This window comes from Aulonocara stuartgranti (assembly GCF_965226115.1).
Source record: "Aulonocara stuartgranti genome assembly, chromosome: 20".
NCBI classification, from domain to species: Eukaryota; Metazoa; Chordata; class Actinopteri; order Cichliformes; family Cichlidae; genus Aulonocara; species Aulonocara stuartgranti.
Genome location: NC_138956.1, coordinates 33,434,570 through 33,574,911, shown reverse-complemented (window position 1 = coordinate 33,574,911; position 140,342 = coordinate 33,434,570). Strand labels below are relative to the sequence as shown.

General features: G+C 39.6%; 13 protein-coding genes across 23 annotated transcripts in view; 1 reads left to right on the top strand and 12 right to left on the bottom strand.

The window, feature by feature from the left end:
- The window catches only part of LOC309696765 (uncharacterized protein), a 10,120-nt gene extending 8,258 nt beyond the window's left edge, over positions 1–1,862 (bottom strand). The window contains exon 1 of the mRNA XM_082518147.1: positions 1,847–1,862. The gene's annotated coding sequence lies outside the window, so the exon portion shown is untranslated. The remainder of the gene's footprint in view (positions 1–1,846) is intronic.
- A 2,074-nt stretch (positions 1,863–3,936) lies between these two features.
- On the bottom strand, positions 3,937–9,660 carry LOC309696268 (uncharacterized protein). Of its 5 annotated transcripts, none has more exons than XM_082517420.1 (7): positions 9,445–9,660; positions 8,354–8,704; positions 7,980–8,126; positions 7,048–7,149; positions 5,041–5,078; positions 4,805–4,960; positions 3,937–4,344 (listed from the first exon to the last, which is right to left on the bottom strand). In XM_082517420.1, the coding sequence occupies exons 1-7, from the start codon at positions 9,476–9,478 to the stop codon at positions 4,234–4,236; spliced, it is 939 nt and encodes a 312-aa protein (XP_082373546.1). In that variant the 5' UTR covers positions 9,479–9,660; the 3' UTR covers positions 3,937–4,233. The 5 variants fall into 5 exon arrangements, with proteins under 5 accessions (XP_082373546.1, XP_082373547.1, XP_082373549.1 ...); XM_082517421.1 differs by having other exon boundaries at positions 8,354–8,701; XM_082517422.1 differs by having other exon boundaries at positions 4,289–4,344; positions 4,770–4,960.
- A 7,777-nt stretch (positions 9,661–17,437) lies between these two features.
- Positions 17,438–23,017, bottom strand: LOC309696567 (uncharacterized protein). Of its 3 annotated transcripts, none has more exons than XM_082517840.1 (7): positions 22,917–23,017; positions 21,914–22,255; positions 21,471–21,686; positions 20,900–21,001; positions 20,527–20,561; positions 20,289–20,444; positions 17,438–19,712 (listed from the first exon to the last, which is right to left on the bottom strand). In XM_082517840.1, the coding sequence occupies exons 1-7, from the start codon at positions 22,948–22,950 to the stop codon at positions 19,605–19,607; spliced, it is 993 nt and encodes a 330-aa protein (XP_082373966.1). In that variant the 5' UTR covers positions 22,951–23,017; the 3' UTR covers positions 17,438–19,604. The 3 variants fall into 3 exon arrangements, with proteins under 3 accessions (XP_082373966.1, XP_082373965.1, XP_082373964.1); XM_082517839.1 differs by having other exon boundaries at positions 17,438–19,716; positions 21,914–22,252; XM_082517838.1 differs by having other exon boundaries at positions 17,438–19,716; positions 22,917–23,016.
- Positions 23,018–30,628: 7,611 nt separating this feature from the next.
- LOC309697292 (uncharacterized protein) lies at positions 30,629–36,548 on the bottom strand. Its single transcript, XM_082519093.1, has 7 exons — positions 36,411–36,548; positions 35,045–35,383; positions 34,663–34,830; positions 33,559–33,657; positions 33,149–33,183; positions 32,911–33,066; positions 30,629–32,328 (listed from the first exon to the last, which is right to left on the bottom strand). Exons 1-7 carry the CDS (start codon positions 36,448–36,450, stop codon positions 32,152–32,154), a joined length of 1,014 nt encoding a protein of 337 aa, XP_082375219.1. The 5' UTR covers positions 36,451–36,548; the 3' UTR covers positions 30,629–32,151.
- A 1,991-nt stretch (positions 36,549–38,539) lies between these two features.
- LOC309698027 (uncharacterized protein) lies at positions 38,540–43,754 on the bottom strand (the record flags this gene model as incomplete). The annotated part of the gene is made up of 6 exons (XM_082520300.1): positions 43,682–43,754; positions 42,660–42,998; positions 42,296–42,445; positions 40,294–40,392; positions 39,694–39,734; positions 38,540–38,674 (listed from the first exon to the last, which is right to left on the bottom strand). The coding sequence occupies exons 1-6, from the start codon at positions 43,719–43,721 to the stop codon at positions 38,540–38,542; spliced, it is 804 nt and encodes a 267-aa protein (XP_082376426.1). The 5' UTR covers positions 43,722–43,754.
- A 1,389-nt stretch (positions 43,755–45,143) lies between these two features.
- LOC309697057 (uncharacterized protein) lies at positions 45,144–50,933 on the bottom strand. The gene is made up of 6 exons (XM_082518690.1): positions 50,868–50,933; positions 49,849–50,187; positions 49,485–49,634; positions 47,477–47,575; positions 46,877–46,917; positions 45,144–45,857 (listed from the first exon to the last, which is right to left on the bottom strand). Exons 1-6 carry the CDS (start codon positions 50,905–50,907, stop codon positions 45,723–45,725), a joined length of 804 nt encoding a protein of 267 aa, XP_082374816.1. The 5' UTR covers positions 50,908–50,933; the 3' UTR covers positions 45,144–45,722.
- A 1,423-nt stretch (positions 50,934–52,356) lies between these two features.
- On the bottom strand, positions 52,357–75,096 carry LOC309697290 (uncharacterized protein). Of its 2 annotated transcripts, XM_082519090.1 has the most exons (7): positions 74,668–75,096; positions 73,235–73,570; positions 72,871–73,014; positions 69,975–70,115; positions 54,646–54,744; positions 54,046–54,086; positions 52,357–53,050 (listed from the first exon to the last, which is right to left on the bottom strand). In XM_082519090.1, exons 1-7 carry the CDS (start codon positions 74,705–74,707, stop codon positions 52,916–52,918), a joined length of 936 nt encoding a protein of 311 aa, XP_082375216.1. In that variant the 5' UTR covers positions 74,708–75,096; the 3' UTR covers positions 52,357–52,915. The 2 variants fall into 2 exon arrangements, with proteins under 2 accessions (XP_082375216.1, XP_082375217.1); XM_082519091.1 differs by lacking the exons at positions 69,975–70,115; positions 72,871–73,014; positions 73,235–73,570; positions 74,668–75,096 and adding exons at positions 56,599–56,748; positions 56,963–57,301; positions 61,289–61,345.
- A 2,574-nt stretch (positions 75,097–77,670) lies between these two features.
- Positions 77,671–80,593, bottom strand: LOC309696574 (uncharacterized protein). The gene is made up of 2 exons (XM_082517845.1): positions 80,281–80,593; positions 77,671–80,163 (listed from the first exon to the last, which is right to left on the bottom strand). The coding sequence occupies exons 1-2, from the start codon at positions 80,519–80,521 to the stop codon at positions 79,082–79,084; spliced, it is 1,323 nt and encodes a 440-aa protein (XP_082373971.1). The 5' UTR covers positions 80,522–80,593; the 3' UTR covers positions 77,671–79,081.
- Positions 80,594–82,742: 2,149 nt separating this feature from the next.
- LOC309697289 (uncharacterized protein) lies at positions 82,743–87,941 on the bottom strand. The gene is made up of 7 exons (XM_082519089.1): positions 87,600–87,941; positions 86,544–86,879; positions 86,185–86,325; positions 85,525–85,626; positions 85,170–85,204; positions 84,947–85,087; positions 82,743–84,498 (listed from the first exon to the last, which is right to left on the bottom strand). The coding sequence occupies exons 1-7, from the start codon at positions 87,637–87,639 to the stop codon at positions 84,310–84,312; spliced, it is 984 nt and encodes a 327-aa protein (XP_082375215.1). The 5' UTR covers positions 87,640–87,941; the 3' UTR covers positions 82,743–84,309.
- Positions 87,942–90,632: 2,691 nt separating this feature from the next.
- LOC309697291 (uncharacterized protein) lies at positions 90,633–97,425 on the bottom strand. Its single transcript, XM_082519092.1, has 6 exons — positions 97,345–97,425; positions 95,681–96,016; positions 95,055–95,096; positions 92,682–92,780; positions 92,421–92,461; positions 90,633–91,534 (listed from the first exon to the last, which is right to left on the bottom strand). Exons 1-6 carry the CDS (start codon positions 97,382–97,384, stop codon positions 91,382–91,384), a joined length of 711 nt encoding a protein of 236 aa, XP_082375218.1. The 5' UTR covers positions 97,385–97,425; the 3' UTR covers positions 90,633–91,381.
- An 8,736-nt stretch (positions 97,426–106,161) lies between these two features.
- LOC309696462 (uncharacterized protein) lies at positions 106,162–124,885 on the top strand. 4 transcript variants are annotated; one of them, XR_014273501.1, is made up of 8 exons: positions 106,162–106,591; positions 110,041–110,304; positions 111,350–112,951; positions 113,094–113,202; positions 115,960–116,011; positions 116,227–116,608; positions 116,727–117,160; positions 124,818–124,885. XR_014273501.1 is itself a non-coding variant. In XM_082517707.1 (3 exons), the coding sequence occupies exons 1-3, from the start codon at positions 106,384–106,386 to the stop codon at positions 112,495–112,497; spliced, it is 1,620 nt and encodes a 539-aa protein (XP_082373833.1). In that variant the 5' UTR covers positions 106,162–106,383; the 3' UTR covers positions 112,498–113,018. The 4 variants fall into 4 exon arrangements, 1 of the variants encoding a protein (XP_082373833.1); XR_014273502.1 differs by having other exon boundaries at positions 116,227–116,613; XR_014273503.1 differs by having other exon boundaries at positions 116,227–117,160.
- Positions 107,840–108,993, bottom strand: LOC309697738 (uncharacterized protein). Its single transcript, XM_082519852.1, has 3 exons — positions 108,673–108,993; positions 108,469–108,586; positions 107,840–108,337 (listed from the first exon to the last, which is right to left on the bottom strand). The coding sequence occupies exons 1-3, from the start codon at positions 108,778–108,780 to the stop codon at positions 108,177–108,179; spliced, it is 387 nt and encodes a 128-aa protein (XP_082375978.1). The 5' UTR covers positions 108,781–108,993; the 3' UTR covers positions 107,840–108,176.
- Positions 121,311–127,789, bottom strand: LOC309698026 (PAN2-PAN3 deadenylation complex catalytic subunit PAN2-like; the record flags this gene model as incomplete). The annotated part of the gene is made up of 22 exons (XM_082520299.1): positions 121,311–121,841; positions 122,173–122,266; positions 122,378–122,557; positions 122,656–122,799; positions 122,944–123,192; positions 123,282–123,341; positions 123,429–123,566; positions 123,823–123,951; positions 124,049–124,147; positions 124,244–124,350; positions 124,529–124,671; positions 124,797–124,996; positions 125,110–125,238; positions 125,332–125,451; positions 125,583–125,693; positions 125,820–125,916; positions 126,092–126,380; positions 126,522–126,777; positions 126,855–126,932; positions 127,054–127,171; positions 127,260–127,429; positions 127,523–127,789. 22 exons carry the CDS (start codon positions 127,787–127,789, stop codon positions 121,657–121,659), a joined length of 3,363 nt encoding a protein of 1,120 aa, XP_082376425.1. The 3' UTR covers positions 121,311–121,656.
- Positions 127,790–140,342: the final 12,553 nt, after the last annotated feature.

Genomic DNA, 140,342 nt, shown 5'->3' with positions numbered 1-140,342 from the left:
AGGTTCGCATGGTTTGGACGGATGTTCAATTAAGGCACACATGCCGCCGGTAGGTGAAGGATCAAGCAATTGCTCCTGAATATTTGGTAGAAAGGCGCACGCGATACGTTTTTGTTTGGGTTGTAATTTTATTTTGCTGACACAATATCTGTGTTTGCTGGTGAAGAGGAGGTAAAAAAAATACTGGTTAAACATCAGTTGGAGCGTGGCTCTTTACTCTAGCTAGAAATCATTTAGGGCATACATGTATGCCCTAAATGATCTCTAGCTGCAGCTAGAGATTATTTAGGGCATACAGCTAGAAATCATTTAGGGCATACAGCTAGAAATCATTTAGGGCATACAGCTAGAAATCATTTAGGGCATACAGCTAGAAACACAGATATGTAGAGCCAAATACTGTCAATAAGGCCTCTGCAATATTCTGAAGACAGTTAAACTTGTTAGGTAGTGATGTTCAGCAGGTGAAAATGCAAGCTCCATGAACACGCACAGCTGTGGATTCCAGCTGCTTCGATGTTGCATTAACTGGTATTAACTCAGCCAGTTAATGCGAGACAAATCCAGATGCTCATTAAAGATTTCTGGTTTGATCAGAAAAGAAAACATTGGTCCAAACACCTGAAAGTCCCAAAAACACATTGGGACTTCCGTAGACTGTCTCGATGTATCCGTGTGTTTCCATGGTGCTGATGCTGCGCTTTGCGGAAAGCTCCTGAAGCTTTTGAAGTGTCAGAATGTGGAAAGCTAACAACGTCCCTCTCACCAGAAGTTATTTTTAGCCAATAACAAGTTGAATCTGGTAGTTGGGGTTGTTAGCTAAGATACCGTCATTAAGAAGAGTCACAACTAATGTGTCTATGTGAGCTAATTTGCGATGTGCACCGTTGGCGCAGCCATTTATTTTTTGATGCACCCTCTCAGATTAATTCACTGCGTGTCGAGCCCAGGGCTGTACTGGGACAAAAAAAACAGCCCGGGCATTTTGACTAAAAGAATAAACAACAATTTTAGGGATTTCTATGAAACTTCATACTAACCACAAATAAACCCGTCTAAAAATGAAATTGATCAGTTTCTTGATAATGTAACCCTTCAAAAATTACTAGACAGTCGAGCAATGGAACTGGATTTGCCACTGACGCCAGGTGAACTCCAGGAAGCCCTGATAAGTATGCCCAATAATAAGGCTCCAGGTCCAGACGGCTTTCCAGCAGAATTCTACAAAGAATTCTGGACAATTCTGGCACCTGTATTCCACAGAATGTTCCAAGAAATTAAGGAAAATGCCAGACTTCCACCAAATATGAATTCTGCCAACATTAATCTCCTGCTAAAACCAGGCAAAGACCCTTTATTTCCCTCAAGCTATCGTTCAGTATCCCTGATTCATGTAGACCTCAAAATAATCTGCAAAGCTTAGAGAAAATAACCCTTCTCTTAATTCATTCTGACCAAACCAGTTTCAGGCAGGCACTCATCAACAAATACATGTAGATTACTTAATTCAATAGACTAATCATGCAATAAAAACACTGAAATCACAATATTGTCTCTAGATGCAGAAAAGGCATTTGGCAGAGTTAACTGGAAATTTTTATTTGCAGCTTTACTTTGATTGCAATATTTTTGTATTTTAATTTATTTCAACACATTTTTATCTTTTACTCAGAATAGAATAGCGATTTATTGTCATTCTACATGTACTTCAACACCGAGGAAAGAAGTTTACATTTTAGAAATGTTCTTCTTCCAAATCTCACAGCGTGTCACTACTAGATAGTTTACTCATTGATGGATCTTCATCACATGTAAATCTGCATACATATAAAAATCTATAACGCACCTGAACTTCCAGAGGAGGCTGATGAAGGTGTGGAGCTTCCTGAAGTTGAGCTTAAACTCTGTGCTGTTGGTGGTGTGGAGGCTGATGAGAGAAACACTGAAGCTGAAAAAGGTCTCAGAGTCATGTAACTGTGATGTTTCCTCCTTCCTCTGCTCTGTGGGTGAGAGTTTGTGCTTTGACCAAACCAGTGTTTTCATCCTGAAGTGCTGCTGAAAGGATGAACAATTGTTAGTTACAATCTTACTATAGATTAAATGTGACAGCTGTGTTTATGTTTGCATGTGAAATGTGCGTTTTAGTGGTAGGACTGCAAAACATCCAAAGCTTTAAGTTTGTCACCGCTCACTGTGCTGTTGCTCTTCAGCTCATTAAAAGAAGAAATAAAACACAGTGTTTGTTTCATCAGCTCTACTATTTTAAGTTTGTCATTCAGAGGAAAAATATTTGATTACAGATTCAATGTACAATAAAAAGTAGGAAAATATTTCTGGGGATCAAACTGGTTTGAATCTCAAAATAATTTGCAAACTGCAAGAAACAAGTTTGTGGAAATATTTAAATTCCACTCATTTCCAAACTTCATACTATGTTTAACCACAGAAACCAGTAACTGTGGGAGAAAACAAGCAAACACAGCCTCTCCCTAACAGTTTTTACCAATCAGAAGCACAATTCCATATATAATCCTGTGTAATATTAAGTGAGCGTCATTTTCTTTCAGCTACTTGCAGACTGTTGCTTTTTGACTGAAGGAGAATCCATGTACCTTTCGTGGCCTAGCTGTTTCGCAGATTTTTTTTTTGTGCAAATTTGCATGCTTTTTTTTTTTTTTTTTTTTTATTTACAGCGCATTGTGTTCTGCGTCCTGATTGGCTGTAGGCCATTGTCCATCAATCTCGTGCCATGTCTCCTGTACAGTAAAGAATCCATTCAGCTTGTCAAATTTACATAAATCTTCGATCGGTGTGACTGTGTGCTGTACTGTTGTTTGTAAGTTTTCTCCCCAACAAATGTGCCTTTGGTTTCATTGTATAACACTGGTGTTACATGTTACAGTGTGGGTGGGGTGTTTGCCTGCTCTCTCCGCCTCCTTCTCTCTTGCCACTCCTACCCCTCTGTCTCTCTCACCCATCTCTCTCCCCAGGACACAGCTGCTGTTCACTGGCCTCGTTTACCATCTGGGCCCAGTCAGTAATCACCTCTGAGGTTATTAAGCTGGGGATGACCTGTGTGTGAATTGGTTTTTCCCCTGTTGCTCTACACAATTTCTTCTAGGTGTTGGAAAGGCTCCTTTGCGTGTTTGTCATGCCCGTGGTGAGCAGTTACAGGCTTGTGGGCCCCACAGGTGTCTCCCCGTGGCGAGGAGTTAAGTAAGTAGTGTGAGAAGCGGGAAGCGCCTCCTTTATTTGTTTGGTAGTTTTTTTCCTTTGTTGCTGCGACTACTTCCTTTGTTTTTTTTTTGGCATTACTGGTAAAAAACGGCTTTGCCGGCTCTTTAAGTTAAGATTATTTGTAATAAAACTATTTTACATACTGAACACCTCTGTCTGGTTTCCTTTTCATTCCATTCCTGACCCATTTATCACCGGTCCCCACACTCACACCCCTTATTTTTCTATGAAGGTTTGAGCTTAAACAAGAGAAAATGTGAAAATGTTCATGCCTGTCTGAGAAAAGTGTATAAAGTGTGTAGTGAGGGGTTTTACAGCCTTACATCTATACAGAAAATTTTTACATCTATAATAAACGAGGGAACACTGTACATGTTTTGTACACTGATTGTACAAAACATGCACTAAACAAATCATACTTGTGAGTCCTCAAAGTTACACACCAATCATTGTGTACATTTTTAAATCTTACTTTATGGTTGTGGATCATATCGTACATATTTGCAAACCTTCTCTCCATATCTATGCTACGTCAACGTTTCTGACACTATTTAGAGAACAAATAAAAGGAGACACTTCAGACCTTCATCCAGTCTCAACTGAAACTTCAGCGCTGTTATGCTGAAAAGTTAAATATTAACAAGTGTAGGTATTAAAAAACATTTTTTACATTGGAATTTTTTTTTCTGTCTTTTTATTGTTTGTTTCAGTCTGACTGATGACAACAGTAACAGGTGACACAGCAGTTAATCTGAGTTCCATTGGTTTGGTAAAATACACACTAACATAAAATAGATGAAGTTAGCCACCTGGAGCTTTGTTACTGACTACATTTAAGGATCGTGCTCCAGGAGCAGCCTGCCAGTCATACCATCATGCCATCTGTTAAACTAAACTAAAAGTAGCTGTAATAAAAACAACATACAGTGTAATTGTTTGACAGCAAGTAATAAAGATGGTCATAAACAGAAAAATATACTGTTGTATGGATTCTGTTCATCTGTTAGCCACCGAGCTTTCATCAGCAGCATCACTAGGCCTACTGATGTTTTTGGACATATGAGGAGGTGAAGCATCTGCGGTGTGGTCGGCAGAGCTGGCATGTACCTGGGGACGAAGTACAAACATAAATTGCATTACCACAGGGGGCGCTGTTGGTGGCACGATAGTGGGAGAAATCCACTTCAGTATAATCAACTGCATTCATGTCATCTTCAGTCCTAAAGGAATCAAACTTCAGTCTCTCAAAATATGATGTAAATGAATAAAAATTCATACAGATAAACTCTGAGAGAAGATAAAATATGTGTACAAGAAATATTTATGTATGAAATCTTAAAAAACATTTGCTATCAGCTTGTTAATGAAACAAGAATGAACCAAAAAAATGCAATTTCTGTTAAATGCAAAAAAAACAAACAAAAAACTAAAAAGCAGCATTTTTAAGCATTAATACTGGCAATCGCATAAAATATCTATCAATGATAAATTACTTTAATGCACAAACTGTGATCTAGATCCTAATTTCTGACCTCAGAGCTTAAAATCCGACCACAGTTTTAATTACTTTGTTGTGAGGAGAGGTGGAGAGGCTGTAGAGGTCTATTGTTTTCATCTCCATCTGGTTGGAGGTTTTTGGTGCAGCATCTGTTGAGGACACTTCTGCAGGAGGTGAACTGCTCTGTCTGTTCCCCTCTCTGATCTCTATATATACATTGTTGCCCTGCAGAAGGAACAAACCAGCTGATTGATACAACTCAAGCTGTGATGAAGCTCAGCTGTCTCACAGTTCCTAAAACTCACCTGTGTGATGTCAGCACGCTCAGATTCCACAGGAGGTCCTGAAAAACATGCAGATAAGAAGATAAACATCAGTCTTTAACCAGTGGAACTACATCTGTAGATCTGAAAGGATCAGGCAAAGAGGACCAACGAGGGATTAATACTAAAGAAAAAGGAGCCTGCCTATCAATAATGAAAATTTCTTTTAACCAGTCATTGTTCTTATTCCCAAATGAAGAACTGATGGTGTTGACAAAGAGGGAAGGGTAGACTGATTAGACTGGATAGACTCAGTTTTAAATCTTATTTTCAATTTAGTTTTCAAAAATAATATCAAGAATGTTGGTCATGTGTTAAATATAAATAAAAACAATGCAATGATTCCCAAATCTCTTAAACTGATATTTTATTCATTAGAAAATTAAAAAAAAAAAAAACAATCAAATGAGGCTTTTTTTTTTATAATGTCATGAAACACAGTAGCTCATTTTGAATTTGATATCAGAAAAAATGCCTCACAAAAGTTTGCATGGGTGCAACAGGAGGCTGGAACAATAAGCATTGCTAAACCCAAACAGCTGGAAGAATAACTCTTTCGTAACAGGTCAGTAACTCGGTATAAAAAGAGCATCTTAAAGAGGTGAAGTTTCAAAGAAGTAAAGGAGTCTTCTCTCAGCTAAAGATCAATTTTCATTGACTGAAGCAAAGTGGAAAAGTGTTCTGTAGTGAGATCAATTAAAAGCTGAAATTCTCTTGGATGTTGCGTCTGCTGGACTAAAGAGAAAGACTGTTCCGTTTATTATCAGTGCTCGGGTCAAAAGCCTGCATCTCTGATGGTACGGGGGTGCATCAGTATCTGTGGAATTGGAAGCTTCAACACCTGAAAAAAGGCACCATCAATGCTGGAAGGTGTACTCCCATCCAGACGTCTTTTTAAGGGAAGGTCTTATATATAGGTATATTTCATCAACACAATATTAAACTGCATTCTGTATCTACTACACCAGCCTGGCTTCACGGCCTGGAGTCCAGACCTTTGACCAGCTCAAAATATTTGGAGCATCATGAAACCAAAAACATGACAGAGAAGACTCAGGACTGCTGAGCAGCTCGAAACCTCTAACAGACAAGAACAGGACGACATTCCTAACAGCTAGTCTCCTCAGTCCCCTCGGTCTCCAGATGTTTCCAGACTGTTGTTAAAAGATGAGGGGACGTTATGGTGCGCCATCAAATTCAGAATGAGCTAATAGTTTTCTGAAAATGGTACATGTTCTCAGTTTAAACATTTGATGTAATTTATGTGTTCTATTTGAATTTTGTGTTCATAATGTGACGAAAATGTTATTTTCCCAGTAAACAAACTGCATGATTTTAGAAGTTCTGACAGACTGAATTTGAGAATATTTGAGCCACAGTTGGAAGCTCATTTCAGGCTTTTAATTGTCATTTTCCTTGTGTTACTTATGTTGTCAGGACATTAATATTTTCTGGACAGAAACCAGTTCCCTATGATATGTATTTCTAAATTTTACTATGTTTAAGTTTTTAAAGGGTTTAATGGGACGACTCTTTGTTATATTTCCCTAAAAAGGTCCAGGGGATGAGGGAAAGTGATAAAAAGTGTCTGGGTCGAAAAAAGGAGACAGGGAGGCAAAATGGTTAAACTAAAGAGTTTTATTAATGCTTCTGTTAGTAACTGAACTAAAAGACATGGTTAAGCCGCTATCACCATTTAAAGAAGCAAACCAAAACTCAGGCATCAGTCAGTGAACTGAAAAAGTAGATTAAAAAAAAGGATTAGTCACCAAACACTCCTCTCCACCGAGCAGGAGCAAACAATCACCAAACACAGCTCACTAGCTGCACCCACCAACATGGCTCTCTGGCACCAGAGCTCACCTTTCTCTGGCTTTTAATTGCTGATGGGAGTCAGCTGTACAAAAAAATGTGGCAGGAGAGACAGCAGGACACACAGGGCAACTAAAGAGTTAAAAACACCATCGTGCGTGTTTCCTGTAGCCTCACCTTTGGGTTTAGCTGTCCTCCTCATCATGTAGAAAATCAACGAAGTTGCTAAAAAGGCGCTGATGATAATGACCACAATAAGACGCACATAAATCACCACATCTGCAGGTGTTTAACAGAGAAGGGTTCTTTTACTCGCAGTGTAAACATGTGGAGCAAAGCCGGTTCATTTAGCAGTAAACATACAGTATAACATGTGTTTTTGGACTGAACACAGTTACTCAGGCATTTATGTGACAAACTGCTTATCAATCATGACAGAAAAACAAATCAGAAAAAATCAATTTCCTTCTGCATGAAATTATTTAATGAAGCACAGAAAGTATTTATACTTTAACCAAGTTTTCTGTATTGACTACCTGCTGTTGTACTTTCTGCTAAAACGTGAGCAGCTCCCTATTCTGCTTCACTCAGTAACAACTACAGCTCCCACAATGCTTTCCTCTGTCTGTGTCTGTTACACTGACACTTGTGAAAAAGCTCTGAAACCAAACAGTGACTAATCACAGTCTGTATCTGTCATCTAGCACAGATGTCATGCAGTGCTGCTCTGAGGAAGTCAGCCATGTCCTCTCTCAGCTGCTGACCTGCTGTGGTGGAAACTTATTTCTTTAGCTGTTGTGCTTTTTACTGAACTCACTGCAATGATCAGTTTTCAGTCAAACACGTGTTACATTCATTTGACAGTTTTGACTTTAATTCTACTATCATGCCAATATTTTTCTACTTTAATTCGTTTCAACACATTTTTATCTTTTATTCAGAATAGAAAAGCGATTTATTGTCATTCTACATGTACATCAACACCGAGGAAAGAAGTTTACATTTTAGAAATGTTCTTCTTCCACATCTCACAGTGTGTCACTACTAGATAGTTCACTCATTAATGGATCACATATAAATCTGCATACATATAAAAATCTATAACGTACCTGAACTTCCAGAGGAGGCTGATGAAGGTGTGGAGCTTCCTGAAGTTGAGCTTAAACTCTGTGCTGTTGGTGGTGTGGAGGCTGATGAGAGAAACACTGAAGCTGAAAAAGGTCTCAGAGTCCCGTTTGGTGTTGAAGTGGTTGAAGCTGTGAACAATGAAACCATCAGAGTCATAATAAGACCACTTGAAGCAGTTTATATATCTGCATGTGACTGACGTGGTTATGGGCTGTTTGACAGCAGAACTGATGAAACTTGATGTTTCAGATAAATATAACATCTGTAGGTGATTTGAAGGAAAAGTAGCTGCTTTTGAGACGTGAAGCTTCTGTCACACCTTCAAAGACAAACACGACTGTTAGCAGAAACTCACCTTCTGTGACAATCAGCTCAAAATCATCGTTTCCATCTGGAACCAAAGTTCTGTCCAAAGAGCACCTGTACCATCCTGAGTCAGACTGTTTCAGCTGTGTGATGCTCACATACATAATATCATATGAGGTAACACCTTTTTTTACATATTTAATGCTGTATCTGCCGTTCTGAGCTGCATCATCAGATGTTTCAACAAGAATGTTTCCATCTTCACATTTTTCCTTACAGAAGAGTTTCCTGCTTCCAGGGAAATAAAAGTTGCATTTAACTGCGATGTTTCCTCCTTCCTCTGCTCTGTGGGTGAGAGTTTGTGCTTTGACCAAACCAGTGTTTCCATCCTGAAGTGCTGCTGAAAGGATGAACAATCATTAGTTACAATCTTACTATAGATTAAATGTGACAGATGATTATGAATTTGAACTGATGACAGAAGTTCAGTTAACTTCACTTTTCTGTTTTTAGTTGCAAACAGCAAACTTCCTGTTTTATACACAAACACAAAGCATCTGATGTGGAAGATTCAGAGTTTAAGGTTGTGAAAAAGATACAAAAATGAAATTTGACTTTTTTTTATCTTTGATGACATCATCATCATCATCAGCAGCAGCAGCAGCAGCAGCTATTTCCATATTTGTATGTGAAATGAACATTTTAGTCGCGCTGCTAAACATCCAGTTCTCACTTTGTCACCGCTGACTTTGTTGCTCTTCAGCTCATTAAGAGAAGAAATGAAACACAGAGTGTTTGTTTCATCAGCTCTACTATTATAAGTTTGTCTCTCATAGAAGAGTAGAGGAAAAGTATTTGATTACAGATTCCATGTACAAGAAAAAAGTAGAAATTTCTGGGGATCAAACTGTTGGGAAACTAAAAATAATTTGCAAAGTGCAAAAAAAATTTTGTGGAAACATTTAAATTCCACTCATATCCAAACTTCACACTATGTTTAACCACAGAAAACAATAATTATGAGCGAGAACAAAGAAATGAAGAAGTGAGTCGCAAAACGAATTATAAATGAAAATAAAATGGAGACAAATAAGACTTAGAACAGAGAAAGTGACAGAAATAAGAAGAGAATTTACTCACTGAGGAAGATGAAGCAGAGCAAAGTGTGTTTCATCTCAGAGCTCTGATGGTTTAATGCTGCTTCAGTTCGTCTTCACTTCAAACCAGGAACTTCTTACTTCTCTTAATGAGGAGGTCACGCCTTCAAACCACACACACACACACACACACACACACACACACACACACACACACACACACACACACACACACACACACACACACACACACACACACACACTCCTGCTCTCTAACCAGTCGGAGTGAGTGATGTGATCCTACTACAAGGCAGATAAATCCCCACTGTCTGAGTGTGTGTGCAGGTCTGGATCCTGGAGGTCACGCTGGAAGGATCCATCTAGTGGAATCTCTGGACTCTCTTCATGGAGCTCATGGCTCAGTAAAACAGCTGACAGAGACACGGAGCATCGTTGATCACATGATCTCTTATCTTACCTGCTTAGCCTCTTGTGTCCTTGTCTAGTCTCGTGTTTTTTGTATTACTTTTCCCTGGAACACTCTCTCACAAACTTAAAGAGGAATTACGGATTTGATCAACTGGTCCCTGAATGCAATTCACACCCTTTTCTCAACGAGAAGTCTGAGCTCGGTTGAGCCTGAGTGTTGAAGATATCTACCTATTCGGAACCATGATAACAGGGTTCTTGCTGATCGGAGCTGGCTTGGCCCTGGCTTATCGAAGATTAAAGAAAGCGGAATCAGCTGTTCAAAACCCCCCACAAGGCTGCCCGCTGAGATTGAAACAATGGGACGAGTAGTGAGTTCTCAAAATGGGCTCATTGAGCACAGCACGCATAAGATCTTGGAGAAGCTTACAGCTGCTGTGAACACTCAGAATACGACCTCTGAGCGAAACTTGATCACATCTTGGAGAAGCTCACTGTGGTTGTGAGTTCTCAGAATCGGCTCTTTGAGCATAAAAAGGACAACATCACGGAGCGTAAGTTTGATAACATCATGGAGAAGCTCACGGCTCTCCAACGGGAGATTGAGAGACCAGTGTCGGACTGTTAGAACAGCTTTGAAATTCACATGAGTTGTTCGCACTAAAGTAAAAACCCGGCGAAGATGGCGGTCGACTGGACCAGCGCAGACATGCTGCAGGACCAGATGTGCTGTCTACACCGGCTCTCTCTTACCCTTTACCTGCCCCTGTTGCTTGTGCTCTTGTGTTTCTATGGTGTATTAGTAGTCATGTGCTTGCACTTTATGCAACTCACACACAAGTGCAGAGTTTAACACGTAGTTTTTTGCTTTGTATCTGTAACCAGACCTTAACAAAAAATGTGTAACTTGTGTAAATATTTTTTTTCAAACACAAATCTTTTTTTACACACACACAAATTCTCATATATCATTGCACAAACATTTTCAGATATTTCGGTTTACAAGGTAACAAAACTCAGTCCACAACTACACATTTGATTTACAAGTACAAAATATTTATGGCCACAATTTGAGCCCATACACTCCCATCCAATCTGTGAAATGTGCCATGATACTTCTGCTGTGCATACACAAAGTTTCACAACACATCTTCTAAAGAGCTGCAAACTTCTGTATAGATGTACATGTAAGAACTGCATACACACGCTGAGGCTACATGACTGGCTAATATTGACCATTTTAACAGTTCACTGCTGCTTCCCCTTAATTCTCTGCAGCAGCATGTTTAGATGAGCTTCAGCTGATCTGCATGGACTGCTGGCTGAGCTTAACTCAGGATAATGTGTTTTAATGTTAAAATAGGGCTTCATGTCTTGTGTCATTTAAATACTTGTTCACTTGAAAACATTGTTTCAATCTGCTCTACCATGATGTAGATAGGATGTAAAATGAAGTAGGGGTTATATACTCAAGAAAGAGTATATAAACAGTGTTGTGGAGGTGAAGAGAGTGCAAGAAAGAATCATGAAATTAAAGCTGGATATTGAAGCTGTGATGATGAGTGTTGTCAGTGAGTTTTCCCCACAGGCTGGATGTCAGTTAGAAAAAAGAGAAATTCTGCAGTAAGCTGGATTAAGTGTTAGAGAGTGCCACCGGGGGAAGAGAGTGACGACTGAAGCAGACTTCAATGGACAATGGACAGACTTCAAGGGAACAGAGGCGAAGAGGAAGTGTGGAGTAAGTACGATGTAAAGGAGGGAAATGCACAAAGGACACACGGTTGTTAATGGTGCGAAAATGATGGAAACGGCTGTAGTGAACACGCTTCAACAAAAGATGACTGATAATATACAGCTGTAGTGCTGAGGGAAACTGCCAAGCAGGAGTTTGATATTTCCTCTGGACAAAGATTTAAAAAAGACAAGGAGAAAAGTATACAGGAGTGCCTGGATGCATGCAAAGGGAGACGTAACAAGGAAAAAGACAGAGACATAAAGCTGGAAAGAATTTTCAGCAGGTTAGAGTGATTATGGATAGAGATGGAAATGTAGTGAGAAACTAATGAAAACAGAGAGCGAGACAGAGGAGGATAGATGGTGGAAAACTTGTGAGGACTAAAAAGAATGAAGTAAGGGTACTAGTGGATCCATCCATCCATCCATCTTCATCCGCTTTATCCGAGGCCGGGTCGCGGGGGCAGCAGCCTAAGCAAAGAGGCCCAGACCTCCCTCTCCCCAGCCACCTCCTCAAGCTTATCCGGGGGAATACCAAGGCGTTCCCAGGCCAGCCGAGAGATATAATCTCTCCAGCGTGTCCTGGGTCTGCCCCGGGGCCTCTTCCCGGTGGGACATGCCTGGAACACCTCACCCAGGAGGCGCCCAGGTGGCATCCTTGTCAGATGCCCGAACCACCTCAGCTGACTCCTTTCGATGTGGAGCAGCAGCTGCTCTACTCTGAGCCCCTCCCGGATGGCCGAACTTCTCACCCTATCTCTAAGGGAGAGGCCAGCCACCCTTCGGAGGAAGCTCATTTCTGCCGCTTGTATCCGCGATCTCGTTCTTTCGGTCACTACCCACAGCTCGTGGCCATAGGTGAGGGTAGGGACGTAGATCGACCGGTAAATTGAGAGCTTCGCTTTTACACTCAGCTCCCTCTTCACCACGATGGACCGGTGCAGCGTCCGCATTACTGCAGCCCCAATCCGTCTGTCGATCCCTTCTCCCATCACTCGCGAACAAGACCCCGAGATACTAAAAGATCAAAAGATTCAGTAAAATTCCTGAGATACAAACACATCAGTTGGACATGTTATCTGCTAGACTTGTAGTCAAGACCTCCTAAACCAAGACCAAGACAATACCAAGACCAAGACAGACCGAGTCCAGACCAAGACAAAGACCGAGACGAGACCGAGACTGAGACTGAGACAGAGACAAAAAAGTCTTTAAACTGCAGCCAGATGCTGCTTCGTTTACGGGTGTCAGGCATATTTATGTGTTTTTGCGATGCACTCGCACAGCCCTCCTCACCGCTGTCTACTGTCTCACTCACTTACTGAGAGGACAGACACACGCTCCACTTGACTGTCGCGTCTCTCACCCTCTCTGTTTTTTACATAATGATATTATCCTATATCCTCGCATGTGATTGGCCACAATATGGAGGGATTGGAGCATAGTTGAGTCACTGTGTGAGAGCTGAGCAGCGAAAGGAAATTAGGTGAGGAGCCGGCTCTCGCTCAATGGGAGTCGACTCCTCTGATTCACTACAAAGCACTCTCTACGCACGGCTCTTAGAGCTGATGCGTTTGCGCATCACACATTATCGAACGTTACGTTGTGTGTCATGAATACTGTTGACTCCAAATCTCCCGACAACTATGTGGATCTTAGACAGCAAGACCGAGACAGCGAGACCAAGACAAGACCGAGACCACGTAACCGGTCTCGAGACATCCAACTCTATTATCTGCATATCAGTAATTATCATACACTAAAGTTTTAATGAGCTTAGAGGTAAGTATAGGGGCATCTGTCCTGGAAGCATTTTTAAAAAATCATATTTACTTTTAATGAAGGCCACAATGTGGTCGAAATCAAGCCTCATTTACTCATTATTAAAATGTTTTATTACAATATTTCCTCACTGTGGTTGAACACATTTTATCACTTTATGTTGGTCACTATTAGACATCAAACAGCAAAACTACAAATTGTCAAATTCAAAATGTTGAAAGTCACTCCAATACAACATTAGTGAAATATGTTTAGTTTTAATACAGTATTATTATACTGCAATAATATATATAGTATTACAATAAACACCTATGTGGAGCAATTCACATCCTTTCACACACAGACTGATGCATCACAGTATTTTTTGCATCATTTTAAGAAGGGCTGTATGAGAAAATTGTGATGACCAAAGTACGAATGTCACTCTGCCTTCACTCTGTGACCAATGTCCTGCCACTAACACTATTGCTCTTGTTGTTCACATGAAATTGGTTTTAGTTGCCTGCCTTATGCTATCTGATAAGACCAGCTGCGACCTCAACAAACAGGAAGTCAAATATGCCATCGATGTAAGTAATGCAAACATACAGTAGTAAAATTTGCCCTTGTCAGTCAGATCATGTTCCTCTTGCTCAAGGTATTTGTGAGTCAATCGAACATGAAAAATTGAAGCACAAGGTCCTGCTAAAGAAGCTAGCTGTACAAATGAACAAGCTGCTAATGGATGAGACGAACTCAGAATGGCTAAGAGATGGCCAGACAGTCCTGATCCCAGGACTCTAGAAGGGATGGATCCCATTTAACTACCAACCAACAACCTTCCTCAGCACAATGTGGAAGCTCCTGTCAGGCATTATAGGGGCCAAGATGAACAAGCACATGACTCAATACATGAGTGGAGCACACCAGAAAAGGAGTTGGCACTAGAAGCCAACTTCAAGCCAATTGCACAAGCTACCATTAGGTGCAGGATTTAGCAAGTAGACGCTCTCTCCCCATTGCTGTTCTACATAGGCTTGAACACCCTAACCAGATCTGTAACAAGACTAGCAACGTCTTCTTCAGATACCCTGGTGGGATGATAAGCTCCCCAAAGGAGGAGATAGAAGCCACTGACATCAAGACAAGGCATGGAGGGTTCCACCCCAATTTTACACAGTTTCTCTTAATTTCTATTTTACCTTTCTGCAAAGGACATGCTGCATGTTCATGTTCAAGCAGCAAAACAACAACAACAAAAAAACGCAGACCAGACTCGAGTATAAAGTTAGATGTTAAAAGAAGGAACTCACTGTGAGTTCCTCATTTCTTTTTCTGTGTTGTTAACATCAAAGTTCCTGAGAAAAAATTCTGCTTGTGATCCAGCTTTGAACCACATTTCACTCTGTTTTTCTCATTGCATCATAATGGGACAGATAGTTAACCAGACTGAGGTCGCCAACAGAATGTTTGACACTGCTGTGAAGTCTTGTGTCAGGACACCAGTGGAAGATCGAAAATACTGCAGGTTTGTATTTTTTGTTTCTAGCCTCTGATGGTAGGAGGTTGCAGAAACACTTCCTACTGAGCCACAGTTGTTTTGCACTTTGCGTTTTGGTGTCACAGCCCTCAGACTTTACTTTATCACAACATGCATGAACACATATTTCAACATTACTGTGAAACAGGATGCTTCTAATTTTGGAGATATTGCGAAAATGAAAGAGAGCAGTCTTACATATTTGTTGAATGTGTGCATTGAAGGACTAGATAGACACCATATTTCTAAGGCTTTTAGGGCTGCACCCTGTAGAACTCCATAATTAACCTTTGTGTTGAAAGAGGACTCCCTATCTACATGAACAAACTGGAGTCTGTTAGATATGATTCAAGCCAGTGCAGCACAGTACCTTTAATACCCACAGTGTTATGGTACTGGTTCTGTGACCCAGTGTTTTGTGTTTAAGTTATATTCCTTGATTACTTGTCATTCATGGCTTTGGTTTTCTCTGTGGTTTTCTGTTTATATTATCTTTATAGTTCTAGCTCCTAGTTTTGGTCACAGTGTCTTCCATTGTGTTCCATGTTGCATATCCAGTCAGTCATGTCTCAGTGTGTCTGTGTATCTGAGTTTGTGTCTTTGCAAATGTCTCTGGCTTCCTGTTTTACTTTGATAGTCCTTGTCTTATGTCAGCTTTGTTCCCACTTATTCTCCATCCTCTCGTTAGCTGTGTCCCAATTCATAGGCCCCATCCTTCGGAGGCCGCTTTGAAAGCCGATAATGTCACAGCCAGGCAACAAAGGCTGTCCCAATTCGAAGGCTGCTCGAAATGCGGCGCACAAAGGCGTCCTCCTTTTCCCTGGATATGAAGGATGGGCCGGGTGTATCCTTCGTGGCCCAACCTATCCCAGGATTCATAGCGCAGCGGTGGCTGTGGATAAATTTTTTTTAATGGCAGACGGCTTAAGCGGGCTGGCTTAAGAGTAAACTTTTAAAAGTACTGACTTTTATGTCACGTATTTATGCGGCGTATACGCCGTACAATTGTTGACCTTAATCTTTCAGCGAATGTAATGATTTTGTGGATAATTAACTCAGTAATAAATACACAAACAGAACAAGCTCATAGTCTGTGAAGGCTGCCGTGTTTAGTCCCAAATATCACGGCACAAGCAGGATTCACTGCACTGTTAATGTTAGCTCGGCTATTTTGCTGCCTCTGTTCAGTGGTTAAAGCCAAACAGACTTTGACGTTTGATTTAACAAGCAGAACAGTTCACTCGTTAAGCTAAACAAAACGTGCTTTATTCATAGGAGTCAAACATGTGGCCACTGTACCGTCTGGGAACTCTTCTTATTTAGTACTCGTAATAACACAAACAGAAAATACTCCTTCTCTTTCGGTGTTTTGTGTAGTAGTGTGTACCAGCGGTCCCCAACCTTTTAATGTCTGGAGTAGTTTAATGTCAGACAATATTTTCACAGACCGGCCTTTAAGGTGTCGCGGATAAATACAACAAAATAAAATGATACGACCAAGACAAAAACTGGTATTTTGTAAGTATAATAATAAACGCAAATTCACAGTGTAATCGTGTAACTTTATTCGCAGCGTCCTCCTGAAATGCGGCAATAACATTGAGAGTAGCATCCTCTGCCCCTTAATGGTCTCTGGTCGCTATGGTAATGCATAAATATTTCTTTCAAAATAAGATACACAACTACAACATAGGAAAAGACCCAGGGAGACCGAGTTAACGATAAAAACCCTGAAAACCATAAATTGCACACCCGAGGCCATCTGAGACCATCACCTTTTTGTCTGTCCTGCACTCTCTCTCTTTTTCTTTCTCTCTGATTGTTAAATAAAAGTATAAACATGTATTTATAAGTTAAACTTGTGTTTGAATCCTGTAGGTTATCACACATTTGATTTCCATGTGTGAGAACTGCAAGTGTCCAGAGTGAAGACAGACTGAGGGACCCACTGCTGCACATCATCTGTGAGACTTTGCGTGTGTGGGGAAGAGGAGGAAGAGGAGGAAGAGCCAGCACCAGCTGACAGATGGAGATAATAGAACTTTGTGAACGACTGCTAGAAACGTTTAAAAGCACCGATGTGGTTTGGGATGAGGAGTAGGTCTCTAGCCCTCCACCATCACTGATTTCCTCCATCATCCGTGCTTCCTCTTCAAAGAGGAAGTGGCATCCACGCCGCGACGCTCCTCACCACAGCCGGATTCCGGGACTTCTGAACAACCGGCTGTGGTGAGTAACACAGATATTTTCTAGTCACCTACTAAAAAATTGACTATTTGCTCTGGGACAGTGTATTGTGTGGGGAGCAACGAAGCCCGTTTTTCTTGTGCTTCTTCTGAGCCAAGGATTATTACCATGGGCACTGTCCATTTCGAGGACTTGCATATTAATCCTGTGAATAAGCAGATTTTCCCCCTCTGTTTCTCTAGTCAGCCCTGAGTCTGTCAACTCAGTGACTGCTCATTCCGAGGAAATCTGCTCCGAATTAATGGATTTTAAGAAGTGTTCCCTCCATGCTCTTTCTGAGCCTGGGACATTTATTACAGAGACTGTGAACTCCTTCTCTGAAGATTTAAAGACTGTTTCTCTTGAGAGCTCAACTGAGCTGCCATGTTTCTGTTCCACCAAAGGTTTTCGCACCATCTGGTTCAGTTTCTGTTCCCGCTGGGGGCTCAGGAGAGCCGCTCCAGCCATCCACGGCTTCCACGCCACCCTCTGTTTCTGCTGGGGGCTCTGAGGAGTCTATCTGGAGAGTTCGTCCAGTTGTCCAATGCTTCCATGCTGCTCCCTGTTCTCGCTGGTGGCTCAGGAGAGTCCATCTAGCTGCCAGCACAACTGTCTGCGGCTGTCACGCCGTCACCTGTGCCTCCACCAGGCATTGCGTCCATGTCACTGCCTACTCAACTGCTAGCTCAACCACCAGCTCAACCATCCACAGCGGCCATGCCACCACCAGCTGAACCACTTGCAACTGCCATGCTGCCATCTAGTGCCTCGCCTGGTCCTGCTACGTCTGATCCTGCCTCGCCTGGTCCTGCCTGCCGGCCACGTGAATGGCCATCATTGAACAGAGAGGGTGACTGATGACACCACCTACTAAGCAGTTTTGAGATGCCTTGCTTCAGGTGACCTCAGTGGGTCATATGATATATCACAGTGTCTTCACCCTAAATGTTTTTTCACAGCTTGGCTCATGTGATGAGGCACATGATCAATAGTGGGCCAATGACCACTAGGATTCAAACACCTGGGATTCTCCACCTCTTAGTTTTTAGAACTGAAGAAGCCTCCTGAATGAAGCATCTTCAAAACATTGCTGAGCTTCAAAAGAACTCCAGTTGCTTTCTTTTTCAGTATCCTTTGTTAGAAGAAGCTGAGTCGAAATACGTCCACTGCAGAAGTTAAGGAAATGTGTGTATTTTTATATTTGTATATTTTTATTTATATTTTATAAAAAAAAAAAAAAAACCATACACTGTTAAAACTGCCAATGTTCATGTTTATTTTCATTAAAAATGAGTAGATTACTGCATCTCTTCACTTTTTGTCTTCCTTATATCACGTCCTTAAAAGATAGCAGTGTGTTTCCTGGTTTCACTGAATCTATCCTATAAAAACCATAATAGCAACATTTTTTGTATCTTTTGAGCTAAATTATAAGCAGCTGTAATGAACTTTAACCTGAGGCCATATAACTGTGCAGTTAAGCTATAAATATGTCAAAAGTAAAAAAGTAAATAAAGATAAACTAACTTTAGTATCATTTATACTGAGCTGTTGCCCGCTGAGATAGTTGAGGTTTCAACTATTTTCTACACCCTGCCTGATGCCGAGGCTGGCTGGTGATCGGGGGACTGGTTGACTGCGTCCCGGGATCACTGCTGGCTATGGGAAGGCACCTGTCCATCCACACTTCAGAGTGTGGGGATGGCTGTGTGTGTCCGGGGCTAGCTTGGCCTCTTCGTCATGCGGTGGGGGCTCCGCTGGGCGTTGGGCAGTTATTGAGTCTCGCCTTTGGCTTGTGCTGGGGTGGCCAGCGAGGTCAGTTGCCTGCTGGCTATAGGAACTCCGTCCGGGGCCTCTGTCTTCCCTCGGCTAGGATAGAATGCATGGTTGTCGGGATTCAGATCTTCAGATCTCTTGGGAGCTATAGATAGCTGTGGTCTCTTGGGTCTTTCCCTGGCCTTCACCCTCATTTTTCAAGTATTTTTAAGTACGTTTCATGACAAACAATCATGCACACTCCCATCTTCTCTCTCTCTCTCTCTCACACACACACGATGTGCTTTGTCTTTCAGGTGTTGCCTATTGTTTGTATACTTTGTCACAGCTGTAGCAGTCAGAGACCCAGCATGTCTGTTTGTTTCATCCTCAATTTTTCCCTCACCCTCATATTTTTCTCTTGTTTTTCTCTCATTTTTCTTCTTCTATTCCTCTAAATTTCTTCACCTATCTTTTGCCTTCACACCCTGTCCGCTCCAACATAATATCCACACACAGAATAATATGAAAAATAAAATTAAATAAATAGATAAAACAAAAACATAAAAAGAGGAGCCTACAGAGAGTCTACAGTGCTCCTCTTGGGAAAGCAAATATGTTTGGCACAACAAAGCATTCAGACCATTACGCTTGTTACAGCTGCTGGACAGGACAGGTTTAAAAAAAGTACTAATATATTCATAGTGAGGAAACAGAGTACAGAGGAGGTGAAGCATCTTTGGTGTGGATGGCAGTACTCAGGTCCACCTGAGGCATTGAGTAGACAACATCAGTTGCTTCACCACAGGGGGCGCTGTTGGTGGCAGGAATGTGGGGAAGATGCACTTCAGCGTAGCAGAGGTTGTCTGCCTTAATGAGATAAAGAGGTGAGATCAAACATTAGACATAAGACTGTTAAAATTAAATAATGTTGAATATTTAAATTGAAAAACCCACATCTGAAAAAAACAAAAATCAAAAATACATTTTTGTCATAATCATCATAAAGTCTCTGAAGTCACCTTTCAAAATACCTTTGTAACAAAATCTGAACATGACAACGTTCACAAACAAAGGATTTACTAGACTGCTTTGTTTTTTCTTTACTGGACAGTGTTTTACAGTTGTGTTAAATACAGATTAATTAACCTTAACGTTTGATAGACTTGTTTTCCACCAGAAAGGTGTTTTTTTTAAATCCCACTGAGTATGAAGCTGATATTTATTCAAAAATACACATTTCAGTATAGAAAGGATTCTTTTGAATCTTTTTCTCAATTTAAAAGATTTTATCTGCTCCAAACATAGAGGAAGAACTTTTATTTCTTCAGTCTTCAGTGGAACATGGCTCTTTGTGTCTGAGAACAGATGAATTACTTCACTACACAAACAGTTACCTGGTTTATGACCTCAGCTTAGAATCAGACCACAGTTTTACTCACGTTGTTCTGAGGAGAGGTGACGAGGCTGTAGAGGTCTATATTTTCAACTCCATCTGCCTGGGGGTCGTTGGCGGTGGCATAAACTGAAGACACTTCTACAGGAGGTGACCTGCTCGGTATGTCACACTTTCCAGTATCTTCATACAACCTGTCAGCCTGCAGCAGGAGAACAAACCAGCTGACAGATACAAAGCAAACAATAATGAAGCTGATGTGTGTCACAGGTCCTAAAACCCACCTGCGTGTCAGCATACTCTGTTTCCACAGGAGGTCCTGAAAAACATGCAGGTCAGAAAATAAACAGCTGTCTTTAAGACACATAACAGGAAGAAGAACCTGAGGAATTAACAGAGGAACAATATGAGGAACTACATATGAACTACAGTTAGATAAGACACATGACTGATAAAGAATCAAAACTATATCAATCAAATCTGCTACAATTAGTTTCTGTTGTGAGTCATAAATGAACATCCGGTGCTCTTTTTACAAACAGACTGAACTTCAAAAGTGAAAACAGTGTGACAGAAACGTCACACCTGACTTAATTCATGCAAACTGGGACATTCTGGGCTGAGCATGTTTAGCCTTTTCTGTTTTCCTAGCCTCACCTCTGGGTTTAGTGGTCCTCCTCTTCATGTAGAAAATCAGCAGAGCTGCTGATAAGACGACGATCATAACGAGCAGAATCAGACCCACATAAATCAGCACATCTGCAGGAGTTTAACAGAGAAGATTTCTTTTACTCACAGTGTAAACATGTGGTCTCAACATCTGTTCATTTAGCAGTAAAGTTGTGCACATACAGAGTAACGTATCTTTGGACTGAAAACAGTTCATCAAACACTATCTGACAAACTGTTTATCAAGAATGACAGAACAATTTATTGCTTCTAATTTATTCACTAAAATATCAGAGCGCTTCTTCCACAGCTTTTAATGTGTCATTCTTGTGTAGTTCTCTGATAACAACACATGAATGAACCCAAAGCCCTTTTCTACTCGAGCACTCATACGACCTGCCTTATTCATCTTTTTAGACAAACACTTTTTTCCTACACCTTGTGCTTTCTATCCAACAGTTACACTCTGATAAACACACTGGAATATGGGATCAGACGAATGGCCTTCCAATTAGAAGATGACATGCTCTACCTGCTAAGCAACAGCCACCCAATATACCTGATATTGCATGTTTGGTTTCAGTGGAGGCTGATGAAGGTGTGGAGCTTAAACTCTGTGTTGTTTCCATTTTGTGTGGCGTGGAGGCTGATGAAGGTGTGGAGCTTCCTGAAGTTGAGCTTAAACTCTGTGCTGTTGGTGGTGTGGAGGCTGATGAGAGAAACACTGAAGCTGAAAAAGGTCTCAGAGTCCCGTTTGGTGTTGAAGTGGTTGAAGCTGTGAACAATGAAACCATCAGAGTCATAATAAGACCACTTGAAGCAGTTTATATATCTGCATGTGACTGACGTGGTTATGGGCTGTTTGACAGCAGAACTGATGAAACTTGATGTTTCAGATAAATATAACATCTGTAGGTGATTTGAAGGAAAAGTAGCTGCTTTTGAGACGTGAAGCTTCTGTCACACCTTCAAAGACAAACACGACTGTTAGCAGAAACTCACCTTCTGTGACAATCAGCTCAAAATCATCGTTTCCAAACCAGCGTTTGTCCAAAGAGCACCTGTACCGTCCTGAGTCAGACTGTTTCAGCTGTGTGATGCTCACATACATAATATATGAGGTAACACCTTTTTTTACATATTCAATGCTGTATCTGCCGTTCTGAGCTGCATCATCAGATGTTTCAACAAGAATGTTTCCATCTTCACATTTTTCCTTACAGAAGAGTTTCCTGCTTCCAGGGAAATAAAAGTTGCACCCAACTGTGATGTTTCCTCCTTCCTCTGCTCTGTGGGTGAGAGTTTGTGCTTTGACCAAACCAGTGTTTCCATCCTGAAGTGCTGCTGAAAGGATGAACAATCATTAGTTACAATCTTACTATAGATTAAATGTGACAGATGATTATTAATTTGAACCGATGACAGAAGTTCAGTTAACTTCACTTTTCTGTTTTTATTTGACTTTGCAAACAGCAAACTTCCTGTTTTATACACGAACACAAAACATCTGATGTGGAAGATTCAGAGTTTAAGGTTGTGAAAAAGATAAATAAAAGTCAAAATTAATTTTTGTATCTTGGATGACATCATCATCATCATCATCAGCAGCAGCAGCAGCAGCAGCTAATTCTATATTTGTATGTGAAATGAGCGTTTTAGACGCGCTGCTAAACATCCAGTTCTCACTTTGTCAATGTTCCAAAGTGATTTCTGGGGATCAAAGTGATGTGAAACTAAAAATTATTTGCACACTGCAGTCGTGCGTGCAAGAGCAGAGGTTTGTGCAAAAATTTTGTATTTCCGGGTTTTATCTGTTTATAACTATTACAAAGTGTCCTTTCTCTGAGCTTTATGTTTGAGTGACTCTTTTTCAATTTGTATGAGAGAGATCAAAGAAGTGAAGCAAGTTGTAAAACCAGCTGATTACCTACAAATGACAATAAAGCGAAGGTAAATAAGACTTAGAACAGAGAAAGTGACAGAAATAAAAAGCAAATTTACTCACTGAGGAAGATGAAGCAGACCAAAGTGTGTTTCATCTCAGAGCTCTGATGGTTTAATGCTGCTTCTCTTTTTCTTCACTTCAAACCAGGAACTTCTTACTTCTCTTAATGACGAGGTCACGCCTTCAAAACTCACACACACCCACACAAAGACTTTTTTTAACTGCAATAATGTTTCTTTATTTAAATTTCCTGTTTCCTCACATAACTTTAGTGTTTTTGATTTTCAGAGTATCATTCACGCTCTAAAGAAACCGACTGTGTGAGGTTTACTAAACTATAATTATAGGATATAAACTAGACTATTTTATAACTAGACTAGTTGACTCGTGTTGGCTGTCCTCCATTTTCATCACACCAAACAGAATAATCTTTAGTATTTCATTTATCAGACGATGCAGAAATAAAATGTCTATTTATTTACGACTTCTATTTTAAGTTTTGAGTCACAAACTGAATCTTTTAATGTTCAGAAGTTCATCCAGTCTCTATCCAAACTTAAACAGCAATGCGTTTAAAGGAAATATTTACCAGGTGTTTATTTTTTTATTTATTCTTTTTAGATTATTTGAAGTTCATTTATTTTTGATATTGTGTTGTTTCTGAAAAAACTTTGACCAAACAGAATAACCTTATATATGTTACATTTTTATTTTACCCGTTTATAAGCAATTCTACCCCCAGGTCAAAAACATACTAAAGAAATAGACCAGTAGCCCCCAACCCCCGGGTCATGGAGCGGTACCACGCCGTGAGAGTTGATGCTTGTTTTTTATCCTTAACTCGGTTTCCCTGGGTCTTTTCCTGTGTGTTGTGAATAAACCTCTTTGTTTTGGTACCGTTACTGGTTTTATTTTGTTGTATTTATCGACACCTTAAAGGCCAGTCTGTGAAAATACTGTCGGACATAAACCGGTCCGTGGCGCAAAAAAGGTTGGGGACCGCTGAAATAGACTATATATATATATATAAGCCATTATATGTGTGTGTGTGTGTGTGTGTGTGTGTGTGTGTGTGTGTGTGTGTGTGTGTGTGTGTGTGTGTGTGTAAAAGTAAATAAAAGTACAGGCTCTGAAATGTAAAGCAAAAGTAATAAAGTAAAAAGTAGCTCTTTGGAGGATATTTCCATTTTGGTGCAAAGCAAACTGAACCTTGTGCTATAATAACATAATTATAAAATAATATCACTAGATGGGAATAAAAACTTTTGTTACGGCAGTGAGCACCGGTGTGTTTGTGGGTCAGACCCAAAAGCAGACACAGGAAAAATGAACTGATGATCAAACAAAAAGCAAGCCTTTATTATGGCTGATACAAAAACAAACAAACAAACAAACAAACAAACAAACAGAAAGCAAGGACAGAAAGACAAGGCCAGGTGAAATACACAGGCCGGTAATGAGGGAAGAGAAACACCTGGGGAGACACAGCTGACACAAATAATCATGACCCCACAAGTGGAAGTAAAACAAAACACAGTGAACATGGACAAGACAGACTACATGGAGGACAGGAAAAGACTCATAAATCAGGAGACATAGATGAAACAAAAACTAGAATAAAACTTCACCAAATCGTAGCTCATAATAACAACACAAGAACTTAACATATTTCCAATAAAACATACGGAATCCAAAAGTACAAAGTAAACTCAAAATGCTGCATCACAGACCAAGCCCCCGACAACTTTAGTCTAACTTTTTAAAATTCTAATTATACTCAGCTTGGATCTGAAGAAAAAGAAGGAAAATATATATCCATTATATCCATTTTCTGTTGCCTTCATTGTAGAGGGTGACTTTGCCTCTAAACAGGAAAATGTGTAGCTGTCCCAGTAAGATGTGATTATATTGTTCAAAACTGGCCATTTAATGTCATTCCTATGTTGTATTGTTGCCACCTTCTGGTGGACCTGAGTATTGCGCTTTCAGGTGCGCATGGTTTGGACAGATGTTTAATTAAGGCACACATGTCGCCAGAGAGTGAAGACTCAAGCCAGAAAACAAGCAAGTCAAAGTCAAAGTCAGTTTTATTTTTAGCTTTATTGTCAGCTGTAGCTTGTGGATAAAGAGCAAAACTGGACAACAGGGACTGCAATTGCTCCTGAATGTGTGGTAGAAAGGCACACGCAGCATGTTTGTGTATTTTACTTTGTGTGTACGTTTTTATTTGGGTTGTAATTTAATTTTGCTCACACATTATTCTGTGTTTTCTGGTGAAGAGGAGATTAAATTACTGGTTAAACATCAGCTGAAGCTTGGCTCTTTATTCTACACCAAACATAAAAAATAACCTTTGGGGGCAGTTACATGTAGTCAGGGGTTAAAGTGGATTCAGCAGGTGGGGAACCCTAACATTGGTTGTAATGGTTCAGTGAGAGGAAAAGAATCATAGCTCACAATCATTTCTACTGAAAGCTCCAGTGGATTTTCTTAGTGCACAGGCTGTGATCAGCCAACCTGCTGCTCTTTGTGGATGTGAGCAGATGTTTCAGAGTTGTTCTGCCTGATTTGCATCCTCTACACTGTTTATGCTGTATTTTTTTTAGATGGTATAAAGTTTGTATGAAAGTGGAATTCAGTGGATGAATCTAAGCATCATGAGCTTAACTTCAATTCATCTCTGCTAAACTTGATACAACCTTACTCTGACCATGAAACCACAGCCACTGTGCACCAGTCAAACACTGTTCTCTAAGTCCATCACAGTACAGATCCTGCACTAACATACTGAGGATTTTCATGCAGCCTTTAAATAACACAGTTATACTACCTCAGTTTGTTTTGCACCATGATATATATACTGAAAAAACATAATGTCACATGTACAGACCCAACATTTAAAAACATGAGGACTTACACGTAAGCTTTATATGAGGAGTCCTTCCCTTTAAAACTAAGTTCTCTTCTTCCTCTCCTGTCTTTCTTATCTTTCTTCATCTCTGAGTGAAGTTAGCTTTAGTTTTTCTACATGTGAAATACAGCAGCTGGACCTTTAGCTAGCAACACACTGTGAGACAAACTCCACAAACAGTTTGTGTGTTTGCTGATGTTTGTTGAGCTGACTGAAACGCTGCATTTGAAATTACCTGACACTTAAAAAACAAGTCACTCACTTTATGCTTGCTCCTCTTTTGTAACGCTAGTCAGATGCTCAAATACCTTAACCGCAACCATGGAAACCTGCAGTCGTTCCATTGTTGAGACCAAATCAAAAACAGAACAAAACAACAACAAAATACCTTCCTACTTTTAACCCCTGACTTTGCACACGTCATTTCTTTTTATGCAACATCGAACAAGATTGCCTTTCATGTGCTTCTGTTCAGGCTCGAATTGATTTGATGTTTGAAAGCTGGCAGTAACAAAATAATACTTTGACCCAAATGTGTTAAACCAAAAGTGAAAAACCTGTTTTGAAAATGTAGGGAGTCAAAGTAATAAAAATAACTGAAAACTGTACTTTAGTACAGTAACAAAGTATTTGTGCTTTGTTACTTCCCACCTGTGGTTGCACATTATTATATATGATGTATTTTTATCTATCATGTCTACAAATGTCAAGAAGTCACAAACAAATGGAGAACATGTCACAGGTTTATTCATTAAATCATTTATTAAACATATAGACATAACGTTATTTTTTTACACCCCAAAAATACATGTTCAAAGCACCACAGAGATATTCCGATATCAGCTCAGGTAGAATGGACAGTCACAATGAAGCAGTTCATTTTAATTTGCTATGCGCTTCATATTTTTGGCCACCAGATGTCACCAAAGAGCACTGTGTTGAAAACCTTGGAGTAATGAACCCTTTTTCAATACAAGCTTCAGAAAGCAGCCTGTGGCTATGTCAGCTTATATCGGTCATGTGATTTGGAGGTGCGACGTCCGTCAACCCCAGAGAGCTAATAACACTCACCTTAATTCAATTTTCAGAGTGGAACAATCAACCAACTGTGTTTAAATCTGAAATGTCCATGGTGTTGATTCATAATGTGCTCTGGCACAATCACAGGCATCCGTAAAGCCGCTCTGCGCTATGAGCTGCATCATTTTTAAATGGTGGAGGGTAGCACCAGGGGTGTCAGGAGATCATTTTAGTGATTTTTAAGTGAGTGGTAAAATGAAGAAGAAGATTTGGGTAAATGCTGTTTTTCTTTTCTAATGAATGCCACAATGTGATGAAAATCAAGTCTGTGTTTCCTGTTTGTAAGATGAGCTGTAGCTGATAAATGTTTTATTAACATATTTATCTCGCTGTGGTTGAAGAGTTCGAAATCAGAGCCAACAAGTTTTATCGCCTTGTGCTGGTCATTATTAAACCACCGACCTACAATATATAAAACAATGAACGGCGAACCTCTGTGGAGCACAGTGGATTCTTTCATGTATTACACACAGTGTTTTATATATTGAAGGCTCTATGAGAAAATTGTGGTGACATAAAGAAACAGGAAGTCAAACACCACATTGTGGTAAAATTTGCCTCGACCGTCACATCATGTATCGTGCTTCAAACACATTTTCTGTATTTTGAATTCTCTGCCCTCATTGCATGCCGTTCAGAGAGAGCAGAGATCCTCTTACACAAAGCTGCGATGGGGGTTATTGTTAGTACAGCGATTCCTCTAAAACAGATGAGACAAACACTGATGTGATTGTCTCTGCTGCTGTGACATCCAGTTAAATTACTTTCCTTCTGCAGTTAGTTTGCTTCTTTAAGAAACATCAACACTGTGTCCCAAGACAATGTAATGGTCTGCAGTTAAATATCGTCTCACCCTGAGGAATGCAACCCTGTCTTACTGCAGTTGTTCTAATTACACACTCTTTCCCCTTTAGGGTCGACTCAGAAAAGAAGACAGTTTTTCTGTTTTTACGAAGGAAACTCTGCCTGTTCTTAGGCTGCAAACCACAGACCAGACTGACCTGGTTAATAACAGGAACAGAAATGAAGATCTAACACTGCAGTTTATAGAATGAATATGAATATTTGACTATTTGGTGTTAAACACAGGACTTTGATAGCTCCTGATACCTTATAGACTGCATTATTAAACCACAAAAATATTGTCTTTAGTTACAGTTCTTTAATTGTCATCGTTTCAACTTTTAACACTCAGCACACCCCGGTGATGACTCATTTCTGGGCACTAAACCGCGACCTTCTCGTTTAGACAAAGCGCAAATGCATTTCCCACGTTAACAGAAGAAACTCGCTGTGGCTACGGACTTCCTCTTTTCTTTTTCTGCACTATTAACATCACAGCTCCTGAAAGTTTCAGCTTATGAACTACCTTAGAAACACATTTCACTCAATGTTTTTGTTTTCACGGTATCACAAAGTGACAGATATTTAACCAAACTGAGGCCTCAAAAGTCTGATGTCAGCACACCAGTGGAAGATTATTTTTATAGCCTTCAATGACAGGAACCTGCAGAAACACTTCATACTCACTGAGCTCAGCTATTTCTGCACTATACACAGGATGTAAACTAGTACTTGAGTAGTTATATATATATATATATATATATATATATATATATATATATATATATATATATATATATATATATATATATATATATATATACTAAAGTCAGGGTCAAGCATTTATTTTACATCATAAATTACTATCAGTCTGGGCCACAGGTGTCGAACTCCAGGCCTCGAGGGCCGGTGTCCTTCAGGTTTTAGATGTGTCCTTGATCAAACACAGCTCATTTAAATGGCTAAATTACCTCTTCAACATGTCTTGAAGTTTTCCAGAGGCCTGGCAAGGAACTAATCATTTGATTCAGGTGTGTTGATCCAGGTTGAGATGTAAAACTTGCAGGACACCGGCCCTCGAGGCCTGTAGTTCGACACTCCCGGGGGCTATACCGACAACACCATGTACCACGTAAGCAGCAGAATCATATATTTAAACTGTATCTACATAAAAGGAAGTAAAGCTTTGCTGTAGACAGCAGAACTGAGGGAGTCAGAAATATATTCTAACACTTCAACAAAGTGAAAATAACACTCGGCTTGAGAGAAGAAACAACACATGAGCTTCCTAAATCATCTTCTGTGTGATATTGACTCTGTGCAGCATTTATGCTGTCGCCTGACCTTCATCCTTTCTCTGTTTACCTGCAGTGTCTAATTATTTCTTTCAACCTTTCACATGCTGTATTTAGGCTGTTATTTCTAATATTTACTAGGATGATAGTTACTGCATCTAGATGTAGAATTTTAAACCTGCCAATCTTCATGTTTTTTTTCACAAAACAACAACAACATGTCTCTGGGTCTGAGCTTTTTGGGTTAATCAGTTAGAGCCCAGGAAGATCGTCAGTGTCCAAAACGTTCTTCTCTAAACCAAATGTAGATCTGCAGGGTCACAGATTCAGTGTCCAAAAACTGTCCAGGTGCCAACTATTGACTTTTCAGGGTCTTGGGTTCAATGACCCAGCACCCAACTGTCGAGTATGGCACAAAAAACTCCTATACAGGTAGTCTGGTTGTGCTCTCTGATTATAAAGTCTTGACCTGGTAACCTGTAAGAGCTTTGTGAGCTAATAAAGAATACGACTCAGACTTTACTGTTTCACAAAAGGTTAGAAAGTGAATGCCCACAATTTAGACTTTAAATGCAAGAAATTTTATGCAAGAAATTTAGCAAAAGCAAAAAAGAAATCTAATAGTTTAAGTGATGATTTTTACTGTCTTACTACTCACTTATCTACCTGAGCTAATGCTGATTTTGCTCTTATCTTTGGTGAGGAGAGGTTGGAGAAAGGATGAGCACACCTGGATCTGAAGATGCACTTATCCTGATGTTCTGAGTTGATGATAATCACTCAGCAGGAAAGCCACTGGGCAGTGGAAGTATAAATGTAAATGAAAATCCATCTGAATTAACTAAAGAGGCAAAAATGAGCAGATGAAAAGCCAAAAAATACAAAATTTTCCACATTTACAGGTTGGACTGCAGTTTCCCCTCGAGCATCGCTGCTGGAATTTGAACTGTGAACCTCTTAGATCCAATTGTCTGAACCGCTCATCTCACAGAAGACAAAAGGGAAGAACTCAGAATCTCTTCTTCATCCCCCTTTTATACCCACTCACCCTTTCTCCCCCTTCCTTCACTGGATGTCACATCTTCACATTTTAGCCATCCAATCAAGGTGCTGACATTTAATTATCCAAGGTCCACCCACACCTTATCCCCTCTGTCTATCTGACTGTGTTACTATCAGTAAAACCACAAATCATGGTTCTGTGTTTAACAATGACAATACTTAATAATTTTTCTCCCGGTGGCGCCAGTGTCCGGCAGCCTCGCCTCTGTCAGTGCGCCCCAGGGTGGCTGTGGCTACAATAGCTGCCATCACCAGTGTGTGAATGTGTGTGTGAATGGGTGGATGACTGGATGTGTAAAGCGCTTTGGGGTCCTTAGTAAAGCGCTTTACAAATACAGGTCATAAAGAGTCGGTGACACAGTTCTCAGATATCATCATTTCTACTACTCAAACTACATTTCTCATTTACATATTGATCAAACTTATATTTTGATTTATCTTTGATTAAGAATAGAAATGCTTTATTAGCAGGAAACAGTTTCCTCTGATCATTTTTAATCACCTAATGCTGGATATTAAGACTGTTAAACCTCTTAGCTGTGATGTAGAGGCAGTAAACTTCAATCTCTGCTGACCTCAGATCACAAGACAAAGTTGATTTATTACAGTTCAGTTATTTAAACAGCATTATTGTTTTACAGTTTACTGCATCCTAAAAAAATACTGTAATGCTGAGCACAGTGAAACATAAATAACAGATATAAAACATATACATATATATGCAAATGCAATAGCTTAAATGAATATAATAATATTGTTTTTAATTTAACAAAATAAAATTTGTTAAATTAATACAGTAAATTCAGTACATTCATCATTTTAAGTGTAAAATGACATAAATAAGAAGTTTTACGGTGACACTGTTGGGACCTTATATTTGTGGCCAATATCTATTAAACAGTTTGTAGAATTTCATTCCAACCAGCTCTCATTTCATTTTGTATTAAAGGTCGGGAGGATACAAAGAGATCTTCTCAGAACTACTGCTGCTATTATAAGAGACATCCATCACTGACATTTATCCACACACGGGATACATGTGGAAAAAGACAACATAACATGACATTTAAATTCATCCCTCAAATTCTTGTGTGAACCTGCAATAAAATGTTCTGTGACTGAATAGATTAGAGGAAATGAGCTGGACTTATTGTCCACTTTCTCATTACTTTCATATATTGTTTTAGTAAGTATCCAAAACATACAAGTTTCATTTATAATTTTTCAAGGGATCTTATATCTGTTTTCACTCTTGTATGCTTTTCATACAAGTTTCACACAAGACAGATACAAACGTTATAAGATTTATATATATCTTTTCCATTTGGGATATCACACTGCATTCAGTAAAGTTGTTAGAATATCCTTCTCAATATAGACTGTTGGCAAACATTTCTGGATATAATCCAGAAATGGGCGATCGTGGCTCAAGAGTTGGGCGTTCACCTTGTAATCGGAAGGTTGCCGGTTCGAGCCCCGGCTTGGACAGTCTCGGTCATTGTGTCCCTGGGCAAAACACTTCACCCGTTGCCTACTGGTGGTGGTCAGAGGGCCCGGTGGCGCCAGTGTCCGGCAGCCTCGCCTCTGTCAGAGCGCCCCAGGGTGGCTGTGGCTACAATGTAGCTGCCATCACCAGTGTGTGAATGTGTGTGTGAATGGGTGGATGACTGGATATGTAAAGCGCTTTGGGGTACTTAGGGACTAGTAAAGCGCTATATAAATACAGGCCATTTACCATTTATATCGAGTAACAGACAGAGACAACTTCACAGAGAGTATTTTTTTTAAATAAAAAGTTGGACCAGCTTTTTGAGGTCTTTAATGATGCATTATTCTCTTTTCTGTAAACACAAGTGGCCATATTTGAACAAAAAGGTGGCCGGAATTGTACTGGCTAACGCCAGCTAGCACTAATATTATGATTTTATGTAATTGTCTGTCAATTATGACAATAACATTATTGGGAAATACCATAGTTTGAAAAAAAAAGTGAATTAGTTATCTTTTAAGCTAAATAATGAGTAACTATCATAAAATATTGCATTTATCCAAGGCTAATTATGTTCACCTGCTGACTACTGAGGTGCCATCCACAGCATTAGATCTAATGTATTTCAACAGTAGAGTACAGAGGAGGTGAACCAACGTTGGGGTGATTGGCATAAATCGCAGGTGTACAGTAGACAGTGTCACATATATTACCACAGGGGGCGCTGTTGGAGGAAGGAATGTGGGAAAAATCCACTTCAGTGTAATCAGCATCATTCATGTCATCTGTAGCCTGAAATAAAAAGGTGGCATCAAGCTTCAGAATCTTAAAAATGAATTTGTAATTACATGAACATTTAGAGATACTACCAGACAGAAGATAATTTTTGTACATGTAGGTTAAAAAATAGACTAAATTTGTGAACTCTTAAAAAAAGTTTACCTTCATCTTGTTGATAAAGTAAGAGTGATTTAAAATAGAAATCGATTTTACTTATGCTACAGAAACGGATACCAGCACAAGCCTGTGAGCTTCCACTCTGTTGTTTTAACAAAAGATCCATCACTGCACTGTTTAACTGTCATTGGTCATTTCTGCTGCTGATTTGTCACAAGGCTTCACCACAGCTGGCAGCTCTGCATGGTTTGATTTAGAGTTTTTTAGAGTTTTGATTTAGTTTTACATCTGCTGCTCTTCCTGAAGCAATTTCTGTTTCTGCCTGGAATCAAACAGCAACTTTTTGCATGTAGTAAATCACTATAATATGAGAGAGAGTATAGACAGAGAACTAGTGAATTACTTTACTGCCCAAAATGTTGCACCGATCATTGTTTCTGATGCCAGAGTTTAAAATCAAACCATGATTCTATTTACTGTGTTCTGAGGAGCGGTGACGAGGCTGTAGAGCTCTTGGTTTTCAACTCCATCTGGTTGCGAGCCTTCGGGGTAGTCATAAACTGAAGACACCTGCACAGGAGTTACACGGTTCTGAGCTTCATCCTCTGTGATGTTTCCATAAAGCCAGTTGGCCTGGAGAAAGAGAACAAACTGGCTGATTGATCCTAATCAAGTAGTAATGAAGCTCAGGTCACTCATAACTCCTAAAACCCACCTGTGAGATGTCAGCATGATCAGTTTTCATAGGTCCTGAAAAACATGCAAAAAATAAACATCTGTATTTATGTCACATTAAGTGACACAGTAACAGAACTCAAAGAACTGAACAGTATGAGGAAAAAGAACTGAAATCATTAAACAATGACTGATTTGAAGTAAACTGCAACCAATGACCGTGTCACAGGGCTTTCGGTCCCTTTCAGATTTTCTTGTTACTTTTATTATTAAAGCATAAAGTTATTTACACTTTCACATTTTGCAATAAAAAGTCCCCATAATAAATATTACACAATATATTATAAAGGTTTGGCTTAACATTAAGTTTAGGGTTAATCTCCAGGAAATGAACCTGCATGCCGGTCATGTTGTGGAATGAAGAGATGAATTTGTTTACTACAGGCTCACCTTTTAGTTTAATCTTCCTGTTCTTGTAGAAAATCAGCAAAGCTGCTGATAAGATGGTGATCATAGCGACCAGAATCAGAGTCACATGAAGCAGCTTATCTGCAACGTAATAGAACAGATTTTATGCTGTTACACTCTAAATATGTGATATGTAATAAATGCATTTGTGAAACAAAGTCTCAGTCATTCAACCAACCACAGATAAAAAAAAATGCTAAATGGCCTGTATTTGTAAAGCGCTTTACTAGTCCCTAAGGACCCCAAAGCGCTTTACACATCCAGTCATCCACACATTCACACACTGGTGATGGCAGCTACGTTGTAGCCACAGCCGCCCTGGGGCGCACTGACAGAGGCGAGGCTGCCGGACACTGGCGCCACCCCAGAGGTTAATTCTGTTCATCTAGACGTCGTGTTTTTAGTGGGAGAAACGTTTCGTCACTCATCCAAGTGACTTCTTCAGTCTCAGCTGACTGCAGGATTCCCCAATCTTATAAAAAGTACACTTGCACAATGACTGAAACTAGCACCACTGAATGCCCATTGATAAAATCCCATTGACCATTGATCAACAACCACTGATCAATGGCCATGAGTACCATTCACAGAGAGTTGGCAATGGCTGCAATCACAGCATTGTAAGATGGTGACAGATGTAGCCTTAGGCCCCCTCCTCGATTCAGAGTTGGTCTTTCCCTTTTTATGTAAATGGCCCCGTGTCTGATCTTTACTGCAGTACATTTATTTTATAACTTCACTTCTGTAGCTTAATATTACAAAACATACTCAAATAAAGAATTATATAAATTTCGTTCAAGCTATAATGAGGGTACAATAAGATGGAATAACAAGAAAAATGTTTAAATAAACAAAAATAATATACCTCATCCTGCAGCGAATCTGGAATTTTTACTTTTGATACTTTAAATCTATTTTAATTTAAATACTTTTATCTTTTACTTCTGAGTTGTGTATTTCTCCAATGTGTCTGTTTCTATTCATACTTATAGGAATAAATCAGACCCCTTCTTCCATGAGGTTTGTATTTTTTTGATAAACATAGTGACGGATCCACACTCACACCCACATGCATATACGATGTACCTGAACCTGCAGCTGTTTGAGGCTGTCTGGAGACTTCAGAGGAGGCTGATGAAGCTGTGAAGCTTCCTGAACTGACGTTCACATGCTGTGTTGTTGTTGTTGTTGTGGAGGCCGACAGGAGAAACGTTGATGTTGATAAAGGCTGATGAGGTGTTGGAGTGTCTGAAGCTGTGAACAAGGAAAAATCAGAATAATAATAATCCTGCTTGAAGCAGGTTTTCTGTCTGCATGTGAGTAATAGAGGTTAATGTGTGTTTACAGCACAACTCATTGAACTAAACTTGTAGTGTAAATATGACACATGTAGGTTATTGAAAGAAAAGTAACTGTGGTCAGTGAGAAGTTCACATCTTCAGGGACATGAATACATTTCTTTACTCACCTCCTGTGATGACAAGCTGAAAATCACATGGTTGTAAACTTCTGTCCAGTGTGCACCTGTACCATCCTGAATCAGACTTGTTCAGCTGTGTGATGCTCACGTACACAATATCCTTTGACAGTAAATTCTTTTTTACAAATGTAATGCTGTATCTGCCGCTCTGAGCTGTGTAATCAGTTGTTTCAATGAGAATGTTTCTTTTTTCACATTTGTCTTTGCAGAACAACATTTTACTTCCTAGTAAATAAAATTTACATTCGACTGTGATGTTTCCTCCTTCCACTCCTTCATAGACGGGAGTTTCAGCGTTGGCAAGTCCAGTGTTTCCATCCTGTTCATCTGTAGAAAATATGAACAATCAGTTACCAACTTCCTGTAAACACTGCATTTGATTTTAAATATTGTATTAAATTAAACTGAAACAGATAATTATTCTCTCTAATTGAACAAAACAATTTAAAGTAGTTCATTTAAATTCACTCTCTTTGTATTTTTCATTTGAACAAAATCATCCTGGTTCTTCCTGACATCGGTACAAGCCATCTGCTGAAGAACCGCTCAGTTAAAAGCTTGAAAACTGACCTCTTATTTGTTTGTATTAAGATCTTGATCTGCTTTGAGGTTTTTGAAATAGTTACTTAATATTCAGAGTTTTCATTCCGTTAACATTAAAGCTGTGCTGTTCCTCCTGAACTCAATGATAAGGTTGTTTCCTTACAAGCTCTAAATGTGGTTTAGTGGTTTGGAAAAGAAGGAAGCAGCACTCTGAACACAAACGAGCTGCTGTCGGTCTGAACGCAGCTGCTAACCAGGTGACGTGTCAAGGTAGATATCCCCGACAGAATTTGTTTCTCCTGCTTCGGGAGCGCACACTGGGCTTTTAGATCACAAACACCTCTAATAATGAGTTATTACTTCTGAAATTTTGGACGTTTTAGCTCTTTGTACAGTACAGTTAGAGAAGGATACAAATAATTATCAGTCAAAATATCCTTGCTTTATTGAAATCATCCAACAAACTAAACGGTAATGTAATGGAGGCGGAGGCAATTGGATCCGCTCTCCGTCCACACCGAATGCTCCGACGTAAGGGAAACAAATTCTGACGGGGATACTTACCTTGGCACACCTGTCAACTCGAGGAGGCGGGGTATGTCTTAATCTCAACAAACTATGCTGTAATTCTGTCATTTCCATTGACTGTTAAACCTTTACCAGTATGAATGCAGGCTTTCATCTGCTCTGTGAGAACAGTGGTGGACATTGACTTACAGACAACCTTGGCTTCTGCTTTCAGCACTATTTCTGATGTAGCGCAAAACCTGCAAACATCTTTATAAATAAGAAATAAGAAGAATTTACTCACAGAGGAAGATGAAGCAGATCAAAATGTGACAGAGTTTCATCTCCAGGTTCTGACGGCTTAATGGTTAATGCTGCTTCTCTTTCTTCTCCGTTTGCAAACCAGGAACTTCTAACTTTCGTTTCTTGTTGTGGTCCCTCCCTCAAACCCACACTTCTCTGCTTTCACAGGGTTTTTTTTGTCCATTTATTTATGGTTTAGTTTTACATTTTCTTAATTTTCAATTTCAACTTTGACATTTTCTTGTAACCTTTTTTTTTGTCTTTCAAAACAGAGTGTTTGGAGTTTACTAATGTTATTTAAGTGGCTGCAGTTTCATCGTGTGAATCCATCTGCAACTCACCTACTAAAGGAGCAGTGACACTGACAGAAAGCTCATCACTGAGGGGCTTCCTGTCAAAATAAAAACTGTTTAATACAAAGCTGTGTTCACTCACCTGCCACATGATTAAGTACACCTGTCTAGTGACTTAATTGTTTGATTCTTTTCGTTCTCATCAGAAAATGTCCTGCAAGTCGTTTATCTTTTCAATATTGAGAAAGTTATCCAAGCTGTAAACAACAAGACATTTGGAAGCGTGTGCTGAGGGTGTAGGTGCAAACTCAAAAAGTAGCATCAGATACATGGAAATGAACAGAGCTAGATACTGACAATAAAAAAAAAATTAGCCTACACCTGTCATGGTCCCGAGTCTTTGATTCAATATTTCCAGTTTTATTCTGGACTTATTTACATCAGAATCGGAATGAGAATACTTTATTTGTACCTAAGGAAATTATGTAATTATGTATCTTTGAAAGTTACAAGTTAATTTAGCTTCTACTTCCTGAATATGTTACACTCTGTTGTCTATGAGTTTGTTATTTATATTTCTTGATTTCTTGTCCTTTTGTGTCCAGTCTGTTTCGTCCCTGTGTTGTGTCTCCAGTGTCTCTGTGTTGTTTTACCTCTGGTCTCCCCATTGTGTTCATGTCTGTGTGGTTTGTTTTTGTTTATTTTTTGTGCATATCTGTGTTCCCTGTCTTCTGTAGTTAATATATCTAGTTAATATATCTATAGTTAATATATCTCAAGACATTCATCTCTGTGTTTCATCCTTTTGTGTCCCCAGTCTGTCATGTCTCCATGTCTGTTTATCCCTAGTCCAAGTCTCAGTCTCAGTGTGTTCCTTCCTGTTTTATTTTGTTAGTCCCCCGTCTCCTGCCCGTACATTCAGTTTTGCATCCTCTGTCTTATTTGTCAGATTTAGTTCACCTGTGTTCTTGTGAGTTCCATCTCCCTGATCACCTCTTGTGTATTTAAGCCTTTAGTTTCCTTCACTCCCTTGTTGTGATCTCCCCTCATGTTGTGTGTTCTCCCTTCTCCCTGTCAGTGTTAGTTTTCAGTCTGTTTGCTCCTGTTTTACTCATCTGTATGTGTTGTTAAGTTTGCCATTTGGTAGCTAATAACGCTGTGTTTTGAGTTCAAGTCTTTCTGCATTTGGAATCCACACTCTTCCTAAGACACAAATGTGTCCTCATAACATATTTTAAACAAAGAATGAGACAAGTGATTCCAGATAGTTTAGAAACTTTGAAATGACTTTTATTTTAATTAAAAAGTAGACCTTCTAATAGGTGACTTGGGCAGACTGTAGATCCATGTACGTCATTCATTGACACTGTGGCTAAAGGATCAAACTGATATCACGGCAAAACGTGTAACAGACACGTCGGTCAACAGTGTCCATCGCACGCTTTACCTCTTCAACAAATGAAATGGACATGAATGCAGAAGTTGCATTACCAGCAGGGGGAGTAATATATGTAAAGCCATGAAGTCGGTAGTGAGGACCAAGTACATTCGTCCTTAATCATCAGAAACAGTTAAGCTAGGTGGCTAATATGTATATGCATGTAAATGTGTTAATAACATTTATTTAAAGGCTTTCCGATGATTATTTTCATGTTGGCTTGAAATAAATCTCCCTCTGCTGTTACTGCAACTTCTGCATGTGTGTCCATTTCATGTTTTGTAAGGGGCAAAGTGTCAAATGTACACGGTGGACCAGCGTGTCTATTACATGTTTTGACAAGATACTGGGTTAAAAGATGGAAGCAATGGGAGAAAAATGACTGGTACGCTCATGCAGTCATTCAGCTTCACAGGAGTTCATGTCTGAAAACTGGTTATTGTGTCTGAGTGTAGAGTAGGTTTGGTCGTGATCTCTGCTCGAGGTCGAGTCTTCACATGAGGAGACTGGACGATCGATTTCACTGAGACCAATCTGGGAAAATAAAAATGACAAACTGACTGAATTGAGGAGAAAAGACAAAAACACAATGACAGCAACGACATATTAAAGCAGAAGATGATGATGCGCAGCAGGTTTTTAGTTTCAGGATGGAAACAGAAGCTGTGTGTTCTATTTATAGTACACAGAGAAGTGAAAAAGTAAGATTTAAATGAATCATATAATAGTGGATTTCATTTATATAGCGCTTTTCGGGCCCTCAAACCGCTTTACAATTCCACTATTCATTCACACACTGGTGAAGGTAAGCTACAGTTGTAGCCACAGCTGCCCTGGGGCAGACCAGGAGGCGGTAGGTCAAGTGTCTTGCCCAAGGACACAACGACCGAGATGGTCCGAGCCGGGGCTCGGACCGGCAACCTTCCGGTTACAAGACGAACTGCCAACTCTTGAGCCACGATCGCCTCGATATGATTGAAACTGGAATGAAATATTGTTTTAACATTTTCCTATTAGGTCAGCATTTACCAATTTAAATTGAAAATCATGAACTTTTTGTAAACCATGAAATCACTTTTTGTTTTTCTTTTCTGTCATGAATTGCTCTGTGACAGGCAGGAGATTGGACCCAAAATGCAGGATTCGCAACACATGGGGGCGAACTCAAAATGCAGCTTCATTGCTGACTCGAGGGAAAACGATACAAAACTATAAAATATAAAAATATAAACTAAACTAGAGGGAGAGAGAACATGAGGAGCATGAGGGAGAGAGGCAGCCATGATAGGCTGGGGAAAACAAGATGTCACAAGAACTCACACAACCATATAAATGCAGACACCCAGGGGGAGACACAGAAGGCAACAACACAGGGAGACTACTGAACAGAGTGACGTAGGAAACCCAACCTTAACGTAATGCAAAAAAATGACAAAAAGCACAGGAAACTTAAACAGCTGGGCCAAAATGACCCAGGACCATGCCATTTCTTTCCAGTCTCGTACAGATTTTTAAAAGATGACATAGAGAAAAAACAAACTGAGATAAATCACCTCAGTGTGGTCAAATGCTGAGTGTCTCCTGCTGTTCAAACCTGTAGAAAAGACAGGTAATAAGTTTCATTAGCTTGACTTACTTATTCTGAAAACGTAATACAATTTTAACAAAATGTTGTGTGTCCAGTGTGTGTGCCTGTCCTGTGAAACACTGAGTTTGTCAGCAACCAATCAGTACCACAAGAAATATTTTGAATAAAGGTTATTACAGTTAAAATACATTAAAAACAAAAATGCAATTTATTTAAATTAAATCCACTTCTCCTTATTAAGGTTGTGGGGATGCTGAAGCCTTTCTCAGCTGTCACAGGGCAAGAGTCATGGTACACCCTGGACAGGTCTAACGCAGGTGTGTCGCTAATACAGTTTTTATTGTAATACCTGTACTACTTATCTTAAATCTTGCCTCTGACATATGCCCTCCTCAGGATAATAATTGAGACTAATAAAACTGAAATATGAAAATCCACTCTGGAAATTAACTGAAAATAGAAAATAAACTGAATTGAAAACAAACATCAAAATGCAAAAGTATAATAACTCTGTTGTCAATTAATGAATCTTAAAGGTTTTAAATAATGTTTGAAGGTAACTCACCGTTAGAGGCCTCGGCCGTGATTCTGTAGATGAGCAGCAGAACAACAGGCAGCAGAACCACCACCACAGATAAACGTATCACCAGCTCCAAGGACAAACCTGGATGACAGACACACAGACACAAAACTTCAAATGCTGCTTTTCACGAGTTTCTCAGAAAAAGACGTGAAATGTTGTTGAGCTTTGCTCTTGTTGGAGAATTATAACTTGTTTCTCTTTGTGAGGGAATAGTTGTTGTTCTGGGTATGGATCATTTGTCAAGTAAATAAACTGCTGCTCAGTGTCTTGAATCATTCTGTGCTGCTGGAATTTGGTCTTGGAAATGTGAAGAGTGGGTGAACATAAAGTATGATCTGTGTAGGTTAACAGTAGGGTCTTAGGAAACAGACGTGCACCACAGCAAATAATTTCTAGGGTTAGGGTTAGTTTTCTGTGCACACAAACAACTTTTTGTCAGTTTTTCATGTTTTGCCATGAGACTGAGCTTCAGCTCCAGCCTTTTAGCTCAGCAGCTTGAGTCAAATCTTGGTAATTATTTTAAATTCCCATCCATCTAAACAAACTGGGAGAGAACCATCACTTTCATTTCCATGGTCACTGGGACATTAAAAACTCAGTGAATAGAATTTGTGGTCTCATCCAGTTCATCATATTCAAATGTTCTGCAACTTTACCCCAAACTTTTAAAATAAGCCTTTAAATGTGTTTTTCCCATAAGCTACACTCCTACTAAGCATGCACACAGATTCTGAACATTATGACAGAGCGAGTCCAGAAGATTTGGATTTAATGAGCCTCATCTCCATGATGAAAATCAGAAAAACTGATTAACAGAACAGATTTAACTGTTACAATTTGTACACACAAAACTAAACACAAATATTCAAAGTTAAACTTTTTTTCCATTATTTTTTTTAATAAAATCCTGGAGATTCACCAAAATGTTTTTGTCATGTGTATCTGTTGTAATGCTTATATAAATTCATAGGAAGAAATCTAAGAAACCACTGAACTCAAATATTGACTGATCACATCTTTGTCTGCCATCAAGAGCTCATGTAGTGACACTAAGAAGTCAGCCAAGTTCTCAACCAGCTTTTATCTGCAGTGGTGGTAAGTTTTTAAGTGCTTCATTTAGACGTTGTGCTCTTTACATTCCTAGATTTATCTCATAACCTCACTTCCTTCATAATTTTATATTCATTTTACAAAATGTAATATCTTAATCTTCTTCCACCTTTAAAGGGCGGGTCGCGGGCACAGCAACCTAAGCAGAGAAGCCCAGCCCTCCCTCTCCCCAGCCAGCTTTTCCAGGGGAACACAAAGGCATTCCCAGGCCAGACGAGAGATATTATCTCCCCAGCGTGTCCTGGGTCATCTCCCGGTGGGACAAGCCCGGAACACCTCACCCAGGAGGTTCCCAGGAGGCATCCTTGTCAGATGCCCAAACCACCTTAACTGGCTCCTTATGATGTGGAGGAGCAGCAGCTCTACTCTGCGCCCCTCCTGAATGGCCGAACTCCTCACCCCATCTCTAAGGGAAACACCAGCCACCCTTGGAGGGAGCTCATTTCCGCCATTATTTCAGTCACTACCCACAGCTCACGACCATAGGTGTTGGGTGAGGACAGGGATGTAGATCGATTGGTAAATTCAGATATTCGCTTTTACACTCAGCTGTCTCTTACATCAAATACATAATTCAGTTTAAATTATGAAAAGGTTGCCATTGGGAGCAATTAACAGATAAAAATTCACAAACATAACCTCATCATAAAACAACTCTGGTAATTTTACTTTTGATACTTTGATGAAATTTTAATGTCAATACTTTTTTGTGTGTATTTCTACACTGTGGCTGTTTCTACTTATACTTCAAGAATTAATCAGACTGCTTCTTCCACACTGATGTGTTGTTAATAGACATGGATGAGGTTTTTATTTTTGTGATAAACAATGACAGATCCACACTCTTATCCACACTCATGCATATACGATGTACCTGAACCTGCAGCTGTTTGAGGCTGTCTGGAGACTTCAGAGGAGGCCGAAGGTACGAAACTTGCTGAAGTGAAGTTTGTTGTTGTTGTGGAGGCCGACAGGAGAAATGTTGATGTTGATAAAGGCTGATGACGTGTTGGAGTTTTTGAAGCTGTGAACAAGGAAAAATCAGAATAATAACAATCCTGCTTGAAGCAGGTTTTCTGTCTGCATGTGAGTAATAGAGGTTAATATGTTCTTACAGCACAACTCATTGAACTAACCTGAAGTGTAAATATGACACATGTAGGTTATTGAAAGAAAAGTAACTGTGGTCAGTGAGAAGTTCACATCTTCAGGGACATGAATACATTTTCTTTACTCACCTCCTGTGATGACAAGCTGAAAATCACATGGTTGTAAACTTCTGTCCAGTGTGCACCTGTACCATCCTGAATCCGACTTGTTCAGCTGTGTGATGCTCACGTACACAATATCCTTTGACAGTACATTCTTTTTTACAAATGTAATGCTGTATCTGCCGCTCTGAGCTGTGTAATCAGCTGTTTCAATGAGAACGTTTGCTTTTTCACATTTGTCTTTGCAGAACAACATCGTACTTCCTGGGAAATGAAATTTACATTCGACTGTGATGTTTCCTCCTTCCACTCCTTCATAGACGGGAGTTTCAGCATTGGCAAGTCCAGTGTTTCCATCCTGCAGGTCTGTAGAAAATATGAACAATCAGTTACTTCCTGTAAACACTGCATTTGATTTTAAATATTTTATTAAATTTAACTGAAACAAATTATTGTTATTATTATTATTATTATTATCTAATTGAACACAACAATTAAAGGTAGTTCATTTAAATTCACTCTCTTTGTAGTCTTCATTTAAACAAAATCATCCTGGTCCTTCCTGCCAACACAAGCCATCTACTGAAGAACCGCTCAGTTAAAAGTTTGAAAACTGACCTCTTCTTTGTCTGTGATAAGATCTTGATCTGCTTTGAGCTGTGCTGTTCCTCCTGAACTCAATGATAAGGTTGTTTCCTTACAAGCTCTAAATGTGGTTTGGTAGTTTGGAAAAGAAGGAAGCAGCACTCTGAACACAAACGAGCTGCTGTCGGTCTGAAAGCAGCTGCTAACCAGGTGACGTGTCAAGGTCGGTATCCCCGACAGAATTTGCGTCGGGAGCGTGCACTGGGCTTTTAGATCACAAACACCTCTAACAATGACTTATTACTTCTGAAATTTTGGAGGTTTTAGCTCTTCATCTGCTCTGTGAGAACAGTGGTGGGCATTGACTCACAGACAACCTCAGCTTCTTCTTTCAGCACTATTTCTGATGTAGTGCAAAACCTGCAAACATTGTTATAAATCAGAAATAAGAAGAATTTACTCACAGAGGAAGATGAAGCAGAACAAAATGTGACAGAGTTTCATCTCGAGGTTCTGACGGCTTAATGCTGCTTCTCTTTCTTCTCTGTTTGCAAACCAGGAACTTCTAATTTTTGCATTTGTTGTGGTCCCTCCCTCAAACCCACACTTCTCTGCTTTCACAGGGTTTTTTTTTGTCCATTTATTTATGGTTTCATTTTACATTTTCTTAATTTTCAATTTCAACTTTGACATTTTCTTGTAACCTTTTTTTTTTTGTCTTTCAAAACAGAGTGTTTGGAGTTTACTAATGTTATTTAACTGGCTGCAGTTTCATCGTGTGAATCCATCTGCAACTCACCTACTAAAGGAGCAGTGACACTGACAGAAAGCTCATCACTGAGGGGCTTCCTGTCAAAATAAAAACTGTTTAATACAAAACTGTGTTCACTCACCTGCCACATACAAAATTATGTAATTATGTGTCTTTGAAAGTTATAAGTTAATTTAGCTTCTACTTCCTGAATACAGTATGTTACACTCTATTGTCTATGAGTTTGTTATTTGTATTTCTTGATTTCTTGTGCTTTTGTGTCCAGTCTGTTAGTTTTGTCCCTGTGTCGTGGCTCAAGAGTTGGGAGTTCGTCTTGTAATCGGAAGGCTGCCGGTTCGAGCCCCGGCTTGGACAGTCTCGGTCGTTGTGTCCTTGGGCAAGACACTTCACCCGTTGCCTACTGGTGGTGGTCAGAGGGCCTGGTGGCGCCAGTGTCCGGCAGCCTCGCCTCTGTCAGTGCGCCCCAGGGTGGCCGTGGCTACAATGTAGCTGCCATCACCTGTGTGTGAATGGGTGGATGACTGGATATGTAAAGCGCTTTGGGGTCCTTAGGGACTAGTAAAAGCGCTATATAAATACAGGCCACTTACCATTTGTGTCTCTGTGTTGTTTTACCTCTGGTCTCCCCAGTTGTATTCAGGTCTGTCTGGCTGTGGTTTTTCCCTGTTCCCATCTTCATTTCCATGTTTCATCCTTTTGTGTCCCCAGTCTGTCATGTCTCCATGTCTGTTTATCCCCAGTCCAAGTTTCATGTCTCAGTCTCAGTGTTCCTTCCTTTTTTATTTTGTTAGTCCCACGTCTCCTGCCCGTACATTCAGTTTTGCATCCTCTGTCTTGTTTGTCAGATTTAGTTCACCTGTGTTCTTGTGAGTTCCATCTCCCTGATCACCTCTTGTGTATTTAAGCCTTTAGTTTCCTTCACTCCCTTGTTGTGATCTCCCCTCATGTTGTGTGCTCTCCCTTCTCCCTGTCAGTGTTAGTTTTCAGTCTGTTTGCTCCTGTTTTACTCATCTGTATGTGTTGTTAAGTTTGCCATTTGTTAGCTAATAATGCTGTGTTTTGAGTTCAAGTCTTTCTGCATTTGGAATCCACACTCTTCCTAACACACAAATGTGTCCTGACAACATCTTTTAAACAAAGAATGAGACGAGTGATTCCAGATAGTTTAGAAACTTTGAAATGACTTTTATTTTAATTAAAAAGTAGACCTTCTAATAGGTGACTTGGGCAGACTGTAGATCCATGTACGTCATTCATTGACACTGTGGCTAAAGGATCAAACTGATATCACGGCAAAACGTGTAACAGACACGTCGGTCGACAGTGTCCATCGCACGCTTTACCTCTTCAACAAATGAAATGGACATGAATGCAGAAGTTGCATTACCAGCAGGGGGAGTAATATATGTAAAGCCATGAAGTCGGTAGTGAGGACCAAGTACATTCGTCCTTAATCATCAGAAACAGTTAAGCTAGGTGGCTAATATGTATATGCATGTAAATGTGTTAATAACATTTATTTAAAGGCTTTCCGATGATTATTTTCATGTTGGCTTGAAATAAATCTCCCTCTGCTGTTACTGCAACTTCTGCATGTGTGTCCATTTCATGTTTTGTAAGGGGCAAAGTGTCAAATGTACACGGTGGACCAGCGTGTCTATTACATGTTTTGACACGATACTGGGCTAAAAGATGGAAGCAATGGGAGAAAAATGACAGGTACGCTCATGCAGTCATTCAGCTTCACAGGAGTTCATGTCTGAAAACTGGTTATTGTGTCTGAGTGTAGAGTAGGTTTGGTCGTGATCTCTGCTCGAGGTCGAGTCTTCACATGAGGAGACTGGACGATCGATTTCACTGAGACCAATCTGGGAAAATAAAAATGACAAACTGACTGAATTGAGGAGAAAAGACAAAAACACAATGACAGCAAAGACATATTAAAGCAGAAGATGATGATGCGCAGCAGGTTTTTAGTTTCAGGATGGAAACAGAAGCTGTGTGTTCTATTTATAGTACACAGAGAAGTGAAAAAGTAAGATTTAAATGAATCATATAATAGTGGATTTCATTTATATAGCGCTTTTCGGGCCCTCAAACCGCTTTACAATTCCACTATTCATTCACACACTGGTGAAGGTAAGCTACAGTTGTAGCCACAGCTGCCCTGGGGCAGACCAGGAGGCGGTAGGTCAAGTGTCTTGCCCAAGGACACAACGACCGAGACTGTCCGAGCCAGGGCTCGGACCGGCAACCTTCCGGTTACAAGACGAACTGCCAACTCTTGAGCCACGATCGCCTCGATATGATTGAAACTGGAATGAAATATTGTTTTAACATTTTCCTATTAGGTCAGCATTTACCAATTTAAATTGAAAATCATGAACTTTTTGTAAACCATGAAATCACTTTTTGTTTTTCTTTTCTGTCATGAATTGCTCTGTGACAGGCAGGAGATTGGACCCAAAATGCAGGATTCGCAACACATGGGGGCGAACTCAAAATGCAGCTTCATTGCTGACTCGAGGGAAAACGATACAAAACTATAAAATATAAAAATATAAACTAAACTAGAGGGAGAGAGAACATGAGGAGCATGAGGGAGAGAGGCAGCCATGATAGGCTGGGGAAAACAAGATGTCACAAGAACTCACACAACCATATAAATGCAGACACCCAGGGGGAGACACAGAAGGCAACAACACAGGGAGACTACTGAACAGAGTGACGTAGGAAACCCAACCTTAACGTAATGCAAAAAAATGACAAAAAGCACAGGAAACTTAAACAGCTGGGCCAAAATGACCCAGGACCATGCCATTTCTTTCCAGTCTCGTACAGATTTTTAAAAGATGACATAGAGAAAAAACAAACTGAGATAAGTCACCTCAGTGTGGTCAAATGCTGAGTGTCTCCTGCTGTTCAAACCTGTAGAAAAGACAGGTAATAAGTTTCATTAGCTTGACTTACTTATTCTGAAAACGTAATACAATTTTAACAAAATGTTGTGTGTCCAGTGTGTGTGCCTGTCCTGTGAAACACTGAGTTTGTCAGCAACCAATCAGTACCACAAGAAATATTTTGAATAAAGGTTATTACAGTTAAAATACATTAAAAACAAAAATGCAATTTATTTAAATTAAATCCACTTCTCCTTATTAAGGTTGTGGGGATGCTGAAGCCTTTCTCAGCTGTCACAGGGCAAGAGTCATGGTACACCCTGGACAGGTCTAACGCAGGTGTGTCGCTAATACAGTTTTTATTGTAATACCTGTACTACTTATCTTAAATCTTGCCTCTGACATATGCCCCCCTCAGGATAATAATTGAAACTAATAAAACTGAAATATGAAAATCCACTCTGGAAATTAACTGAAAATAGAAAATAAACTGAATTGAAAACAAACATCAAAATGCAAAAGTATAATAACTCTGTTGTCAATTAATGAATCTTAAAGGTTTTAAATAATGTTTGAAGGTAACTCACCGTTAGAGGCCTCGGCCGTGATTCTGTAGATGAGCAGCAGAACAACAGGCAGCAGAACCACCACCACAGATAAACGTATCACCAGCTCCAAGGACAAACCTGGATGACAGACACACAGACACAAAACTTCAAATGCTGCTTTTCACGAGTTTCTCAGAAAAAGACGTGAAATGTTGTTGAGCTTCGCTCTTGTTGGAGAATTATAACTTGTTTCTCTTTGTGAGGGAATAGTTGTTGTTCTGGATATGGATCATTTGTCAAGTAAATAAACTGCTGCTCAGTGTCTTGAATCATTCTGTGCTGCTGGAATTTGGTCTTGGAAATGTGAAGAGTGGGTGAACATAAAGTATGATCTGTGTAGGTTAACAGTAGGGTCTTAGGAAACAGACGTGCACCACAGCAAATAATTTCTAGGGTTAGGGTTAGGGTTAGTTTTCTGTGCACACAAACAACTTTTTGTCAGTTTTTCATGTTTTGCCATGAGACTGAGCTTCAGCTCCAGCCTTTTAGCTCAGCAGCTTGAGTCAAATCTTGGTAATTATTTTAAATTCCCATCCATCTAAACAAACTGGGAGAGAACCATCACTTTCATTTCCATGGTCACTGGGACATTAAAAACTCAGTGAATAGAATCTGTGGTCTCATCCAGTTCATCATATTCAAATGTTCTGCAACTTTACCCCAAACTTTTAAAATAAGCCTTTAAATGTGTTTTTCCCATAAGCTACACTCCTACTAAGCATGCACACAGATTCTGAACATTATGACAGAGCGAGTCCAGAAGATTTGGATTTAATGAGCCTCATCTCCATGATGAAAATCAGAAAAACTGATTAACAGAACAGATTTAACTGTTACAATTTGTACACACAAAACTAAACACAAATATTCAAAGTTAAACTTTTTTTCCATTATTTTTTTTAATAAAATCCTGGAGATTCACCAAAATGTTTTTGTCATGTGTATCTGCTGTAATGCTTATATAAATTCATAGGAAGAAATCTAAGAAACCACTGAACTCAAATATTGACTGATCACATCTTTGTCTGCCATCAAGAGCTCATGTAGTGACACTAAGAAGTCAGCCAAGTTCTCAACCAGCTTTTATCTGCAGTGGTGGTAAGTTTTTAAGTGCTTCATTTAGACGTTGTGCTCTTTACATTCCTAGATTTATCTCATAACCTCACTTCCTTCATAATTTTATATTCATTTTACAAAATGTAATATCTTAATCTTCTTCCACCTTTAAAGGGCGGGTCGCGGGCACAGCAACCTAAGCAGAGAAGCCCAGCCCTCCCTCTCCCCAGCCAGCTTTTCCAGGGGAACACAAAGGCATTCCCAGGCCAGACGAGAGATATTATCTCCCCAGCGTGTCCTGGGTCATCTCCCGGTGGGACAAGCCCGGAACACCTCACCCAGGAGGTTCCCAGGAGGCATCCTTGTCAGATGCCCAAACCACCTTAACTGGCTCCTTATGATGTGGAGGAGCAGCAGCTCTACTCTGCGCCCCTCCTGAATGGCCGAACTCCTCACCCCATCTCTAAGGGAAACACCAGCCACCCTTGGAGGGAGCTCATTTCCGCCATTCTTTCAGTCACTACCCACAGCTCACGACCATAGGTGTTGGGTGAGGACAGGGATGTAGATCGATTGGTAAATTCAGATATTCGCTTTTACACTCAGCTGTCTCTTACATCAAATACATAATTCAGTTTAAATTATGAAAAAGTTGCCATTGGGAGCAATTAACAGATAAAAATTCACAAACATAACCTCATCATAAAACAACTCTGGTAATTTTACTTTTGATACTTTGATGAAATTTTAATGTCAATACTTTTTTGTGTGTATTTCTACACTGTGGCTGTTTCTACTTATACTTCAAGAATTAATCAGACTGCTTCTTCCACACTGATGTGTCGTTAATGGACATGGATGAGGTTTTTATTTTTGTGATAAACAATGACAGATCCACACTCTTATCCACACTCATGCATATACGATGTACCTGAACCTGCAGCTGTTTGAGGCTGTCTGGAGACTTCAGAGGAGGCCGAAGGTACGAAACTTGCTGAAGTGAAGTTTGTTGTTGTTGTGGAGGCCGACAGGAGAAATGTTGATGTTGATAAAGGCTGATGACGTGTTGGAGTTTTTGAAGCTGTGAACAAGGAAAAATCAGAATAATAATAATCCTGCTTGAAGCAGGTTTTCTGTCTGCATGTGAGTAACAGGGGTTAATGTGTGTTTACAGCACAACTCATTGAACTAACCTGAAGTGTAAATATGACACATGTAGGTTATTGAAAGAAAAGTAACTGTGGTCAGTGAGAAGTTCACATCTTCAGGGACATGAATAAGATTTTTTTACTCACCTCCTGTGATGACAAGCTGAAAATCACATGGTTGTAAACCTCTGTCCAGTGTGCATCTGTACCATCCTGAATCAGACTTGTTCAGCTGTGTGATGCTCACGTACACAATATCCTTTGACAGTACATTCTTTCTTACAAATGTAATGCTGTATCTGCCGCTCTGAGCTGTGTAATCAGCTGTTTCAATGAGAACGTTTGCTTTTTCACATTTGTCTTTGCAGAACAACATTTTACTTCCTAGTAAATAAAATTTACATTCGACTGTGATGTTTCCTCCTTCCACTCCTTCATAGACGGGAGTTTCAGCGTTGGCAAGTCCAGTGTTTCCATCCTGCAGGTCTGTAGAAAATATGAACAATCAGTTACTTCCTGTAAACACTGCATTTGATTTTAAATATTTTATTAAATTTAACTGAAACAAATTATTGTTATTATTATTATTATTATCTAATTGAACACAACAATTAAAGGTAGTTCATTTAAATTCACTCTCTTTGTAGTCTTCATTTAAACAAAATCATCCTGGTCCTTCCTGCCAACACAAGCCATCTACTGAAGAACCGCTCAGTTAAAAGTTTGAAAACTGACCTCTTCTTTGTCTGTGATAAGATCTTGATCTGCTTTGAGCTGTGCTGTTCCTCCTGAACTCAATGATAAGGTTGTTTCCTTACAAGCTCTAAATGTGGTTTAGTGGTTTGGAAAAGAAGGAAGCAGCACTCTGAACACAAACGAGCTGCTGTCGGTCTGAAAGCAGCTGCTAACCAGGTGACGTGTCAAGGTCGGTATCCCCGACAGAATTTGCGTCGGGAGCGTGCACTGGGCTTTTAGATCACAAACACCTCTAACAATGACTTATTACTTCTGAAATTTTGGAGGTTTTAGCTCTTCATCTGCTCTGTGAGAACAGTGGTGGGCATTGACTCACAGACAACCTCAGCTTCTGCTTTCAGCACTATTTCTGATGTAGTGCAAAACCTGCAAACATTGTTATAAATCAGAAATAAGAAGAATTTACTCACAGAGGAAGATGAAGCAGAACAAAATGTGACAGAGTTTCATCTCGAGGTTCTGACGGCTTAATGCTGCTTCTCTTTCTTCTCTGTTTGCAAACCAGGAACTTCTAATTTTTGCATTTGTTGTGGTCCCTCCCTCAAACCCACACTCCTCTGCTTTCACAGGGTTTTTTTGTCCATTTATTTATGGTTTAGTTTTACATTTTCTTAATTTTCAATTTCAACTTTGACATTTTCTTGTAACCTTTTTTTTTTGTCTTTCAAAACAGAGTGTTTGGAGTTTACTAATGTTATTTAAGTGGCTGCAGTTTCATCGTGTGAATCCATCTGCAACTCACCTACTAAAGGAGCAGTGACACTGACAGAAAGCTCAACACCGAGGGGCTTCCTGTCAAAATAAAAACTGTTTAATACAAAACTGTGTTCACTCACCTGCCACATACAAAATTATGTAATTATGTGTCTTTGAAAGTTATAAGTTAATTTAGCTTCTACTTCCTGAATACAGTATGTTACACTCTATTGTCTATGAGTTTGTTATTTGTATTTCTTGATTTCTTGTGCTTTTGTGTCCAGTCTGTTAGTTTTGTCCCTGTGTCGTGGCTCAAGAGTTGGGAGTTCGTCTTGTAATCGGAAGGCTGCCGGTTCGAGCCCCGGCTTGGACAGTCTCGGTCGTTGTGTCCTTGGGCAAGACACTTCACCCGTTGCCTACTGGTGGTGGTCAGAGGGCCTGGTGGCGCCAGTGTCCGGCAGCCTCGCCTCTGTCAGTGCGCCCCAGGGTGGCCGTGGCTACAATGTAGCTGCCATCACCAGTGTGTGAATGGGTGGATGACTGGATATGTAAAGCGCTTTGGGGTCCTTAGGGACTAGTAAAAGCGCTATATAAATACAGGCCACTTACCATTTGTGTCTCTGTGTTGTTTTACCTCTGGTCTCCCCAGTTGTATTCAGGTCTGTCTGGCTGTGGTTTTTCCCTGTTCCCATCTTCATTTCCATGTTTCATCCTTTTGTGTCCCCAGTCTGTCATGTCTCCATGTCTGTTTATCCCCAGTCCAAGTTTCATGTCTCAGTCTCAGTGTTCCTTCCTGTTTTATTTTGTTAGTCCCCCGTCTCCTGCCCGTACATTCAGTTTTGCATCCTCTGTCTTGTTTGTCAGATTTAGTTCACCTGTGTTCTTGTGAGTTCCATCTCCCTGATCACCTCTTGTGTATTTAAGCCTTTAGTTTCCTTCACTCCCTTGTTGTGATCTCCCCTCATGTTGTGTGTTCTCCCTTCTCCCTGTCAGTGTTAGTTTTCAGTCTGTTTGCTCCTGTTTTACTCATCTGTATGTGTTGTTAAGTTTGCCATTTGTTAGCTAATAATGCTGTGTTTTGAGTTCAAGTCTTTCTGCTGAGTCCTGTGTTTGGAATCCACACTCTTCCTAACACACAAATGTGTCCTGACAACATCTTTTAAACAAAGAATGAGACGAGTGATTCCAGATAGTTTAGAAACTTTGAAATGACTTTTATTTTAATTAAAAAGTAGACCTTCTAATAGGTGACTTGGGCAGACTGTAGATCCATGTACGTCATTCATTGACACTGTGGCTAAAGGATCAAACTGATATCACGGCAAAACGTGTAACAGACACGTCGGTCGACAGTGTCCATCGCACGCTTTACCTCTTCAACAAATGAAATGGACATGAATGCAGAAGTTGCATTACCAGCAGGGGGAGTAATATATGTAAAGCCATGAAGTCGGTAGTGAGGACCAAGTACATTCGTCCTTAATCATCAGAAACAGTTAAGCTAGGTGGCTAATATGTATATGCATGTAAATGTGTTAATAACATTTATTTAAAGGCTTTCCGATGATTATTTTCATGTTGGCTTGAAATAAATCTCCCTCTGCTGTTACTGCAACTTCTGCATGTGTGTCCATTTCATGTTTTGTAAGGGGCAAAGTGTCAAATGTACACGGTGGACCAGCGTGTCTATTACATGTTTTGACACGATACTGGGCTAAAAGATGGAAGCAATGGGAGAAAAATAACAGGTACGCTCATGCAGTCATTCAGCTTCACAGGAGTTCATGTCTGAAAACTGGTTATTGTGTCTGAGTGTAGAGTAGGTTTGGTCGTGATCTCTGCTCGAGGTCGAGTCTTCACATGAGGAGACTGGACGATCGATTTCACTGAGACCAATCTGGGAAAATAAAAATGACAAACTGACTGAATTGAGGAGAAAAGACAAAAACACAATGACAGCAAAGACATATTAAAGCAGAAGATGATGATGCGCAGCAGGTTTTTAGTTTCAGGATGGAAACAGAAGCTGTGTGTTCTATTTATAGTACACAGAGAAGTGAAAAGTAGATTTAAATTAATCATATAATAATGGATTTCATTTATATAGCGCTTTTCGGGCCCTCAAACCGCTTTACAATTCCACTATTCATTCACACACTGGTGAAGGTAAGCTACAGTTGTAGCCACAGCTGCCCTGGGGCAGACCAGGAGGCGGTAGGTGAAGTGTCTTGCCCAAGGACACAATGACCGAGACGGCAACCTTCCGGTTACAAGACGAACTGCCAACTCTTGAGCCACGATCGCCTCGATATGATTGAAACTGGAATGAAATATTGTTTTAACATTTTCCTATTAGGTCAGCATTTACCAATTTAAATTGAAAATCATGAACTTTTTGTAAACCATGAAATCACTTTTTGTTTTTCTTTTCTGTCATGAATTGCTCTGTGACAGGCAGGAGATTGGACCCAAAATGCAGGATTCGCAACACATGGGGGCGAACTCAAAATGCAGCTTCATTGCTGACTCGAGGGAAAACGATACAAAACTATAAAATATAAAAATATAAACTAAACTAGAGGGAGAGAGAACATGAGGAGCATGAGGGAGAGAGGCAGCCATGATAGGCTGGGGAAAACAAGATGTCACAAGAACTCACACAACCATATAAATGCAGACACCCAGGGGGAGACACAGAAGGCAACAACACAGGGAGACTACTGAACAGAGTGACGTAGGAAATCTAACCTTAACATAATGCAAAAAAATGACAAAAAGCACAGGAAACTTAAACCGCTGGGCCAAAATGACCCAGGACCATGCCATTTCTTTCCAGTCTCGTACAGATTTTTAAAAGATGACATAGAGAAAAAACAAACTGAGATAAATCACCTCAGTGTGGTCAAATGCTGAGTGTCTCCTGCTGTTCAAACCTGTAGAAAAGACAGGTAATAAGTTTCATTAGCTTGACTTACTTATTCTGAAAACGTAATACAATTTTAACAAAATGTTGTGTGTCCAGTGTGTGTGCCTGTCCTGTGAAACACTGAGTTTATCAGCAACCAATCAGTACCACAAGAAATATTTTGAATAAAGGTTATTACAGTTAAAATACATTAAAAACAAAAATGCAATTTATTTAAATTAAATCCACTTCTCCTTATTAAGGTTGTGGGGATGCTGAAGCCTTTCTCAGCTGTCACAGGGCAAGAGTCATGGTACACCCTGGACAGGTCTAACGCAGGTGTGTCGCTAATACAGTTTTTATTGTAATACCTGTACTACTTATCTTAAATCTTGCCTCTGACATATGCCCCCCTCAGGATAATAATTGAGACTAATAAAACTGAAATATGAAAATCCACTCTGGAAATTAACTGAAAATAGAAAATAAACTGAATTGAAAACAAACATCAAAATGCAAAAGTATAATAACTCTGTTGTCAATTAATGAATCTTAAAGGTTTTAAATAATGTTTGAAGGTAACTCACCGTTAGAGGCCTCGGCCGTGATTCTGTAGATGAGCAGCAGAACAACAGGCAGCAGAACCACCACCACAGATAAACGTATCACCAGCTCCAAGGACAAACCTGGATGACAGACACACAGACCCAAAACTTCAAATGCTGCTTTTCACGAGTTTCTCAGAAAAAGACATGAAATGTTGTTGAGCTTTGCTCTTGTTGGAGAATTGTAACTTGTTTCTCTTTGTGAGGGAATAGTTGTTGTTCTGGGTATGGATCATTTGTCAAGTAAATAAACTGCTGCTCAGTGTCTTGAATCATTCTGTGCTGTTGGACTTTGGTCTTGGAAATGTGAAGAGTGGGTGAACATAAAGCATGATCTGTGTAGGTTAACAGGATCTTAGGAAACAGACGTGCACCACAGCAAATAATTTCTAAAACATAAACTGCAGCAAAGTCTCACAGAAGAACCTGAAATAAAAATGTTGAATTTTTTCTATTATTTCAAGTTTGTGGACTCGAATCATTCTTCCTGTTGAAATGATATTACTGAAGTCACATGACTGTAATGAAAACAGAGGGCAGTTTTCTGTGCACACAAACAACTTTTTGTCAGTTTTTCATGTTTTGCCATGAGACTGAGCTTCAGCTCCAGACTTTTAGCTCAGCAGCTTGAGTCAAATCTTGGTAATTATTTTAAATTCCCATCCATCTAAACAAACTGGGAGAGAACCATCACTTTCATTTCCATGGTCACTGGGACATTAAAAACTCAGTGAATAGAATTTGTGGTCTCATCCAGTTCATCAGATTCAAATGTTCTGCAACTTTACCCCAAACCTTTGAAAATAAGCCTTTAAATGTGTTTTTCCCATAAGCTACACTCCTACTAAGCATGCACTCAGTTTCTGAACATTATGACAGAGTGAGTCCAGAAGATTTGGATTTAATGAGCCTCATCTCCATGATGAAAATCAGAAAAACTGATTAACAATATTAACTGATCACATCTTTGTCTGCCATCAAGAGCTCATGTAGTGACACTAAGAAGTCAGCCAAGTTCTCAACCAGCTTTTATCTGCAGTGGTGGTAAGTTTTTAAGTGCTTCATTTAGACGTTGTGCTCTTTACATTCCTAGATTTATCTCATAACTTCACTTCCTTCATAATTTTATATTAATTTTACAAAATGTAATATCTTAATCTTCTTCCACTTTTAAAGGGCGGGTCGCGGGGGCAGCAACCTAAGCAGAGAAGCCCAGACCTCCCTCTCCCCAGCCAGCTTTTCCAGGGGAACACAAAGGCATTCCCAGGCCAGAGGAGAGATATTATCTCCCCAGCGTGTCCTGGGTCTCTTCTCCCGGTGGGACATGCCCGGAACACCTCACCCGGGAGGTTTCCAGGAGGCGTCCTTGTCAGATGCCAAAACCACCTCACCTGGCTCCTTACGATGTGGAGGAGCAGCAGCTCTACTCTGCGCCCCTCCTGAATGGCCAAACTCTTCATCCCATCTCTAAGGGAAACACCAGCCACCCTTGGAGGGAGCTCATTTCCGCCATTATTTCAGTCACTACCCACAGCTCACGACCATAGGTGTTGGGGGAGAACAGGGATGTAGATCGATTGGTAAATTCAGATATTCGCTTTTACACACTCTGTCTCCTACATCAAATACATAATTCAGTTTAAATTGTGAAAAAGTTGCCATTGGGAGCAATTAACAGATAGAAATTCACAAACATAACCTCATCATAAAACAGCTCTGGTAATTTTACTTTTGATACTCTGATTAAATTTTAATGTCAATACTTTTTTGTGTGTATTTCTACACTGTGGCTGTTTCTACTTATACTTCAGGAATTAATCAGACTGCTTCTTCCACACTGATGTGTCGTTAATAGACATGGATGAGGGTTTTTATTTTTGTGATAAACAATGACAGATCCACACTCTTATCCACACTCATGCATATACGATGTACCTGAACCTGCAGCTGTTTGAGGCTGTCTGAAGACTTCAGAGGAGGCCGAAGGTACGAAACTTGCTGAAGTGAAGTTTGTTGTTGTTGTGGAGGCCGACAGGAGAAATGTTGATGTTGATAAAGGCTGATGAGGTGTTGGAGTTTTTGAAGCTGTGAACAAGGAAAAATCAGAATAATAACAATCCTGCTTGGAGCAGGTTTTCTGTCTGCATGTCAGTAATAGAGGTTAATATGTTCTTACAGCACAACTCATTGAACTAACCTGAAGTGTAAATATGACACATGTAGGTTATTGAAAGAAAAGTAACTGTGGTCAATGAGAAGTTCACATCTTCAGGGACATGAATACATTTTCTTTACTCACCTCCTGTGATGACAAGCTGAAAATCACATGGTTCTAAAGCTCTGTCCAGTGTGCATCTGTACCATCCTGAATCAGACTTGTTCAGCTGTGTGATGCTCACGTACACAATATCCTTTGACAGTACATTCTTTCTTACAAATGTAATGCTGTATCTGCCGCTCTGAGCTGTGTAATCAGTTGTTTCAATGAGAATGTTTCTTTTTTCACATTTGTCTTTGCAGAACAACATTTTACTTCCTAGTAAATAAAATTTACATTCGACTGTGATGTTTCCTCCTTCCACTCCTTCATAGACGGGAGTTTCAGCGTTGGCAAGTCCAGTGTTTCCATCCTGCAGGTCTGTAGAAAATATGAACAATCAGTTACTTCCTATAAGCACAGCATTTGATTTTAAATATTTTACTAAATTAAACTGAAACAAATTATTGTTATTATTATTATTATTATTATTATCTAATTGAACACAACAATTAAAGGTAGTTCATTTAAATTCACTCTCTTTGTAGTCTTCATTTAAACAAAATCATCCTGGTCCTTCCTGCCAACACAAGACATCTACTGAAGAACCGCTCAGTTAAAAGTTTGAAAACTGACCTCTTATTTGTCTGTGATAAGATCTTGATCTGCTTTGAGCTGTGCTGTTCCTCCTGAACTCAATGATAAGGTTGTTTCCTTACAAGCTCTAAATGTGGTTTGGTAGTTTGGAAAAGAAGGAAGCAGCACTCTGAACACAAACGAGCTGCTGTCGGTCTAAAAGCAGCTGCTAACCAGGTGACGTGTCAAGGTCGGTATCCCCGACAGCATTTGTTTCCCCTGCGTCGGGAGCGCGCACTGGGCTTTTAGATCACAAACACCTCTAATAATGACTTATTTGTGATGTGTGAAGGGTCCGGGCTGCGAGGATTATGGCAGTGGTGACTTTTCCCAGGAGAAGCTGGGACCCTGTTTACTAGAAGGTTTTAAAATCTCTGTACTTTTAGGTGACAGAAGGAGACATGTGGCCTGGTCAAAACACAGAGAGCTGCACTCTAAAAGATCTTTAAATATAGTAAACATACCTTGTGTGCCACAGACTGCTCCCAAACACGAGGGGACAAGTAATACCTCTAAAACACTTAAGTTGGCTTTATTAAACGTTAGATCTTTAGCTGGGAAAACATTTTTAATTAATGATTTAATCACTGAGCACAGCCTTGATTTTATGTTTTTAACTGAAACTTGGTTGGACCAAAGTAACAGTGGAGCTGTTCTCATCGAGACGACCCCTCCTAGCTACAGTTTTATCAGTGAGGCCAGGGTGAGCAGGAGAGGAGGAGGGGTTGCTGTCTTATTTAATGAATCATTTCAATGTAAGCAGCTATCTCCTGGAAGTTTTCAGTCTTTTGAATATGTGGCTTTACAGCTGAAGGCCCCATCCAAAGTTGTGTTTCTTAATGTTTACAGGCCTCCCAAATACTGCACAGACTTTTTTAATGACCTCAGTGAACTGCTGTCTGTGATCTGTGTTGATTTCGACTGTGTAATTATTGTTGGGGATTTTAACATCCATGTGGACAACCCTCAGGACAAAGGGACTAAAGACCTGAGTAACACTCTGGGCAACTTTGGGCTGACTCAGCATGTAACAGAGGCCACACATAATAGAGGACACACTCTTGACCTACTGATCTCCAAGGGCCTGAGCATTTCAAACATTACTGTGTCTGATGTGGGTCTGTCTGATCATTACTGTGTTTTCTTTGAAAGTAAAATCTCAGCCCACACAAATATATCAACAGCAGTGATCACAAAACGGTGTATAACTGAACACAGTAGTGAGATCTTTAACCAGGTCTTCCCATTAACACCTGACCTGTCCAGAGGGTCAGTCAATGAGCTCGTCAATAGCTTCAATGCTAACATGTTAAATGTAATGGACACTATTGCCCCCATTAAGGTGAAGGTTATCTCTGGAAGGAAAAAGTCTCCATGGAGAAACTCCACACTGGTGAAAAATGAAAAAAAGAGATTGTAGGAAAGCTGAGCGCAGATGGAGAAAAACAAACCTCCAGGTTCACTATGACATCTATAAAGAGAAACTTCACAATTATAATTTACAACTGAGGAATGCAAGGAGGTCCTACTTCTCTGACATCATCACTAAAAACAGTCATAATGCTCGGGTCTTATTTTCTACAGTTGACAGGCTAACAAACTCTCCTGTGTCAGTGGCAGCTGAACTTCATTCGACCATGGCCTGCAATGACTTTGCCAAATTCTTCACAGAAAAAATCCAAAAGATTAGACACGCAATTGGTACATCAACAGCAGATCCAGACTATGTACTGTGTCCACCGAAAAACTGTTTAAACACCATGAAACAGTTTGACCCTATTAACAGCAAAGACCTGGAGGACATCTTAGGTCAACTGAACTCCTCCTCCTGCTGTTTAGCTGTCCTGCCAACAATTTTTTTCAAAAAGGTCTCAAAGACTTTAGAGTCAGACCTGTTACAGATCGTCAACTTTTCTTTAATGTCAGGTGTGTTTCCAGAACCTCTAAAAACTGCTGTAATTAAACCTATACTGAAAAAGGACAATCTTGACAAGACACAAATGAACAACTACAGGCCGATCTCAAATGTCCCATTTTTAAGTAAGATCATTGAAAAAGCAGTTTCTCAACAGCTCAATTACTTCTTAAAACAGAATAATTGCTACGATGCCTTCCAGTCAGGTTTTAGACAGAACCACAGCACTGAAACCGCTCTGACCAAAGTGTTTAATGACATATGTCTGAATACAGACAGTGGAAAAATGTCAGTCTTAGTTTTACTGGATCTCATATTACTCAAACGACTGGAGAACTGGGCAGGTCTTTCAGGAACTGTACTAAACTGGTTCAAAACATACTTAGAAAACAGGAAATACTTTGTATCAATAGGTAACTTCACATCTGAGCAGACAAGCATCACATGTGGAGTTCCCCAAGGTTCCATCTTGGGACCCCTTCTGGTTAACATCTACATGCTCCCACTGGCACAGATTATAAAGAACAACAAAATAAACTATCACAGCTATGCAGATGACACACAAATATATATCACAATGTTACCAGGAGACCAAGGTCCTGTACAGGCTGTAGGTAAATGCATTGAGGAAATTAATGACTGGTTGTGCCACAATTTTCTCCAGCTAAACAAAAACAAAACTGAGGTAATAGTCTTTGGCGCCAAAGAAAAACGATTACAGGTCACCAGAGAACTTCAATCTATACATCTAAAAACCACAAACCAGGCGAGAAATTTGGGTGTAGTGATGGATGCAGACCTAAACTTAGAAAAACACATTAAGACAATTACAAAATCAGCTTACTATCACCTCAAGAATATTTCAAGGATAAAAGATCTGATGTCTCAACAGGACCTGGAAAAACTAGTCCATGCATTCATCTTTAGTAGGCTTGATTACTGTAACAGCATCTTTACAGGTCTACCTAAAAAATCAGTCAGACAACTACAGCTCATTCAGAACTCTGCTGCTCGAGTCCTCACTAAGACCAAAAAAGTGGACCACATCAGTCCAGCTCTGAGGTCTTTACACTGGCTGCCTGTCCGTCAGAGGATAGACTTTAAAGTTCTGATGCTGGTCTATAAAGCTCTGAATGGTTTAGGACCAAAATATATCAGTGACCTCCTGACCCAGTATGAACCTTCCAGATCCCTCAGGTCATCTGGATCCGGTCTTTTATCAGTTCCTAGAGTCAGAACCAGACACGGAGAAGCTGCATTCAGCTTTTATGCTCCTTATATCTGGAACAAACTCCCAGAAAGCCTCAGATCAGCTGAAACACTCAGTTTATTTAAATCCAGGTCGAAGACTCACCTGTTCTCAGCTGCATTTGAATAAAGCACCAAATCCACACTTTTAAGCTTAAATTTCAAAACTAACATTTTAACTACTGATTTTATCTACTGTTCTGATTTTATCTGTTTTGATTTTATACACTGTTTTGTTTGTTTGTTTGTTTGTTTGTTTGTTTGTTTGTTTGTTTGTTTGTTTGTTAATTAGTTTGTTTGCTCATGCTTTTTATTTGTTTTTGTTTCTAATGTCTCTGTAAAGCACTTTGAATCACCTTGTTGTTGAATTGTGCTATACAAATAAACTTGCCTTGCCTTGCCTTATTACTTCTGAAATTTTGGACGTTTTTGCTCTTCATCTGCTCTGTAAGAACAGTGGTGGACATTGACTCACAGACAACCTCAGCTTCTTCTTTCTGCACTATTTCTGATGAAGTGCAAAACCTGCAAACATTGTTATAAATCAGAAATAAGACAAATTTACTCACAGAGGAAGATGAAGCAGAACAAAATGTGACAGAGTTTCATCTCGAGGTTCTGACGGCTTAATGCTGCTTCTCTTTCTTCTCTGTTTGCAAACCAGGAACTTCTAATTTTTGCATTTGTTGTGGTCCCTCCCTCAAACCCACACTCCTCTGCTTTCACAGGGTTTTTTTTGTCCATTTATTTATGGTTTAGTTTTACATTTTCTGAAATGTAACCTTTTTTTTTTGTCTTCCAAAACAGAGTTTGGAGTTAACTAATCTTATTTAACTGGCTGCAGTTTCATCGTGTGAATCCATCTGCAACTCACCTACTAAAGGAGCAGTGACACTGACAGAAAGCTCAACACTGAGGGGCTTCCTGTCAAAATAAAAACTGTTTAATACAAAGCTGTGTTCACTCACCTGCCACATACAAAATTATGTAATTATGTGTCTTTGAAAGTTTTAAGTTAATTTAGCTTCTACTTCCTGCATATGTTACACTCTGTTGTCTATGAGTTTGTTATTTATATTTCTTGATTTCTTGTCCTTTTGTGTCCAGTCTGTTAGTTTCGTCCCTGTGTTGTGTCTCCAGTGTCCCTGTGTTGTTTTACCTCTGGTCTCCCCAGTTGTGTTTAGGTCTGTCTGGCTGTGGTTTTTCCCTGTTCCCATCTTCATTTCAGTGTTTCATCCTTTTGTGTCCCCAGTCTGTCATGTCTCCATGTCTGTTTATCCCCAGTCCAAGTGTCATGTCTCAGTCTCAGTGTGTTCCTTCCTGTTTTATTTTGTTAGTCCCCCGTTTCCTGCCCGTACATTCAGTTTTGCATCCTCTGTCTTATTTGTCAGATTTTGTTCACCTGTGTTCTTGTGAGTTCCATCTCCCTGATCACCTCTTGTGTATTTAAGCCTTTAGTTTCCTTCACTCCCTTGTTGTGAACTCCCCTCATGTTGTGTGCTCTCCCTTCTCTCTGTCAGTGTTAGTTTTCAGTCTGTTTGCTCCTGTTTTACTCATCTGTATGTGTTGTTACAGTTTTTTCTGAATGCTTAAACCCTAACTGTGATTCCTGTAGCACAATTCCTAAAACTATGCAGACATATAGCAATACCACTCACTGAGTTTGCAAAACTAAAAGCACAAAAACTGCTTTGCACTCAGTTTGCAATTTCGTAACACACACTTTGCAAAACTGTAGGCAGAATTCACTGCACAACACTCAATTTCCAAATTTCCAACACACTCCTAGCAAAAGTACACACATGTATGGCTATCATTAACACTAATTTGCCAACTGTCTGGCACACTTTCACATGTGAAGACTTTCTTAGATAATTAGTTCACTTTGCAATCAGCCTAAGCACTATAATACAGGTAAGCTGTGTGTGCGGAGTACAATGGAGGGAGCAGAAAGAGTGAGAAGTAGAGGAGGCCGAGGAAGAGGACGTGGAGGTGAAGAAGTAGGATGAAGAGGACGACAAGGACAAGGAGGAGCAAGAGGTAGACGAGGAGGGGGCAGAGGAAGCATGTTCACTGCAGACCAAGTAACCCATATAGTCATTATGGCGATTGCAAATAATCCTATACTTGGAAATAACCACTTGTGTTTGTTTTGATGTGTGTGAATAAACACCAGTACTTGAAGTTTGGATCCCTCTATGCTTATGGATCTATGACAGAAGTATGAGCTCAAACTGACATAGCCTACCTTGTGCACAGAGAAAGCAAAAGCCAGATGTGTTTTGTATTCATACCATCAGTGTGCAGTTGGCGCATTGTGTGCTTAGTAGATGATGGCTTGTGTGTACTGTTTGATATGGAAACACCATTTTTACGAAAGTGTGTAGAGTTAATCTAGCTGTGTTTGCTTTTGCAAGAGAACTACAATGTTTTGATGATTGGGTGACAGGTTTTCTTATTTGTGTGAAGAGTTTTGCAAAATTAGCCAATAGTTGCAAAAAATGTGCTTAAGCAATCAGAAAAAACTGTAACGCTGTGTTTTGAGTTCAAGTCTTTCTGCTGAGTCCTGTGTTTGGAATCCACACTCTTCCTAACACACAAATGTGTCCTGACAACATGTTTTAATCAAAGAATGAGACGAGTGATTCCAGATAGTTTAGAAACTTTGAAATGACTTTTATTTTAATTAAAAAGTAGACCTTCTAATAGGTGACTTGGGCAGACTGCACATCCATTTACATCATTCATTTACACTGTGACTAAAACTTTTTTTGCTAGGCCCCTCTTCATTTTACAGTCAACGCTGCTGTCAATACATTCTTCAAAAAATGCCTCTCTGTGCAAAATGGGTTTAAAAACATAAACAACTGTGGTATACTGTTTTTCCGTGATTTGAACCAGGGGAACAAATTGTGGCAGGGTCAGTGTTGTGCCAAGGTAGGTATCACTGACAAAATGTATTCCCCCTGTGTCGCGAACATTCGCTCGGCACAGAGTGCGGATCCAGTTTACTCCGCCTCCATTACAGACTATTAGACGTGGAAGTAGTGATGTTTTAGTTTTATGAAAAAGTAAAAAATGAGTGTCGTTACATTACCATTCAGTTTGAGGGTTACAGCAGAAAATGATATATTTATTGTTCTCATGTGGGATTAACAAACGAAGGACATTTTGCCTGATAATTATCTATATCCTCCTGTAACTTTACTGTATAAAGAGCTAAAACCTCCAAAGTTTCAGGAGTAGTTAGTCGTTATAGTGTTTGTGAACTAAAAATCAAGAATGTGGGATACTGTTTGTCTGTGATTTGGAGAGCCCAGCGTGTGCTCCCGACACAGGGGAAACTAATTCTGTCGGGGAGACCTACCCTTGGTTTGACAGCTGTTGTGCAGGTGAAGCCAAAGGCAAGATATGCTTCATCATATGTTTGTGTTTGGCTTGGAAGGAAGTTGGTTTGGAAGCATATTTGGTGATGCTTCATCTTCTGCTTTGCATTTGTGTGGGAGCCCCGTCAAAAAACCTGCCTATTATACTAACAGTGTCCACTCTTCTTTTTCACAAAAATTCATACCGCACCCCCCATGCAATGTGGCACGTTCACCACTTTGGGAACCACTGAGCTAAAAGATCGAACCGATATATAATAGACACACCGGTCCACTGTGTCCATTTCACGCTTTGCCTCTACAAAACATGAAATGGACGCGTCCATACAGAAGTTGCATTATCAGCAGGGCGAGGACAAACGTATGAAGTACATTAGTCCTTAATCATCAGAAACAGTTAAACTAGGCAGGTAATATAATATGTGTGTGTGTAAATGTGTTAATAACTTCTGTTTAATGGCTTTTCCGTAATTGTTTTAATGTCAGTGCGCCCCAGGGTGGCTGTGGCTACAATGTAGCTGCCATCACCAGTGTGTGAATGTGTGTGTGAATGGGTGGATGACTGGTTGTGTAAAGCGCTTTGGGGTCCCTAGGGGGGACTAGTAAAAGCGCTATACAAATACAGGCCATTTACCATTTGGCTTGAAGTAAAATCTTCCTCTGCTGTTACTGCAACTTACTGCAACTTCTGCATGAGTGTGCATTTCAGTTTTGAAAGGGGCAAAGTGTGACATGTACATGGTGGAGCAACGCGTCTATTACCTGTTTGGTTGAAAAGGAGGAAGCAATGGGAGAAGGTGACATGGATGAGATTGACTTGTGGATTCTAAGAGGCCCATAATCTCATTCCTGCTTTTACAGAAGTTTAATGATCAAATCTTTATCACTGACCCTGGTAACTTGATTTAAAAAGTCATTTTTCCTTCAGAAGGAAAAATGACTGTTCATGCAGTCATTCAGCTTCACAGGAGTTCATGTCTGAAAACTGGTTATTGTGTCTGAGTGTAGACTAGGTTTGGTCGTGATCTCTGCTCGCTGTATTGGGACTTTGGTAGGTCAAGCCTTCACATGAGGAGACTGGACGATCGATTTCACTGAGACCAATCTGGGAAAATAAAAATAACAAACTGACTGAATTGAGGAGCAAAGACAAAAACACAATGACAGCAACGACATATTAAAGCAGAAGACGATGATGCGCAGCAGGTTTTTAGTTTCAGGATGGAAACAGAAGCTGTGTGTTCTATTTATAGTACACAGAGAAGTGAAAAAGTAGATTTTGAACTTTATTTTGGTTCATTTTAGTACCGCTTGCATCTTTTAATATAAAACAGAGACTAGTGCAGATTTAAATGAAAATTAATCATATGATTGAAACTGAAAAGAAATAATGTTTTAACATTTTAGGCATTTACCAATTTAAATTCAGAATCCTGAACTTTTTTTTAACCATGAAATCTCAGTTTGTTTGTTTTTCTTTCCAGCCTGGTACAGATTTTGAAACCATGACATAGAGAGAAAACAAACAGAGATAAGTCACCTCAGTGTGGTCATATGCTGAGCGTCTCTTGCAGTTCAAACCTGTAGAACAGACAGGTAATACGTTTCATTAGCTTTACTATGCCCTCCTCAGGATAATAATTGAGACAAATAAAACTTCAACTAAAACTAAACATGTTCTTACAATAAACCTTAAACTGAAATATGAAAATCAACTCTGGAAATTAACTGAAAATAATCTGAATTGAAAACAAGACATCAAAATACAAAAGTAAAATAACTCTGTTGTCAATTAATGAATCTTAAAGGTTTTAAATAATGTTTGAAGGTAACTCACCGTTAGAGGCCTCGGCCGTGATTCTGTAGATGAGCAGCAGAACAACAGGCAGCAGAACCACCACCACAGACAAACGTATCACCAGCTCCAAGGACAAACCTGGATGACAGACACACAGACACAAAACTTCAAATGCTGCTTTTCACGAGTTTTTAGAAAACGACAGATGAAGAGTGGTGACGGGTAAATTCAATGGGGTTGGTGTTTTTGGACTGACTACTTTAGTCAGTTTGGCAACTTGATGAAAGATTTTTAGTTTTGTGATTATGTTTAGTTGTAGCTTCATTTAAAGGAAGAAGAGCTTGTGAATTGGGACCACCACAGGAAAAGAGAGTGAAGCCATATGTGCAGAAGAATGCATGATACTACCTCCTGTGTTAACAGAGAAGCTATCGGTCTCTCTCTCTCTCTCCTTTTTTGGGAATGTCTGAATTTCTATACATACCAAGCTATCTCCCATTTCAGCAGACAAGTGAACAGTTTTCTCCTTTTATGGAAATGTTTTTGTATTCTGAACATGCCACTCCTACTTCCTTGAAACCTGTTTTGATTATAAATAAAGAAAGCTCTGAAAGCCCTGCGCGGTTTTCCTCTGGTCACATCTGTTCTGCACAGATACCGCAGGGCAGATCGGACCAGGGACGGGAAATCGTCCATGTATGCATGAAAAAGATATCTTCAGTCTAAGTTTCTTTGCCTTCAAATAATTTCTCTTCACACAACTTTACCCCAAACTTTTGAAAATAAGACTTTAAATGTGTTTTTCCTATAAGCTACACTTCTACTAAGCATGCACACAGATTCTGAACATTATGACAGAGTGAGTCCAGAAGATTTGGATTTAATGAGCCTCATCTCCATGATGAAAATCAGAAAAACTGATTAACAGAACAGATTTAACTGTTACAATCAAAATATGTAATAAATACATTATATCAATAAAGTTGTACACATACATATTCAAAGTTTAATTTATTTTTGTTTTTTTAAGTAAGTCATGGAGATTCACCAAAAAACGACATAGCATGAACTGATAACATCTGAAGTAGGGGCTTTCAAAAAAAAAAAAAACTAGTTTAAAAAAATGTTTGTCATGTGTATCATGTCATGTTGTAATGCTTGCTGGTAAGACTTGAACACCTCCTCATTCTGCTTAAAATATTCAATAAAAACTAACCTACACGCAACATTCCTGTGTGACTGTTACACTGATGCTTATATAAATTCATAGGAAGAAATCTGAGAACCACTGAAGTCAAATATTGACTGATCACATCTTTATCCGCCATCAAGACCTCATGCAGTGACACTCTGACGCCCTTCACAGCACTACATTTATTCTTCACTTTTTTATAAGTTCAGATTAATTTTCTGTTATACTTTAACTCTAGTCTAGGTTTTTTTTTCCGGGGGGGGGGGGGGGGGGGGGGGGGGGGGGTGTTGTGTTTTTTTACTTATATGAAAATTGTGTATTTCTACACTGTGGCTGTTTCTTCTTATAGTGCAGGAATAAATCAGACTGCTTCTCGGGTGGAGGCCGACAGAGGAAATGTTTTTTTTTTTTTCTTGTCCCGTTTGGATCTTTAGCCATCAGAATTGTTGTCTTGAGGCCAAGAAAGATGCCAAGCGGATTTATTTTACCAAGTGGATCATCATGGCCTTGCCATATTGGTCCATTTGGTTGACCTTTATTATAATTATGAATTTATTTTATTTTCAGTTGCAAACGGGACAGACATAACTGTGGGATAGGACAGGGGGAAAGAATGAAAGAAAGAGGGGGAGAGAAAGAAAGAAAACCAAAGGGGGGAAGAGACGGTGAGAAGGGGGGGAAGAGAGAAAAAAAAACAAACAACAACAAAAAAAAAACTCCTGGGTCACCTGTATGGAGAAAAAAAAACAGAGGAGACAGAAAACAACAAAGAGCAACATAATGAGAGAAAAAAAAAAGCACCATCACAATAAACTAGCTAGCAGTAGATATCAATAGTTACTAAATAATAAACGATATTGTGCAGCACGCAGGATAGACAGCGCACAGTGTGCTTTGAGGCAGCAGCCAAGACAGCTGTAGTCCGCGTCTGTGAATACCCATGTGTACACCTGTGTGCATACCTGTGTGGATCAGCATGCTTGCATTCCAAAGGTTTCTCCATGTAATGATCTGCTAGGGAGTGTGGGGAGCCACAGCCCCGTCCTTTATGGTATCAAGCAGGTATGGAGGAGATCAAAACTCCAGACATCCAGAGGCCCCCAGAACACAAGAGACCAAGGAAGACCCACAGAGGGGCAGCTGCGCCACTGTCCCAGTAAGAGCTAAGGAGAGTCCCAGATGAGGGCTCATTCAGCAGCCGCGGAGCAGAAGCCAGGGGGAGTTGCAGTGACGCCCCGGCAGCCAGCTGTGCCTGAGTGACTGAGCCCCAGGCCGAGAGGCCGGGGGCACCCCACCTCCAAAATGGCCCGAGCGAGCCCCAATAAGCGGCCGCCAAGGAGTGAGACGGTGTGTACCCGGACGCCCACCCCCAGATACAAAGAACCACCAACGCACCGACACCTGAGGGAGTCCGCCACCGGCAGGGGAAGTGGTGGTGGGTGGAGATAGGCCTCCAAACCTTGGAGGGCCCGAGATGTCCCCAGAGAGGTGGCGTCTGATACCCAACCTGACATATAGACACAGACATACAGGCACACACAGATACAAACATCCATTCCCACCCTCATGCTCTCATGTGCACTTCACACTCAACCGACGTGGAGACATACATAAAGAGACGCTGTATACACGATCACACTCCCCAAGCGTACTCTACAAACCGGGTCTAGGTACCCTTGCCCCTGGAGGGGGGAACCGCACCCAGACCCAGGTGGTGTTACCCTTTTCCCTGCGGTGGGGAGAGGCAGACCGCCCCGACTCCGCAGCAGCAGGGAGGCCCCACACCCCAGACCGCAGCCGGACGGCCAACTCCTCCTCCTAGCCCCCCCGCTCCAGCAGGCCGCAGAGAACGGGGGTGAGAGAAGACTCCAAACCTCCCTCCACCCGCTCATTGTAGTGTTGATGCATGTGTGTTCTAAGGTGCATTTAAAACCCAGGAGGGCATGGAGCTACCTGCCAGAGAGCAGCAGGTAAGCGCATGGTCCCTCCTGCTAGCCCTCAATGACTACGTGCATTTAAAATTGAGAGGTGGGCAACGATGCCAGGGGTGAGGTGTACACCCTGATGGTACTTTGGACTCCGTGTATTGTGCCCACCCCCAAGATCCTATATGTATGTGTAATGAGAGTGTGAGTAATGTGAATGTCTAAGTTGTGGGATAAAATTGAGGCAGAGGCAGCCAGAAGGGGACAGAGGGGGGGGTAGCCTCCTCTGCACCCTGGTGACATACCCCTACTCCAAGGCCCTGCATGTGTGGGTGGTTGTGGTGGAGCGGGAGGAGGGAGGCAGCTGGAGATGGGGAGGGAAGGAAGGGAGGGGCAGGTGTTGTTTTTTTTACTTATATGAAAATTGTGTATTTCTACACTGTGGCTGTTTCTTCTTATAGTGCAGGAATAAATCAGACTGCTTCTCGGGTGGAGGCCGACAGAAGAAATGTTGATACTGAAAAAGGCTGATGAGGTGTGTTGAGGAAGTGTTTGAAGTGTTTGAAGCTGAGAATGAGGAAACAATCAGAATAATAATAATAATCATTTTTCTGTAGGTTTTCTGTTCGCTTGTGAGTAATAGGGGTTAATGTGTGTTTACAGCACAAGTCATTGAACTAAATTTGTTGCGTGAATATGACACATGTACGTTATTTAAAAGATATGTAACTGTGGTCAGTGAGAAGTTCACATCTTCAGGGACATACTTTTTTTCTTTTACTTCTAACAGAGTTGTGTATTTCATCACCGCGACTGTTTCTAATTATACTTCAGGAATAAATCAAAGTGCTTCTTCCACTCCTGCTGATGTGTCATTAATGGACATGGATGAAGGTTCTTTGATAAACACGAGACTGATTCACACTCACACATTCACACGTGCATATATGATACCTGAGCCTGATGACAGTGTTTCAGGAGAGGTTGATGAAGGTGTGAAGCTTCCTGAACTGAAGTGTGTTGTTGTTGTTGTGGAAGCTGATAAGAGAAATGTTGATGTTGATAAAGGCTCATGAGGTGTTGGAGTGTCTGAAGCTGTGAACAAAGAAACAATCAGAATAATCACAATCCTGCTTGAAGCAGCTTTTCTGTCTGCATGTGAGTAATAGGTGTTAATGTGTATTTACAGCACAACTCATGAAACTAAACGTGTAGTGTAAATATGACACATGTAGGTTATTTGAAAGATATGTAACAGTGATCATAAAACAGTAAATGAGAGCAGCTAAACAGATTCCACCCACAGAAATAAACACAAAGCGGACCTGACACATCACACGGATCTGTGAGATGTCGGCTTCTCACCCAACGCCACGTACACAGACACGCCATTGGGGCTGAAAGCCGACATCTCACAGCTTCTGAAGCTGCCGGTTTTGTCACTCTCTGACCAAAAGACACTGAACCAGCAGCAAAAGAAGATCAGAACTGCACTTCATGTTTGATAAATATTGTCATTAATTCCTTCTTACTTTGGCTGTTTTGCTTCCACCACAATATAATCACACTTCCTGCTCCCCCCCCCCCCCCCCCCCCTCTCTCTCAGTGTATTTCAAGAACAGTTTCCAGTCTAAAAATCTCTGGTTTTTGCATTATTTATTCTCTTATTATGCACAAGTCATGTACAGCACTGTCGGCCACTATTTTCCCCCCAAAAATGATCTCTGACAAGAAAGCCTCATTTCTGCTGTTCAGTACGCAGAAATTTAAACTTTTTTAAAATTATGCCAAATTGCAAAACGCTTATCTGTGTCTCTAATAAAACCTCTCTAACTTTGCTCTGCTTCACTCAGCATCAGGTAATGTTCATGTGTTATAATGACCAACTACTACTGTAATTTTGGAGATGTTATATCCTTATACAGTATAGTTACAGTAGAGTTATAGTGGGATGCAAATAATATCAGGCAGATCCTCTCGCAATTTGTTCCCCCGGACAAACAGTATCCGACGGTTGTTTATGTTTTCAAGCCCATTTTGCACAGAGAGGTTTTTTTTGAAAAATGATAGCAATGTTGAATATTATTACACAGTAAAAAAAACCAAAACAATTACACATTGAATAATTACACCATAAAGATGGTTTGTTTTTGTTATTCAAAAGAGATAAAAGTTTATTGTATTGTAACCTGTAATTTATTGCAGTTTACTTTTATTTGTTTAATTGTTTACAAAAAGTTTGAGGTGTAAAATAAACAGCAATGGAGTTTGAAAACAAAAAATGGGTGTGTGTGGTTGGAGGATATGTTTGTTCAGGAGGGCACGAATATTTTCTTATAAAACAAAGGGGGACCTAGCAAAGAAAGTTTGGGAACCACTGCTGTCAGACTTCACAACAAAGACTTTTGCAGCTGATCAAACACACATAAACCCACACAGGTGCAATAAGACTAAGTGCAATACTCTTTTTCTGACAAAGTTTACAAAGTCTTTACTCAGTTGCATATAGCATTTGTATTCTATTTTATCCTACTGTATATTTTATTTTATTCTATTCTGTACAGTTATGTACAGTATATTATTCTTATTGTATTCACAGTGTTCTCTAATTTTTGCTATATAACTTTGCACTGTCCGCTTTCAGCTGTGACAAAACAAATTTCCCACGTGTGGGACTAATAAAGGCAATCTTATCTTATCTTATCTTATCTTATCTTATCTTATCTTATCTTATCTTATCTTATCTTATCTTATCTTATCTTATCTTATAACAACAGAGTAGTAAGTGGTGCTGTTGTGGAACAATCCTAAATGTACAGAGAAGTTTTAATTGGTCAGATATGATTTAAATCATGTCAGAACCACGCCTTTGATTCTGACTTCATGTTCCAGATGAGATAAAAGGATCTTTTGGTGAAGTGTCAAGCAGCAGGTCTAGAAGCTGTAAAACTGCAGGGACTACAAAAATCAGCAGTGATGATTTTCAGCATGATGCAACAATATTTCTTTATCAACCTTTATCAACAAAAGGAAAACTGACAATGAAAACTGTCAGTTTAACCCTGCCTGGGCTGGCCTGACCTGAGAACCATTGAAGTCAAATATTGACTGATCACATCTTTATCTGCCATCAAGACCTCATGCAGTGACACTCTGACGCCCTTCACAGCACTACATTTATTTGATGACTTCACTTTTTTATAAGTTCAGATTAATTTTCTGTTATACTTTAACTCTAATTTAATGTCAATACCATTTTGGTTTTTTGGGGGTTTGTTGTTTTTTTTTTGGGAGGGGGGGGTTGTTGTTTTTTTTACTTATATGAAAATTGTGTATTTCTACACTGTGGCTGTTTCTTCTTATAGTGCAGGAATAAATCAGACTGCTTCTCGGGTGGAGGCCGACAGAAGAAATGTTGATACTGAAAAAGGCTGATGAGGTGTGTTGAGGAAGTGTTTGAAGCTGAGAATGAGGAAACAATCAGAATAATAATAATAATCATTTTTCTGTAGGTTTTCTGTTCGCTTGTGAGTAATAGGGGTTAATGTGTGTTTACAGCACAAGTCATTGAACTAAATTTGTTGCGTGAATATGACACATGTACGTTATTTAAAAGATATGTAACTGTGGTCAGTGAGAAGTTCACATCTTCAGGGACATACTTTTTTTTCTTTTACTTCTAACAGAGTTGTGTATTTCATCACCGCGACTGTTTCTAATTATACTTCAGGAATAAATCAAAGTGCTTCTTCCACTCCTGCTGATGTGTCATTAATGGACATGGATGAAGGTTCTTTGATAAACACGAGACTGATTCACACTCACACATTCACACGTGCATATATGATACCTGAGCCTGATGACAGTGTTTCAAGAGAGGTTGATGAAGGTGTGAAGCTTCCTGAACTGAAGTGTGTTGTTGTTGTTGTTGTGGAAGCTGATAAGAGAAATGTTGATGTTGATAAAGGCTCATGAGGTGTTGGAGTGTCTGAAGCTGTGAACAAAGAAACAATCAGAATAATAATAATCCTGCTTGAAGCAGCTTTTCTGTCTGCATGTGAGTAATAGGTGTTAATGTGTATTTACAGCACAACTCATGAAACTAAACGTGTAGTGTAAATATGACACATGTAGGTTATTTGAAAGATATGTAACTGTGATCATTGAGACTTTCACATCTTCAGGGACATTAATAAGAAGATTTTTTTTCTCACCTCCTGTGATGAGAAGCTGAAAATCACATGGTTGAAAACTCGTGTCCAGTGTGCAGCTGTACCGTCCTGAATCCGACTTGTTCAGCTGTGTGATGCTCACATGCACAATAGGAGTTAAGAATTTTTCTTTTTCATATTCAATGCTGTATCTGCCGCTCTGAGCTGTGTAATCAGGTGTTTCAATGAGAATGTTTCCTTTTTCACATTTTTCTTTGCAGAACAATGTTTTTCTTCCAGGGATATAAAATTTGCATGTAACTGTGATGTTTCCTCCTTCCACTCCTTCATAGATGGGAGTTTCAGCATTGGCAAGTCCAGTGTTTCCATCCTGCAGGTCTGTAGAAAATATGAACAATCAATTATTACCAACTTCCTGTAAACACTGCAGTTTGATGATATTTTATTAAAATAAGACAGATGATTTTTCACTGTAATTCAGAACAACATTTTAAAGTAGTTCATTTAAATTCACTCTCTTTATATTTTTCATTTGAACAAAATCACCCTGCTTCTTCCTGACATCGACACAAGCCATCTGCTGAAGAACAGCTCAGCTCAGAGTTAAAAGTTTAAAAATTGACCTTTTAGTTGTTTGAGATAAGAAATTGATCTGCTTTCAGGCTTTTGAAATAGATGCTTAATATTCAGTTTTCAGTCTGTTAACATTTAAGCTGTGCTGTTCCTCTTGAACTTAGTAAAAAGGCACAAATAACGTTGTTGTCTTTTGCCAGTTATTGCCCACAGTTAGATTGCTGCAGTTTAGCTTTCACAGAAACGTGACTTACTGGCCAAGACCAGGACCTTTTATTCTTTACTGAAAGCCACAAGTTACCTGGAAAACTCGAAGTGGTGGGTATGTCCTCATTCAAACAAAGTATACTGTAATTCTGTTACTGCTGCATCAAATTCAACAGTATTATCCCACTGACTTGTGTGTAGTAAGGTATTTGAAAATCCACAGATAAAGAAATTAGATGATATTTTGTAGAATTTGCTGATGAAAAATTGAACTTGTTTTGACATAAAAAAAAATTCAAAAGCTTCCTTATAGTCATGATGTTAGCCTGAATTATATAAAACACTGCATCAAATAGAACAACAAAGTAATTACAGATGTTTATCCCAAGAAAGCAAAATTAAACTGAACCAGCCTTTTAAACATTCTGATGTGTTCGGGAGTATAGATTGCTGAATTAACGAGGTGCACCTAAAGCCACCATGAATATCGAACCCATATTGTAGCGTACAAAACGCTGAAGGCGCACAAACTTTTTTTTTAAGTGTGGATGTTGTGACCGCGGTTCAGTATCGAAGCATCCAGCTGTGGACATTCACTCACAGACAGCCTCTGCTTCTGCTTTCAGCACTCTTTCTGATGTAGTGCAAAACCTGCAAACATTTTTATAAATCAGAAATAATAAGAATTTACTTACAGAGGAAGATGGAGCAGAAGAAAATGTGACAGAGTTTCATCTCGAGGTTCTGACGGCTTAATGTTTAATGCTGCTTCTCTTACTTCTCTGTTTGGAAACAAGGAACTTCTAACTTCTCTTATCCTCGCAGTCCCTCCTTCAAATTCACACTCCTGCGCTTTGATGGGTTTTTTTCTACTGCAGAGTCAAAGATTAAGTGTCCATTTATTTATGGGTTTCTTTTAAATCGTCCTTCAGAAGTTGCAGAAGTTGATTCTTTTGGTTTCTGGAAGTCTGTCCTGCGTCTCACAAAGCAGACTTTTCAGACTTGATCAAATTCACTTTAATTTAGCTGTCTGGCTGTACTCCAGTTTCGTGTGAAACCAAAAACACTGCATCATCTAAAAGCAACTCGACTACTAAAAAAGTTTTGACACTGACAGAGAGGAAGTTTTGAGCCATCAAAATAGAAAATTTCAAACAAAAATGTATTCACTCACCTTATTACTCAATTGTACTGAGATTGGGTGATCGTGAAGATCATCTAAGTACAGTTAACTCACTTTCATCTTCAGTAAACAAGTTTGAAGTCATTTGAGTTTCGTGACACAGCACTTTATTTACTTGAAGGAACCATCAGATGGTAGGTACATTATGATCATAAAGCTGGACATGGTCAGCAAAAATAATCAGGTAGGTTCTCAGTTGGCCATATTGAATGTGAGTATTATAAGAATGTGCGTCTGACAGAAAATAAGAAAAAGCAGAACAGGTAAAAAAAATGTGGTGTTTCATCTTCTTATATGTGAGGGAATGAATTACAGAATACTTTGCGGCCATGACCTGTTGTAAAGTTTGAGTTTCAGGGTAGAAGCAGAAGTTGTATTTAAGATATAGAAAGTGAACGTGCATTAAGGAGAAGTGGGCTATGTAGCCTGTGCTTTTTAAAGTTCAAACGCCCATTTTTGTTCATCTTTTCTGTAAGAAAATTGTCACTTGTTTGAGACATAACGCCCTTATTTATAAATGGCTCGTACAACCCAGTTGATTTTAAAGTGTGCTGAGGAAACACATTGTAACTGATGTTGCTGGATGTTCACTGTCTGGATTCCTCCATCAGAGGTCAGAGATACAGAGGTCATACATACAAATAAGATAAGATAAGATAAGATAAGATAACCTTTATTAGTCCCACACGTGGGAAATTTGTTTTGTCACAGCAGGAAGTGGACAGTGCAAAAGTTATGAGGCAAAAATTAGAATACAATAAGAATAAATACAGTACACAACTGTACAGAATAGAATAAAATAAAATACTATATACAGTAGAATAAAATAAAATAAATATACAATAAGATAAAAATAGAATACAAATACAAATACTATATACAACTGAGTAAAAATACAACGATGACAGAAAGGATTATTGCACTTAGTATTATTGCATATGTATGGATGTGTGCGCTTGATCAGTTAAAGTCTTTATTATGGAGTCTGACAGCAGTGGGGAGGAAAGACCTGCGAAATCTCTCCGTCCCACACCGTGAAATGATGGCAGCTCATTAAAGGCTCTGTTAGAATGTTTCAGTGAAATCAAAGCCTGGATGGCGTTAATTTTAAACTTCAGTGACAGCAAAACTAATTCCACTTATCTGGGTCATGGGGGCAGTAGCCTAAGCAAGGAAGCCCAGACCTCCCCAGTTACCTCCAATACGGGGGAACACCAAGGCGTTCAGGCTGACAGATATAATCTCTCCAGCATGTCCTGGGTCTGCCCTGGGACCTCCTCCTGGTGGGATATGCCCAGAACACCTCACCCAGGAGGTTGTATATGTCTGAAATAAAGTTATAATATTAATAATAATAATAATAATAATAATCCTTGTCAGATGTCTGAATCACCTTAACTGGCTCCTTTTGATGTGGAGCAGTAGCGGCTCTACTCTGAGCCCCTCCCGATAGCCAAGCTCCTCACCCTATCTCTAAGGGGGAGGCCAGCCACTTTTCTGAGAAAGCTAATTTCTGCTGCTTGTATCTGCCATCTCTTTTTTTCAAACACTACCCAGAGCTCGTGACCATAGGTGAGGGTAGGGATGTAGATCAAGAACTTTGTATTTACACTCAGGTTTCTCTTCACCATGATGGACCAGTATGGCTGGCATCACTGCAGCCACAACACCAATCTGTCAGTGGATGTCCTGCTATCCTCTGTCTTCACTTGTGAACCAGACCTCAAGAACTCCTCCACTTGGGCCAATAACTTGTTTCTGACCCAGGGTGGACACTCCACCTACTTCTGACTGAGGTGTCCTAAGACTTGGAGGTGCTGATTCTCATTCACGCTGCTTCACACTCAGCCCCTCTCTTCACTAGAGTCCAGAACATACAGCTGCAGATCTGCTGATACAATTGTAAAATCACTGACCTTCTGGCCGAGGGTGGACACCCTTATGATCAAACATGGTCTTTGTTATTGATAAACTGTGGTTTGCACAGAAATTCAGTAACAGAACACACTGTTCCTCTCAATTGTGCCCCTCCAGGTTACATTGTTATTGCCTACATGAGCACTGAAGTCTCCCAAAACGATGGGAGTCACCAGGTGGAGCACCCCACCCTGGGACTCCAAGAAGCCCGGCCATTACCTGACCAGAGGTTTCAGGGAACCCTCTTGTCTACAGGGAGAAACACCAACGTATTGGTAGCAAGCCAAGGGGATACTGGGATATAGTCCAACCTCTTTCCAGGAGACTGGACTTATCCAAGGTTTTGAAACTCATCTACCTTCACTATCTCTGCTGTGATTAGATGGAAATTGTGTTGTTTAAACTAATTTTAATTTCCATTTATTATAAGAGAATTTGAAGCAACATGTGTTGGCTTACCGTCTGCTGCTAAATTGTTTTGCTACATTGTGCAACATCAGCTACAAGCGATAATCAAACACTTTTATAGAGATTGACAGACCACGTGACTTTCGCGCACTGCATGCCGGTAACTCGTGGCAAAACGATCCAAGCGCCGCATCAAATGCACGCATTTGCAGCACCGCAAGAAGTTCATTGTCGGTTCCAATACACTTTTGTGACTTTGTTGTGTGGACAACAGAAGCTTGTGTTATTACACGTGTGATGCCAGATGTAGACTTGTGGGCTAAAATGCTGCCTGTCGCTCAGGATTTCTTCTACAAAGTTGTGATGCCTGAGCTCTTGGCCAATCACTACACTGGTCCAGAACCCAGTGTTTCACAAGGGCCACATTCCATGGATGTTACCGTGACAAAAAAAAAAACGAAAGAAAAAAGCTTGCATAGAAAACTAACCAGACAGTATTTCAATTACACCCGTTCAGAGACAACTCTCTTATATTGAAGGACTTTATTGTGATTTCATGTTTAGTGTCACTTTAAGGTGGACCCATCTTCCTGTACTCTGCACTCTATGGTTTGTGTTACCTGGTGTTCTGTCACTCACAGTGAATTATAAGATGTTTACATTGCTATAAATGTCTGTCACAACAGTCATACTTTGTTGTAAATATTTGCCGATTTGCACCACTGCACTTTACAGCTGTGCTGTAAATTATCTCTTTATGTCCAGAATGGGCCGACGCAATCTCTTTCTTTTCAGTTTGTACTAATATACAGTGTCAGAACCAATACAAATAAAGTAAGTGTTGCACAAGTCTTTCATCAGGACTGTCTTTATTTATAACTGACAACAGTGTTACATGTTACTATTGAAGCTGTCACGGACCCAGTTCCAGGGATTCGGGGTCTGTGAGCAGTGTGGACTATTATTATTATCGTGGTTATTGTGATTATTGTTATTATGGTTGTGTCCGCTGTCCTGCTTTCCGTGTTGGTGTACTGTCAGGTGTTTATGTGCATGTGTGTGTGTGTGTGTGTGTGAGGGTGCGGTCGTGGCAGGCACTTTTAGGCCTGGTGGGTGTGGCCCTGCCAGCTGACCGGTCCCACCCAGGAATCCACACACCTGGCGCCGATCAAGCCTCGTCAGAGGAGCTTCAAAACAGTGTGGCTGAGAGCTCCTCGACGCTGGATCGTTGAGTGACTTCCCGAGGAATTGTGGCGACCAGGAGGCAGCACACGGAGAGTACACAGGGAACGGAGACAGAGCACGGAGCACGGGCTAAAGGAGAAGACACGGAACGGGAGTTGGGATCGCACGGGGGATTTATTGTTGTTTGGATTGTCACCACTGTAAATAAACACTGTTGCACTGTAGAGTCCTGCATTTTGGGTCCTCCTTTCCCCACATCCCCACGGTCTGCCAGCGAGACCGTGACAGAAGCTTACAGGACAAAGGCAAAATAGTATACCGTTGTGCATTATTTGCTGATTTGTATAAAAAAAACAGCTGCACAACAAAACAATAACAACCACAACAAACAATTGATACAACAAATTGGAAAACAGTTATTCATCACTTGCATGCTTCACAACAACACTTGGGCACATATTTGTGAGCGCACATGACACAGCGACTATCTTATCCAGCAAAGTCATGTTCTCACCTTCACATGGCACCACAAAACCTAAACGGATGGTGTCATTTAGGATAGTGTACTTGGACCGTAGACAGCCTATAACGCGTTCAACATGGATCCTGACATGTGCCAGTTTTCGTGTGTCCTCCACATCTTTTGCTTGTAGCTGACTACGACCCCGTGTAAATGCTGGGATTTTTAAAGTGGCACCCATTAAGGCAACACTTTCCTTGATATCAAAACCCCGGTCAGCGAGCACTGTGTCCCCAGGTGACAGCTTCTGTAGAAAGCCAGATGTTTCAGCTATTCGTTTATCGCTGGTACGCCCTCCCCATCCTTTAGAAATGAAAGAGATGGTCCCTTGTGGTGTGATGCCAATGAGATATTTCATTGTGTGTCTACTTTTGTATGTGGAATACGTCTCCGCCATGGCGCATAAATTTTGTGCTCTCTCTATGAACAGTTCAAAACAGTCAATAATAACTGTCACCCGGTCACCAAACATCTCAACATACTGGTGTGGCATACTGGCCTGTATGCAATGTCTTCCCGGCCAGTGCACCAGTGGACTGAGGTGAGCGTATAGCACATTTACAGTAATGTTAAATACAGTGGATGTGGTTGTCCGGCTAATATCAAAGAGGTGTGCAATATGTGCAATTGGAAGGTTGAGTCTTAAACGCATGAGAGTCAACAAGAGCATCTGAAACTGGGAAATTTTCCTGTCAGTGTCTGGCAAGCTCGGGCTGATTTGTTGTAGCACCCCCATTAGTAAAGCAAAAGAAGGCAGCCCTGTGTAGAATTTAACTTTAGAGTTGTTATCTTTCAAGAATTCCATGTCTAATTTCCTTTTGGACAGTTCTTTTTGTAATATTAGGTTTTCTTCCTGCAGGTGTGCTATTTCTTGTAACCTTAGAGAACACATTTTACAGTCCTGCAGATCTTCATCCTCGTGCTGTGGAGTTATCTGCTGTGGTTGGATCTCAGCTGTAGTTTCCGTAGTGACAGGTGCTGAAAAACACACATGCATACAGACAAAGACAAGATCATTTTATGATCAAAGGAGCATAGCGCGATGATTTCTGTTCAGCGCCAAATAAGACGTATTAACTACTACAAAACACTTACCTTTGTGGAAATGCTTGGAGCAGACTAACATGTGAGGTGGAGTGTTTTCGAACGTTATATTAGGTCTTCGGATAGCGGCAATCCAGGCCATCCGTCGCCTCTTCTTGACTTCGGAGACATGGCTTGGAATATTTCTGCTCCACGCCGGAATCCGATAAAAACCAATCGCTTTACCCGTCGGCTTCACGCGGCTGTTGCTCGCCCGGCTTGTGCAGTTAATAATACAACAGCTTCTTGCCATTTTTGGTTTCTTTTTATCGCTGTGTAACTGATTTCAATTGAAAGCCTGTGTGCGCTAGTAGCTCTTGCCACGAGTTACCACAATCCTTTGCGGTTTTCCCCTTGAATGACGTCACATTTTCAATCTCTATTCTATGCCACTTCTGCATGAGAACTTATCTGACTCAACAGCACAACCTTGTGGGGTAAATTGTGCAGTGCACACCTTAAACTTTGCAGGTCAGGCCAGCGCAGGCAGGGTTAAACCGACAGTTTTCATTGTCAGTTTTTACATTTATGTTAGGCTACTTTTAATTAACTGCTTTAGCCCACTTACAATGAAAATTTAAAAAAATCTTGTTCATGACCTGTGTAGTATGTAGAACTTAAAATTTTAAATAACCTGGCACCTAGTTATCTGATTGACCTTCTTAATTTATATATCCCCACAAGGGCACTCAGATCCTCTAATCAGGGGCTCCTAATGCAACCAATGTCTCGACTAAAGACGAAAGGGGATCGTGCCTTTGCTTTTGCTGCACCAAAACTTTGGAACAGCTTGCCAGTTGATGTCCGTGCGTCGGAAACTATTCAATCTTTCAAGTCACGGTTAAAAACCCATTTGTTTAAGCTCGCCTTTCAAACTACTTAGTTTAATTTCCTCCCGGTTCGTGCTTGTAATAATATTACCATCCTATAACTGTATTTCTTTGTTGTTGACTGTTCTCTTTTGTTGTAAATCTGCAAATATGGCTCGTCTGTGAAGCACTTTGTTGTACCTGTGACTCTTAAATGTGCTATAGAAATAAAATTGAAATTGAAATTGAAATTGAAACTCCAATTTCGAAAACACAACTTTCTTTTCTTTCTTTTTTTTTTTATAAAGCTCTGACTTGTATTATGAGTATGAGTCTGTGGTCTGGGAGAGAGTCCTGTAACTCTGTCTGCAAAATACAGTATATAATGACCAATGCTGGGCAGTTAATTATATAGTTATTTCTTCAAAAAAGTTACTGAGTTTGGCAAACAACAAAGTTTTTTTGCAGCTATTTTTTTTTAAATGCAGCCAAGGCATTTTTAAATAAACATTTCAAACTATTTACAGAACAATCAGCTGTTCTGCATCAAATCTGATGCCACACAAATTATTTGTGCCACTCCAAAAATAATTTCTGTCCACTATGAGATAAAGAAGAACAACAGCCTGATACCTGCAGGCCTGACAACAGGAGATGTGTCACTCCTGTCACTCCTGTAACATTCAGCAGTCGCCTCATTGTTCTGACACACACAATAAAACTATTGACTACACTACACACTAACTACACAAGATTTGCGCTAAACGTCTCAAATCTCTCACATCTCAAAGCACCGCCGTCACTCCTAAAACTTCCCCCCGTTTCTTAACAACTAGATGCCATGCCATTTTTCGATTGGTCTACATGGTACTTTTTTGGACGAATAGGAAAGGGACAGGGGGGTGGGGTTTGTTTTTGCTCACAGCTGGAGAGTGCTTTCAAGCCTTTTTTTTTTTTTTAAATGCCGTTTTTACCGTTTCTTCCTGCAGTAAATATAAACAACGACAGTATTCAGGAAGAAAACCAAACATTGCATATTTTTTATCATAACTCTGGTTTTACGTGGCCGATCAACAGAATTTAAAAACTGGTATAAAGTCCACACTTTTTCCGTCAATTTTTCCGTCTGTCCTGCTCACATCTCCAATGGTTGTACACGTTGTCATTAACGTGGCTTCACTCCACATCAGCCACACCGCTTTGCTCGCTAAAACACCGGTGTCGGCGCATAAGGACGCTGTCATAGCCTGTCAACGACCTTGATTGGCTGCATATATAGGCATCATTGGCTGGACTATGGGATAAGGTGGCATCGTTCTAATCCCATATGGGAGCAGCCAGTCACTCACTGACTAACACTGCAAAACAGAATTGTTAAAGTTTTAATTTTAATTTAAATTCAGGTTAGATTTTTTTTGTGCACAACGCAGAATTTATGTGCGCAGAGACCGTGCCAGCAGTGCGCAATTGCGCACGTGCGCAGCTTAGAGGGAACATTGCTTGCATGCCATACAAATGTGATAAACACACACACACACACACACACACACACACACACACACACACACACTTGCGTTGTATTGTAGTTCTACAGTATGATAACAGGTCCTGTAGTTCCAACAGCTACATTGGAGAATAAATTGCCTTTCAATGCAGACACTGAAGAAATGTGTATCCAGACTTGGAGTATTTTTATTGAGAAAACACATGTTATGTACTTCTTTTGATCGTTCATTTCCTTGAAACACATCAAAATATTCTTACATTTTATTTATTTAAATAGTATAATCCTTCCAGTGAAATATTATTTTACAGCAACACTGTAAAAAATACATTAACATTGTTCAATAAAACATAAATCCATCCATCCATCCATCCATCCATCAATTCGCTTCCGCTTATCCTTGTCAGGGTCGCGGGGGGCGCTGGAGCCTATCCCTGCTGTCATAGGGCGAGAGGAGGGGTACACCCTGGACAGGTCGCCAGTCACACAGGGGCAGACAACCATTCGCACTCACTTTCCCTCGCACATTCACACCTAGTGGCAATTTGGATTATCCAATTAACCTATCCCCACATATTAAAACATAAATATAAAACCAATTTTAAATAAGAAAACGTATGTGCAAATGCAATATCTCAGAAAAATAATAATGTAATATTATTAAGATTATATAGTAATACGTATTTAGTTACTCTTAGTATGAGTGAATGATATGTGAGCCTTATTTAGACTGATTGGGACCTGATGAATGGAAAATCAAAGAATTACCTGATTATTTTTTTTGTACCTGATTTTTGTTTCTGAGAATAATGAGATCCACATAAGAGGACATTTGTTTTAAATTTCGATAGAACAGCGGCAGTATAATGTCCTCGTAAGTGGATCTCTGGCCCTTGTAGAGCAAAATTGGGTATTTTGGTGTCGACAACCCAAAATGTATTTTCCACATATGTGGATGTCAGGTCCTTGGAGGTTAGAGAATGTATATGAAAGATGGATGTAGCCACCATGACAGCTTGTCAACCACCTGCTTGTAGCAGGTCACAGTTTATTTCTGCTGTGATTTTATACACAGGTAAAAGTTGTTTAGGACCAGGATGGCTTTGGTGAGAGTAAACTGGAATAATAACATAATATAATAACAATTTCTTTGCTTTTGTTTTGTTTTGCAGCTTCCTTAATTTGTTTCTTTTTAGTATCAGTTTTTTCAGGTCTGGTAAAAAACAAACAAACTACTATTTGATTAAAATAAATGCTTTTAAAATGATTAACCATGCACACCGTTAGCCAAAGTTATGGAGCATGAGTTGAGACAGAATGGTCTTGAGGTAAACCTCTATCCAGACTGTTAGCCACAGTAAAAAATACAATTAGGGATCTCTAATAATGCTGCATGATTACAGACACAGGCTTGGTTATAGGATTACTATCTGGAAATCCAACAGCTAAATGCAATGTACTACTCACAGGTCAGTTTGCAGAGCTTTATGCAACTGTTTCATTAAATCTGTCCTACAGAGTTTCTATGGAAATATTAATGGGAATAACAGGATTAGTTTTCTGTTAAGTTAAACTAAACTATCAACTACCATAAAGAAACATTTTTAACCTGAGATTAACTGATTGAAAGCACATTAATATTTGCAATAAACAGAAAAGAACATTCAGTTTTGTCTGAATTATAATCACTTGTTGATCTTTGTGAGAGGTAAAGTGCCATCAACAGCATTAATACTGTTTCTTAACTGCAGAGTACAGAGGAGGTGAAGCATCTGTGGTGAGGTTGGAAGGGCTGGTATGTACCAGAGGTGTGGAATAGACGACTTCATCCGTTTTACTACAGGATGTGTTGTTGGTGGGAGGAATGTTGGAAAAATCCACTTCAGCATAATTAACTTTATTCATGTCGTCTTCAGCCTGAAAGAAAAGTGAGATCAACCTTCAGACCCTTAAAAACGTGTTTGTAATTAAATAAAGGTTTATGGAGCTACAGCCTGAGACATCATTCTTTCTTGTACACATAAGTTGTACCCACATTTTGAGTGTGAAATCTTTAAAAACATAACCCTCAGCCATGTTTTCTGAATTGCTCTTTAAGTTATATCTAAACAAAAAGTAAACAAATGTCTCGTGAATAAAACGAAAGTGTTTGTACCTAATAAACTGGACCCAAATCCTGTGCATTGAATTTGGCCATTTCTAGTCATTGCTATTAGCTGGCAGAAAGAAATGCAACAGTATATCCACAGGGCATAATAATAGTATAATATCCATCCATGACTACTGATGAATTACTTCATTACTCAGACTGGTTTGTCCTGGATTTGGACATCAGAGTTTAAAATAAGAAACGAGTTGTATCTACTTTGTTCTGAGAACAGGTGGTGAGGTTGTAGAGGTCGATGTTTTCAGCTCCATCTGGTTGGGGGCCTTTTGCAGTGGTGTAAATTGAAGACACTTCCACCTTCCTCTGTGGGGCCCCCTCTCTTATTTCTTGCTTGGCCCGGAGAAGGAGAATAAACCAGATGGTGGATACAAATAAAGCGATAATGAAACTCAGGTGTCTCACAGTTCCTAAAACTCACCCGTGTAATGTTGGCATACTCTGTTTCCACAGGAGGTCCTGAAAATGCAGTTCATAAAACAAACATCATTTAACATAATTGATAGTCTGACCTGTTTAAAGCCAGGCTGGAAAACTACTGACTTTGTAAGATATCTCAGCTTTTTCGTTAAGACACAATAGAATTTAAACAAAATGTACATGAGTCAGTTTTTTTATTCTGTCAGCAGCAGAGATCAGTGGGTGTTAAGTTCATACCTGATGACTAGGTCTGCAGCATAAGTTTAGATTAACTGTAATGTCGGGTTAATCTCCAGGAAATTAATGTGTGATGTGCGCTGTAAAGATGAAACACTGCTGTGTGTTTATTGTAGGCTCACCTTTGGGTTTAATGGCCTTCCTGTTCTTGTAGAAAATCAGCAAAGTTGCTGATAAGACGATGATCACAAGAACCAGAGTCAGAATCATGTAAAGCATCTTATCTGCACCTCAGCAGAACAGAGTTTTAGTGTTACTCTCTTAATCAATAAAGGTTAACTGATGCAACTAAAGACACACAAACTGTTACACTGATACTTGTATAAATTCATGGAAAGAAATCTGAGAAACTGCTGAGTGATGGACCAACAACATCTTTGTCTGCCACTAAGAACTCATGTAGTGAAACTCTAATGAAGTCAGGCATGTTCTCACTCAGCTTTTAATGCCCGGTGGTTTAAACTTCTTGAGTTCTTCATTCAGATGTTGTGCCATACTGCACTACTTTTATTTGATAACTTCGAAATTAAGCTTAAAATAAAATGACTCTTGTACTTTACTTTTTGTACTTTAATTCTATTTTAATGTGAATACTTTTTTTTCTTTTACTTCTAACAGAGTTGTGTATTTCTTCACCGCAACTGTTTTTAATTATACTTCAGGAATAATTCAAAGTGCCTCTTCCACTCCTGCTGATGTGTCATTAATGGACATGGATGAAGGTTCTTTGATAAACACGAGACTGATTCACACTCACACATTCACACGTGCATATATGATACCTGAGCCTGATGACAGTGTTTCAAGAGAGGTTGATGAAGGTGTGAAGCTTCCTGAACTGAAGTGTGTTGTTGTTGTTGTGGAAGCTGATAAGAGAAATGTTGATGTTGATAAAGGCTCATGAGGTGTTGGAGTGTCTGAAGCTGTGAGCAAAGAAACAATCAGAATAATAAAAATCCTGCTTGAAGCAGGTTTTCTGTCTGCTTGTGAGTAATAGGTGTTAATGTGTCTTTACAGCACAACTCATGAAACTAAACGTGTAGTGTAAATATGACACATGTAGGTTATTTGAAAGATATGGAACTGTGATCATTGAGACTTTCACATCTTCAGGGACATGAATAATATTTTTTTTACTCACCTCCTGTGATGACAAGCTGGAAATCACATGGTTGAAAACTCGTGTCCAGTGTGCAGCTGTACCGTCCTGAATCCGACTTGTTCAGCTGTGTGATGCTGGCATGCACAATATCCTTTGAGAAATAATTTTTTTCATATTTGATGCTGTATCTGCCTCTCTGGGCTGTGTAATCAGGTGTTTCAATGAGAATGTTTCCTTTTTCACATTTGTCTTTGCAGAACAATGTCTTTCTTCCAAGGATCACAAATTTGCATGTAACTGTGATGTTTCCTCCTTCCACTCCTTCATAGACGAGAGTTTCAGCGTTGGCAAGTCCAGTGTTTCCATCCTGCAGGTCTGTAGAAAACAGGAAGAATCAATTCTTACCATCATGTAAAACACTGCAGTCCAATGATAAAGTATTTTAAATAGATAAAACTGGAAACAGATACTTATACACTTTATTATAGTGCAACATTTAAAAGTACATCAGTTAAATTACATTTTTACTTGTCATTAGACTTTGTACAGACTTACACAGACCATCTGCTGAAAAAGACTCAGAATTAATCTCTTGAAAACCAACCTTTCATTTGTTTATGAGTTTATGGCAATTTGACGATGCTGCGTAAGTGTTGCCCTGTTGTTCTTAACTAGCTTAATAAAAACGTCATGGAAAAATGATTGTTGCATTACAAGCTCTGAATAATTCAGAAAGAAGGAAGCAGCACTATTTACTTCCATACAGATATATTAGTATAAGACTACAGTCTGCATTTTAACTGTCTGCGTGAGAAAAGGCAACCTTAAGTTAATTTTTTTAGACATTATAGAAAAAACATTTGACTGGAAACAAACTGAGATAAAACATTTCTGGGCAAGGCAGTGGGACGAAACAAAATTTGAGTGATCTTACACTATGTGTAACCACAGGAACAGAGAAAGACAGAAACAGTTTGTGGTTAAAACGGTTCAACAGGGAACAAAACCTAGAGGTCAACTTTCTTATAAGAAAGCAACCAAATAAACACCGAGAGGAGAGAAAATTAAATATGAAGAAGAAGAAAATTTACTTACGGAGGAAGATGACGCAGAACAAAATGTGACAAACTTTCATACTGATGCTCCGAAGAGTTCAAGCTGATTCTCTCCCTTCTCTATTTACAAGCTAGGAACTTGTCACTTCTCTTATTAATGTGCCCCTTCCTTAAAATAAACACTCCTCCTGTCTGCAGTTTTTCCACAGAGACATGATAAGTGTCTGTTTCCATTTAAATTATCCTCCAAAACGTTACTCTTTTGGTTTTCAGAGTTCTTTTTTGTCTCTACCAAAACAGACTGTATGGACTTCAATGACAATTTCTTTTAAATAATTGTCTGACAGTGTACTACTGCTTCCCTCAGTTCCTCCTCCATCCTCTTTCAGCTCACCCCTCCGTTAAGACCAGCCTTCATTTAAGTCAGCTTTCTCCTGATTGGCTTGTAAGCATGAGTTTGTAACGGCAGGTGGGTGGAGCTTCCTGAGCTGTGTGTCAAAGATTGCAACATCTAAAATATCCCCTCTAACTGACGTCATACACAGAAAAGAAAAGAAAAGAAAAGAAAAGAAAAGAAAAGAAAAGAAAGAAAAGAAAGACTGTCTATCAAGTGAATGCTTGGCTTTGCTTCACAGTTAGGGTGATCAGATGTTCCTCTCTTTGTGGGACTCGTAAGACTTTTATTATAGTCAGAAGACTTTCACGTGAGACAGTCTAGTGACCTGTCCACCTGTCCACTTGTGTCCCTGTGGGACATGCGAGGCTCAAGAATCCCGGAACCAATGAATAGTGCAAGCAAATTACTATTAGGAGGGGCTATGCGCTTACCTGCTGCTCTCTGGCAGGTAGGTCCATGCCCCCTGGGTTTTAAATCACCTTAGAACACACATGCATCAACACTACATATGAGCGGGTGGAGGGAGGTATGGCGTCTTCACACCCCCGTTTTCTGTTGCCTGTTGGGCGGGGGGGCTGGGAGGAGGAGTTGGCCGTCCGATTGGGGTCTGGAATGTGGGGCCTCCCTGCTGCTGCAGAGTCGGGCGGTCTGCTTCTCTCCACCCCAGGGAAAAGGGTAACACCACCTGGGTCTGGGTGCAGTTTCCCCCTCCAGGAGCAAGGGTAAGTAGACCTGGGGCTTAGAGTACGCGTGGGGAGTGCGATTGTGTGTACAGTGTCTCTTTATGTCTGTCTCCATGTTGGGTGAGTGCTGAGTAACTGCATATGAGAGCATGAGGGTGGGAATGGATGTCTGTATCTGTGTGTGCCTGTATGTTTGTGTCTATATGTCAGGTCGGGTATCAGACGCCACCTCTCTGGGGACATCTCCCCCCACCACTCCCCCTGCCATTGGCAGACGCCCTCAGACATCGGTGCATTGGTGGTTCTTTGTGTTCGGGGATGGGCATCCAGGTACGCACCGGCTCACTCCTTGGTGGCTTCTTGTCAGGGCCTGGAGCCTGGGGCTCGCTCGGGCTCCTTCGGGGGTGGGGTGCCCTCAGCCTCTCGACCTGTGGCTCGGTCACTCTGGCACAGCTGAGTGACTGGATGACTCCCCACACCCTCCAGCAGATCATTACATGAAGGAACCTTTTAAATACAAGTGCGCTCATGCTCACAGGTGTACACACGGGTGATCACACCCACAAACTACACCCTTTTTGGCTCCTACCTCAAAGCACACTGTGTTCTGTTGATCTTACGTGCTGCACAATAATATTTAATATTTAGTATTTACTGTTATATTCACATAGATCATCACAATGATGTTGTTTATTATATTGTTCTTTTTTTTTGCTTGTTTTCTCTTTTTTCTTTCTCAGCAGGTGATCCAGGTGATTGATATTTGTATTTTCTGTCTGTTTGTTTTGTTGGTTTTTGTTTTTTGCCCTTTATCACCGTCCCTCTTCCCCGCTGTTTTTCTTTCCCTCTTTCTTTCTCCCCTTTCTTTCCCCCAGTCAAGTCTGTCCCGTGTTTAGCAAGTGAAAATAAAATAAAATAATCAATTAAAGCAAAGGTGAAACAAATAGACCAATACGGCAAGGCTGGGATGGTCCATTTGGTAAAGTAAATCCGTTGGACTTCTTTCTTTGCCTTTAGACAACAATTCTGATGGCAAAAGAACCAATCAGGACAGGTGGGAAAAAAAGGCAAATGAATTACATCCAAAATTTTCATGATATTACAGGTTTTATTTTATGTTATTTCATTTTCAATATCTTTGTCCTTTTTGATATTAGAGAGTATAAAGTCACTCCCCTGAGGTTCAGATTTGTCCATTATGTTTATGTTTTACTATCTGGAGGAAAGTTACACAGATTTTAAATACAAAACATTTTGAATGCGTGCTAAGGCTGCTGGTACATCCTTAAAAAACTAGGAATAAATCAAGTGTATGAAAATAAACCAAGATAGTGTTACGAGTTCAAAATTGGGGATGGAGACAAGAGAAAAACCACAATAACAACACTGGTCCGGCCGGGTTAAGTCAAACGATGATTTTAATAGTCACACGCGTGGGAGATGGACACTGATGCAGACAGCCTCAGATCTCCAAATGGTGGAGCATTAATCAAACTCTTATAGCCTCTGGTGCCCCCACCTTATCATAAAAGCCTAAACATTCACATGCTTTTCTCTCACACGGCGCCTAAGCTACGACCTTGGCTCCCCGTTTATCTGCTCCTGCTGAGTTGGGGCAGAAAACTCCAGTATGCTCTGTTCTCTTCTAATCAGACAAATAAGGCGATGACTTTCTGCAAACAGTATTTCTTATAACATCATAAAACAATATCATTCATCCACAATAAATCAGCAGTCTAATGTAATGCAAATCAGTTTAACTAATGCAATAGTTATCAGCTTCTTCTAATTCAGGAGAATAATGCAAACTAAAACTACATAATAATTCACAATCTTTAACTAGGGGTATGACATGGCATAAAATAATATTATAATTTTACACTCCCCCTGATGAGCTCATTAGAATAATGAGCTCACCAACACCCTATAATCCAGCGTGGCCGGGTTCATCTCTTCTCACTCCTGAGGTCCTTTGTCCCCCTGATGGGCGAACCACATGCGAGATGACCTCTGTGTTTGCGCAGTTCAGATGTAAGAAAAACTATTGTTACAACAGTAGCCGGCACAGATGACACTCCCCAGTTCTCCCCCAGCTTTATTTGGTGCTACCTTATACCCTTCACACTTACTCAGCCTAGAACCTCTGTCCAAGGAGCTTTTAGCCTTTATTTTATTGCTGCAGTTACCAGTGTCGTCCAGTTGGTTTTGATACGCAGCTCAATCGTCTGGATGTCCGTGCCAAGCTCCAGTCTACGCTGCTGCGCCAGCTCTTCCTCTGTCTCTCCCAGCCAAGTCAAGATTTTTGTTCAGGTCAGAGTTCAGCTGCTGCCACTGCTGCTCGTTCTGCTTTGTTCTCATCACAATAAATCAGCAGTCTAATGTAATGCAAATCAGTTTAACTAATGCAATAGTTATCAGCTTCCTCTAATTCAGGAGAATAATGCAAACTAAAACTACATAATAATTCACAATCTTTAACTAGGGGTATGACATGGCATAAAATAATATTATAATTTTACAATAGTCTCTGACACTACTCCGTTACATTTCCTTGAACTCATAGTTGGTGCACTGTAGAGGAGTTTCCTGTCCTCTGCAAATGACTCATATCTGCCATCATTAAAAGTTGGCAGGCACGTGGACGTCTGCACAAAACCTTGAGCTCAAAGTCTGACGACAAAATCCGTGTCACTGAGCCTGGTAACGTAAACAATAGAAGTACTATTGCCATGTTTCATGCAGTCATTCAGTCTGACAGGAGCTCATGTCTGAAAACTGGTTATTGTGTCTGAGTGTAGAGTAGATTTGGTCGTGATCTCTGCTCGCCATATTGAGGCTTTGGTAGATCGAGTCTTCACATGAGGAGACTGGATGATAGCGTTCACTGAGACTAATCTGGGAAAAAAAAACAACAATAAATTAACTGAACTGAGAAGAAAAGACAGAAACACAACAATAGCAGTGACACAACAGACCTAAAGCTGATGACGTACTACAGGTCTTTAATGTCAGGATGGAAACAGAAGCTGTGTGTTTTATACTTGCTTAGTATAAAGAGAAGTGGTGTAAGTGGAGTTATTTATTTATTTATTTATTTATTTATTAGCAGTTTTTCAGTTTGCTCAGCTTCATAAAATGAATTTATTGTAACACAGCAGAGTCATTGAAACGCTGCTTTTGTTTTACCAACCAGACCTAAAAATTAATCTATTTCAAATGTAAAAGTATACGATGGAAAATGTCACTATTTGAATGAAAGCTGATCACTGCTGCCCCCTGTGGAGGACAAATATTTATTCAACCAAACATGTAAGCAGCGAAAAACAGTGAAGTCTTAATTTTTTTGTTTTTATCTTGAGTTTAGTTTCATACATATCCAGAAAAAACACATCTGCTTCTGAAACTACTAAATATGTTACTTTCTTGTAGTGTGTGGTTGCTGTCAGATCTCGTACTTGGGTTGATGGAAACAGCAACATTGTGACTAAAACACTAAGCTGCACGGCACAAAAGACCGAGATAAGCTGAGTGGGATTTAAAAAATCAGGTGATGATTCTTTTGGATTATTAATGTTCAAATTACAAACAAACAGTTTTTTAGTGTAGTATAATGTTAATGCATGTTAGGTACATGCTGAAGTGCAATATTACTTAAAAGTTTCCCATTAGATCAGCACATAAACATAAATTGGAAATCCTGATCTTTTGTTTCTTTCCAGCTCAATAGTACAGTTTTTTTTTTAAGATGACAAAGAGAGTAAACAAGTAACTGATAAGTCACCTCAGTCTGGCCTTGTTCTGAGTGTCTCCTGCTGTTCAGACCTGTAGAAAAGACAGAAAGTTACTATTAACTTTATTCACTGAATTCTTACATGTTTTTTCAGAACCTAAAACATTTTCAGCAAAGTGCATTGTGAGTGCTTTTGCCTGTTGGATATAAACTGTGACGTAACCTGGGCACGTCAGCAACCAATCAGTGGCAAAAGAAATATTTTGAATTAATGAATATCAAATGTGCAGATAATGTTGGAAGGTAACTCACCGAAAGAGCCACCAGCCCATTTTCTGTAGATAAGCAGCAGAGCAACAGGCAGCAGAACCACCACCACAGTTATACTTACAACCAAATGCAAGGAGAAACCTGGATGAAAGACAAGAGAGGTGGAGACGCACAGTTCCTGGTAAATCCTGGTGAAATATAAAGTGAAATACTATCATCCCTGATCACATGTGTAGCATTTGTGTGTGTGTGCATTTGATGCTGCGTTGGTGTTTTTGGATGGATGACTAGGCCTCATGTTTACTGGTTAAGAGCTTCTGTTAAAGAAGTATGATTTATTTTCCTTTTACTCTTTTTAAGGAAGAGCACAATTCAGTAAAAACATTATTGTTCTGTGTATGGATCATCCGTCAAGCAACTAAATTGAATAGAATGAATTCAATTAGGTGAAGCATGTTCGGTGCAGGTTACCGCTAGGAAACAGAAATACATTACAGGAAATAATCTATAAAATATAAACCACAACATAGTCCTACAGGAGCTCGTGAACTTTTCATGTTAGACACATGTTTGTAGACGCAAACGATTTTTCATGTTGAAATACTATCGTTCAAGTTTGGTGAATTTTCGGTGTACAAAAACAGCTCTTTCTTGACGCTTTCATGGTTTAGAACTGAGCACTAATCAGAATAAATGTTCTGAATCCTCACCTCATCATCTAGATCAGCGGTCCCCAACCTTTTTTGCGCCACAGACCGGTTTATGCCCAACAATATTTTCACGGACCGGCCTTTAAGGTGTCGCGGATAAATACAACAAAATAAAACTAGTGCCGTTACCGAAAAAAATAAGATTTATTCATAACACACGTAAAAAGACCCAGGAAAACCGAGTTAACAATAAAAACTATAATAAAATAACGCTGAAAAACGATAAAAACCCTGAAAACCATACATTTCACACCTGAGCCTCAACTCTCACGGCCCGGTACCAATCGACCGGTACCGGTCCTTGGCCCGGGGGTTGGGGACCGCTGCTCTAGATGTATGAGGAGAGGCAGAGCGTAATCAAGTGCTGCATTTCAGTAGGAGTAAATCCATGTAAACAGCTAAAGTATTTTTTTATAGTAGAGTCTAGATTAAAAAAAAAAAAAAAGACCACATTTTATTTTATGTTTTTGCAAATACAGTATCAATATGAGTTGAAGTGAAATAAAATGACACTTATATGGTTTAGTTTTATCTGCAAAGAAAACCTTCTAAAGATTTGTGAGAGAATATGATTCCTCTGAAGGCAGCTTTTGCAAAAAACAAAATCAAAATCAAAACAAAACCATAAAAAACAAAGAAACCAAATAAGTAACTGTATCTAAACTTCATGTGTATAAGACGCAGTTGTGCTTGAAACTGATGCTATCTATCAGCAGGATGATGCTTCAAACTCTCTTCTGCTTTTGGGTTCATGCTTGAAAATACAGCCAAAAATAAAATAAGTATAGTCACTGTTTCAACACCAACAACATGATAGAAATTGCCACAATACAAGAAGATTACATTTTCTAGCTGTAGATGCATATAGCCCTGACAGGACTCAGACCCACACTCACTCACTTGAGCTTTTCCTTTGTCTGTGACTGTTGTAGTGAAACGTGTATAATTATAGATAGAATTTATTTTTATCTTTTATCAAGACCACATGTAGTGATGCTCTGAGAAAGTCCCTCAAAGCTGTTGACATTTCATTTAACTGTTGTGCTGTTCACTTCATTACATCTATGTCATAACTTTTCTTCTTCTATAGTTTCAGCTTAATGTTACGAAATGTAATTTAATCCCACAATCCTAGAAAATTAGAAGCAAGTCCATTTTATAGTTAACAGACGTTAAAGTTAAAATCCAAAAAATATAATGTCCCTGTTTATGAAATAAATTGTATTTTTACTTTGATAATTCTGTTTTAGTGCCAATACTTTCATTTTCTGTTACTTCTAACAAAGTAGTGTATTTTTGTGGGGCGATCGTGGCTCAAGAGTTGGGAGTTCGCCTTGTAATCGGAAGGTTGGCGGTTCGAGCCCCGGCTTGGACAGTCTCGGTCGTTGTGTCCTTGGGCAAGACACTTCACCCTACTGGTAGTGGTCAGAGCAGCAGCCGCCCCTCTGTCAGTGCGCCCCAGGGTGGCTGTGGCTACATTGTAGCTGCCATCACCAGTGTGTGAATGACTGAATGTGTAAATCCTTAGGGACTAGTAAAGCGCTATACAAATACAGGCCGTTTACCATTTCTGCATTTTCAGTAATAAATCAGACCGGTGCTTACACAGCTGTTGATGTTTCATTCATGAACATGGATGAGGTTCTTTGACAGACATATGGATGGATGCACACTCCATTCACACAGACATGCACACATGACGTACCTGAGTCAGGTATTGTTGTTGTTCTTGTTGTTGTCATGGAGACTGAAAAGAGAAATAGTGATATTGGAAAAGGTCGTGAAGTGTTGTTTGATGGTGACGTGATTAAAGCTGCAAACACAGAAGCAATCAAAACTATAAGATTCCTGCTTGAAGACTTTTTGCATGAGAGTAATGGGGGTTAATGTGTGTTTTGCATGTGAAATGAGGATGTGATACTTAACATTCAGAGACTTCAGTGTGTCAACATCCATGCATCTCTTATTATCACAGATATTTTAAAAATGCTGAGAAAACAATGTTTAAATTTAGTTTGTTTAAATATATTTTGTAAATCTATTTTAATCCTCGTTTTTAAGACTAGTTTCACTGCATTGTGGTTGTGACATGGAAGTTCAAATTATTTCCTGTTTTTGTAGAGCCTGAAAAGAGAAATACTGATGTTGAAGAAAGTTGTGTTTGATGCTGAAATGATTGAAGCTGTGAACAAGCAAGTCTTTTGTCTGATTTTTCCCTGTTTGTTTGTCTGCATGCAAGTAATAACATATGGAGTTTATTTAAATAGAAAACAAGCTGAGAAGTAAATGTTGATTCAGAAACATGAAGAAGATTTTTTAGTAGAGACTCACCTTCTTTGACAAAGATCTTGAAATCACATGGTTGTAAAGTTGTGTCCAGTGTGCATCTGTACCATCCTGAGTCAGACTTTTTCAGCTGTGTGATGCTCACGTGCACGATATCCTTTGAGAAATAATTTTTTTCATATTTGATTCTGTATCTGCCACTCTGGGCTGTGTAATCAGGTGTTTCAATGAGAACGTTTCCTTTTTCACATTCATCTTTGCAGAACAATGTCTTTCTTCCAAGGATATAAAATTTGCATTCGACTGTGATGTTTCCTCCTTCCACTCCTTCATAGACGAGAGTTTCAGCGTTGGCAAGTCCAGTGTTTCCATTCTGCAGGTCTGTAGAAAATATGAACAGTTACCTGCAGTCTGAATAAATATTTTAAACTAAATTGAAAAGATGTAATTATTTAAAACAAAATAGCTCAAATTAGTTTCAATTCAATTTCACCTAAAATCTCTACTTTTACTTTTGAATTTGTGAACAGAAGTCTTCCAATTCTTCCTTACAGCTGCAAAAAGACATCAGCGTCAGGCTAAGCTCGAAAGCTTAGTTACAGGCTTAGTTTTGTTTGTGATGACTTCTTTATTTGCTTTTTGTGTATTTGTCTGTCAGATGAGGTTTTTGAAATTGTTGTTTAACACATGTTGTAAGGTTTTCAGTTTGTCACCATGAGGTTGTGCTGTTCCTTTTTAGCTTGAAAAAATTGTTGACACATTGACTTAAAAAACATGAATTTTTTAAGGCTTCATAAGGTCTAAATGGTGAGTCATTCAAAAAACTTTGAAGTTCTGTAAAATACTTGTAGCATTTAGTGATTTAAAAATACTGTTTAAGTCCACTTTAATTTTAATGACCAATTTACATTATTCATAATATATATGCTAAAAGTGCATTAAACTGTGTGCTTCTTGTCTTTATCATTTCATTTTTAACAATGCTGCAACTGGCTTGAACTTATTTTCAGGATGAAATATGAAAACAGAACAAAGCTGCCTGCAACTACAGAACAGGTGGTCCTCTCATTACGCCAAAAAGAAAACAGGCAACCAGGTTTTAGAAAACAAAATCAGTACACAAATAAGAGGGAGATGGTTATTTCTGAAGTTAGCATTAAAGATGAAAACATTCTGGAACAATAATATTCTTCAACATATCTGTGGCCTTAGAGAGACTAGGATCTGAGTCTACCGGTTCGTATTTATAGCCAATTCAATGAGTTGAGACAGGTTCTTCAAGATTGGGCAGTCCAGAGAAATAACAAGAAGAAAAATTAAACAGAATTCAACAAGGCTGCCTTGGAAAGATGTTTCCCTTCATAGGATTCATAGGATCATATCATCGTGTGATCAAATAAGACCTGATCTCCACTTCAAGGGACAGAAAATAATAAATAAATAGATAAATAATGATTCTGAAAAGAAATTTGCAATGCTTACATTTTTTAAAATCGAAATATCAAAACATTTTTTCTTCTGGATCTCAGGAGGATGTTTTCAACTTTAAACACCACATTGAAAAAAAAAACGCGTGAGTGATGAAACAGTATGCAGACAAAACTGTTTATGAGGAACAAAACTTACAGACGATCTCCTAAAAAACAAAGATAAAGGCCAGCGATGACGAGAACAGAGAAATGAGAGAAATGTGAGGTTAATTTACTCACTGAGGAAGATGAAACAGAGTAAAGCTTGACAGACTTTCATATCGAGGCTTTGGTGGGTTCATGCTGCTTCTCTTCCTTTTTCACTCACAAACAGGAACTTGTGTTTTTTGGGTTTTTTAAAATGATGACACTTCTCCTTCAAACACATCACACACAGATACACACTCTTCCCTTCTTCATTTAAAAAAACGTGGTCCTACAGAATCCATTTATTTATCCTTTTGGTTTTCTTAGCTTTATTTAGTTTCTACTGACACAAGCTGTTTGGGTTTAATTAAATTACATGTATGAATTTACTGGATGGCAGTATTGTAGTTTCATCGGGTCAAACAATGAACACAAACCCGTCAAACTGCAAACACTGCCTAGCAACTGTTTTTACTCTACAATCAAAGTTATTCTAAAGCCGTACTCAGCTGGATTTCTGTGAGTCTCAACACACAGTTCCTTAACTGTGCTGTAGGATATAAAATTCTGATATTTATACTGTTCAGCATTAATGGATTTCAATTCAGTCAAACATTTCTTAGAACCAAAGGGTTCTGCACAGAGAAAATTACCCCTGATATAGTTTTAATGAAAGTCTTTGTTTGTTCAAGATATAAATCTCCATATTGCAAAACTTATTGCTAGTTTGAGATGACGGTGCACCGCAGGCAGACAGACATGCATGTGGTCAAGACGAATACTAAGACAGGCTGTGACATTAAAACCATGACTTAAGCAAATAGGCCAACCTTCCCACAACTGCAACACTACCAGCAGCAGCCTCTTGACTTCTGCCCATACCAACCAGAGATTAGGCCGACACTGTGGAGCTGTGCAAATTACACTACTTTTATTTTTACCAGAACTTTAAGCAATATGTGTTGGCTTACCCTTAGAAACCTCTGCTACAAAAAATCTGATTTAACTGCGTGCAGCAGGTAAGAATAAGGACACTTCCTTCTTTTGTGACACGTCTGCTTGAGAATTTTCCTCATTTACTCAATAGCACAACTTTGTGGCAGGAACTTTTAGTCCACAGAGTTTTTATGGATCAGTATTTACATTCAAATTGCAGAGGTTTCTCCAGGGGAAAGCCCTTTTACCCGGCAGCCATACTGAAACATATCTGGGTACTTAGATGGGCAGATTGGGCAATTTGGGCAGTTATTTGGAATCATTGGACATGAACAGAATATCCAGTTAAATCTGAGAAAAGAAATTACTGCCTTCATACAGGAAAGAAAGAAAATAGAACCGGGTAAACAAGTTTGAATTTATTCTGGATTTTCTACACAACATCAAAAGTATACATACAGACTCAAATATATACTTACACTGACTTTAATTTTTTACCATCCAAGAAGGAGAAATGTATATTTAGACGAACTGGGAAGATCTCTTGGAACCATTTCTAAACAACTGCAGATTCCAAGATTATCAGTTCAAATAACTGTATGTAAGTAAAAGTTATTTGGATGTGTCAGCACTTTGCCAAGTAGCATCATGGTCTGGGGCTGTTTTGCTGTGGTACTGTACATCGCACAAAGTGGATCAAATAATGAAGACAAATGACTACATCCAAATATTTCAGCTTCACCCAAATCAACAGCTCTGCAGTTTAAACTTAAATTAAACTGGGGTGAAGCTTCAGGACCGTGATCCCCAACACAATTCAAAACAAGTTTTGGAAAAAAGCAAGCTAACATTACGCTTCTCAAATGACCCTGACCTCAATCCTACCAAATATTAGTGAGGTTATTGTGTACAGATATTATAGCCTGCAGTCTGTCTCAAATGACCCATGTATGGTCCCGTGTCAGACTTTTTCAGTTGTGCGATCCTCACATACAGAATATCAGATGACAGAATACATTTTTTTACATACTGAATGCTGTATCTGCCATTTTTAGCTGTGTTCTCTGTTGTTGCAATTAGGATATTTGTTTTTTCACATTTTCCCTTACAGAAGAACTTGTTGGTTCCAGAGTAAGAAAATTTGCATTTAACTCTGTTTTCTCCTTCCATTATTCTATAAGTGGGAATTACTCTATTGACTTGACCAAAGTTTCCGCCGTGCAGTGCTGTAGAAATGATGAACAATCAATAGTTAATATGTACCCTGTAATAAATATGTTGTTGAAATATTTTTGTGTACAATTAATTCACTTTATGTGAAAAGTCGTAACTTGTTCAAATTAGTTCAGCTGAACTCCCAATTTCTTACTTTACTTTGAAGGAGGACAGGGACAAGTTGCTTTGATAAACACGTGGATGGATCCACGCTCACATCACACCTACCTACCTGAGCCCGATGAATGACTCTCTGTCATGGTTGAGTCATGGAAGTTCAAATTCTGTGTTATTGTTGTTGTGGAGACTGATGTTGAAAAAGTTGCGAAGTGTTGTTTGATGTTGAAATGATTGAAGCTGTGAACAAAGAAAATATCATCTTTGTCATTTTTGTGTGTCTGCATGAGAGCAATGGGAGGTAATGTGTGTTTTACAGCAGAGCTTCGCATGTGAAATGAGGATGTGTTGCTTAATATTTAGAGACTTCAGTGTGTCAACATCTATGCAGTGCTATTTCTCTCATTATCATTCACATTTTAAAAAAAGTAACATTGTTGCTGCATCAGCTCCAAGCAGAAACCGGTTTGACAAACAGAGCAAATGACATTAACATTTAGTTTATTTAAATATGTTTTCTAAATCTATTTTAATCCTTGTTTTTAAGACTAGTTTCTAAGGTATATTTCAGTGGAATGAAAAGCCAAGTACAGGGGTGGATATTTCATTGGATATTCAACAACAAGTTAACCATTTCTAGGCAGAAAAACGAGCACGAGAACCACAGAAAATAACAATATACATAAGAAACAGAATATAATAACAATATATTTAAAACTATATAACAAATATATTAAAACAGTTTACCATTAAAATGTTTCATCAACCATGCAAAACTTAATGATTAATTAAAAGAAAACTAAATGACAGGGGATTTCTTTAGATCACCCTGTAATTCTTCAGCTAAGACACCTGAGTTAGAAAACACAAAGACTGCAGTCGTTTTTACACGCGTGGGCAGCAACTTCTGAGATCGGCACTCTGCGTCTGCCTGCGTAGTTTATTTATAGGTCTTAATGTCTGTGTGTGTGTGTGTGTGTGTGTGTGTGTGTGTGTGTGTGCATGTTCTCGGAAAGAGCTGCGGTTTATCTTCTCTACATCTATTCTCTAAAAACAGGAAGTGATTTAGTAGCTGAATAAGTTCATCACAAAGTTATTAGGTGAAAAGTCACATAGACATGTAGATTGCTCAGTAAACAGAAAAAAGCACATTTCATGAAGCTGATCAAATTATATAAAAAAAATCAAAACTCTTGACACAAAGACAAGTAACACCCAGAAAGCACAAAATTACAAGATTACAGCGATAAAGCAGAACAAAAAGTGACAGGCTCTCATGTTAAGGTTCTGATGGTTTAATGCTGTTGTCTTCCTTCTTCACTTGTAAACCAGGAACCTTTCACTTCTCTTAATGATGAGACCCATTCGTCAGCTCTGCATTTCTACTTATTTATTTATATTATATCTCATGTTTTCTATACCCTGAAAAGATCTCACGTTGTTATCCTCATCCAAAATCACACATGTACCTGAGTGCTGAAAACTAGAAATTGACTGTATATGTACAGTACAGAGTACTGTACTCTGTACTGTACAGGGGGTTGGGAAGCGCATCTGTAACCGGAAGGTCGCCGGTTCGATCCCCGGGCTCTCTGTCCTGGTCGTTGTGTCCCTGGGCAAGACACTTTACCCTACCGCCTCCTGGTGATGGCCAGAGGGGTCGATGGCACGATATGGCAGCCTCGCTTCTGTCAGTCTGCCCCAGGACAGCTGTGGCTACAACCGTAGCTTGTGATAATGTGAGAGAATGTGAGAGTGAATGAATAGTGGAATTGTAAAGCGCTTTGGGTGCCTTGAAAAGCGCTATATAAATCCAATCCATTATTATTATTATTATTACTGTTTTAACTATAATGATAATTATATCCATAGGAAACAAATGTCATCAGTGATATTTCAGAAAAATACAAACCCTTCATTTGTGTGCATTTTGTACTATTCAAAAATATCTCTATTTCTGTATATTGAGGCCAATGCACAATGTTACGTCCCTTGGCTTATGTGTCATCTCATGGAAATATGATGGACATTTAAAGACACTACACAGGGTAGTTTGTGTGTCAAATGTAGATAAAAATAGTGCAATGACAAAAACAAAAGTAGTAAAGTAAATGGTGAATAATTATTAAACTATTAAGAAGAAATTCTAAAGAAAAATAAGTTAACAAAGGAAGGCGTGATGTGGTTGTGAAGATAAACGTGATTAGGTGGAAATAGCACAGAATCAGCTGATTACGCTGTAGTACAAAAAAGTAGCAATGCAATAGTGAGTTTTGATTAGTCCTTAGCTCTCATTAATAATTTGCTTTTCTGAAAAGTGAACCCAGGGCTAACCTGGATGAGATGAAATCCTGCTTCACAAATTAATCGTTGGGTTTCAGAGAAACTTATTTTAGTGCCAGTGAGCTTTTGTTCTGTTCACCAGATGAAGCGTTACTTAAAATAACAACAAAATAGAAAACATCATGATGCAATCTCATAAAAGTCAAAACTAAATGTAGCCTTTTTATCAAAACAGCTTTTTTGCCTTCGAGTTGTCACATTCTTCTTATGTTGATGTAACTATATTTTCATTGGATTTCACAAGGAACGTTGCATTAAAACAATTCCCAATAGGAAGTTTGAATAAGCAGTCATCTAAAAATTTGCATGAAGTGAAAATATTACTCCAAAGAAAAAGGAAAAATATATGAAATTCTCTGATATTAAAGTCACAAACTTATGTGAACAATATAAAAAGTCAGTATAAAAGTCATTGCAAACAACACAGTTTATAATAAATTTTGCTGTCTTGTTGTCTGCACTATTATTAGACAGTGCTGTGGCTTTGTGATGCAGTTTGTAGTTTGACATTTGAAGGCAAACCTTTTTTTTCTCTTGTTCTTTCTACGCAAATTTGAAAGCTTGATTTTCCCCCTCCTCTTTTTGATTTTAAAAATTAGATTACCTGCACCAAACACGTATTCTATTTTCCAACTTTGCTGGTCTCATTCAGTCAAACTTGTGGTGCAGACAATTCATTTTTGTTAAAATTATGAATGCAGAAAAGGTGTGTTTGCATCCATTCATGAATAAAGATGGAAGTGAAAATTTGTTTTACGACACCACCGTTTCTGAGTTCTCATACATCGCCACTAGGTGGTGCCTTTTTGATCCATCGACTATGATGTAGTGCTTCCTCACTGGGAAAAAATACCAGCGTTGTAGATGCTGGTAAGGTTTATAGCTGGGTTATCACCACATAGAAGAGGGAGGTCTTGCAGTACAACACTGCACAGTCCTCTTCCATCTGACTTCACACAGAACCAGACGCTATACCATAAATATGTTTACAATAGCAATAAAAACTTCACCATGTGTTACAATACAGCTGCAGAGGGGAAAATAACCAGGCACAACAGGACCTGTACTACTACATTTGCACTAGAGGACAGTTTGTATTTATGAATTAATAGCAGAAACATGCATAAGTATAAATGTGTGTAAATGTTGGATGGAAACAATTTAGATGTAGAAAAAAGAATGAATGTCTGTGAATGGGTGAACGAGGCGTGTTGTATAAAGCACTTTGAGTGTTCAAATAGAGTAAAAATTGCTATATAAGAACCAGTCCATGTACCTTTATATATAAAAATATTCTGCAATCAAGACCATACAGTTAAAACTGTTGATGTTCATGTTTATTTTAATTAAGATTTAAAAATCAGGTTGAGCACAGTGAAGCAAACTAAAATAAGAACACAAAGATCCTTGTGCAAATCCAATAACCCACAGAACTGTGATATTGTTAAGATTATAAAAACAATTAACACAGTACTTTCAGTGTCTGTGTCAGTACAAAATTACACAAACAAGCAGGTTTGTGAGCAAAGCTGGGGGCCTATAATTCAATTTGGTGTTTTGCTCATTTATTTGTTTTTTTATGGTGGGTTGCATTTTGTTTCATCTGTGGATTTAGGCATCTTCACATTAAAGTCTAACATGTGGTTGGATTTGCTGGATTTGTTGAACCTTCCAAATCAGCTTCACTTTCAGGCCTGAACAATAAGACTGCGCCATGTATTATAGAGATTATGGGAGCCAAGTATGATCGAAAACACTGGATAATGAGGCAAGAAGAGCGCAGTCCCAAAAGCTTTATTAAAAGAATATTTTAAATCAATTCACCCATTTTTTTTTGGTTTTTTTTTGCTTGTTTACATTGCCAACAGAAAGTATACAGAAACTGTCTCTAGTGAACTTGTCTTTAGGGTTTTCTGACACAATGTTTTTGAGTTTTCTGCAGCTTTTCATGCCATTATTCACTTTTCAGTCTCAGTTTTGTTGGGTTAGGGCAAGAAATACATCACTTGAGGTAAATTTCTATATGTGAAAGAAGCTGTTTTGCTAACTCCATTTATGGATGTTTCTCCAAGAACAACCTGCTGACTGAGCTGAGACCACTGTATGCTCTCACACAGCAATGGATGTTCCATGTCAGTTGGGTTTTCCTGTATTTGTTAATGGAAAATACTCCAGTTTCCAAGAAGTATGCATGCAATTATCTGTTAAGTTAAAGTAGATATTACTAAGTAATTAAATAAATTAATCCGAGGCTAATAGTTTGAACATTCAGTTCACTTAAATAAGCAGAAAAGAACCTCATTTTCTATGAATTACGAACACCTGTTGATCTTTGTGAGAGGGAAGGTGCCATCGGCAGCATTAATACCGTTTTTAAACTGCTGAGTACAGAGGAGATGAAGAATCTTTGGTGTGGCTGGAAGGGCTGGTATATACCACAGGTGTGGAGCAAATAGCATCAGTTGCATTACGAGATGGAGCGCTGTTGGTGGCAGGAATGTGGGAAAAATCAACTTCAGAGTAATGAAGAGTACTTGAGTTGTCTTCAGCCTGAAAGAAAAGTGAGAACAAACTTTAGTTTCTTAAAAGCAATTTGAAACAAATTATTTTTTATAGATTTATTTAAGATAAGATAAGATAAGATAAGATAAGATAAGATAAGATAAGATAAGATAACCTTTATTAGTCCCACACGTGGGAAATTTTCTTTGTTACAGCAGTGGACAGTGCAAAGTTGCATAGAAAAATTAGAGAACAACACTGGAATAAGATATCAATAAGATACTGTACACAATAGAATAGAATAAAATAAAATAAAATACTACATACAATCAAATAAAATAGAATCCAAATGCTATATACAATTCAGTATAATACAGCGATGCCAGAAAAAGAGTAATGCACTTAGTGTTATTGCTATTGCACATGTGTGGGTTTGTGTGTGTTTGATCAGTGGAAGTCTTTGTTGTGGAGTCTGACAGCAGAGTGGACGAAAGACCTGCAAAATCTCTCCATCCCACATCATGGGTGCTGCAGCCTGCCACTGAAGGAGCTGCTCAGTGCTGCCAGAGTCTCCTACATGGGGTGGGAGATGCTGTCCAGCAGGGATGACAGCTTAGCCACCATTCTCCTGTCACTCATGCCTCTGGGTCCAGAGGGCATCCTAGAACAGAGCTGGCCCTCCGGATCAGCCTGTTCAGTCTCTTCCTGTCCCCGACAGAGATGTTGTCGCCCCAGCAGACCACACCGTAAAAGATGGCTGAGGCCACCACAGAGTCATAGAAGGTCTTCAGGAGTGGGCCCTTCACTCCAAAAGACCTGAGTCTCCACAGCGGGTACAGCCTGCTCTGCCCTTAATATATGCATAAACAGTAAAAATCCACATTTTGTGTCCCAAATCTTTCTAACATCCTCAGTTATTCTCGACATTGTTGCATATACAAAAATGGAGTGTACAAAACAAGCTAGCTACTTTACTGATGCAAAACAAATCCACAGCAACACTAACTACTTCCTCCAAAATCTTCGTAAATTTGATTAATCATCTCTCGAAATACATTTTGAACAAATAGTGAACATAATTTCATCAGTGAAGGTTTCATCAGCTGCACATCTCTTTCCCATTGACATTCCTAAACTCAGTGCAGCGAATGACCCAATTAAAGAAATTAAATGGTGAACAAAGTTTACAGAAACTACAGCTGATCCTAAATGCAACAGTCAGACTTCTTACTTCTCCGGTGGCGCCAGTGTCCGGCAGCCTCGCCTCTGTCGGTGCGCCCCAGGGGCAGCTGTGGCTACAGTGTAGCTTGCCATCACCAGTGTGTGTGTGTGTGTGTGTGTGGGTGAATGACTGAATGTAGTGTAAAGTGCAAAGGGGTCCATAGGGACTAAGTAAAGCGCTGTACAAATGCAGGCCATTTACCATTTACTTCTTACTTAAAACCAAAAATTGAGAACACATGAGCCCTGTTTTAGCTTCTTTTCACTGGTGACCTGTTAATTTGAGAATTGACTTGAAGATTTTTTTTGTGAATTTTCCAAGGCCCTATGTAGCCCCGTCATCAAAACGTATTTCTAATCTGCTGACGCTGTACTTGCTCAGCCATAACCTGAGGTCCTCATTACTTTTTTACTCAAACTGTTACCTAATTTAATACAGGCATACAACGTGTTATGGAAAACATTAAACCCAGAAATCTAGGCGTAAATGGAAAATTGTAGTATTGAATTATAAGACTGATGAAAGAATATAATTGTCTTCCCTGCTATTCTCCTGTTCACACTCCAGTCCAGAAGGTGGGATAAATGCATCTGTAAGCTGATATGTCAAACGCCATCAACCCCCAAAGAAGAAGGGAGGAGGACAGCACTACTGTGGTAGTGGAGCAGTGTGTTTGCAGACATAGCTGCTGCTGAAGAAGCGGACTGAACCTAGAGAAGAGACAGAAGCTAAAGTATTGATCCCGTCAAGTTAGTGTGGATCTGATACCAATATTAACATCTGTGTCACTTCTATTGATGCTTGTATTGATCCGCCCAGTCTCAGTTGAAGCAGCAATGAGTTCAGTACAGTATCTGAGAGAGTTCATCAAGGAGAGACTAACTGCTGTTTATGAAGAAATCTTCTCAGAGGTTCAAAAAACCATCATCCAGTATGAGGAGGAGATCAACCGTCTACGCAGACAGGATATCAACCGGAAACCTGACAGAAACTCACACATCATAGGTATGGACATGTTTTTAACAATGTGCTGTTGAAGCTGAGATTCTTCAGTATGATTAGCTTTACTAGAATATGTTAAACTGGGTATCCTTTGCTCATCCCAATCGGTCGCAGCAGATGGCCCGGCCCCTCCCTGAGCCTGGTTCTGCCGGCGGTTTCTTCCTGTTAAAAGGGAGTTTTTCCTTCCTACTGTCGCCAAAGTGCTCACTCAAAGGGGGTCATATGATTGTTGGGTTTTTCTCTGTATTTGTTATTGTAGAATCCACTGTACAATATAAAGTGCCTTGAGGCGACTGTTGTTGTGATTTGGCGCTATATAAATAAATAAATTGAATTTATCAGTGCTGTAGTTCAATGTTCAGTGATGGACTATGTTGAACTGGTGCAGGTCGATGGTCACTGATAGGTTAGGTTTTAATACATTTTAATTCATTTATTTATTTCAATTTTTTCTCTAACAGATTCCAATGTTGAGTACATCAGGCATTAGTGTTTTAGATCATCTGTAAACACTGAGATTGTGCAGTAAAATATAGTTAGATGTCAGCGGAATACACATTTAACAAGTTGTTAACAGCCTTCTCTGAAGTTGAAGTGAAGTTTCATTTAAAAAAGGATTTTACACACTGTAACAGGGCAGCCCTTAGCGGCTGGAAACACAGTGAGACAGACCAAGGCAAGCGTAGTGGAACAAAATATTTATTTGCTATATGGCTCTCCTTACAACAATTAACTTGTCGAGCTTCTGCACAGCACAAAAAAAAATCCACCCTCTAATGACAACTGGCAGCCTTAAATATGTTCAGCTGTCACAGACTTAACCATTATTCCACTCTCAGGTCAATTCTTAAATCCCAACCTTCCACCACAGTACACAATATATCAATAAGAATAAATAAATACATAAATACATTTTCACATTTACATATTAATAAATATTTCACACTTTAATGTTACCCCAAACCCAATATTATAAAAACCCAGAAACCCAAGCACAAAAAGATTCACCACACTCTCTTTACCAATGGTCTCTCCCGGAACCTTTAAATGGTGTCTGGACCCCCGGGGAAACATTTGCCCAAACACCTTGAAGAGGACACAGGCAAGAAAGGTGAGTAATCATTAACTTACAAACACTTATTTGCACCACTTTTATCCCTAGATTTCACTAGTGATGGGCAGATGAAGCCCCATGAAGCACTGAAGCTTTTCATCCAATTGGTTCACCCCAACGCGAAGCTTCATGAAGCTTCATTTGCTCTAGCAGGACACCTACTGGACGTAAAAATAATAGCTGGCATGAATTTGAAGAGTGTGGCATTTTGCACACAGCCTGTAAATGTCAACAACAAAAGGAGTGTGTAAAACATGTATATTGTAGTGATGGCAGTATACTGTGTATATTTATAGTGGCAGTATGGAAAATGATTATTTGGAAATGCTTGAAATGGAAATGATCATTTACTGTGAGGTGAGGTGTGGTTGGGGTGTGGACAGTAGTTGTGCTTTTGTAACGTTGAGGTATGGACAGCTACACACTGAGGCTTTGAGCCTCAGTCCTGCCTGTTCACATTTTATTCTGTAAAAACTAAATTTTCACTGCTTTTATGACCTTTTTAGTGGGGAGAACATAGCTAGGATTTAATGATTTAACAAATCTTTTGAATCCTTTGTCCTCCACAATGCTAAATGGCTGGGAGTCCTCAATCACCATGCTGACCAGGTCTTCATCTATTTGAGATTGTTCTCCTGAGGAAAGACAATAAAGATAAAGCACAAATATAAATATCACACACGTAACTTATAACAGTTGTATAATATTGTTATATCATTTAGTAACGTTACTGCATCCTATATTATCATTGCATTTGATGGCTCACCTGGTCTTGCTCCACGATCGGTGTCCCCCTTATTCTCATGCAAAGCTCTGTAGTGCCTAAGCATGGATGAGGTGTTGTTGTTATATCCCAGCTCCCTGGCACATAGCAAACACTTCACCTTGTACAAAAGTCAAGACAGCTCAACATAAATTGTATTGCACCATCAGTATCATGAAAATACATCTTCTGTAGAAATTTACATACCTTGTTGGGAGGAATAAGATCAAAATGTTCCCACACAGGGGAGGACATCCTCCTCTTCTTAGCTGGCTCCATTCTCTCCTGACTTTCCTCACTCTCATAAACCTCCATACGGTCTCCAAACTCTCACTAACCGCAACTCTCCATCAAACACCCACATTTTTGAATGAAGTCTGAGGGGTTTATATCGCTGTCATATCTCGCGGCAAAGTTCGAACCACTTCATGAACCAGTCACGTGGTACAGCCGGGCAGCGAGGCTTCGGACGTCATCATTTTCAGCTCCTCCCATAAATGAAGCAAGCCTCGATACGCGCTTCGCGGAAACGCCCCCTCCATTACTCGACACACGCTCCGAAGCCTCGATACAGAACGTCCCATCACTAGATTTCACACACACATTTGCCTTAGTTTTCCTTATTGGTAAACCTTAATCACAATCTCAATCACCATTCTTCTCTCCTGACAGACAACCACCACATTCCTTGACGAGGAACAGCTGTGCAGGATCTGAAACAAGGCCACCAACTGACCCTAAAATTCCCAATAAATAGTCAACAAATATTTAAACTTCTTGTGTGCAAATCCATGCTTAAAGTGCAATGCTCATAAATTGCTTGATAAGGTGCTTTTAATAAAGTGAAAGGTGTGCTCTAAAGTGCTATACAGACAATACAATATAAATAAATACAGTAAGGGAGTCCTCTTCCTTACACACACTGATGTTTTCATGGTGGTCACATTGCATTTTAGTTTGAACTTTGTGTCTTTGCTCACAGTGAGGATCCTTGCTGTGAGTGTGCACAACTATTTCCCTGAGCGTGCGTGTGCGTGGGGCTCGTAATGGGTCATATGATAGGCTGATCACCATTTCTTGGTTTTTGATTCATGCTTTTAAAAATATTAGTTTTTATATCACTGTTATGTTCCCCTGAGGGGTCTAGGTGGTGAGGGGGAAGTAACAAAAAGTGTCCGGGTGAGGAAAAAGAGTTAAGGAGGCAAACGGGTTAAATTAAACAGTTTTATTAAAGTAGCTCAACTAAAAGAGCCGCTATCACCATTTAAGAAAACAAACAAAACTCAGGCGTTGGTCAATAAAGTAAAACATAAGCCAAAAAGAAAGAGCAGCTCACTAGCTGCAAACACAGACACGCAGCTCACTAGCTGCAAACCACAATAACACAGCTCACTAGCGGCAAACACCACAAACTCTCAGCTCACTAGCTGTAACCACTCACATGGCACTCTGGCCCAGAGCTCACCTTCAGGAGGAGGCCCTGCTAGGGCCGTAACAATCACTAAATATAAAAAATATATAGTTTTTGTATCACACAATAGTGATTATTGTTCTTGTGTTTCTTTATTCCTCAAGACCTCCCAAAACAACATGACTGTAAGGAAGAGGAGGATCTGGATGAGCAGCAGGTCTGTAACCAGGAGAGGAACTCCAGTCTGGACCAAGAGGACCCAGAGACTCCGCAGATTAAAGAGGAAAAGGACAAACTTGGCAGCAGTCAGAAGGGAGAGCAGCTTGGGCTGAAGCAGGAGGCTGAAGGCATTATTGTCTGGACTGATAAAAAGCAGCTCAGACTGCTGGAGACCATCTGGAAACCTGTGATAAAGTTACACAGAATAGGTATGTAAAACTATGTTGATTTAATAAAAGTGAATATAACTCACAGACAGCTCAGTGGACCAGTGGTTAGCACTGTTGCCTCACAGCAACAAGGTCCTGAGTTTGACTCTACCAAGTAGCCAAGCCTTTCTGTGTGGAGTTTGCATGTTCTCCCCTTGTTCACTATCCAGAGACATACGAACAGCCGGGTTAGGTTAGTTGGTGATTTTAAATTGCTCATAGGTGTGAATATGAGTGTGAATAGTTGTCTGTGTTTCTGTGTTGACCCTCCGACAGACTGATAAACTGTCAGAGAATTGAAGGTCAAAAAGTAATAAGCAACATGAATGAATCTCTTCAGCCTGATTTTCTGTTCTTTATTTAAACACATTTCCACCATTAACCTGTGCAAAACGGTGAAAATTAGTACGTAAAAATTCACCAGAATGAAAGACGTGAAACATCTGGGTTTCAAATTTCCACTCACTGGTCAGACAAAATCTACACAGAGACACAAAGTCAACAACACAAGTTTCATTTTGTTCTGTTATCAGTTTAAGTTAAAGAATTATGTTTCCTCTGCAGCATGGAAATGGTAAATTTGAACAGTTTACAGGTCTGGGTAATATGAATAAATATTTCTATTCTGTTTTGGAAAATATGGAATTCAGAGTTTCTAAAGTTAAATTTGTTAGACAAGAAGAGTGTTTTCATGGCATTTCAAGCACAGCCAAAACGTTTACTACTGTGTAAGAGAGCTCTTCCCCAGCATGCCTTCTTGTAACTGCGGCCAATTCAGACATCCACATTCATTTAACAAAAAACAACATCTATTTATTTTATATATCAAAGACATAAGAAGCTGAACTTTGAAATTTGCTAATAAGAGTGTCAGAACTAAACATTTGCATCAGTGCCCAAATAATTTGTCACGTTTGTAGACTTTAATTTTAGTGGTATATGTGAGCAACAGGCTCACTATGTAGAGACCTGCTAATGGTTCAGACCAGTAAATATTTTCTCAAATGTTTGTTTTACTATCATCTTTTCCCCTTTGTGCATTCAGATGCCCTACAGCAGCATGCTTTTGAGGAAGAGGAGGTTCTTACAGACCAGCAGGTCTGTAACCAGGAGAGGAACTCCAGTCTGAACCAGGAGAAACCAGAGAATCCACAGATTAAAGAGGAAAAGGAGGAACTTGGCAGCAGTCAGAAGGGAGAGCAGCTTGGGCTGAAGCAGGAGGCTGATACCTTCATGGTGACACCCGCTTATGAGGAAAGTGCCTACAGTAAACCAGAACCAAACAGTGAGCAGCTCCTTTCTCACAGCTCTCCTGAAGCAGAGACCCGAGATAATGAAAAAAGTCAGCATGTGGTCTCAGGAACTACTAGAAATACAGAGCTGAATGAGAGACGTCACAGTCAAAGAGTAGACAACCTTCCTGTGTCATCGAGTAAAAGTAGAACGGACACAAAGAACAAGTCTGTACAATGTGAAGTGTGTGGAAAAACTTTACAGGATGAATACAATATGATTACACATCTAAGAGTTCACACAGGTGAAAAGCCGTATTCCTATAGCACCTGTGGGAAAAGATTTGCTGACTTATCAACATTCAAAAAACACAAGAGAATTCACAAAGGTGAGAAGCCGTATTCTTGTGGCACCTGTGGGAAAACATTTGCTACTTCATTAGAAGTCAAAAAACACACGAAAAGTCACACAGGTGAGAAGCCGTACCCTTGTAGTACCTGTGGGAAAAGATTTGCTACCTTATCAAAGGTCAAAACACACACGAGAATTCACACAGGTGAGAAGCCGTATTCCTGTAGCACCTGTGGGAAAAGATTTGCTGACTTATCAACATTGAAAAAACACAAGAGAATTCACACAGGTGAGAAACCGTATTCTTGTAGCACCTGTGGGAAAAGTTTTGCTGACTTATCAACATTCAAAACACACATGAGAATTCACACAGGTGAGAAGCCATATTCTTGTAGCACCTGTGAGAAAAGATTTGCTTCCTCATCAACATTCAAAAGACACATGAGAATTCACACAGGTGAGAAGCCATATTCTTGTAGCACCTGTGAGAAAAGATTTGCTTCCTCATCAACATTCAAAAGACACATGAGAATTCACACAGGTGAATTCTCCTATCTCCCCTTCTCTGAAGATAACCGTATTGTGAAGAAGCAGCATAGCTTGAACTAAGTTGTCACATGCAACGTGGGGTTTTTTCTTTCCTTTTTTTTTTTTTTTTTTTTTTCTTTCCTGCTTCCTCTCTCGGCCACATTGTTTATGCTGCGGTTGACAGGACAACCAACTGCTGGACATCCAGGAGGATGTTAAAATTCAACATATCTCTCCTGACAGCTTGTAACGTTGCAGAAAGGAGACTTTTGTGTTTTTTCAATGTGTTGGTGACTGCATAAAACACAAGTTAAGAGAATAAAAGGATATGGTTTAGCTAGCAATCATTTTTGCAAGCTATAATTTTATAGTTAGCTAATTTAGTTGGCTAATTTACCAGCCACATAAGCCCTGGGAGTTTTTGTGTTTCAATAACATTAAAATCAAATGAAGGTTCCTCCATTATTCAAATTCCTACTGATGCTAAATAAAGTTGACCCTGATGGATAAATTCCATGGCTGTTCCCTTTCATGAGTGAGTGATATTGGTTTTTGGTGTCTTCTCCCTGTCGTATGATGAGGGTAGAGCTGTACATTTTAGTTAGAACATGGGTGAAGTCCTTATTGTAACACCTCTGAGAACAGCTGCACATTGAAAGACCGTTTTTAACTCTCAGAGGTGCCTCAGTTGCTTTGACTGTGGGGACTGAAGGAGCATCTGGATCTGGAAACTTCAAACAACATCAAACAAACAACTTCAGACAGGACAACAAATCTTTCAGCCAGGTATTGCCCCTTGGTAGCATAAGAAAGAATGCAGCTTTAAGACACTTCTGTGTCAGCTTCACTATTAAAAACCTAAAACACATCCATCTTTAATACGATCTATTATTGTTACCGATATAACGTCTGAAGCAAGAGAATCACTTACATTTTAAATGAAGCAAATGTGAAAATCAACCATAAATTAAATTATATAATAAAACAGTATCTAAAAAGAGCTTCTTGCATTATTTTAATAGTCAAGATCAGCGCCTCTTAAAACTTAGAAAGAAAAATCTAAGACCAAACCACATCAACACAGACAAATTCAGCGTTTATTCTGATCTCAGTGCAGCTCCTACAAGCAAATATAACGTTTTCAATCCAGCTGCTGATTAAACTGAATAAAACTTGTCATAATAAAACTTTTTGCAAAGCACTTGACAGCAGTCAGACACTTTTCTTTTTCCCTGCCATGTTTTCTTTACAGCCCAGGTTTTACTGCTCAGGAAAAACAACTCTAAGGGGAAGCCTTTGTTACTCAGTGAGAAGTCAAGACTAGGGTTATTTTTTAAGCTCATTTAAAATACCTGCTGTACAGGCTATAAAAAAATGTACATTTATGATCACTATATCAACAAACATGCACAGAAATACACAATAAAAACATAACACTCAATAAAACAGCTGAAACAGCTAAAGCTGAAAGCCAGTCAGAGTAAACTGATTTCTAACAGAGTCTTAAAATGATCAGACACCTGTTATGTTAATCGGGGAGGTTATCCTAAAGATTAGTGGCAGCCACCAAAAAGACCAAAAAGGGTTAGGGTTAGGGGTTAGGGTTAGGATTTGAGAAAGGACTGGGGCCCCAGCAATGCTGGAGACCCACAAGTGCACGGTCCTTCGTGGAACGGGGGATGGTACCCCCACCAACATAATTGTTCAAAAAATTGCCCATCACGGGGGTTTAGTAGGCCATCAATCTTTTTGTTGAGCTCTTCTTCGCGACGTTTCGGCGTCTGTAACGCCTTCCTCAGGCTGGAGCTCAATGAATTTTAATCTTTAAGTGTCCCTCTCTGGGTTTTATCTCTCTGTTCTTAATAAAGTTTTTATCCCTTTTCTCTGTGTCCCGTGTGGTCTTTTATTCCCTTGCAGGCAGGCTTTTTAAGTGACATTTATTTATTTATTCATATCCTTTGTGGATTTTTAATTCTTTCTGGGTGCCAATGAATTTAGGGGGTTAAGTAGGGTTAGGGTTAGGCGAGAAGAGGGGAGTGGTTATGTTTAGGGCAAGACCCCTGGGCCAGGTTCCTCTCCCTTCTGCCTACCCACCAAAAATTAAGTTATGAAATTTAAATTGTACCCAATTGGGGTTTACTGTGTGGCCAACAGGCATCGTGGGGCCCCTTCGCTGAGGGGTACAGCCCCAAGCAGGAAGAACCGCCTCCTCACACACTGGCATCACGGATCCCTTCCAGAGACCAATTTCCAAGTCTAGGTCTCGCCAATAGGCATCACGGGTCCCCTTCCAGGACCAATTTCCAATCGTAGGTCTCACCAGTGTGTGCATTGGGGGACTCCCCAACCAAGAGACCGACCCCTGAGAGACCAGGGTCCGACTTCCGTTACGTGGTCTCACCTGGTGGCTAGGAAAAGAAGGTAAAGGGCACCGCCCATCCCACGAGGCACAGGCGAGTTAGGATTTGAGAAAGGACTGGGGCCCCAGCAATGCTGGAGACCCACAAGTGCACGGTCCTTCGTGGAACGGGGGATGGTACCCCCACCAACATAATTGTTCAAAAAATTGCCCATCACGGGGGTTTAGTAGGCCATCAATCTTTTTGTTGAGCTCTTCTTCGCGACGTTTCGGCGTCTGTAACGCCTTCCTCAGGCTGGAGCTCAATGAATTTTAATCTTTAAGTGTCCCTCTCTGGGTTTTATCTCTCTGTTCTTAATAAAGTTTTATCCCTTTTCTCTGTGTCCCGTGTGGTCTTTTATTCCCTTGCAGGCAGGCTTTTTAAGTGACATTTATTTATTTATTCATATCCTTTGTGGATTTTTAATTCTTTCTGGGTGCCAATGAATTTAGGGGGTTAAGTAGGGTTAGGGTTAGGCGAGAAGAGGGGAGTGGTTATGTTTAGGGCAAGACCCCTGGGCCAGGTTCCTCTCCCTTCTGCCTAGGGGTTAGGGGTTAGGGTTTGAGAAAGGACTGGGGCCCCAGCAATGCTGGAGACCCACAAGTGCACGGTCCTTCGTGGAACGGGGGATGGTACCCCCACCAACATAATTGTTCAAAAAATTGCCCATCACGGGGGTTTAGTAGGCCATCAATCTTTTTGTTGAGCTCTTCTTCGCGACGTTTCGGCGTCTGTAACGCCTTCCTCAGGCTGGAGCTCAATGAATTTTAATCTTTAAGTGTCCCTCTCTGGGTTTTATCTCTCTGTTCTTAATAAAGTTTTATCCCTTTTCTCTGTGTCCCGTGTGGTCTTTTATTCCCTTGCAGGCAGGCTTTTTAAGTGACATTTATTTATTTATTCATATCCTTTGTGGATTTTTAATTCTTTCTGGGTGCCAATGAATTTAGGGGGTTAAGTAGGGTTAGGGTTAGGCGAGAAGAGGGGAGTGGTTATGTTTAGGGCAAGACCCCTGGGCCAGGTTCCTCTCCCTTCTGCCTAGGGGTTAGGGGTTAGGGTTAGGGTAACCACCATGTTCACGAGATACTAGACATATTTCTTTGGCTGAATGTGATTGTGCTGCTGATTTTTGCTGGATGTTTCACAGATGTGCTGAGCAGGCTCACTTTGACTTAAGCTACCACTGTACTGATTCTTTGGTAAGTGTTGTGTTTCCAGGTGCTGAATTGTACTATATGCTGTTTAGCCAACAGAAAGCTGAATTTCATTTAAAATACACTTAATGACAAAAGATACTTGACTGTTGATTTGGTTTACCATTAATAATCCTGGAAGTTAGACGACCTCTGGAAGGTGGACTAGCTTTAGATGAAAACCATACTCAGGTCTCTCCACTTATGCTTATTTTTAACAGTGGACGTCTTTCAGGATCTTTCTCCACCAACCAACATGGAATCTACTGCCTTCATCAGATGCTGCTCTCCGCATAGTTTCATTTGCCTTTCATGATAAAAGTGACCACTCCATGAGAACCATGAAATACTCTTCAGCGTGTGACACAAATTTCCCTCTTGAATTCACAATGTGTAGTTTCATAAGCATTATATGTCTAAATGATGCAACACAGATACTCATTTTTTCTTGAGCCACAAGCATGTCTGCAAGAAAAATGTCATCTTACCTTTCTCTCGTTGAGCAGGCATTTCAACTCTACTAAGTTAGGAAAATAAGTGAAAAAGACCAAACAATTGATCCAGGGCAGGCAAAGGCTCTTCCATGCTCACGAACAAGAGAGTGTAAGGTGAAGATAAGGGTTATTTGAAATCAGCAAAGCTTCCAGAAGAGCTTGTGGAAGATAGACTGAGAGAGAAAGAAAGGAGAATAATTTCTGATCATTCTTTTTCATGTCCACAGGCCTCAACATCCAGGGAGAAACCCATGACAGCACGGAGGACTCATGCACGGCCCTGAAGCTTTACAGGAAGTTCCTGGAACTGTTTCAGGAAGGAGAGAATCATTACGGGATGAAGGTCTGACACAGTCTGACTTACACTTCAGCTGCCATCTTGTTTTTAAAAATGGCTGCCCTCCAGGAAAAGTAACATACCTGTATTTAGTCAAAGGAGCTTGCAAAGAAAAGCGTCTGGACTTCTTTAAGTTGCTTGAAGACGTTTCACCTCTCATCCGAGAAGCTTCTTCAGTTCTAAGGTCAAATGGTGGAGAGTCCCAGATATAAACCTAGTGGGACTAACCCCCCACAGAGGGACAAAAGGACCCCCTGATGATCCTCTAAATGCCTGAGCCAAGGTGTGAAACTGGGTGTGGGTCCCAATCAGCCAGAGTTTCGGGTGAGTTCATTGTGAAATCTGGCCCCACCTTATCATGCGAATTCCTGAGATCAGATGGCCCAGGATGTGAGTGGGTGTTGGATATTCACAGACGTGGACTACAGCTTTCTTGGCTGCTGCCTCAAAGCACATTGTGCGCTTTCTATCTTGCGTGCTGCACATTATCGTTTATTATTTAGTAAGTACTGATATCTACTGCTAGCTAGTTTATTGTGATGGTGCTTTTTTTTTTATTATGTTGCTCTTTGTTGTTTGCTTTCTCTTCTGTTTTTTTTCTCCATACAGGTGACCCAGGTGTTTTTTTTTTTGTTTGTTTGTTTTTTTTTTTCTTTCTTCCCCCCGTCTCTTCTCCCCTTTGGTTTTCTTTCTCTCCCTCTCTTTCTTTCATTCTTTCTCCCTGTCCTGTCCCCCAGTCATGTCTGTCCCTTTTGTAGCAACTGAAAATAAAATAAATTCATAATTATAATAAAGGTCAATCAAATGGACCAATATGGCAAGGCCATGATGATCCACTTGGTAAAATAAATCTGCTTGGCATCTTTCTTAAGGCCAATTAAGACAACAATTCTGATGGCTATAGATCCAAACGGGACAAAAAATAAATAAATAAATAAAAAAGGATGTGAGTGGGCGTTAACGCATCTGGGAAGGGATCTCAAAACTGGATTATAGATGGCAGAGAGTTGGTGTCGTAAACCCCCGCCTCTGTTCAAAGATGGTCGCTCACAGTGGACATAGATGGCTTCTTTCACTCCTCTTTCAAACCATCTGTCCTCTCTGTCCAAACTGTGAACATTGGCATCCTCGAAAGAGTGTCCTTTATCCTTAAGATGCAGATGGACTGCTGAGTCTTGTCCTGTGGAGGTGGCTCTTCTATGTTGTGCCATGCGCTTGTGAAGTGGCTGTTTGGTCTCTCCAATGAAGAGGTCTCGGCATTCCTCGTTGCACTGTACAGCATACACCACATTGTACACTCATATGTTTTGGCGTTTTGTCTTTCGGGTGAACCAGTTTTTGTCTGAGCGTGTTGCTGGGTCTGAAATGCACCAGGATGTCATGCTTGGAGAAAACTCTCCTGAGTTTTTCTGATACACCGGCTACAACGTCTTTGTGATGGCCCGAGCAGTGAAGGAAACTTAGGCACAGGTTAAAGTCCAAAAAAAGATTTTTTATTTAACCCAAAAAACATAATTGGTTAACTCATGCAAAAAGAATCAAAATCTTGGGCCCATAAAAGAGGTCAAACTAACAAAACTCTACTCAAAGTTAACAACACAACTGATAACTCAAACAAACTGACCTAACTTAATGAGACAAAGGGGAAACTTAAATAGTGGCTGATCAGCCCACAAAAACAGGAAAAGGGGTAAAACACACAAAACCTAACTAAACCAAACATAATGAACTCCAATTCCCCCCCATGGTCCTGAGTTATGGCGTGAACCAATTTGTAGCCTTCCTTTAAAGCTCGCTCCGCCCCTTTTCCACCTCTTGGCTCCTTAATCAAGGGACTGGAACAGCTGCAACTAAGGTAACTCAGAAAACAAAAGATTAATCATACATAACAGTGTAAACTAAAATGTGTGCACTTATTTTAGAATGCAGCGTTATGTGGATATATTAATTAACTAAACCAAAACCAGTTATTTATTGTCCTGTAAATAAATTCCTATATTTAAAGAAAGAAATGTGAATGCAATGTTACTTATAAGCCTCTACACTAACATGGTGGGTATTACCACTGTGTGGCTGTAAGTGCAGCCATCACAGTCTTCAAGTAACTTAAAGAAGTCCAGACGCTTTTCTTTGCAAGCTCCTTTGACTACGATGACCTGGATGACTGAGAACCTTCACAGACATACCTGTATTTAGTTTGTTTGCACAACCAAAAAGCAAAAACTCAGAAGACCTTTAAGACCTTTAAATAATGCATATTTAGGACCTCTGAAATTCAACATCCTCTAGTGTCTCAAAAAATGTTTTCCTTGCTGCTTTAACACAGCCTCACCTGTGATCTGATAAATGTTAAGATTCAGTTCAACCTTTGTCCCATTTATCCACATTATATTTCATAGATATGCACAATAAAACAAATTGTTTTTATTAAACAGACAAATTTTATACATAGTACATATAATTTGCAAATTGACAGAAATCCATGAGAATTAATTGTCAAAGTTGCCATTAAAGTCAAGCATCAATCTTTGCTCATATTTTTGTTATTGTATTTTATGTTTAGCTGTGACTAACTGAACACATTTGTGTCCTGCTTTGAATGAAAGGGTCCATTTCTCATTTTAATCATCTTTTCAGTCAGGTCCCAATTAGGCATTCTTTAATTGTTAATAGGTAAATATGAGGGTTGGGATCAAAATGTTGTGCTCCCTCTCTGTCTCTCCGTTTCTGCTCTTCAGAAATAATACTGATCTTTTATGGAACAGCAAAACTGAGATGAACTTTTCTTTTTTAATATCCTCACACAGATCGACCCATAATTGAAATTGGAGCGATTTTCGTCTACTTCGTTTTTTTTTCTTCTCTCAGTCAAAACATAACCACGATATTCAAATATCAAAATGCAGCTGTTAGTGTGACCTTGTCGGTGTCAGACTCCAGTAAGACACAGCCTCACACAGCCTGCAGAAAATAACGAGCAATTCGCGCAGTTACTTTGCTACACTGCTCTCGTGCTCTGGGGGGCTTGTAGATGTCTGGGGCCTTGATCTCCTCCATTCCTGCTTCATGTCCTGGGGGGCAGGGCTCCCCACACCTACTATTAGACAGTTACACGGAGAACCCTTGTGAATATATGGATCTACACGCACACAGGTGTGTGTTGTCGGACTTGTGTGCTGCTCAGTAACATTCAATATTTATTATTTACTGTTACTTGTGGTTATGTTGGTTGTTGCTGTGGATGCGGATGTGCTCATGTGTAAGCCGCTGCTTTGCGCTGCGTTTGGCTGGGAATTGTTGAAATTAAATATTTACATCTTCGTATATGAATCACATGAATTAGCGCACTGTGCATCACCCCCAAGGAAATTTCTACTTACTAAATCTGGACCTGGATATCAGCTTCACACCAGCCATTCGTAGTGTTATAAGTCTACTTCACGATCTTCTGAAGAGTCCTGAGTGTTTGGTGACTTCTGACTGACTTTTAAGTTTAAACAATACTCTGGCACGGAAAAGGTTACAACTTTCTTTGGACTTTTATACCCCTGAAAAAATGCTTCCTCTCTCTCACAGAATCTGTTGATTTCGGAGCCTTGAACTGGTTCAAAGGCCTTGACTGTCTTACTCGCCACATATTGACAACAATATTCGTACTGATTTATTTTAGTATTATTGTCGATATTACAATATTTCTGAGACTGTAATAGCTCGTTTTTAAGCCTCCCAGTTATCAGTATTGTGATCACACTATTGCTTTAATATTATTGAGACTACACAACACATTCATCCCTGACCTCTACATATCCAGCTGAACAGGATTACTATACTCTGTGTAGATTTACACATTCTTTCGTGGAACATTGAAATAACTGTGTTGTGTAGTTTTTTAACATATCTCCTGGATCATTACTAACTGTATGTTTAGTTTTACTTGTAGAGTTGTTGGTAAGACCAGACAAGGAGTTCAAACAATTTCATTTTATGGTTCCCAAAACAAAACAAGCCGAAAAACAATGAAAATAATGACATAAACCTTTAAAAACAACTGTAAGAGTGAACGGTAAGAGTGTGCATATTATCCAGCAGAGGGCACCATTATATCAAAAAATCGTTCAAATGTGACTTAAAGCTTTATTAAATGAAGCACGTCTATTAAAGTATAGTTACTACTTTTGGTGGTGGCTGTAAATGCTGCACTTGAAGCACAGTCCTTACCAGTTAGAGCATTTTAAAGATGTCGAGGTGAAATATTGAGGACAATTTTTTCAAACTTGCTAAATGTGTCATTTATAGAAGAGAAATAACAGCTTTTGAAAAATTGAACGTTGATCTGAATTCTGAGAAAGCTGCAAAAAGTTAGCTGGAAAATGAACAGTGCAACAGATTTCACAGAATCTGGTGAAAAAAAACAAACTAAATTCATTGTGGTTGGAATCTGTTTTAATCAAGATTTTCATGGATTCGTGCACATTCTCCACTTCCTGGTATCAAACAACAAACATTTTACAGTGCTCAGGATGACTTCATTTACATGCAACAAGTTTGACTTTTTCCTTTAAAACAAAAACAAAATGCTTCAAATTCATATTTTGAATGATCACTTTCCCCCCTGTAAACCTCTCTGAAATAAAAAGCTTATATTTAGATATGATAAAAACAACTGAGTCACTGACTCAAAGCAAATAACTATAAAATATGATACAAAATAAGCAGCCCGAGCATCTTCAGGTCATGGTGTTGCTCACAGTCCCATCACAGAGGGAAGCACAGCAGCACCCGTGGATGGAAGGAGAGTGCATTCAGTCCACTCAGACGGACTATCTCATGTCCGAATCCGGGACTTTCCAGTTCAGCTGGAAGCCTTTGTCGTAGACTTCGTAGAGCACCTTCATCACGTAATGATTCCCTCCTTCCTGATACAGCTCCAGGTACTTCCTGTAAAGCTTCAGGGCTGTGCATGAGTCCTCCGTGCTGTCGTGGGTTTCTCCCTGGATGTTGAGGCCTGTGGACATGAAAAAAAGGTCAGGAATGATTAAAATGAAAGTGTTCAGCTTCAGATTACAGTGTGGATATGAGGAATTGACACGTACGCTTTAGTGCATGAACTCAAAAAAGCCTCTAAATACTTTGTTGTTCAGATTTAATTCCAAGATGAGTTTGATGACAACTAAAACATCATGAACTATACTGACTTCGGTAATATGAGCGGATTATCCAGTTTACATATTTGGATCCTAATCCCTCTCACTGTAATAATGTGATTTAATTCGATTAAAGACTCATATTTGGATTATTTGGATTTGATTTTGTTTTTTTTGTTTCTACTAACTTACCAAGAAAATACCAAGCAAGGAATTTCAGAGAAATCATCCTCTTGTAGGGCAATCGGAAGAGGTGCACGGTGTCGATAACTTGATCTTTGGGAACCTTAAGAAACAGAAAATAAAAAACATTAAAATCAAAGCACATCTATAAAAAAAATCACATCTTTAAACTATATGAACTAATTTGAAATTTAAAACTGATGAAATAACGTACCACTAAATTAATGACACGAAAGTCATTCTGCAGGCCGTGGCCGACGAAGCGAACTCCTGCATCGATGAGGAAGCGTAGCTTCAGGTAGGTCGACTTCAGCGTGGTCACGTGCTTAGAGGATACTGTGGCATCCAGGTCTCCAGGTTCGATTCCAGAGTATTTTGTCAAATAGTCGACCACCTGGAAGAACAAATTGACAAGTTAGCGGGTGGATCCTTGAAACATTATATATTCATTCTTTTAGGTCATCGTGGTCTTTTCTCTCTGCAGCTTCTCACCTGCTCCTGAGTGGAGATGTAGTCATCGATGAAGGGGACCCCCTCGTTGGGCCCCTGACCCCTCACACAGGTGATCCTGGCCACAGACATCTGACTGGGCGTGATGGTCGATTTGGTGCCGTCACTATGCAGCACTGCTTCCTCCTGCAAACGCACACATTCAGGGGTCAAATTTGTTTTAAATACTTGAGTCAGATTAGCTGAACTACTGAAAATATGTATTAGGAATATTTAAAATTGTTTTCGATCCTATATTATAATAAATGATGGTATCATAGCCAGACTTACCTCACTGAGCTTTACAAACTCAGCGTCCAGCCCCACCAGGTCACCAGCCTGCGGCATCTCACTGACTGTGAGTGGGATGAAAGTGGCGTCTGTCTTGCTCTGCTTCTGAGTCCGATATAAGTCGGATTTGACTTCAGACTGATTGTGCTGAAACTCACTGCGGAGGTCGTATTTGGTGTGGTAGTTTCTCTTGGCGTAACACAGGATGGCTGGCACTTTCCAGCTCACATCAAACTGTGCAGCCTCAGTCTGAAAACAAAAGGAGAACATTTTTAAATGACTGCACACATTAAAGTTAGCATGAATAAACAAGCAGGAATCTTATCTAGGATCCTTACCTGCTCAATCGGCTCAATGAGGAAGTCATTGAAGAGGTACCACTGCTGGCGAGAGACTCCCTGAAATAATAAAATCATTTTGAATGTTAAAAATGAAACTTTTTGTAGTCAGCAGATGTCAAATTTTCTTATCTAAGCGTCGCTCACCTCTTTTCTTTGATGGTAGGTCTCACCCACTTTGATGTGTGCGACCAGATTACCACCCGCGCCAGCGTCCAGGATGTGCGGCACCGTGACCACCAAGTCATACAGAGAAGCTCCCTCCGCCTGTTCAGCAGCACTTAACTAGTAACAGAAAGTGCAAATAATTGTAAGATAAACTTTTTTATTTCACAACAGTTGAGAAATTCATGTGTTACAGAAACAAAAACACTAAAACCAACCTATAGTTCAATATCTACAGATTAGTGTAATAATGTTTTAAAAATATTGCTCCTGGAAATATGGTTTTAATCTTGAAGTGAAATTTTAACTTGGTGATGAAAAGTTACTCAATTATTTCTTCAAGTGCAAAGATCAGCTGAAAATCTAAAGTCCTCACCTCCTCGCCCTCAGGCCAGCTGCTGATCTCCAGTCTCTGACTTTTGCTGAGGGACATCTTGAGAGTGGCGGGGATCCACACGTGACGCTGATCCTGATCTGTCTTCTGCATGGATTTGTTGAAGGCGTACTATAAAAACAGAAACATGGGCAATCATGTAAATAATGAACAGATAAATCATTACTTTCTTTTAACTGTATTTAAACACAGTGAATCAGTGGCTTACCTCGGCCTGAACCTTCCAGAATTCAGCCTCTTTGCTGCTGTTCACCTCACAGTTTATCACCAAAACATCTGGGAGACATCGAATGTTGCGTGTCTGCACCTACAGTGTAACACAAAGAAATGATTACCCTGCACAACAGGTAACAACCAACCATAAATGAATTGTCATTATGAGTGAATGAAAGCTGTAACTCACTGTGGGCTGATACTTGTCACAGTTTCCACACCATGTGTGAGATCTCTGCTGCAGGCAGATGCTTTTCTTCAGGATCTCAGCAAAGTCGTGCTCCTTTATTCTTTCTCCTGAAGTGTCAAAGTACAATGAATATCAGTGTATACATCAAATCAAGCAGATATTTCCCTCTGCTCATTCAAAAACTAAATTAATTCAAACCATTATGTAATCATTAATAGTTCAAGTTTCAAAGACAGAGTAATTCACAGTCACAGATATCCATGCTCTCAGTGCTCTCAGACTCACCTTGAGAGTTGGGGTAATGCATGTTGAACAGCAACATGAGGGAGGAGTAGACTGTTTCTATGCCACAGAGACACAGGCTGCGGTTCTCAACTTCAGAACAAAACAGCTCTCTAATGACAGAGTCGCCAGAGGAGCCCAGAGAACTGCAACACAAACACAAATCACAGTTTCAGAAACCAGAAGGAAAACTCTGCATTTATAAACAAACATAATGATAAGACTGGGACAGTGTCCAGTAAGAATGCAGGTCAACAACGATGTGTTTTACCTGCTCCTGGTCGTCCTGTAGGCCCGTGGATCCTCCTGCTCCTGTGTCTCCTGGAAGAGCTGGTAGAGGATGAAGTGATTCCATCTCTGGATTAAGCGACCTAGCTCGACTGTTCCTGTCGTCTCCTCACAGTTTGAGAGGATCAGGCCCATCTCTTTGGCTTCAGGGATGTTTCGAAGTGCTCTGAGGAAGTTGCTGGCCTTAAGGAAGAAGACATTAGAGGTTACTTTGGGCAGTCACAACAAAATGAGATTTCAAAGTAAGAGCCTTGCAATCCCCAACAGATTGAAAACAAAGAAAGAAAGAAACTTACCTGACATGGATCTCCTTGTGACAAATCCAACATGTGGAAGAGGAAGCCGAGTTCACAAGCCAAACAAAACTCCTTGTGGCACAAATGATTCTGAACAAGGCAGCGAACTGGCTCCAGGAAGTATAACACCTAAGATGCAAACATAAAAGACCCATGGAACATTTGACAAATTGTCTCATATTAAAAATTAAATGTACACATTGTGAACCTTCAGCTTCTTACCTGGATCATGCAGTTACAGTAGGCGTTGGGAATCTGTGGCTCCAGGCCAGCAAACAACGTCCTGTTGTAATGTTTGAAGTCAAAATCTTCCCGTCCACGTTTAGAGTATTTAATTGTCACCTGAAGCACAACAAACACATCTTCGTCACATGTTTGGGAAATCAAAGCTTGTAGCAACACTCTAGAAATTGTTACATCTTAAAATTAACTGTATCTCTATGAAAACCAGGGTGAAACGTAGCAAGTCCAACCTTTCTGTACTTTTCGGGAACAGTGTGAAGGAGCGGCTCTTCATCACTCTCTGTTGGAGATTCAGGGATGTGGTTGTAATAACCAGGTGACCCTTCTTTATTTGCAGGGACCTGCAAACAACAAACAGGAAAAAAAACTTAAAATACACCACGTGGAGATGGGTTTAACTTTTTTTGTAAATTTATTACAATATTGTAAAAATTACAGTTTAAAACAGCAATAAGTTTTTTACATACCTGGTTACAGAGGCAGGCGGAAGGATTTTCCACATAACTGTTGAAGCCAACAGTTTCAATAGTTTGTGGGATTTCTGGGTCCATCCCAGGAGCCCACCTGTTGAAAAGAAACATGTTTTAGATGGAAACCTTTAATGGGAACTACGTGAGACTAACCATTTATATCAACTGGGGAAGACTCGACATTATCTTACAAACTTTTATTGAATCTGAAAACAATATTTATGAACGCTCTAATGCAAACTCTTCAGTCTCGTTAGTGATTGTGTTACCTTGAGCTGGGTGTAGCCTGGGCAGTGGGGATGGGAGAGCAGGGCTGCAGGTTATGATTCCAGGCCAGCTGAGGCTGTGCATCCACAACGCAGGGCTCTCTGGAGTAGACGTTAAACATAACGTCCCGAGTATCGGACCAGAGACGCACACATCCCCCCGAATCTCCAAAGGCTAAGGCTTGTTTGCTGGATGAGACCTCAAAACTTGTGAGAAAGTGGCCGTTTGTGTTGACGTGGAAAATATCCGCCATGTTGGCGAGGCCAGTGGGCTCACATAACTGACACTCACCTGGAAAAAGACACAGAATGCAGGCAGTTATAGCAAAGCCACAAATCACACAAAGAAATTGTGTGTCACATTTATTGGCCAAACATAGTAAGACTATGCTACAGAAAACTGGACTAAAGAATCCTGAAGCCAGCTTCATACCTGTCTGTGAGATGATTGCGAGCCGTGACGTGTAGGTAGGAAGGAAGCGCACGAAGAAAGGATCCACATGCACCCAAAGGGGGGTTGCAGCTCGCATCATGCGGAGGTCATACACCATCAGGAAACGTTCATTCAGCCCTCGGCTGGAGAACCCACTCACAGCCAAAAGGTTTCCGTGAACATCAAAGTCTGACAGGCCGCCAGGAAATGCGTCAAACTTTTGTGTCCTAAATGTGCGTAAGTCTCGAAGGGTCACCTGTTATCAGCAGAGGGTCAGTGTTAGAGAGATATAAACCAAACCTCATCAAACTGATCCAATCAGGTGATACTTACTTTGCCAGAAGGGTGCCCAAAGACGAAGAAACGATTGGTCTGACGCATTATTGTCACTCCAGGTGCCTCCACTCTGAACTGAAAGGACAATCAAGACAGCAGACAGTCAGACACTCGCTGTGAAGTCAGTTGTATGATGTGCCAGTGGTGTAAGCATAGATAGTTGTGGATTTTGATAAACATAAGCCTGGTGTCTTACTTTTTGAGTTTCTTGAAGTGTGTTCATGTCAATTTCAACCACATAGTTTTGTAATCCCCCCATGAGCAGCATGTTATCAGTCATGAGGAGACTGTGCATATCAGCTCCTTCTTCCATCCTGCAAAGCACCAAAAATGGCCATTAATTCAATAACATAAGGAATAATTTCACAGCTTCAGATCATCAACAGTCAATGTAACACTTACCGATAATCAAACATGACGAGGCCTCCACGAGTGTAACATCTGAGGTTGCACTCAGAAAGGAACAGCACGCCTGTGTCCAAACTCTGTATGTGTCTGATGGCATCAGTTGCGTGCACTTGGAAAGAAGAGTAGTGTGCCATCGTAGGTCCAAGGAAGGATTTTACATGACCCTAAGAGAAGGGCACAAATATTATTACAGAGTGCAACGTTTAAGGTGAATGTAGAAGAAACAAACTCTGCTGAAGCATCATTTTGGCTCTTACCGTGTAGTTTCCCATCCAGAGCATTTCCCGCTGCAGGTCAAAATGTGTTGCAGTGACGGGGATGCCAGCTTCTGAAACTTTACTGTGCAGCTCAGAAAAAATCCCCTTCCTTACGTGCACAGGCTCAGGAACGGTCACAGCCAGCTCCTGTGTGTACACTCCCACGTCTTGGTGGAGGTTTGGATTCAGATATGAGTTCATGGAGGGCTCCAGTCCCCCAGGAGTCCACTGAGGAGACCAGTGAGGAGTCCAGTGAAGAGAGTTCATAGTCCTATGATGGTTGGCCCAGTATTCACCTAATCTTGTGCTGAGAGCTTCAAAAATCTTCTTCAGCTAAATCAGCCTGCAGAGGAACTGGAACTTCTGTAAATAGTAGTACTTGCAGGTTTAATCCCAATCTCTTGAAATGCAGAAAACTGGAGTCCAGATCTAAAGTCTGATGGATAGAGCCACGTATTTAACCTCCACTGGGATTCAAGGCGGTCCTAAGAGTCGTTGACTGTTCCTGCATTAAACGTTAGGCTCACAGGTTTCAGGGTCTGAATCAAGGTGGGTGCGGCTGAGTTTACATGAATACAGGTGTGAATTCTTTGGGAGACGTGGGCATCGTGTCATCATTAAGCCCACATTAAGGTGTCAGAGGGGGGTCGACCCAGTTTTTGCCTGAGCGTATTGTTTCTGAATTGCACCAAGATAATGAGTTTGATCAGACTGGGAGGACCTCGTTTAGCACGCTTAATCCACACCTTGATTAACAGCCGTCGTCAACAGCTCGTCAAAAGCACCAAATTCCTTGATGTCCGAGATGCACCAGATGTTGAGTTTGATTCTTCTGAGCTTCTCCAACAAATTTGCTGCATGTTGGACAACAGTTATGTTACACATATTGTAACAAACTAACAATGATTTAATCAATTAAATGGTCCTTTAGCGTGACTGTTGTTAAAATTCACTGGATTAATGTCAGAGTTCAGTCTTGATCCTGTGTATCCAGGTAGTTGTTGTTCTGAAGTGGTGATCAAAAAGTTGTGGAAATGGATCCATATAGATGAAAAACATTATCATCAGTGGTGAATTCAACATTTCAGTAACAATTAAAATAAAAATTGACTGGATTAATCTCAGAGTTCAACATTGATTAAATGAAATTAAAGTTTTAAACTTTACAGGCTTTATTTTCTCATCCACTTAATGAAAAATACAACTTTTGGTTTAGTCCTAGCTGAAACCATATAATCCAAATTTGATGCTCTCATTGGTTGAGTCAGTTTAATTGAAGCTAATAGTTGACTGTTGATTAAAGATAGTTTCAGCTATTGTCTGTTATCTGTTTCAGTGGTATTGATTAACCTTGGAATGGTGATTGTTTGGTTTTAATTAACAAAGGACCATCAGCACTTATCCAAACTGCATTTGTGTGAATAAAATAAATGACAACCAACATTCAAAAACACAAAAATGAGCACTTTTATTGATTTCATCATGTTCCTGTTTCCATCAGTTTATTCAACAAACTAGCTATAACAAGTTTATGATCTTACAATAAAGACACTTAAGTCATTTTCCTCAGCCTGTGCTTTTCTGGGTCAACTTCCTGTTTCATGTTTGACCCACTCACCTGTGTCACAGCAATAGAACATGAAAATTTAAGCTTTTTAACTTTTTTAGCAAAGAATTTAACTCAGGAAAATAAACCCTGCCTTAATTCAGCTTTTAACATGTTTAGTGTTACTAACAAAGAAAAGATCCACAGACATGATTTGGGCCGAAACAAAAGAAAAAGTCTTTTATGGGGCAGGCTTGTTGGAGACCAGGCGGGGCTCATTTATGATTCACACCTTGATACCAGCTTGAAACCTGTGACCCTAAAAACAAAGACAAGCTCAACGACTCTCAGGACCACACCAACCATAAAATTAAACAACAGTTTGTCCCAATTTTTGGAAAACATCTTTTGCTTCTGGAGTAAAATAAAACAAATACTATAAAGATTAGTTTCATGTGGTTTGAGCGACTTCCTGTATCTGTCCTTGTGACAGCAGAGTTAGAGAAAGTGTGCAGCAGATTAGTTTGAGTTTCAAACACAATTTGTCTAAATGTTGAAAAAGCCTGAATATTTAAATACTGTTTAAGTCTTCTTTGATCTTTTATTTCACAGTCTGACTTACACTGCAGCTGCCATCTTGTTGCCCTCCAGGAAAAATAAAATACATAAATTTGTATTACATGAACATTGCCAAGTCATTTACTGGCTAATAACTTATATTTATCAATTACATTTAGTACATTTAGGACCTCTGAAGGGTAACATCCTCTAGTGTCTCAAAAATGTTTTTACTTGCTGGTTTGACACAACCTGAGCTGTGATCTGATGAATGTTAACATTCAGTTCAACCTTTGTCCCATTTATCTACATTATATTTCATCCATATGCACAATGAAACAAATTGTTTATACATTTCTCATTTTACTCAGCTTTTCAATCAGGTCCCAATCAGATATTCTTTCATTGATGTTTTGAATATGAGAGAGGGATCGAAATAATAATGATCGAAAGGTTGCGCTCCCGCTCTGTCTCTCTGTTTCTGCTCATCAGGAATAATTCTGATCAGTTATGGAACAGCAAAACTGAGCTGAACTTGTCGATCTTGCATTCACTGTAATGTACGGTTATGTTGGTGGTTGCTGTAGTTTCCCTGCTTTGTTGTTCTCTTCTTGCATGTTTTTCCTCTGGCAGGTGATCCAGTTAATTTTAGTGTCTTTTCTCTCTGTTCCATCTATTTTCTTTCCATCTCCTTTGTGGAGCCTCTTCCCAACTTCTCTCGTCTATTGAAACTGTTGGCTTCAACAGTTTTGTGGAAAATCCTTCCGCCTGCCCCTGTAACCAGGTATGTAAAAAACTTGTTTCTCTTTTAAACTGTCATTTTTACAATATTGTAATAAATTTACAAAAAAAGTTAAACCCATCTCCACGTGGTGTATTTTAAGTTTTTTTCCCTGTTTGTTGTTTGCAGGTCCCTGCAAATAAAGAAGGGTCACCTGTTTATTACAACCACATCCCTGAATCTCTAACAGAGAGTGATGAAGAGCCGCTCCTTCACACTGTTCCCGAAAAGTACAGAAAGGTTGGACTTGTTATGTTTCACCCTGGTGTTCATAGAGATACAGTTAAATATGATATGTAACAATTTCTAGAGTGTTGCTACAAGCTTTGATTTCCAAAACATGTGACGAAGATGTGTTTGTTGTGCTTCAGGTGACAATTAAATACTCTAAACGTGGACGGGAAGATTTTGACTTCAAACATTACAACAGGACGTTGTTTGCTGGCCTGGAGCCGCAGATTCCCAACGCCTACTGTAACTGCATGATCCAGGTAAGAAGCTGAAGGTTCACAATGTGTACATTTAATTTTTAATATGAGACAATTTGTCAAATGTTCCATGGGTCTTTTATGTTTGCATCTTAGGTGTTATACTTCCTGGAGCCAGTTCGCTGCCTTGTTCAGAATCATTTGTGCCACAAGGAGTTTTGTTTGGCTTGTGAACTCGGCTTCCTCTTCCACATGTTGGATTTGTCACAAGGAGATCCATGTCAGGTAAGTTTCTTTCTTTCTTTGTTTTCAATCTGTTGGGGATTGCAAGGCTCTTACTTTGAAATCTCATTTTGTTGTGACTGCCCAAAGTAACCTCTAATGTCTTCTTCCTTAAGTAGCATCCCCAGGCTTCTACCTTTCTACCTTTAAAACCCGGAGAGCAGCCAAATGGCTGGTAGGCTTTTAGCTAAGCTTTAGCTTCAGCCAAGTGGAAGCTAAATTGGCTAGTCATTCATATGTATATTAGGTTGTTACCTGGGAATTCTGGAGGGAGGGGAGTGGGGGTTTGAGTGGATTGAGGAATTTCCCTGCGAATCTTGTTGACTGTGCCGAGGATGGTGGTTTTCCGTCTAAGAAGTTTTTGCGCAAGTGAAAGCGATGTGAAAAAATTGTCCGTGGTAACATTTCTGCCCTTGTCTACTCCTCTAAGAGTCGTTGACTGTTCCTGCATTAAACGTTAGGCTCACAGGTTTCAGGGTCTGAATCAAGGTGAGTGCGGCTGAGTTTACATGAATACAGGTGTGAATTCTTTGGGAGACGTGGGCATCGTGTCATCATTAAGCCCACATTAAGGTGTCAGAGGGGGGTCGACCCAGTTTTTGCCTGAGCGTATTGTTTCTGAATTGCACCAAGATAATGAGTTTGATCAGACTGGGAGGACCTCGTTTAGCACGCTTAATCCACACCTTGATTAACAGCCGTCGTCAACAGGTCGTCAAAAGCACCAAATTCCTTGATGTCCGAGATGCACCAGATGTTGAGTTTGATTCTTCTGAGCTTCTCCAACAAATTTGCTGCATGTTGGACAACAGTTATGTTACACATATTGTAACAAACTAACCATGATTTAATCAATTAAATGGTCCTTTAGCGTGACTGTTGTTAAAATTCACTGGATTAATGTCAGAGTTCAGTCTTGATCCTGTGTATCCAGGTAGTTGTTGTTCTGAAGTGGTGATCAAAAAGTTGTGGAAATGGATCCATATAGATGAAAAACATTATCATCAGTGGTGAATTCAACATTTCAGTAACAATTAAAATAAAAATTGACTGGATTAATCTCAGAGTTCAACATTGATTAAATGAAATTAAAGTTTTAAACTTTACAGGCTTTATTTTCTCATCCACTTAATGAAAAATACAACTTTTGGTTTAGTCCTAGCTGAAACCATATAATCCAAATTTGATGCTCTCATTGGTTGAGTCAGTTTAATTGAAGCTAATAGTTGACTGTTGATTAAAGATAGTTTCAGCTATTGTCTGTTATCTGTTTCAGTGGTATTGATTAACCTTGGAATGGTGATTGTTTGGTTTTAATTAACAAAGGACCATCAGCACTTATCCAAACTGCATTTGTGTGAATAAAATAAATGACAACCAACATTCAAAAACACAAAAATGAGCACTTTTATTGATTTCATCATGTTCCTGTTTCCATCAGTTTATTCAACAAACTAGCTATAACAAGTTTATGATCTTACAATAAAGACACTTAAGTCATTTTCCTCAGCCTGTGCTTTTCTGGGTCAACTTCCTGTTTCATGTTTGACCCACTCACCTGTGTCACAGCAATAGAACATGAAAATTTAAGCTTTTTAACTTTTTTAGCAAAGAATTTAACTCAGGAAAATAAACCCTGCCTTAATTCAGCTTTTAACATGTTTAGTGTTACTAACAAAGAAAAGATCCACAGACATGATTTGGGCCGAAACAAAAGAAAAAGTCTTTTATGGGGCAGGCTTGTTGGAGACCAGGCGGGGCTCATTTATGATTCACACCTTGATACCAGCTTGAAACCTGTGACCCTAAAAACAAAGACAAGCTCAACGACTCTCAGGACCACACCAACCATAAAATTAAACAACAGTTTGTCCCAATTTTTGGAAAACATCTTTTGCTTCTGGAGTAAAATAAAACAAATACTATAAAGATTAGTTTGAGTTTCAAACACAATTTGTCTAAATGTTGAAAAAGCCTGAATATTTAAATACTGTTTAAGTCTTCTTTGATCTTTTATTTCACAGTCTGACTTACACTGCAGCTGCCATCTTGTTGCCCTCCAGGAAAAATAAAATACATAAATTTGTATTACATGAACATTGCCAAGTCATTTACTGGCTAATAACTTATATTTATCAATTACATTTAGTACATTTAGGACCTCTGAAGGGTAACATCCTCTAGTGTCTCAAAAACGTTTTTACTTGCTGGTTTGACACAACCTGAGCTGTGATCTGATGAATGTTAACATTCAGTTCAACCTTTGTCCCATTTATCTACATTATATTTCATCCATATGCACAATGAAACAAATTGTTTATACATTTCTCATTTTACTCAGCTTTTCAATCAGGTCCCAATCAGATATTCTTTCATTGATGTTTTGAATATGAGAGAGGGATCGAAATAATAATGATCGAAAGGTTGCGCTCCCGCTCTGTCTCTCTGTTTCTGCTCATCAGGAATAATTCTGATCAGTTATGGAACAGCAAAACTGAGCTGAACTTGTCAATCTTGCATTCACTGTAATGTACGGTTATGTTGGTGGTTGCTGTAGTTTCCCTGCTTTGTTGTTCTCTTCTCGCATGTTTTTCCTCTGGCAGGTGAGCCAGTTAATTTTAGTGTCTTTTCTCTCTGTTCCATCTATTTTCTTTCCATCTCCTTTGTGGAGCCTCTTCCCAACTTCTCTCGTCTTTCTCTTCCTTGTCCACCGATCTAAAACATGTTTCTTTTCAACAGGTGGGCTTCTGGGATGGACCCAGAAATCCCACAAACTATTGAAACTGTTGGCTTCAACAGTTTTGTGGAAAATCCTTCCGCCTGCCCCTGTAACCAGGTATGTAAAAAACTTGTTTCTCTTTTAAACTGTCATTTTTACAATATTGTAATAAATTTACAAAAAAAGTTAAACCCATCTCCACGTGGTGTATTTTAAGTTTTTTTCCCTGTTTGTTGTTTGCAGGTCCCTGCAAATAAAGAAGGGTCACCTGTTTATTACAACCACATCCCTGAATCTCTAACAGAGAGTGATGAAGAGCCGCTCCTTCACACTGTTCCCGAAAAGTACAGAAAGGTTGGACTTGTTATGTTTCACCCTGGTGTTCATAGAGATACAGTTAAATATGATATGTAACAATTTCTAGAGTGTTGCTACAAGCTTTGATTTCCAAAACATGTGACGAAGATGTGTTTGTTGTGCTTCAGGTGACAATTAAATACTCTAAACGTGGACAGGAAGATTTTGACTTCAAACATTACAACAGGACGTTGTTTGCTGGCCTGGAGCCGCAGATTCCCAACGCCTACTGTAATTGCATGATCCAGGTAAGAAGCTGAAGGTTCACAATGTGTACATTTAATTTTTAATATGAGACAATTTGTCAAATGTTCCATGGGTCTTTTATGTTTGCATCTTAGGTGTTATACTTCCTGGAGCCAGTTCGCTGCCTTGTTCAGAATCATTTGTGCCACAAGGAGTTTTGTTTGGCTTGTGAACTCGGCTTCCTCTTCCACATGTTGGATTTGTCACAAGGAGATCCATGTCAGGTAAGTTTCTTTCTTTCTTTGTTTTCAATCTGTTGGGGATTGCAAGGCTCTTACTTTGAAATCTCATTTTGTTGTGACTGCCCAAAGTAACCTCTAATGTCTTCTTCCTTAACAGTAGCATCCCCAGGCTTCTACCTTTCTACCTTTAAAACCCGGAGAGCAGCCAAATGGCTGGTAGGCTTTTAGCTAAGCTTTAGCTTCAGCCAAGTGGAAGCTAAATTGGCTAGTCATTCATATGTATATTAGGTTGTTACCTGGGAATTCTGGAGGGAGGGGAGTGGGGGTTTGAGTGGATTGAGGAATTTCCCTGCGAATCTTGTTGACTGTGCCGAGGATGGTGGTTTTCCGTCTAAGAAGTTTTTGCGCAAGTGAAAGCGATGTGAAAAAATTGTCCGTGGTAACATTTCTGCCCTTGTCTACTCCTCTAAGAGTCGTTGACTGTTCCTGCATTAAACGTTAGGCTCACAGGTTTCAGGGTCTGAATCAAGGTGGGTGCGGCTGAGTTTACATGAATACAGGTGTGAATTCTTTGGGAGACGTGGGCATCGTGTCATCATTAAGCCCACATTAAGGTGTCAGAGGGGGGTCGACCCAGTTTTTGCCTGAGCGTATTGTTTCTGAATTGCACCAAGATAATGAGTTTGATCAGACTGGGAGGACCTCGTTTAGCACGCTTAATCCACACCTTGATTAACAGCCGTCGTCAACAGGTCGTCAAAAGCACCAAATTCCTTGATGTCCGAGATGCACCAGATGTTGAGTTTGATTCTTCTGAGCTTCTCCAACAAATTTGCTGCATGTTGGACAACAGTTATGTTACACATATTGGAACAAACTAACCATGATTTAATCAATTAAATGGTCCTTTAGCGTGACTGTTGTTAAAATTCACTGGATTAATGTCAGAGTTCAGTCTTGATCCTGTGTATCCAGGTAGTTGTTGTTCTGAAGTGGTGATCAAAAAGTTGTGGAAATGGATCCATATAGATGAAAAACATTATCATCAGTGGTGAATTCAACATTTCAGTAACAATTAAAATAAAAATTGACTGGATTAATCTCAGAGTTCAACATTGATTAAATGAAATTAAAGTTTTAAACTTTACAGGCTTTATTTTCTCATCCACTTAATGAAAAATACAACTTTTGGTTTAGTCCTAGCTGAAACCATATAATCCAAATTTGATGCTCTCATTGGTTGAGTCAGTTTAATTGAAGCTAATAGTTGACTGTTGATTAAAGATAGTTTCAGCTATTGTCTGTTATCTGTTTCAGTGGTATTGATTAACCTTGGAATGGTGATTGTTTGGTTTTAATTAACAAAGGACCATCAGCACTTATCCAAACTGCATTTGTGTGAATAAAATAAATGACAACCAACATTCAAAAACACAAAAATGAGCACTTTTATTGATTTCATCATGTTCCTGTTTCCATCAGTTTATTCAACAAACTAGCTATAACAAGTTTATGATCTTACAATAAAGACACTTAAGTCATTTTCCTCAGCCTGTGCTTTTCTGGGTCAACTTCCTGTTTCATGTTTGACCCACTCACCTGTGTCACAGCAATAGAACATGAAAATTTAAGCTTTTTAACTTTTTTAGCAAAGAATTTAACTCAGGAAAATAAACCCTGCCTTAATTCAGCTTTTAACATGTTTAGTGTTACTAACAAAGAAAAGATCCACAGACATGATTTGGGCCGAAACAAAAGAAAAAGTCTTTTATGGGGCAGGCTTGTTGGAGACCAGGCGGGGCTCATTTATGATTCACACCTTGATACCAGCTTGAAACCTGTGACCCTAAAAACAAAGACAAGCTCAACGACTCTCAGGACCACACCAACCATAAAATTAAACAACAGTTTGTCCCAATTTTTGGAAAACATCTTTTGCTTCTGGAGTAAAATAAAACAAATACTATAAAGATTAGTTTCATGTGGTTTGAGCGACTTCCTGTATCTGTCCTTGTGACAGCAGAGTTAGAGAAAGTGTGCAGCAGATTAGTTTGAGTTTCAAACACAATTTGTCTAAATGTTGAAAAAGCCTGAATATTTAAATACTGTTTAAGTCTTCTTTGATCTTTTATTTCACAGTCTGACTTACACTGCAGCTGCCATCTTGTTGCCCTCCAGGAAAAATAAAATACATAAATTTGTATTACATGAACATTGCCAAGTCATTTACTGGCTAATAACTTATATTTATCAATTACATTTAGTACATTTAGGACCTCTGAAGGGTAACATCCTCTAGTGTCTCAAAAACGTTTTTACTTGCTGGTTTGACACAACCTGAGCTGTGATCTGATGAATGTTAACATTCAGTTCAACCTTTATCCCATTTATCTACATTATATTTCATCCATATGCACAATGAAACAAATTGTTTATACTTTTCTCATTTTACTCAGCTTTTCAATCAGGTCCCAATCAGATATTCTTTCATTGATGTTTTGAATATGAGAGAGGGATCGAAATAATAATGATCGAAAGGTTGCGCTCCCGCTCTGTCTCTCTGTTTCTGCTCATCAGGAATAATTCTGCTCAGTTATGGAACAGCAAAACTGAGCTGAACTTGTCGATCTTGCATTCACTGTAATGTACGGTTATGTTGGTGGTTGCTGTAGTTTCCCTGCTTTGTTGTTCTCTTCTCGCATGTTTTTCCTCTGGCAGGTGATCCAGTTAATTTTAGTGTCTTTTCTCTCTGTTCCATCTATTTTCCTTTCCATCTCCTTTGTGGAGCCTCTTCCCAACTTCTCTCGTCTATTGAAACTGTTGGCTTCAACAGTTTTGTGGAAAATCCTTCCGCCTGCCTCTGTAACCAGGTATGTAAAAAACTTGTTTCTCTTTTAAACTGTCATTTTTACAATATTGTAATAAATTTACAAAAAAAGTTAAACCCATCTCCACGTGGTGTATTTTAAGTTTTTTTCCCTGTTTGTTGTTTGCAGGTCCCTGCAAATAAAGAAGGGTCACCTGTTTATTACAACCACATCCCTGAATCTCTAACAGAGAGTGATGAAGAGCCGCTCCTTCACACTGTTCCCGAAAAGTACAGAAAGGTTGGACTTGTTATGTTTCACCCTGGTGTTCATAGAGATACAGTTAAATATGATATGTAACAACAAAGAGTGTTGCTACAAGCTTTGATTTCCAAAACATGTGACGAAGATGTGTTTGTTGTGCTTCAGGTGACAATTAAATACTCTAAACGTGGACAGGAAGATTTTGACTTCAAACATTACAACAGGACGTTGTTTGCTGGCCTGGAGCCGCAGATTCCCAACGCCTACTGTAACTGCATGATCCAGGTAAGAAGCTGAAGGTTCACAATGTGTACATTTAATTTTTAATATGAGACAATTTGTCAAATGTTCCATGGGTCTTTTATGTTTGCATCTTAGGTGTTATACTTCCTGGAGCCAGTTCGCTGCCTTGTTCAGAATCATTTGTGCCACAAGGAGTTTTGTTTGGCTTGTGAACTCGGCTTCCTCTTCCACATGTTGGATTTGTCACAAGGAGATCCATGTCAGGTAAGTTTCTTTCTTTCTTTGTTTTCAATCTGTTGGGGATTGCAAGGCTCTTACTTTGAAATCTCATTTTGTTGTGACTGCCCAAAGTAACCTCTAATGTCTTCTTCCTTAACAGTAGCATCCCCAGGCTTCTACCTTTCTACCTTTAAAACCCGGAGAGCAGCCAAATGGCTGGTAGGCTTTTAGCTAAGCTTTAGCTTCAGCCAAGTGGAAGCTAAATTGGCTAGTCATTCATATGTATATTAGGTTGTTACCTGGGAATTCTGGAGGGAGGGGAGTGGGGGTTTGAGTGGATTGAGGAATTTCCCTGCGAATCTTGTTGACTGTGCCGAGGATGGTGGTTTTCCGTCTAAGAAGTTTTTGCGCAAGTGAAAGCGATGTGAAAAAATTGTCCGTGGTAACATTTCTGCCCTTGTCTACTCCTCTAAGAGTCGTTGACTGTTCCTGCATTAAACGTTAGGCTCACAGGTTTCAGGGTCTGAATCAAGGTGAGTGCGGCTGAGTTTACATGAATACAGGTGTGAATTCTTTGGGAGACGTGGGCATCGTGTCATCATTAAGCCCACATTAAGGTGTCAGAGGGGGGTCGACCCAGTTTTTGCCTGAGCGTATTGTTTCTGAATTGCACCAAGATAATGAGTTTGATCAGACTGGGAGGACCTCGTTTAGCACGCTTAATCCACACCTTGATTAACAGCCGTCGTCAACAGGTCGTCAAAAGCACCAAATTCCTTGATGTCCGAGATGCACCAGATGTTGAGTTTGATTCTTCTGAGCTTCTCCAACAAATTTGCTGCATGTTGGACAACAGTTATGTTACACATATTGTAACAAACTAACCATGATTTAATCAATTAAATGGTCCTTTAGCGTGACTGTTGTTAAAATTCACTGGATTAATGTCAGAGTTCAGTCTTGATCCTGTGTATCCAGGTAGTTGTTGTTCTGAAGTGGTGATCAAAAAGTTGTGGAAATGGATCCATATAGATGAAAAACATTATCATCAGTGGTGAATTCAACATTTCAGTAACAATTAAAATAAAAATTGACTGGATTAATCTCAGAGTTCAACATTGATTAAATGAAATTAAAGTTTTAAACTTTACAGGCTTTATTTTCTCATCCACTTAATGAAAAATACAACTTTTGGTTTAGTCCTAGCTGAAACCATATAATCCAAATTTGATGCTCTCATTGGTTGAGTCAGTTTAATTGAAGCTAATAGTTGACTGTTGATTAAAGATAGTTTCAGCTATTGTCTGTTATCTGTTTCAGTGGTATTGATTAACCTTGGAATGGTGATTGTTTGGTTTTAATTAACAAAGGACCATCAGCACTTATCCAAACTGCATTTGTGTGAATAAAATAAATGACAACCAACATTCAAAAACACAAAAATGAGCACTTTTATTGATTTCATCATGTTCCTGTTTCCATCAGTTTATTCAACAAACTAGCTATAACAAGTTTATGATCTTACAATAAAGACACTTAAGTCATTTTCCTCAGCCTGTGCTTTTCTGGGTCAACTTCCTGTTTCATGTTTGACCCACTCACCTGTGTCACAGCAATAGAACATGAAAATTTAAGCTTTTTAACTTTTTTAGCAAAGAATTTAACTCAGGAAAATAAACCCTGCCTTAATTCAGCTTTTAACATGTTTAGTGTTACTAACAAAGAAAAGATCCACAGACATGATTTGGGCCGAAACAAAAGAAAAAGTCTTTTATGGGGCAGGCTTGTTGGAGACCAGGCGGGGCTCATTTATGATTCACACCTTGATACCAGCTTGAAACCTGTGACCCTAAAAACAAAGACAAGCTCAACGACTCTCAGGACCACACCAACCATAAAATTAAACAACAGTTTGTCCCAATTTTTGGAAAACATCTTTTGCTTCTGGAGTAAAATAAAACAAATACTATAAAGATTAGTTTGAGTTTCAAACACAATTTGTCTAAATGTTGAAAAAGCCTGAATATTTAAATACTGTTTAAGTCTTCTTTGATCTTTTATTTCACAGTCTGACTTACACTGCAGCTGCCATCTTGTTGCCCTCCAGGAAAAATAAAATACATAAATTTGTATTACATGAACATTGCCAAGTCATTTACTGGCTAATAACTTATATTTATCAATTACA

Excerpts from the sequence above, each read along its gene's own strand:
- LOC309696268 (XM_082517420.1), bottom strand. The coding sequence starts at position 9,478 with ATGAAACACACTTTGCTCTGCTTCATCTTCCTCA. Across the intron at positions 8,127-8,353 it reads TGAGCTGATTGTCACAGAAG|CTTCAACCACTTCAACACCA; the intron begins GTGAGTTTCTGC and ends CATTGTTCACAG. Across the intron at positions 4,961-5,040 it reads AGCGTGCTGACATCACACAG|GGCAACAATGTATATATAGA; the intron begins GTGAGTTTTAGG and ends TTCCTTCTGCAG.
- LOC309696567 (XM_082517838.1), bottom strand. The coding sequence starts at position 22,950 with ATGAAACACACTTTGGTCTGCTTCATCTTCCTCA. Across the intron at positions 22,256-22,916 it reads GGTCTGCTTCATCTTCCTCA|CAGCACTTCAGGATGGAAAC; the intron begins GTGAGTAAATTT and ends TCATCCTTTCAG. Across the intron at positions 21,687-21,913 it reads TGAGCTGATTGTCACAGAAG|CTTCAACCACTTCAACACCA; the intron begins GTGAGTTTCTGC and ends CATTGTTCACAG.
- LOC309697292 (XM_082519093.1), bottom strand. The coding sequence starts at position 36,450 with ATGAAACTCTGTCACATTTTGATCTGCTTCATCTTCCTCT. Across the intron at positions 35,384-36,410 it reads GATCTGCTTCATCTTCCTCT|ATGAACAGGATGGAAACACT; the intron begins GTGAGTAAATTC and ends TATTTTCTACAG. Across the intron at positions 33,184-33,558 it reads CAGGAAGATTAAACTAAAAG|GACCTATGAAAACTGATCAT; the intron begins GTGAGCCTGTAG and ends CATGTTTTTCAG.
- LOC309697057 (XM_082518690.1), bottom strand. The coding sequence starts at position 50,907 with ATGAAACTCTGTCACATTTTGTTCTGCTTCATCTTCCTCT. Across the intron at positions 49,635-49,848 it reads TCAGCTTGTCATCACAGGAG|CTTCAAAAACTCCAACACGT; the intron begins GTGAGTAAAAAA and ends CCTTGTTCACAG. Across the intron at positions 45,858-46,876 it reads CAGCATTTGACCACACTGAG|ATTGGTCTCAGTGAAATCGA; the intron begins GTGACTTATCTC and ends TTATTTTCCCAG.
- LOC309697290 (XM_082519090.1), bottom strand. The coding sequence starts at position 74,707 with ATGAAACTCTGTCACATTTTCTTCTGCTCCATCTTCCTCT. Across the intron at positions 70,116-72,870 it reads AACACTGTCATCAGGCTCAG|CTTCAGACACTCCAACACCT; the intron begins GTATCATATATG and ends CTTTGTTCACAG. Across the intron at positions 54,745-69,974 it reads AACACTGTCATCAGGCTCAG|GTTTGTCCTTGGAGCTGGTG; the intron begins GTATCATATATG and ends TCTGTCATCCAG.
- LOC309696574 (XM_082517845.1), bottom strand. The coding sequence starts at position 80,521 with ATGGCAAGAAGCTGTTGTATTATTAACTGCACAAGCCGGGCGAGCAAC. Across the intron at positions 80,164-80,280 it reads CTCCAAGCATTTCCACAAAG|CACCTGTCACTACGGAAACT; the intron begins GTAAGTGTTTTG and ends TGTGTTTTTCAG.
- LOC309697289 (XM_082519089.1), bottom strand. The coding sequence starts at position 87,639 with ATGAAAGTTTGTCACATTTTGTTCTGCGTCATCTTCCTCC. Across the intron at positions 85,205-85,524 it reads GAAGGCCATTAAACCCAAAG|GACCTCCTGTGGAAACAGAG; the intron begins GTGAGCCTACAA and ends CTGCATTTTCAG. Across the intron at positions 85,088-85,169 it reads CAGAGTATGCCAACATTACA|CGGGCCAAGCAAGAAATAAG; the intron begins CGGGTGAGTTTT and ends ATTCTCCTTCTC.
- LOC309697291 (XM_082519092.1), bottom strand. The coding sequence starts at position 97,384 with ATGAAAGTCTGTCAAGCTTTACTCTGTTTCATCTTCCTCA. Across the intron at positions 96,017-97,344 it reads ACTCTGTTTCATCTTCCTCA|ACCTGCAGAATGGAAACACT; the intron begins GTGAGTAAATTA and ends TATTTTCTACAG. Across the intron at positions 92,781-95,054 it reads AACAACAATACCTGACTCAG|GTTTCTCCTTGCATTTGGTT; the intron begins GTACGTCATGTG and ends TCTTTCATCCAG.
- LOC309696462 (XM_082517707.1), top strand. The coding sequence starts at position 106,384 with ATGCTTGTATTGATCCGCCCAGTCTCAGTTGAAGCAGCAATGAGTTCA. Across the intron at positions 106,592-110,040 it reads CAGAAACTCACACATCATAG|ACCTCCCAAAACAACATGAC; the intron begins GTATGGACATGT and ends TTATTCCTCAAG. Across the intron at positions 110,305-111,349 it reads GATAAAGTTACACAGAATAG|ATGCCCTACAGCAGCATGCT; the intron begins GTATGTAAAACT and ends TTGTGCATTCAG.
- LOC309697738 (XM_082519852.1), bottom strand. The coding sequence starts at position 108,780 with ATGGAGGTTTATGAGAGTGAGGAAAGTCAGGAGAGAATGGAGCCAGCT. Across the intron at positions 108,587-108,672 it reads ATCTTATTCCTCCCAACAAG|GTGAAGTGTTTGCTATGTGC; the intron begins GTATGTAAATTT and ends CTTTTGTACAAG. Across the intron at positions 108,338-108,468 it reads CGATCGTGGAGCAAGACCAG|GAGAACAATCTCAAATAGAT; the intron begins GTGAGCCATCAA and ends GTCTTTCCTCAG.